Consider the following 115,429-nt stretch of genomic DNA (forward strand, 5'->3'; position numbering starts at 1 on the left):
AGCACCGTTTCTGGGCCTGGGAAATGAGCACTGACCAATGGGACTGCATCGTTCTGCAGCTATGGGATGACGAGTGGTGGCTGAAGAACTTTCAGATGTGTATGGCCACTTTCTGTGTGAAGAGCTTTCCCCAGCCCTGAAGTGCAGCAATACTGAAATGAGAGCTGCTCTGACAGTGGAGAAGCGAGTGGCGATAGCTCTGTGGAAGCTTGCAATGCCAGACTGCTACCGGTCAGTGGGGCATCAGTTTGCAGTGGGTAAATCTACCGTGGGACCTGTTGTGGTCCAAGTTTGCAGGGCCATCCACAGACTTCTGCTAAGAAGGGTAGTGACTCTGGGCAATGTGCAGGACATAGTGGATGGTTTTGTCACAATGGGGTTCCCTAACTGCAGTGGGGCAATAGACGGAACACATATCCCTATCTTGGCACCAGACCACCTTGCCAAAGAGTACATAAACCGAAAGGGGTACTTCTCAATGGTGTTGCAAACACTGGTGGATCACAGGGACCGTTTCACCAACATCAACGTGGGATGGCCGGAAAGGTGCATGACGCACACATTTTTAGGAACTCTGGTTTGTTCAGAAAGTTGCAAGAAGGGACTTCCTTTCCAGACTGCAAAATAACCATTGGTGATGTTGAAATGCCAATCATGATCCTGGTAGACCCAGCCTATCCCTTGCTCCCATGGCTCAAGAAGCCCGTACACGGGCAGTCTGGACAGCAGTAAGGAGTGGTTCAACCATAGGCCGAGCAAGTGCAGAATGGTGGTGGAATGTGCCTTTGGACATTTAAAGGTTGCTGGCGTTGTTTGCTTACTAGGTTAGACCTCAGTGAAAGCAATATCCCCATTATTATTGCTGCCCTCTGTGTGCTCCATAATATCTGTGAAACAAAGGGAGAAAAGTTTCCACCGGGGTGGGGGATTGAGGCAGATTGCCTGGCAGCTGATTTTGAGCAACCAGACACCAGGGCGATAAGAAGAGCACTTCGAGGAGCTCTGCGTCTCCATGAGGCTTTGAAAACCAGTTTCAGCAATGAGGCAGAGTAATGTGACACTCATCTGTGTTGTTCCTTACCAGACTGTCTCCTCCAGTGCATTTTCTCCCCGTAAACTCCACCCCCACCAACCACTGTGTGTTGAATGAATAAAGAGCCTTTTCTCCTCCATCCATTAAGTTTTATTGTGTGCACATACACACAGAAACAGCAAAGAAAAGTAAGATAACCTGGGCCAGAAGGACTGGGGAGAAACAAGGAAAGCTTGCTTGCAGATGCATTGTAATAACAATCGAAGGTGTGGGAATGGGCGCCTTCTGGTCTTTGTACCCTTCCTAGGTGTTGAGTGCAAGGGATACTACTTCTCCCTCAACCCACGCCTCATAGGACGTTTAGGGGAGGAGGATGTAGAACTGGGCGATGATGGTAGCAGGTTCAGCATTGTCTGCTGAGGGACTCTAGCATCCAGCTGCCTTTCTTGAACCTCAGCCAGATGCCTCCACATGTCTGATTGCTCCTTCATAATCCACAGCATCTCTTCCTGTGTGGCTTGCTCTTGTTCCTTGCATGGTTTCCTGTCCTCCCTGTCCATATCCAGGTTCTCGGACAGTGTAATCTTCCATGCCCCAGCTCAGCCAGCCTGGGCCAGGGCAGAGCACTGGAAGGAAGTTGCAGAGGGAGGAGGCCTGGCCTGGGGGCAGAGCATGGGCAGGGCAATGCTAAGCTGTTTGAGACGGCACAGCCTCCCTCTGCCTAAGAGACCCACTGCCCAAGCGCTACGGTTTGATTGGAAATGTGTCCTCAACAGAGGTGCTTTCCCCAACATCACACTCCACCACCAACTGGTCCTGTGAAGGGATGGGGTCCAGGATTGGAAACCGTTCTTGGCTGTCAGGGAGAATGGATCCTCCACTTGCCTGCCTCACATTCCTCTCCTCCTCCTCCTCTTCCTCATCAACAATGTCCTCCTTGTTGTTGCTCGTGGTCGCCTGGGGCTCCTGGGAGGTACCCACAGAGAATTTTGGGGCAGTGAGGGGTCGTCACCGAGAATAGCACGCAGTGCCTCATAAAAGCGGCAAGTCTGTGGGGCAGAACCCGAATGACTATTCACCTCCCTTGTCTTCTGGTACGCTTGCCAAAGTGCCTTTATTTTCACACGGCACTGCTGTGTGTCCCTGCTATAGCCCTTCTCTCCCATGCTCTGCGCAATCCTGGCATAGATATCAGCATTTCTTCTGCTGGATCGGAGCTCTGCCTGCACAGACTTTTCTCTCCACACAGCAGTAAGAGCCACTACCTCCTGTGTACTCCACACTGGAGCGTGTTTGTGGCCTTGAGTCTCCCTGATCAGCTTTGCTGGTGAGCACTCCAAGCTGATCGAACAGGAAGTGATCATTCAAAAGTTCCCGGGGCTTTCACAGGGGAGCGGCTGTTTCCTGTGTACCTGGCTGATGTGCATTGGAGTTGTAAGTGCTCTCCAGAGCGGTCACAGCGGAGCACTGTGGGAATCCTCCTGGAGGCCAATTCATTCAAATTACACCATGCAGTGTCTACACTGGGGGTAGGCAACCTATGGCACACGTGCCAAAGGCAGCACATGAGCTGATTTTCAGTGGCACTCACACTGCCCGGGTCCTGGCCACCAGTCCAAGGGGCTTTGTATTTTAATTTAATTTTAAATGAAGCTTCTTAAACATTTACATGTTGTATATTTACTTTATATACAACAATAGTTTAGTTATATATTATAGACTTATAGAAAGAGACCTTCTAAAGACGTTAAAATGTATTACTGGCATGTGAAACCTTAAATCGGAGTGAATAAATGAAGACTCAGCACAGCACTTCTGAAAGGCTGCCGACCCCTGGTCTACACTATCCCCATATTGACCTGTGGATGTCGAATCAAGCGCTACACCTCTCAGGGAGGTGGACTACAGAAGTCAACTTTACAGGCCACCTAGGTCGGCGGAAGGGACTTGGTAGTGTAGACACACACACATTGTTAGATCATCTTAACATGGGTTATGTTGACCTATGTTTGTAGGGTATCCTAGGCCTTAGAGTCTGCAGGTGCAGATGCTACTTACCACTGGTGCAGGTTGTTTGAAAGGGCAGCAGTGGGGAGCTCCTTTACCACGTGTGCTGAATATCGATGGTGTGCAGTCTACCTACACTCAGTCACTATATTGCACAACCCTTGAGGGTTAGCATGGATGCTGGAGTTCATGTCAAAGAGACAGCTGGAAAAACCATTTGACAAACCGACACAGACACAAAGCAACAACCTTCCAAGATCGAAGTAGGCGAGGTTGCTTTTCCTCTACTAACAGGCAGTAAAATGATCAACTACACTCTGCTTTCAGTGCTAACTAACCCCTATGAAGAGGCCTACAGTGCAGGGATTCAAGGATTAACACGTGAGCATCATTAACACATGCTGAGTTAAATTCACACCCGATGTAACATTAAATCAATGGAGCTACACCAGAGGTGAATCTGGCCCAATGTAACCAGGGTTTCCTTTCTTTTCAAGCATTCCAAGTGACCATCTGCTGTTTTATGTATCTCTGAATCCAAGGAGGCATAAAACCTACGAGAGATATTGATGACTCCAAGCATCTGAGGAACTGATTACAATTGGCTTTATCAGGAATCTATCAATCTATAACAGGACACTCTGCAGCCAGGCCTGCACAGTGTGTTTTGTGTCCTGGCTAGAACTCCCTTGATTTTTAAAGAAAACCAGGGAGGATAATACATTGCAACCTTTTCTCTCTCTTTTGTTTTTTTCTTAGCTAGACTGAATCGAACTCTCACTGTGCATGGTGTCTACTCAGTTTTGATTATAATTCTATGTTTGTAATCTGCTTCAGTTCGGGTTTTCTGTTTTACAGCCTGGCAATCTAGCCCAAGCCGCTTTTTCATCAGGGTGCAGCATGCATGAATGATGTGGCCCAGTAGATGACTGTTTTTAATAATGTGTTCTAATACACATCAGTTTTAAGCATAGACATATTAGTGTGTCTTCTCAGTTGCCTGGCCACTAGTTCCGGCTGTAATATAATATGAAATCCCCATTCTTGGACAGTTTTATTTGAGTTCTAACAAGGGAATTGTTTGGACTAAGCAGGGATCTTTGGAAAAAAAATTTCCCCCTGCATCATTTTGTTTATAAACTTTGGGTGGGGATGGGAAAGAGAAATGTCCTATGAAGTTGAATTGGTTACATCTGTCAAGCTATGCAAGCTTGTCGCTTTCCATGGGACCTTTTATGTACTGGGTGTGATGTTGCAGCTGGAGATTCCTGTTTTATAGCACCTTTCTTTTGAGGATCTTTTAAGCACAACGTATTAGCCTCATTTCACAGAGCAGTTAAATGATGAACTCAAGGCCATGTACCAAGTCAGTGGTAGCTTTGGGGATAGACCCCTAAACACCTGGCTCCAGTCGCCAGCTCTAACCATCCGCACACACCATGCGTAAGAATTGGGGCGTAGCCCATTAAAAATTGCACGTAAGCCCTTTAGTGGCACTCTGTTGAGAACTTTTCCAGAGCAGGTGTGTGTGTAAAGTAGTGAGACTCTGTGTATTATGTCTAGTTGATAAGCACAGTTATTTAACCCCATAGTGTAAAAAGCAACACAACACTGCCCAGCCCCCACTCCAGTATGCTCTTCCTCCAGCCCAGTACTCCTCCTCAGCCAGCCCTGCCAAAGGCTCTTCTTCCGTCCTCAGTGGACTCCTTCAGCTTCTGCCTACTAGTACATGGTGAATAGGCTCCTGCAGCCCTTTCTGTTCTCAGTTACTCTGGATTTGCACCAGTGTAACTGAGAGCAGCTTTTGGCCTTTGTTTTTTTGTGGTTAATGGATTTAGAAGCTCAGTTTTGCCCCTGGGGATTGTGGGGGTATAAGATAAGTGTGTGTGGTGGTCGTTTATTATACATCTTTCTGTTGCTTTTTGTGCTGTATCCTTTTTCCCTCACTCTCCCTTGGTGAGGAACGAACCCTTATTTGCACAGCCGCTGAATGCCAGATCAGTGCGGATTATGCTACCCTCCCACTTAAACCTATTTAAATGCGTGTAAATATTGTGTTGCCACTGAATGTGGCCCAGGGACATCCGTAAGTGTTTGCTCCCACATGCTCCAGTCTGATTTGTCCCTAGATATAATCCTCGGAATCACTTTGCCACCATTGGAGTGCAGCCACCTCTGGGGTGAAACTGGCTGCTGTTCAACACTATGCAGCAATGCTGCCAGTCTTCATGACAGGAAGTGAAAAATCCCATACTCACCTGAAACTATAGAAGAAATTGAGTACAGCAAGCAGAATGTAAGTAGCTGAGATGGAGTTTGGCCAGCACATTGGGACTGACACCTCTACAAAGATTAAAAAGGGTTGACTACAAAATAAAAATAACCCCTGTATTTTGAATATGCAGAATTATTTTTTTTACTTGTATAAAATAGGATTTTGATATCAGCCTGTGAAGATATGGAAATAAAGAGATTCATTTTCTTTTACTGCTTTGGCTTATGCTTCCCCCTGATCATTTTAAATCTCAAGTAATATCTCTTCTTGATGCTAATGATCTGATATAGGAACTCATGCTCTGGAAATGTCAGTTCCACAGTGTATCTATTTTACTGTATTGCTTAATGTCTGTATAGGGAAAAGAGTAATTCCCTCATTTGGCAAAGCACAGCACGGCAAAGAGCTTTGACAACTTTTACTCTCCTCTGTAGGGAAAATAAATATATTTAGCTGGTGAAACATCTGCCCTGCTCCCCTTATCTGTTTTTTCCCCCTCAGGCTCTTCTGGTCTCACTGAAACAACTTGAAATTCTGCTTACACTGGAAATCTCTGGTTCGAGTGCTCTTCCTACTTAACTCGAACTCGACAGCATCCATGCAAACCATCTGAAGCATTTACTCCAATCGATACTCTGGCAGTTTGAGATCACTAAAAGAAAAAGGCTGCCATCATCTGAGCTGTGAAATACTCTGGAACTGTATATTAATCTTAATATAATTGCCCAAAGGGCACCGGCTGACCTGCATTGCCCTGCAGCAGAAGTTACTGTAAAGTTGACAAATGATTTTAACAGAGCTTTAGTGGTCACCTGAGGACAGTCACTATATAGCACTGTACCCTGGTATTTTAACTGCAATGTAGGGTTTAAATGACTTTTAAGAAGTGCTGTTTTTTCCCTAAGATGTACTCTGGAATGGAAATATTAAGTTATCCTTTTTGGTTGCCCCAAGGTACCTTGATTTCTTTTGGCATATATCATAGCAGTCGAGTTCAAAGCCATTAAGATTTAAGGGAAGTGAGCTTTGTAGTTGAAGGGGGGGAAAAAATCTCTTTCTCTGAAAGATGGAGCTTGTTGCATTGCAAAGGTGCAAGAATAGTGAGGCCGATGATCTCTCATTTTACAGTATGTAGCACCTTTCATCCCAGGTTAGTGCAACCCTCAACACGCCCATGGAGCTGGTTCAATGTTCCTGTGCTCCACTCAGATGGCATAAAGGGACCTTAGACGGGGCTGAAGTTGGCTTCATTGGACTTGCTCCTGAGTTATGGCACTGTGAGATTAAAATCAGGTACATAGACAATAACCTCAACTTCTTAAGGAAAAGGGAGGGTGACCAGATAGCAAGTGTGAAAAATCAGTAGGTTTTTTTTTGGAGGGGGGCGTGGAGAAGATAAATAGTTGCCACTAATAGTGGGATGGTCTGGATAGTATTGGGATGGCTAGCCACCTAGGACAGGGAGACTAATCCCGGTCCCCCTAAATAGCATTTTAACATTAACACTAGTAAGACACAGATTTGACCTAAGGTTTTCAGATTTTGCTGTGTCCTGCTGAAAAACCAAGACTGCCTGTGTTGCAAAGTATATAGGAACATAAGAATGGGCACACTGGGTCAGACCAAGGGTCCATCCAGCCCAGTATCCTGTCTTCTGACAGTGGCTGGTGCCAGATGCTTCAGAGGGAATGATCCAACCTGTTGTTCAGTCCCAGCTTCTAGCAGAGGTTTAGGGACACCTAGAGCATGGGGTTGCATCCCTGACTATCTTGGCTAATAGATATTGGTAGACCTGTCCTCCATGAGCAAATTCGTTTTTGAACTCAGTTAGACTTTTGGCCTTCACAACATCCCCTGGCAATGAGTTTCTCAGGTTGACTGTGTGCAGAGGTGAAAGTAAGCCAGTACGTTGTGCTGGACTGGACCGGCTTCCCCGGGGGTGCTTTAAAGGGCCCAGGGCTCCAGCTGCTGAGGGGAGCCCCGGGCCCTTTAAAGCACCACCAGAGCTCTGGTAGCGGGGCTTGGGTGGCACTTTAAAGGTCCAGGGGCTCCCCGCAGTGGCCTGCGCTCTGGGCCCTTTAAATGCCTGCCCCAGCAGCAGTGGGGCGGCATTTTAAAGGGTCCGGGGCTCCCAGCAGTGGCAGGAGCACCAGGCCTTTTAAATCCCTGCTGGAGCCCTGCTGCCCCGGGGTAGTCGCGGGGTAGTGGCAGCAGGGTTCCCGTGGTGATTTAAAGGGCCCAGAGCGTCACAGTGACTGGAGCCCCGGGCCCTTTAATTCACCCCTAAGCCCCGGGGCTTCCAGCTGCCTCTGCAGCTGGGAGCTCCAGGGTGATTTAAAGGCCATGCCTCAGGACTCCAGCATACCGATAAGTCCTTTAAATTACTTTCACCCCTGTGTGTTGGATGAAGAAGTACTTCCTTATGTTTGTTTTAATCCTGCTGCCTGTTAATTTCATTGGGTGACCCTTGGTTAGACTTTATGAAGGAGAAATAACACTTTTTCTCCACACCGTTCAAGATTGTATAGACCTCTCAAACTCTTTCATGTCCATACAGAGACCTGCCACTCCCTCTGACTTCAGTTGGAGTTCTGGGCAGGGCCGGAGCAACCACTAGGCAGACTAGGTGGCCGCCTAGGGCGCTAAGTGGTTGGGAGCGCCAAAAAGCGGTGCCCCCAGATTTTTTTTTTTAAACAGCAGAGCACAAGGCTGCAGCTGCTCCCCAGCTTCAGAGGGGCGGCCAGTCCCTCTCTCTGGGGGAGCAGCCGGTGGCGAAGCAGGGAAGGAGAAGATCTAGTGCTAGCAGCTGCGCTTTCTTCTGCAGGCCGAGCCTGGCTCGCTGCTGCCGACGGGTCTCTCAGTGGCGGTGGCAGCAGGCTCGTTCGTGGGGTGGAAGAAGGCAGGCTGGCTGCCTGTGCTGCTGCTGAGAGCCCCGGGGGTGGCAGGGAGCCTGGCTCGGCCCGGCCTGGGGCACAGGGAAGAAGGCGCAGCCAAACCCTGCTCTTCAGGCGGAGAAGCTGGGTGTCTACTCCACCTACAAGGTACCTAGCTGGGCCACGGGGAGCTGCACAGGCCCGCGGAGTGCCGGGGGGTGGGCAGGTCCAGTCCCTGGCCTGGGGAACGGTGTATGTGGGAGCAACCGGGCACCCCTCCCCAAGCCAGCGCCACCCCCTCCAACACCCACCGACCAGTTACCTTCTTTCCTGTGCACCCCCCACCCCAACAACCCACCCTGTCCTGCCACTTTTGCCTCGGGCAACCTCCACCCGGCAACCCCCCGAGCCAGCCACGGTCACCTTCACCCCGCATCACCCTTGGGACCTCCCCTCCCCACCTACCATCTCCCTCCTGCCCAGTTCTCCCTTGTGCAAACCCCTCCCTGCCACCTTCACCTCCCTGCAACAACCCTGGGCACAGACAACCTCCCAGCTGCCAGCCCCTTGCAACAACTCCCTCCTGCTCACTTCTTCCTTGTGCCACTCCCTCCCTGTCACTTCACCCCCTACAACGAGCCCTTTTTGCCTCTGTACAATCTCTTCCCTGTCATTACACCCCTGCCCCCCTCTACCTCTTGGCCACCTCCACCCCCTGCAACAATCCCGTGCACCCGCCTCTCTGCCATCTTCACCCCCTGGAAGAACCCCCATACGACCCCCCTCTTTGCAGCCCCCCCATGCTCCCTGCACCTTGTGAACATCTGGGCCCCTAGGGAGAACTTGGCCATAGGAAAGTGGGAGATCAACATCGGAGGAGGGGCACAAGGTGAAACTTTCACCTAGGGTGCAAAATATCCTTGCACTGGCCCTGGTTCTGGGTGCTCAGCACTTCCAAAACATCAGACCCAGGCTGTATGAAATGGGACCACCCCAAAATTGCAGCATCCAGATTCACCAGTCGCTTCTAAAAACGTTGGCCTTAGTGTCGAAGAATCTTGCAGTCTACTGTATTTCTTGGAGAGAAGGAAATAATGTCATTTCCATGAATTCCTCCATGCAATTTCCCCTGCTACATACCAGGTTTTGCACAACTTCTGCATTGTTGTTTTATATTTCCTCGGGCGTGGGACACCGGGAGCTGTTGAGAAACCATCTTTCATTATATTTAAGAAAGGCTCCTCTTGTTACGAAAGCTCTTTGTCTGATTTCTCCAAAACCAGAATTTTGTAGAAGAGGAAGAGATTTTTATCTCAGCTATTGAGTGACTTTTTTTCTCTTTTGCTTGTGAAATTGATAAGCCTGCTCAGGGGTGCTGGAACAATTTGTATAGTGGGGGGTGCTGAGAGCCATTGAACCAAACTATAAACCCTGTATATGATGGAAACCACTTCAAGCCAGGGGGTGTGGGAGCACCCCTAGTTCCAGCACCTATAAGCCCACTTGGGGGAGACAGTAGGAGGGGTTGTTTTGTTTTTTGTTTCCTTTTATATCATGCAAATGTCTATGTGTTCTGCTAGCAGAAAATGTCCATTTAAATTTTTAGTGAGACTTGTACTGCATGTCCCTGGACTTGAGTCTAAATTCAGAGTTTGGATTTCTTCTATGTACCAAAGGTAGAGTGCAGGCATGTTAGCTCATGATAGTGTTGTGACATTCTCGTCAGGGCCGCCCAGAAACTTAAGCCCCTCTTACCTCTCTGCCTTAGCAAAATTGAGCTTTCTTGGAGATTAGACTGAGTGGCAGCTTCCTGCTACAGCCATCTGTCCACATTACCAGCAACCTCCTCAAGACTTTGCCAATCTAACCCTTGCCTTGCAGGTAAAAATCAGTGAACCCCATTTCCCAAGTTCCCCAGAGACGTCTCTCTGTAGTGTCCAGTCCCTTTCACTGTGACTCTCACAGAAATTATTAAATTTGCTGCCTCCAAAGAGACAGCATGCACACCAGTGCGTCAGGTTATTTGGCGACTCACTCTATACTTCAATATAAGACCACTAAGGTGGTTTGTAGTAACACTAAGAATACGTTTATTAATAAAGAACAGAGGTGTAAGTGGTACTAAGCATGAGAAAATGAGAAAGGCCTTGTTACAAACAAAACAAAACATGCTTTCTAGTGACTAAAACTTAAATTTAGCAAGTTACAAACTTTGCCTAAGCAGTTTTCTCACTTACATCAGGATCCCAGCATCTCTAGTCCTCCAGGTTAAAGGATCACAGAATCAGAAGGTGCCAAACCCTTTGTTCCCTAGGTGATGGATAACTAGAATGTCTTTTTTCTCCCCTTACATTTCCCCAAAGTCCATTGTCTGCCTCAGCAGTCAGGAAGACTTCCTGTGGGGCAGATTCTGTCCCCCAATGTGCTCACTTGTTAACATGTAATTAAGCCATAAATTTGCATTACCTAAGACCCCCCCCAATCATGGATTTGGGGGGGAGGGATAGCTCAGTGGTTTGAGCATTGGCCTATTAAACTTAGGGTTGTGAGATCAATCCTTGAAGGGGTCATTTAGGGATCTGAACAAAAATCTGTCTGGGGATTGGTCCTGCTTTGAGCAGGGGGTTGGACTAGATGATCTCCTGAGGTCCCTTCCCACCCTGATATTCTGCAATTGCTTTATTTACCTTATATGTAAATGTACTTTCATTGCCTTCCACCTGTAATCAAGTCAGTTAGCCAGGTAAATCCACAATCCTTTTCTAGGGCAGACCTGGATTTTAAACTGCCTCCAAAACACATTTTAAGAACATATTCCCAGCACATATACCTAATTCTTTATACACAACCCATATATCCATCACACAATGATATTCCTGACCACTGCACTACCAGTTTATATATACCTCACATGATACGTTTTGGATACAGATTATGACAATAGAGCCTTGGGGTTAGTGAGTGTGTCAGGCCCAATATGAGTTACAGTACAGGGCGTCCTCTGCAGTGGGCATTAAGGGGCTCTTAGGGTCACAGATACTCCTTAATTCACAGGTTCTGGTCTCATATATACTCCTTTCTGTTCTGTGAGTTGCCAATCTTTCAGACCCACTGGGCAAGATCCTCAGTAATGAAGATGCACTGATTTACATCAGCTGAGGATCTAGCCCATTGGTTTTCCCCTCTCTGCATATACAGCAAAGCATGTATATCCTAGTCTACATGGTTTTTATTTCAAGTTAAGAATAACCATAAAGAAACAATGAATATGAGGTACCTATGGGAAGAGAGAGAACACAAGTGACTCATTCTGTAATATTCTTTAGCTAAAATACAACCTCAGGGCTGCTCCTCATGACTGGCAAAATGCTATAGGAACGTAAAGGTGCCATACAGAGAACACCAAGTTATAACAGTTATATAACTACATATGAACTAAATGAAAGACCAGCATATTTGTTGTAAGGGCCAGTTCTTTAGTTGGGTAGCTGCCTCAGGGCTCTAAATGCCAACCGTATTTCAATAACTTTGTTGGCATGACGATGTATCTCCCGTTGCCAAAGTTAATGCATCAAATATCCATCCAGGAGCCTTCTACTCTCGCAGTGAGTATAAACTTTCAGGGCTTGTCTTTCTAGTGAAACAGAGTGATCTTTCTCCTTCCCAGGGTGTCTGGATCTCAGTATTGTGGAAATCTTTGGTTGTGGTTTACAGATACACCTCTGTCTAAATGGGTTGATTTCTTTATCCAGTTCCCAACCAGATCAAATTATGGACTCCATTTGAGATAACTGGGATGGACTGGAAGGTCTATAGCCCTCATCTAGGCTGCTGTTCAAATATAGCCCTTCTACATTGGGTGAGAAGAAAAAGACACATTAGAGCTTCATGAAGGAGAAGACAGCTAAGTGGGTATGGTCCCCTCTGCAGTGGCTGGGCTACAGGGGAAAAGGAACATGAACTGTGAAGGAGATAGAAGCTGGGGAGCAATATGAACCCTTAATTCCCAGCAGACGCTCAGCATCTCAGAAGATCAGGCCCCCAAAGCTGAACCACAACAAAGTAGGCTAAACGCCAACACAAAGAGAGAGAAATCTTTTAACATTGCGCTGAAAAATGGCACCTCTTTCTGTCAGCCACGGTGAGTGTCCTTTTAGAGGTAAAGGATGTTTTTTTTTAAAGTGGCATTTCTGCCTGTTCTTTGTTGTTGTTACCACTACATTGCAATTAATGTCTGAACACTAGGTGTCTGCTTTACAGAGAGTTTTAACAAGGAGTCCTTCCTCATCATTGTTGCTGATGCAGACTAATACCGCTACCACTCTGAAACCAGAGAGTTGTAAGTATATGCTTAAATCTAGTATCCCTTCCTTCCAGATGAAACAGGATTGTTTTGACAATACCAACAACAACACAACTAAAATTGTCTGACAGCACTACAACTCCTCTATTCCATCTGCCTTCTATAGCCTCTTCTTGCTGTTGTGCCTAGAAATCATAGGCTTTTAGGCGTTCTAAGACAGAGACAGGGCTTATTGTCTACAAGCCAGAATGATATTCCAGCACAAGAGACGTATCCTCCCTACTCCTGCAGCTAAGATGGAAATGCTTTGTAGAGTGAGAGAAAAATTCAGTCTTCTTTAAAAGATATGCTGGAGGCTCTACAAATAAACTTAATTATCCTGCCAAACTATTTTGCTGTGAGTACTATCCATCACACTCTAGTTTTCCTTCTATAACTGTAGATATTAAATTCTATTTTTCTTATGGCCATAAAAGAGTAATTTTCTTTAAATTATTACTTCCAGTCTTGCTAAAAATAAGAATTATAATCCAACTGGACCCCATCTTTACAATAATTACACTTCTGCCTTATAACTCCTTCAATGTCAATTTCTCAAGTTTAAGCTGACTAGGCCTTGATTGAATTATGGCTGTGTACAGAGGCTGGGTTCTCTGTGTTGCTACATGTGCTAAATTGTTTTAGAAATGTAATTAAATGCTTACCTTGAAGGCAGTGCTCTGTCTTGGAAAAACAAAAACAAAAAGCGGCATATCTTAATTTAAACTAATTTTAAAAAAGAAGAACCCTTCAACTTCTCTGCTGTTGTTGTTGTTGTATAAAATGGAGAACTTAGCATGTCACATCTGTTTTGTGTTGCAGATGAGTGTTTTATTGCCCTTTCTGCTGTTCCCAAATCATCAAGCAAGTGTATCCGGGTCCAACCTTTTCAGCTGAAGGGGCAGACATAAAAAAGGCCATCGGGCCACAATTGCTACCTTGGGGCACTTTCTGCAGTTTCATTCCCTTTGCAGCTTTCAGGCTGCAACAAAAGGACGGGAAACCATCCACAAGATCCTTGCTGGGAAGGATCTTCGGGAGACAACAGTGGGTTTAGAACCGGCATTGCCAGCTACACCTCCCAACCCACGGGGATGTTTAATGCATGGAGGAGGAGGTGTGGATGGAGTACACAGGGCTCTGGCTATCCTCCTGCTGGGGCATGGTCCACAAGGGACTGTTGCCCAACTAGCAGAAGTTAGAGCAGTGCCCAGCTGGGCTGGAGCACAAAATGAAGGAGCTGTAAATAGTTGCTGGTTCTCAACTTTTTCTTTTTCACTCTCCTGGGCTACCCTTCACGGGCAGAGCCTGTTGAACTCATTTCCTGCTCTCTCTGGGGCTCCCACAGCCCGGTGGAAAAGCAGGCAACTGAGCTGCCCGAAATACTCCCTCACCCTGCCATGCAGCCAGAAGCCAACTGCACCAGGGAAGGGAGAGAAGCTGCTCAGAATGCTCTTGGCTCACACCAGAGCTGCACCTGAGGCTTCTGGGGAAACAGTGGGAAGCAGTTGGGGAAATGTTGCCCCTATCTCTTCCGGGTAGTGATGGGACTGAATCAGATGTTCCTGGGGGTACAGCTCAGTGAACACATTTTTAATTAATAATAAAATGCAAATTTTCTTCTTAACACGGTCACCACTGAGGGCCAGAGAGTGGACACTGCTGGTCTAAAATATGGCTTCTGTTTTTTAACTAGGTGAAATGCTGGTTAGGAGCAGGATTGCAGCCACCAGGTAGGTATTGTGAGGGAGAAAGCAGAATGGCCAAGTGTCTCCTGAGCCCTAATCTCAGGGATGCCCGACTTAACCTCTCTGTCTCATTACCCTTTTTGACCCAACTGGTTAGGAAAAATTCAGGGTCTTGCAGGTTGTTTCTGTTAAGGGGAAGAAATTGATCACAGAGTCAGGTATTTCTTTGATACAGTCTTGTTTATTTACCAGGAATGTATACAGGTAAACGGGATTTTGAACACAGTAGGAGTCAAGTTTCTTTGTCCACAGTTCCAAGCCCCTTCCAGCCAGCACTTAGCCCAAAAGGTCTTTCTCTCTTAGTTTTTTTTCTCAGAGCCACACTAGCAGTCCTTCTGTGGCTGCGTTTGGTGCTTCATTGATGTCTTCTCTGTCCCCTCACACAAAGCTCCAAAATAAACAATACCCAGTGCCCCAAATAGATCAGTTGCTGCCCATCTGTGCACGGCCTGTGTTTTGGATAGTGGCTTCTATTGTTTCAGGTATATAATCTATGAAGGAGCTTGATTATTTCTTACATTTGTCCTGAATGAAAAGTGATGGTTACACCAACCAGCTTTTACAAGGTTTAACCCAATCCTCAGCATAACCATAATATTTACCTATCTCAGCAAGGTGTGGAGAGAATGCATTAATATTTGCATGGTCCTTTGACGACAAAAAGGGCTTAATAATTAAAAAAAAAAAACACCAAGCATTTGGAAGGGATATAAACCCCTGTGCTTTAAGGTATAAGCCAACACCATCTGATGGAGATTAGGAAGAAACTTTCCATGGAGCAGTTTCTTGCATATTTTTGTGAAGTAGCTAGTACTGTCTATTGTCATAGACAAGACATTGGATTAGATAGCCCATTGCTGTGATCCAGTGTGGGAATTCCCTTGTTCCAAAGTGTATTGCAGGCAGGGTATAGAGATATATAAGAGCTCAAATTTGTGTATTTTTTTTGCTGTCTTTGAAAGATGAAGCTGAGGAGTGCAAAGCTGGAAAGCTCCCTCTCCATTCCATCTCTGCAGGCAGCTTTGGATCATGATTAAAAGCGTTGCATGTTGCGCCATTCCTAGGCTCCGTTGAGGCAGGTCAGCTTGTAATAAAGATTGGTGTTAGGGAACCAGCCGTTGTCATGGAGGGGGTCCGAATGAATGATTCATGCATGGACCTTCACATCTTTCCATCACCACTTAGACTGGGACAGAGTGACATGGGAGCCACTTAGAACAGAGCAATGCAGAGACTTCTTATTCCCATAGAAGCTGCTCAGACCCGAATGTTGCATGGTAGGAGCTGCCGTCCCCTGGGGGCATTCTGAGTACCATAGAATCATAGAATATCAGGGTTGGAAGGGACCTCAGGAGGTATCTAGTCCAACCCCCTGCTCAAAGCAGGACCAATCCCCAACTAAATCATCCCAGCCAGGGCTTTGTCAAGCCTGACCTTAAAAACCTCTAAGGAAGGAGATTCCACCACCTCCCTAGGTAACCCATTCCAGTGCTTCACCACCCTCCTTGTGAAAAAGTTTTTCCTAATATCCAACCTAAACCTCCCCCACCGCGACTTGAGACCATTACTCCTTGTTTTGTCACCTGGTACCACTGAGAACAGTCTAGATCCATCCTCTTTGGAACCCCCTTTCAGGTAGTTGAAAGTCGCTATTAAATCCCCCCTCATTCTTCTCTTCTGCCGACTAAACAATCCCAGTTCCCTCAGCCTCTCCTCATAAGTCATGTGCTCCAGCCCCCTAATCATTTTTGTTGCCCTCCATTGGACTCTCTCCAATTTCTCCACATCCTTCTTGTAGTGTGGGGCCCAAAACTGGACACAGTACTCCAGATGAGGCCTCACCAATGTTGCATAGAGCGGAAAGATCACATCCCTCAATCTGCTTGCAATGCCCCTACTTATACAGCCCAAAATGCCATTAGCCTTCTTGGCAACAAGGGCACACTGTTGACTCATATCCAGCTTCTCATCCACTGTAACCCCTAGGTCCCTTTCTGCAGAACTGCTGCCTGGCCCTTCAGTCCCTAGTCTGTAGCAGTGCATGAGATTCTTCCATCCTAAGTGCAGGACTCTGCACTTGTCCTTGTTGAACCTCATCAGGTTTCTTTTGGCCCAATCCTCTAATTTGTCTAGGTCCCTCTGTATCCTATCCCTACCCTCCAGCGTATCTACCACTCCTCTCAGTTTAGTTTCATCTGCAAACTTGCTGAGAGTGCAGTCCACGCCATCCTCCAGATCATTAACGAAGATATTGAACAAAACTGGCCCCAGTACCGACCCTTGGGGCACTCCACTTGAAACCGGCTGCCGACTAGACATGGAGCCATTGATCACTACCCATTGAGCCCGATGATCTAGCCAGCTTTCTATCCACCTTATAGTCCATTCATCCAGGGCATACTTCTTTAACTTCCCGGCAAGAATATTGTGTGAGACCATATCAAAAACTTTGCTAAAGTCGAGGAATAACATCCACTGCTTTCCCCTCATCCGGTTATCTCTTCATAGAAGGCAATTAGGTTAGTTAGGCATGACTTGCCCTTGGTGAAGCCATGCTGACTGTTCTTGATCACTTTCCTTTCCTCTAAGTGCTTCAGAATTGATTCCTTGAGGACCTGCTCCATGATTTTTCGAGGGATTGAGGTGAGGCTGGCTGGCCTGTAGTTCACCGGATCCTCCTCCTTCCCTTTTTTAAAGATGGGCACTACATTAGCCTTTTTCCAGTCATCCGGGACCTCCCCCGATCGCCATGAGTTTTCAAAGACAATGGCCAATGGCTCTGCAATCACATCGGCCAACTCCTTTAGCACCCTCGGATGCAGAACATCCGGCCCCATGGACTCGTGCTCATCCAGTTTTTCTAAATAGTCCTGAACCACTTCTTTCTCCACAGAGGGCTGCATAAAGTAGGATGAAGCACTGAATGCTTGGAAGGTCCATCCCCTAAGGCATTCAGAGCCAAATGAAGTGATGCGTGCTGGGAGCTCAAGGTAAGATAAAGACCAGGCAAAGTGGAAGTCTTACAGTGTGAAACATGCCTTTCCCTTAAGCCTGGAGCAGTGCATGTGGGCAAGGGCCATCCCCCTGACATAGGGTGGAATGTTGCATCATGGGAGATGCCACCCCCGTTTGGTGCTTGGGAGTGGGATGGATAGAACACTGCATGCTGGGAGCTACTGTGCTTGTGGGGGGATAGAGTATTACACGCTGGAAGATACTACCCCCTCAGGGTACCCAAGATGGGGTGGAATGTTGAATGCTGGGAGGTGCTGTATCTTCGCGTGCAATGGGTAGGATGGAGCATTGTATGCTTGGAGCTGCGCATCCCATTGGCATGAGTCAGGGGTTGCGTGGTTTGAGGGACTCAAGGGGAATGGTGTGTTGCATGCTGGGTATTGCCATGCCCTGAGGTGGTGGGGGCAGGCTAGAACATTGCATGGGCGCTGGGGCCAAGGAACACCCAGGCTTGCGCCCTCACCCTTTAACTTCCCTCAGCTCACTCCATTTAAAGTAGCTGAGGCTTCTCAGCCAATCACAATGGAGCTGGGGCGTTTTAACAGCCAATGGAATGCTTGCTGGAGCAACAGCCTCTCCCCCAGCTGGAGCCGGGCTCTGTGGTAAACAAGTGGGCGGTGCTACCCGCCTGTCTGATGCATAGAGTAGCCAATAGACAGGGCAGACTCAACCAAAGACCCAATGACAAGTGAGGGCGGAGATCAGGGGAGGAGCTAGTCATTGCCGTGCATATAACGGTTGGCTGCGATTGGCTTATGACACCTCCTCCTACGCCTGTAGTGACGGTTGGGGTGCCGCGGCGACCGTTGAGGCAAGGGGGCGTGGCCCGAGGGAGGAGAGTGTGGGGGCGTGGTCTGTTTAGGGGGCGGGGCCAAGTGGAGAGCTGTCGCAGTGAGCGCGGAGCCGTGCTGGAGGTAACAGCAGCTGCAGTCGGTGTGTGTGCAGGGGGCTCGGCTGCAGCCTGGCAGCAGGGGCGGGGGGTTTGGAAGAAGGGGATGTGGGGGGGTTGATGCATTAGACTAATAAAATGCGATTGCATTGAACCTCTGGTTGTTTGATGGACAGAGAAGGGGGAGTGAAGAGGGCTGCGTCCCCTGGAGAATGTAGCTGCCAGCGACCCTTTCTCCTCTTCATTTAAGTGCATTGGGAGCAGCAAAGGGTGTAAACACCCTGCGCTTCTATTGGCCCAGGGTAGGATGACCATATAGCAAGTGTGAAAAATCTGGACGGGGTGTGTGGGGAGGGGGGGTAATAGGAGCCCATATAAAAAAAGCCCCGAATATTGGGACTGTCCCTATAAAATCAGGACATCTGGCCACCCTAGCCCAGGTAATAGTGAGGTCTGAGAGGTTTGAGGACCCCCGTGTCCGGGATCGTTCAGAGGCGGTGAGGAAATGGGCTCGGAGCCCTGAACTGAATTGCACCAAGGGGATTGTATTTGAGGAATTGCATTTCATAGCTATAGAGACAGCTACCGGGCTGCTCTTTTAACGATCGCGTGGCTTGCACCGAGCTGAAAGTTGTGCATCTCTCTTCTCTCTAGGGCAGAAAAGAAAAACGACTGAAAAGGGGAGAACCCCACTGAGGATGAAATTTACCAGCAAGTGGAAATTAACTAGGATAGTTTTAGAAGGAGCAAGAGCTCTGGTTTCGCGAGGAAACTTGTGTGGAAAGACTGGTGCGGGCTGGACAGTCTGCAGCCTGGAGCCCATCGCCTGAGCACAAGGCTTAGCAGGGGAGGAAGGGAGCAGCCCCTCCTCGTTTGCTTGCTCTTGGGTACTGTTCTTCCTGTGTTTTGTCTCAGTTGCTCCTCAGGCTGTGGAGCCTTCACCGCCCTCCTTGAAGGGGGCTTTCCGGCTACCAGAAGAGCCCAGGGAGGATGTGAAAGGTCGAGGATCCAGGGAGGTGGCGCAGGGCCAGGGAGCTGCTCACAAAAGAGAGACTTGAGGGGAAAGGAGCTAAATGGGAGCCGGGAGACGTGAGGCGGCTGCCAGGGGGGCTGCAGACGCGCTCTGGGACAAAGGCAAGGAGCGTCCTGCATGCAACAGCCTTGCCTCGTGTTGAACGAGCCGCGGGTCCCCTCCTGCGGAAATGCTGCAGCGTGAATCCTCCTTCGTCTACCGAGCAGGGATCGCACCTCTCCGGACTCCTGTCTAGTCCCGGAGCCAGCCTGCAACCGGCCCCCGGCCTGGGATAGGCGCAGAGCGCAGCCGGGGAGCTCACCCCATCCCCGCACTCCGCAGCGGTCCAGAGCGATGGATTTGCCGGCACCTTCATGCCAGAACGGGCGACTCTGACTCGCTGCCCAGCGCCCTGCAGACGCCTGTGCGCGGGGAAGGGACGGGGACGGCCGCGGCCGAGCATCCCAGCCTGCCAACTCCGCTCCCCTCCAGGCGCCGTTCCCAGCCCCTGGAGCCTGGCGACAGAGCCCAAGCGGTGGGCGTGTGAAGCTCCCCTTGCCCCCGAGCAGCTCCCCTCTGCCTTTGCCCTGAGCGATCCACGTGTCAGCCCGCCTCGCTGCCGGCCCGGGAGAGTGGGGAGCCCCCGGGCAGCGCAGGGTCCAGTGCCCAGCCCCCTGCACTGACTCTGCTGGAGCCCCCCACCCCGGGGCGCCTCTCCTGTCTTTGCCGGGCACCCCCGGTGCCTGCAGCGCCTGCGGCCGGAGCTGCTGCCCCCCCGGCCGTGCCCATGCTGCTGCTGCGGAAGCTGCCGGGCATGCCGGGCTGGCCGGCGGCGCTGGGGCTGCGGCTGCCGCAGAAGTTCCTCTTTCTGCTCTTCCTCTCGGGCCTGCTCACCCTCTGCTTCGGGGCCCTCTTCCTGCTGCCCGACTCCTCCCGCTTCAAGCGCGTCTTCCTGCCCCGCCGCGCCGCCGGGGACTCCGACCTGCCCCGCAGCCCCCCGGCCGCCGCCGAGCCCCGCCATGCCAGCCCCGCCGCCCCCCGCCGCCTCCGGGACAAGCTCCGCGCCGCGGCCCGGCTGGGCGCCCCCCCGGCCCACACCTCCGCCGGGGGCAGCAGGCAGCAGGTGCAGCCCGGGGAAGGGGGCGCCGAGGCGGGGACGGACTCGGCGCCCGCCGCTCCCCTCCAGACCCGAGCCCCGTTCCGCTTCGACTACGACAAATTCCACAGCCGCCTTCGCCACCCGGTGCTGGGGAGACGCGGCGGCGAGGAGCCCGAGACCCGCGCCCGCAGGCTGAAGATCAAAGAGGTAAAAAGGCTCCGCGGCTGCTTCTCGTCTCCTCATGCTTGTTCGGCTCCTCTCTCCTCCTTCCCCTCCTGCCAGTCTCCATCACTGGTCAGTCACTCCCTCATCCCTCCCGGGAGCCCCCAGTTCTCCCACCCTGGTGCTGCCTTTCCCTAGGTGGTCCTCTTCACTCCCGTGTCCCCTCACTGACCCCTTCCATGTCTCTGCTCGATTATTCCACCAGCCCTTTTCAAGCGTCCCCGTCTCCTTTCAGTTATTGTTTGTGTTATCCTAGCCTCTCTGCATGCTCCCTTTATCACCCAGGGCTCCTGGCTTTTCCACCCCCAGCCCTGCCACCTCTGTACGTCTCTCCCAATCCCTAAGGTTAGTGCAGACTCACAATGCCCCTTTCAATGGGGTGGTGTCTTCTTACCCTGCCCCCAAAGGTGTGTGTTACTTATAATGTGACACAAGGCACATGTCTCTGCATTTCTACACACTCAACAGGGGAAATGCGTTTGGGTAGCCCAATAGGTCTGACTAGGAGCTATGAGATGAAATAATACAAAGGGAAATTTCAGGTTGGCTATTTGGAAAAAACTTCCTAACCGTGGGGTGTATTATAACATTGTGGAATAGTCTCACCCCTGGGAAATAGTGGAAACCTGGTCACTTAAGATATTTAAAATGCGGAGTGGATAAAGCATTAGAAAATAATTATCAAACTTACACTAGCCTGCGGGATGGACTGGCTGTGACCTACCAGGTCTTTCTATCCCGCCGATTTCTAGGTCCTCTGCATCTGTAAATCACTCTGGCATCTAGCTTAGGGAAGCAGGGATTCAGGACTTTTTACCTGGAAACAAAGGATCGAATTCTGGCCTTGAGTTAGCCCCATACAGTCCTGGTGATATCAGCGGGGTTACCTGGGTGTAACTGAGGGTAGAATTTGGCTTAATGCCTACAGTTTGTGCATAAAGCCTGACTGCCTTGCAAACACTGCAGTGTAATCTGTGACCTAGTTAACCAAGGGCTATGGAATCAATGTAATACTAGATTGAATGTATCCCGTCTTTTGCGGCGACTGATAAACTTGGAGCAAATCTTAGTAGATCAAAAATGCCAATAAATAAAAGATACAGATTTAATGATGCAGAGTATTAATTTCCTGGTTTTGTTCCTTAGTAAAGCTGTAGGCATTTAGCAGGTACTTAAACAGCCCCAAGTTGAACAGAGAGGGAAATGAAAGGATAATGGGATAATATCAAGGTTGAGAAGCCCTTGATGCAACCTACGTTTTAAAAATATACTTGTTTTTTTTAAGTTCTCCTTTTGGTTCTGAGAGTGCTGTCCTCAAAACAAAGGCTGCAGTACTGGTAAAATTCCAACTTCTCTGCCAGGCAGCCAGACACAACACACCCGGAGTGCTAGGTTTCTTTTTGATCCTAGGCATGATTGAACCATCCTTTCTTTCACTCTGCCTGCCTGCTGCACTGTTGTTAGCCAGCAGGGTATCAAAATATCCCAGCATCCTGCTCTCTCATACACTTTGAGGTAAGGATTCTTGTATATTTTGGTACCTTGTGGGCTCCCAGTGCCAAAGTACACTAGGACAACATGATGCACGCATGCAAAGCTAACATCAGTTGTTTTTAAAATAATAAAATGTGGCACTAGACCATTTATCTGTGTTTAATTTTTAATACAGGATTAATATTTAGCAGCCTGAACTTTTTCAGGCCTGAGTGCTTAGAATGTATTCATAATTAGTGCGCGATGGCAAAGTTAGGTTTTCACAGGGTCAGAATTCGTAAATACAAGTTTCATGCCCAAGGATACTTTGAACAGCAGGAAACTTAATCATGAAAAGTGCTTGAACTCATTTTTCCCCCCTCTGTCCAAAAATGGAGCTAGAAGACAAAAGGACTATATAAAACAGGAAGTGGATATTGCACTGACTTGTTAAGAAAAGGTTTTTTTAATTGTCAATAGAAGAGACACAAGGAAGGAAATGAAGAGGGGCGAAGAAAAAAATTATATATAAAAAGGAAAGGAGAAAGGATAATAAATGGTAAAGCGGAAACCAGCAAAGTCATGACAGGGCATTTAGGCTGTCAAAATACATTTCATTTGTACATTTCGTGGAAATGTGGGGTATAGGTGAGTGGTGAGAGCGGTGGCATTCTGCAGGGATGAATGATCAAATTACTGCACATTCAGATGTATATGTTAGCTACAGGGCCCTGGATTTGACTGAGACCATCTCTGGTCCTTGATGATGTCTCAGTCCCCTATGTTTCTCCCAGAATTTCAAGCCATGCAATTTGCTAAAATCTGCTCCAGATTGTTCTAGTTGTTCAAGTCTTTTTTTTCCTAGCTTCTTACAGTGTACTGGGTGCATTCTTCAGAACACAGGGAGGATGGGTATGAACAGGGCTTGAAAAAATTTTTGGACACTGGTGAGCCGGAGGCCATGTGACAGATGAGACAGAGAATTGGGACTTCATCAAGGACTAGCAATGATGTCACAGTCAAATCCAGGACCTTCCCTTTCCTAGCATTGAAGTAAGGAGTGAAGGGCCTGCCAGGTTCTGTTCTTGGAACTCTACTCAGGGGCTCCATCTTCTATTTCAGCTTTTATTATCATGATCAACATTGAAATCTGCTCATCTTTCAGGCCACTTTGGCTGCTGGCAGTTAGAGTTGTCTCCTTCCTCACCCCACCCAGGGCCGGTGCAACCATTTAGGTGACCTAGGCGGTTGCCTAGGGCACTGGCATTTGGGGAAGCACCATTTTCTTCGGCAGCAACCGCGGCGGCTGGATCTTTAGCTGCCCCGGTCTCCGCTGGCATTTAGGCAGAGGGAGTTGGGGCAGGGGAGCATGGGGAGGGCCGCCTGCAGCAAGTAAGGGGGGGGCGGCATGCAGGGGAACTCTGCGCTCCAGCTCACCCCTACCCCACCTCGTCCCCAAGCACGCCGTGGCTGCTTCACTTCTCCCACCTCCCAGGCTTGCGGCATCTAAGCTGATTGGCACTGCAAGCCTGGGAGGTGGGAGAAGTGAAGCAGCCTCGGGGTGCTCATGCTCGTAGCAGGGGTGAGCTGGGGCGGGGGAGAGCTGCCGTCGGGGGGGTGCCTCAGGGCAGAGGAGGGGAGCTGCTGCGGGGGGAGGATGCCTCAGGGCAGGGGCGTGGGGGGGGCGCAAGGTGGAAGTTTCGCCTAGGGCCCGAAATATCCTTGCACCGGCCCTGACCCCACCTCAGAGCCTCTTGACAGTTGGGTGAGTCCCTAGCTTCTCGGCTGTTGCGAGGGTGATTGTGCCTGCGTGTTTTCTACTCTTGTCTTTCCAGCCTCTTCCCACTGTAAATGTATTGCTGGCCACAAGGTAAAACTGCCCACATTGGTGTCATTTTAACTGTGCTGCTGTTTGGGAAAACTCTGAGCAGCAGCAGGGGCACTGAAGCTGTTTGCAGAACCAGGAGTCACAATAGCAGTGAATCTAGTTCACTGTTTTACACTGTGCACATGATTCAAATACTGCATCTTATTTGCCGATGTTTTGACTCTCAAATTGGAATACAAGGGAGACTGCTGTTGATGTTACTAATTAGAAGTAATTGCAGTATTGCAGTGAACTTAGTTGGCTAGCATTTTTTCCCAATTATAACGCAAGCTGTAAATCTTAGCATAGTGCGCACATTACAAAGGTTCTAATTTCTCTTTTTAATCCCAAAGTCAGTGAGCATCTCGTTCTTCAGAAAGAAAGCACCTGAACTGCACAGGCTTTTTACTGCAAAAGGTCAGTGCCACCTGGAGAATTGCCTAGGATGTACTCCTGTGTGTTACTTTTGACAGTTGAGTACAGCAGGAGTTCTGACCTTTGGAGAAAATTGCGATAAAACCAAATCATAGCATTCCCAGTGCTACAGGTTAAGAAATCTGAAGAGCTGGGAATAATTCATCTCCTAAACTGAGCTCTGAAAAACATTAGTTGTATAACTGATCAATCATGCATGGGTTCAGGGAATAGCTAATTTTTAACATGTGCCACATACTGATTAATATTCAAAGTCGAAATGTGGCCATAGTCAGAAAGTTACTGTAAAAACAACACTGTGGGATTCCGTTTGTGTTCTCTCTCAACAATTTTCAGATCAAGTTGCCTCAGTTACAAGTCAGAATGATTCTCCCTCTCCCCTAACTCTCCAGCTGCCATCACTGAAAATTCAGCCTGGGATCTGGAAAAATCAGGCTGTGTAGTTTCTGCCTCTTGCATCATAAATGTTTTGCAATATGAGTTTAGCTGACAGTTTTGCTGATGATGCATGAGGCAAAATAGAATGCCGCTTGCTCTCCTGTTGCTGTATTGGCTCTGCAGGTCGAAATTGATGGGCTTGGTGGGGCCTGAGAACAATGGAAAAGATATAGCTTTACCCTGAGGCGTCTTCAACCCAACCAAAGCAGCAACGTGCTAGGGCTTGAGACTGGGTACCAATAACTAACTAGAAACTGGCCATAAACAAAAGTGAAACTAACTAGCCTGCTTTCTCTCTCAAAGCTGTGAAAAATCCAAACAGTAAACAACAGTAAACAAGCAGCATAAATAAAGGAAACTTACAGTGTCTTCAGGTTTAATAAACAAAGCCATTAATGGTAACTTAAGTAAGGAAGCAAAGAATCCTGTGGCACCTTATAGACTAACAGACGTTTTGGAGCATGAGTGCCACAGTCTATAAGGTGCCACAGGATTCTTTGCTGCTTTTACAGATCCAGACTAACACGGCTACCCCTCTGATACTTAAGTAAGGAAATGTGTCTTGACCTCATATAAGAGAATGTGATCTTAACCTGACAATGTCCTTGTACCTGAGTTTTCAAGGCATGCAGAGGGAATGTGTCAGAGCCAGGATCACAACCCAGGAGTTCCTTGCTCTTAATTGTGTACCTCTCTGATATATATTCAGTTTGTTTTTATTGGTAGTAATTAAAATGTATTTGCTTTGTATTGTAGCTCTTTTCATCATAGTTACTCCTTCTTTTCCCTCCCACTCAGATTTACCTCACCTGACCTTCAGTTTGTCCTTTTTAACATAGTTCTAAATATGTATTTAATTTGACAGTTTTCTCCCATACAGGTTCTTATTTTCAAGAGGCCATCCATATGGTTTCCCCTAGTTCCTCCAAACAAAGTCTTGCCATCACTGAAAATATTCTTTTTTTAATATTTGTGACTAACAATGAGACCATCACCAAGTCACACCACTACAATACTGTATTTTCAGTTGTTGTAGTAATCATTTTCAGATATAACATGGCTGAACAGCAGACAACTATCAAGGTAGATCCATTTTTAAACAGCTATTTTGGCAGTTTACTTCTAGCAGCTGATTTACAAGAATTAGAAACATTAGATTACATGCTCAACTTCCATGGAAAGTCGGTGGTGTTGGGTGCCTAATTCCCTTAGATGCTTTTGAAAATCCTACCCAGTAATCCATTTGTGGATAAAATGCAACGGGTGCATTACAGGTAGCTGCCCAGTAAGCGTCCTGTCTGAAAAAGTGCCTCAACCCTGACCTCTGGTGGGAGAGGAGAGTTCAGTTCACATGTTCACTCAGTCCTTGGTGGCTTTGCAGACATGACCAGTGAGGCCGATAATAGTAATGATGGTATTTGATGTATACTGAGCCACTAAGAACTGGACTGAGACCACCAACCTGAGTAACATAGATCTCCTCACAGTTGTTGGTTTTAGCTTACAACTGGCCTGACAGTGAAATGCTCCATATCCCATGATCAGTTCTGGAGACAATTCCTCTGCCAATCCTGAATGTCTCAGCCCCTCTCTCTCCATATTCTTCTGTGTGGTGCAATTACTTCTTCCCAAATCTGAGGGCAGCCCTAAAACTAAATGCCACATACTGTCTGTTCTAGTGCTTTCATAGTGCCAATAGCAACTCCAGATGGAAATGTACTTTTCTGAACCCATCTGTCTAGCTTGAACTCAGATAATTTAGTCCTTTGTGGTGGTCAAACGTTAGTCAAGTACTTTGTAAGAGAGGTACACGGGAAATTGATTAAAGAGAAAACTGCTATAGTAAAACTCTTTATAGTGAAATAGAATGAAGACTCCAAACTGTTTCAGTATATTGTGACCAAATCATAATTCCAGCTGTAGAGGAAAAATAGCTTTGCTATGACAGGGTCCTGCTGTATTTTGGAATTCTAGCTGGGTCAAGGCCTGCTGAGATTTTCCTTTATATTGTGTTCTCTTTTCTCATGCCTTATTTACCGAACCTTTCAAAAGGCACTGTACTGATAATTCCCCAAATGGTGCGTACAGTATATTTTGTGCTTCACTAGTCCCTGGTGGATTCGTGCAAACAAAATTTAGCCCTAACCTGTATATGATGAGACTGTGAATTCCTCGTTCAGCGCAAATGGTGTGTGGTTAACTGTGTTAAACATATATTTGCACCATTGGTGCGTATGGTTAATTGACTAATAATATTTGTCCTATTGATGTGATGTATGAATACAGAAAAGATTTTTACCTCTGTAACCCATTCTACAGTACAGTATTCTTCAGGATCCTAATGGTATAGGAGTACCCACTAGTGTTGCTACAGTTAAGGTTATTTCCGCATTTCAGGGGATTATAGTTGTCAGTAAATGTCTGCTCTTGGCTATAAAATTAAACACTGAGAGCTCTTTTTACGAAACAACTACATTTGATGTAAAGCTGGTTTGTAAACTGCTGCTTAAAGACAGTGCCCTGTTTGTACACAAGCAAAATTGCTAGAGCGTGGACCTCTCCAGACAGATTACAGATAATGACTGAACACAAGCTCTGGATGTGGTTAAACAGGTTTCCAGGGTGCATACAAGTCTGTTATGCGCAGGGCCCTACATATTGCTGAATTAGTTCAGTAAACACATGGAAACTCATTGGGTTGCCTCAAATACAAAGCCAAGAAGGATGGAGCAGTATAGTTAGATAATGGCTTCATCTCATCTGTAACACTTTACCATATATTTAATCACTTAAATCTTCTTAATAATTGTATGTCACAAATATTTGCTCAAGCATGGGATCTTATCCAGCTTGACTCATTCCCTGTGCAAAATATTTATAGGTTCTTGATTAATCTTGTAATCAACAATTAAATCTGCTCCCTTACTGGGAGAATTATTTCCGTTTGTTCATTTTGCTTCTTTGCAAGAGTTTACAGGAAACACTTTTCTTACTCTTTACATTTTAAATATGTATCTCATCCTTAAAACTAGCTTGTTCTTAAATTAAAGAAATGAAGGATGGGAAGAAAATACATTTTATAATCTTAGACGGGTTTGCGTTTTTGCTTCTAAACCTAAAATTTACATGCAGTTGTCTAAACAATATGAACTATTCACTGCATTATTGTAGAGAGAAGGGAAATCTTGTATTTTGAATTTTATTGTATTTTTAAACTTAAAAAAGCAATGACTGTATAGATCCAACAGGTACCTTAGCATTGTAGAAGACTCTTTTTATGTGTGGAGTTGACATGCACCCATAATTGTTGCCTGAGCTTATATAGTTTATTGTATGATACAATATTCTGGAAGGGCTCCAAAGGCGCTGTCATGGTGTGTTGTATCATTGATCTGTACATAATGGGTATATTGTGCATGATGGACCTAACACAAACTCAGGGAAGGAGGCACAGTGGGAACAGAGGAGGATTGGATAATGTTAATTATTAGACCTTCACATATTTATTAGAGACACACATCATGTCCTGTTAAGGACAACAGAACACTGGTCTCTGGGTTCCATTTAAGGCTACAGATTCACTTTGTGGGCTTAGGCAAGTAATAAAAGGACATTATTGGATTAAATATGGCCCCAAATTTAGATTTTTTTTTTTGGGAAAAAAAAAAGCTTTTAATAAACTTTTACATAACCTGTTATGCTAGATATTTCTATTTTTAAATGCCGAATGTAAACACTACCAAAACATTTCTCTTGTAGTTTTTAACCCAAACAGTGCAAATATTGTTCTAATATAACAGAACCAAAAGGTGAAATTTACTAAAAATAGGAGTGAAATGGACTGCGTCATCTTCATTGTCCACCCTGAAAGACATGGCAAAAGTAAATGGCAGAAATGATGAAAAGTAGTTTGAAAAAATATTTCATTGTTAACCTGAACAACCTGTGGCATTAGCTGCATAAAGAATCAAATCTTTAAAAATATAATATTTTACTCTTAACTTCTCTAGCTTAGTATGTCCGTCTATGAAATGGGTATTACTGTACTTACCTAATTTAGCTAGTGTGAGGCATAACTAATGCTTTCAAAGCACTTTGAGTTCCTCGGGGAGCTTTATAAGTGCAAATTATTTTTAGAGACTGTTCTAAACCAAAAACTACTTTACTGCTTTCCCTCTGCATACATTTATCTTGAAAGCTGAAACAAGGAGTCCCTTGCATTGTAACCAAGCTGTGTACTTGAGTCAGTGGAGAGGACTAAAGGGAATTAAAAAGAAAAGCAAACAGAAGTCCCACTAAAAATAATTCTTCGTTGCTTATTTGAGTTAATTGTTTTTTTCTATGTGAGATTGACTAGGAGCCAGGAATTCATTAGTTCTAATCCTGCCTCTGACATTTCCACTCTGTGGTCTTGGATGCGTCACTTAACCTTTCTGTTCTTCAGATCATTATATGGTAGAATAGGGATAATCATAAGAGCATTGTGAAGAATAATTTATGCAGAAGGCGTGGAAAATGCTACAGCAGCACAACTGAGCGTGCTTTACATTTTCAGAGTGATGTACAAACGCTAGCTTGCTATAACAGCGTTATCTTCGGTATTCTGTAGGAAGTGTCAGGTTTTTAAGTACCCTGTCTTGCTTCAGTTGAAGTCAATGAAAAACTCTTATTGATTCCGTTGGGGGCAGGTGAGGTCCTAAATGGTTGTCAGTACTGAGAATTGAAACCATGTTAGTATCGTTGTAGAGAGCAGTGTTGTAAAACAGCGTTCTGGCTATAATTGTGTTAACGTGATTTCCCTGGCCAGTGAAGAAAGTGCATAGCTGTGTACTTTAGAAAGTAACAGAAAGACAATTATAATGCTGTGGTGCCTGCTCAGACTATTTCTACCCTAATGCCACATGTATAAGTCAGCCCAGCTAGCTGATAAAAAGCCTCCAATAGAAGTACTGGGGTGTTTTCAATTCTCCAGCTCCTCATCAGAAGCCCCCATCTCAAATTTTAGTGCTGGCAGTCCTGAGTTGAGGAACAAATTATTCTGGATTTCTGAAAATAGAAATTTACGCTTCGCAGCTATTTTAAGATGCACTAGCTATACCCAGGCAAATCCCCAGCTAACTTTTCTGATGCTGCTTAACCATCTCAAAAGCCTTCATCCAGCAATGAAACCAGGACGTGATTCTCCATTTCCTAAACATGGTGGTTGCTTTGCACCATGCACCCATCAGACCTCTGTGCTGAGTGGAATTACATGTAACCAGCATGTTGCTCCTCTGATATATATATTCTTTCATTCTCTATGGTGGATTGGTTCAAACTATATATTTTTGAAAGGGTTATTAATCTCCAATAAATCCTCCATAAGATGCAGGAAAAAGTCCTAGAGACCTTCTCTTCTTTCCATTCCTTACTCTCTGGTTTTCCAAAATGTAAGGACAGGAAAAATTTAAGCTGAATATTAGAGGGGAAATTCCTGAAAGTTAGATTTGAAATAGATTTCCACCCCTTCTTTTGGGAATCTGTTGACTTGGTTGTTTAAAACAAGAATAGAAAGAGCATTCGAAAATGTATTGTGGGAGACAATTCTACTGGCAGGGACATGGACTCACTGACCTAAAGATCGCTTCTGTCTCTGATTTCTATGAATCCTTATGTTTGTTTGCCTTACTTTATTACCCATGTAATCTAACTTGATTTTCATAGCTTTCGTCTTTCAGAAGTTCATTAATCATTGTAGTGTGATGACCATCTAATGCAGTGTTGGAATGATGCCAGGGCCAACCCTTGGTACCTCTCATGATGGGAGGTCAGACTGAATGAAAGCAAGTCCCCATAGTTCTGGCAGCTGAATTCTAATACTGTTCTAACATCCACTCCACTTGCTTTATTTTTTATTAAAGATCCAGTATTTAAAAGCCGATTTCTCTGATTTATTGTTGACCGAGAGACTCCTGGAGGAGTTTATCAGCCTCTGGCTAATAAATTTGTTACTGTGCTCCAAGTATTTCTTAACACTTTCCTTGAGTGACAACTCAAACACTGGACTCTGGGACGGCTGCAGGATAACTTTCTTGTATCCTTTATGGGATCATTTTCTTGTGTCTGTTACTGACTAGTACCTGTGATAAACTGTCAGATTACTCCTTGCTGACTGGTTAATGCTTGAGAATTGCTCCTTTCCCCTCTTCAGAAGTTCAAATCACAATTAACTCTTGAAAGGGAGGGGACAGCAATGCTCCAGTCAATGCCTGCAAGCAAAAACTAGAAAAACAGATGGGCTAGCAGGTGAACCAGCAAGAAATAATTAAACTAAAGCTCATCTTCCAGATCACTCATATTAAGTATTTAGGATCTGGCTGAAGCACACGGGATACACCTGACTGTTTCAGGCCCATACTGGATCAGAAGTCGGGGGCTGTTCTGGGTTCTCGCCCCACACTCCAGCATTTGAACAGGAGGCCAGGTGATTTCACCTCAGATGTTTCCTCCCTCCTTCTCCTTATACAGAGCAGGAGCAGAGGAGAGGCAACTCATTGCCTGTATTTTCCCTTCTTTCCTTCTCCTCAACTATCTCACCTGCTTGCACCTCTGTGTGTTTTGAGGCCATTGTTGGTCCCATCCAAGAGCCAGAAGCAATTAACTCTTTCCCACTGATGGGGAAAGGGAAGATTAAGATGCCCAGTTCTAAAACAAAAGGGCTGATCAACATAGATCATCAAGCACTTGGCCAATAAATATAATAAGTCTTACGTTTACAGGCTAAGACCATGTTCTTAGTACCAGAAGCACGCAGTGTAAAGGAAGATTCTGGGTCTCCTGCTTCCATGGGTTTCATGGAGGGAACATGCCTAGCTTTGCAGAATGTTAACCCTCCAAGTGACCTGTAGGCCAGTTACAGGTCTGTTGGGCATGCTTTTCAGGACAGTCTCAGGCACTTCAGGGGCTCTGGGCTGTTCCATCCAGTATCGTCCTAACTGTAGTTCAAGAAGGAACTCCTTTGTGTAATTATAGCTCTAGTTCTAATCCGTGTACCTCCAGCTCTTAATGTTGGAAACCCTGTGATAAACTAGGACTCTGCTGTGGTTATTCCAGGCGGTGGGCTTAATTTCCTGAACCAAGCAGCCCAGCCAGCAATTTTTTGTTTCATTCAATAGCAGTGCCCTAAGCAATACTGCAGTGAGAGGACCATAGCTCTCTGGTTGCATGTTACATTACTGTGATCTAGTTTAGTTAAAGCTAGAGAGGCCTATCAGGACTCATCTGGTGTGAGGCCAGACGGACATTACTTACTTGCCTCAGGATGGCTCAATGACAGACTTGTGCATGGAGGCTCCAAGGGCCGTGCTCTGTCTGTCTCTTCTTCACCACTTATGTTCAGTACCTTGAGAGTGTTCCTGCTGGGATTCTGCAGCTGAGGCAGAAGACCACAGTCTCCTGCCCCCTCTGTGTTGTTTCTTTAGGATGTTTCTTTTGTGTCTTATACGCAGGTGTTAAGTAGTTAGGCCTGATAAGTTTCAGGAGGCATAATTTCCCCTACCCATTTTTTGTTTTTAAAGGAAGAAAAAATTCCTCGGCATTTGCCTTTTCTTGTAGCCTGCTGCTTTGTCCTTTGGGACATCTCTGGGGCTTCTTCCTCTCGAACAGAGAAACTCCTCAGAGGTGTCTTTAGGGAAGGGGAAATTTCTTACCTTGTAATAATGCATTTCTGAAAAAAAATCATCCTGCAAGATACTCCACCTCCTCATCAAACCACAGTAAAAATCTAGCAAAGGTAGGTGGTTAAGTATTCTGGGCTAACCCGCTAAGTGATTGTCTGTTGCTCATCTGGGGTGTTGGTTGCATTAGAGAAAGAACATTTGGTATTTTTGGTGTGTAGTTAGAGACTTAAGAAGTGCAAAGCAAGAAGTCTTCTTAAGCAGAGTATTTAAGGAAGCCTATAGGTACATCACAGGGCCAAATATCTTAAAGCTATGGGAATTTCCGGAATGACTTATGCTTCAGGCACAATAACCAGGAGTGATACTCTTGCAGGATGCTTTCAGAAAAGCACAATTACTAGGTAAGTAATTTCCCCTCTTTATTTTATTCAAAGCATGCAGGAATACCAGTGACTAGTAGCTAAGGGCTAGCACCAAGCTAAACAATTCATAGTTAAAAGCATTTGACAAATCTGAATAATAAAGCAGTGTCTGAAGTTTAGCATTCTGCCTCTTGAGTCTGTCTCAGATCCCAGGCATGCGCAGCCCCCTTCTGCACCTTGTCTCAGTAGCTGTAAAATGGGTTATTTTATGGAGCCACAGTAGTTTGCAAACATCTAATTTGCAACTATGCCAGCAAAATTAGTTTTTAAAAAGTGAAAGTCCTCTATAAAATTTGGGCTGTTCGGTTAATGATTTGAACCGTTCTGCAGATATAGGGGGAAATAATTTCTGTACATTTGAAAGTGCTTTATAAACTGCAGCTGATGTAGGTGTTCTTGAAACCACCCCAATGGTGAAGTAGAGCACTGGTGGGAGTAGCTCTTTCCAATGTCGGGTGTGCTGGGTTTTTGTTGACTTTGCAGCGTGTCTGTGTGTGTACACGCACAACAGCCTCTTCAAGCATTTTTACCATACGTTATAGAGATGCATTTACAACCTTAAGGCGAATTTAGCAAAATGTATATTTTGGGGGGTTGAAGAGGATAATTTCTATACACTTCCTAAATGCATTTGAGTGACCCCAAATCCGTGAGAATCCAGCATGTTTGATTCAAATTCTGTGCTAAAGTAAGTATGTTGTGTGTGGTGGTGCGAAGGTAGCATTCTGCAAGCAACAAAAACCAAAATCAACATTCTTTTATAATGTCTTCATAACATAGTGGTTGCTGCAAGGGGTCCTTATCCAAGCTTTCAGTAACTATAACCAAGGAACTAGTTATCACCCTGGTGGTTATTAATTTTTTTCTTATGAAGGAATTGGCAGAGAAATTTCTCCTTTTTTGAGTTTCTCGTGTCTTCTCCCAGTCATTCATATTCTGCATGTTGTTTGGCAAGAAATCTTCAGCTTCATCTGCATCACAGAAGCTATAGTTAGGCCTGATCTTAGCAGCTGACCCTAATTTTTGCAGCGGGCTGAATTACCATTTGAGCACCAGTCTGCGAAAGAAATCAGCCCTCCAGTTTAATAGGATCACTTCTTCCAGGCCTGTGCAAATTGGGAACATGTAAAGCCTCTTGTGAAAGTTCTCTAAACCTTATGACAGCAAGTACAAGTACCTGAATGGTAGCAAGAGGTAATAAGCAAAGGGAAGGACCATTGCTTTTATCCCTGCTGCTTTTGTGCTGAAACAGTGTTGGTCATGCACTGGAATCTGGTATGCTTGATCACTTATAGAAGCTTGAAACAAATAAGGTTTCCTTCTTCCTTTTGCTGTCCTGGAGAGACCTAGAACACAAATACTTTTACACCTCTACCTCGATATAACGCAACCTGCTCTAACATGAATTTGGATATAACGCAGTAAAGCAGCACTCCGGTGGACCAAAGCAAGTTCAATATAACATGGTTTCACCTATAACGTGTTAAGATTTTTTGGCTCCCGAGGACAGCGTTATATCGAGATAGAGATATACTTCTAATAGAATCCTCCGTAAGCTTCAGTTGCAGTAAGCGAGGGGGACCCTTAATGTAGCTCTCCCCCTCTTCAAGGATTAACGCATTCTACAGTTTGCCCTAGACTCAGCTTCATTCTCAAAAATTCATTGTCATCCTTTTGCAACCTGCTGTTTCATTAAGAAACTTTAACTGCAAAATCAACCACTGTTGCTGAGATGTTTCCTAATATAGAAGCAGCAGGACCCAGTGGGACTTAATGCCCCATCTAAAGATTTTTTTTTTCTTTTGATTCAGTTAAACCCAGTTGTGTTTGGAATTTAATTAGGAGTTAGTTTAATTGTGTTTTGAGATGCGTTCTCTTCCTTTTCAGCTTTCCTCGCAGGGGACGGTGAGTCAGGAGGACTCCTGGGTTCTGTTTCTGGCTTTGTTACTGACTTGGTACATGACATTGGGCAACTGAACGGTGTATGCTTCTGTTTCCCTGTTTGTAACATGGGAAGAATACTTGCCTCTCTCTCATGAATGTGGTGGGGCTTAGTTTAAATATCTGCAAAGTTCTTTTAAGATACATGCCGAGTATTACTACCCCTCTGTGCCTAGTCTTCTCCTTTGTGCATGGAGATATTTGCCTGTCTCAGCAGAAGTAGGGGAGTGGTGGTGAAGCTCAGTTTAATGGTTTGTAAAGTGCTTTGAGGTCCTCAGCTAAAAGGTGCTGTAAAGTTAAGATTTCATAGCAAATCTGGAGCTACCTGGGGCTTCACTATATCGTGTGTATCAGCCAGTCAGAATATGACAGCAGCAGGAGGGATAGAATTTGGATCTTTCTGCGGCAGAAGTGCAACCCCGTATCATCTGAACGAAAGGAGAACCTCAGTTAGCAGTTAGAGCTGTATAGGACATAGGATACAGTTGACCATTTGAAACAGTCCAGGGTAGACATTCACCTCAACTAGTTCATGATGGTGGAATTGTTGTTGAATTGGTTTATCTTATGTGTGAATCCAAACTCAAGAACTTGGTATCAGCCCTTGTCATGATGCGTGTTCACCACTGGAGCGCCCCTTGGCATCAGGAGTCTGAGTTTCGTGCGGGTCACCTGCCTTTCTGCACAACTCAGCCTTCCAGTTGAGAAACAGCTAAATCCGATCTGTCAGGCAACAGAAACTCACCCTAACGTCTAAAAGTCTCTCAACCAGTGTGCCCTTCTTCTGGGCTCCATCTTCAGTTTTCCTCTTCACCGCTCTGTAACCTTCTCCACAGATCCAGCCTTGAGCTCTGGCCCCTCAGACTGCATCTGTCTAGGGTGCATGTTTTCCTGCAGCTTCTAGCTCAGGTCACTTCACAGAGGTGCCTCTGGTTCCTCCCTTCAGAGTGAATGCTCTCCCCTTTTATAAGGGCCAGATGTCCATTAAGTTATCACCTGATGCCTCCCAGTCCTGCCCCTCTGGCTGAGAAGCAACTTATTAGGTACATCTGTTGTACCTGTGTTGTAATTAACTGGCTATTAACCCCTTTCCGGCCCACAATCTCACCCCCACCCCCGGCCTAGCTTTTGCTTATGCAGAGTTAACTCTCTAATGAATTCATCTGGTGCTTCCAGTTGTAGATTGTTCCAGCTGTAGAGTCCAGCTGCAATTTTTGCCTTGTTTGTGTTTCCTATTCAGTAGAGATGAAAATGGTGGAAAAAATCTCTAATATAAGTAGCTTGACGATGCACCCTAAAGACTCTGCAACAAAAGTCCTAGACAGAAAGCTCTTCACTAACATTATTGTATTTATTTTATAGATAATAAAGGTACATGTAGCAAACGATTTACAGTATCTGCTTAATGTCTGCTAATAAATTAAAGTATCTGCTGGTGTATTTACACTTCAGCGGCAGATTTGGCGACGTGTCAAGTTTCAGCTTTAAAACCTATTTCAAAGCACTCAGGGGCATGGAAATGGCTCAAGATTCTGGGCATGGCTATGTGATTGAGGAAGAATCAGCTGGATCATTGCAGAAGTGTCTGTAAAATACTTGAGGCTTTCCCAAACATTGGGTGTCTTTCTAAAAAATACCTTGCAGATTCAGTCACCAGGTACTGGGCTTCATGCAGGAATTTGCAGGGTGAAATTCCATGGCTTATGTTATGCAGGAGGCTGGATAGATAATTGCAGTGGTGCCTTCTTTCCTTAACATATGTGAACAAATGCTATAATCCCAGGTGTTAACTTGTCGTAGATAAACTGTTTGACTAGGGGTGTATCACTCTCTTGATATGATAGCATAATAATCCATACATTACCAATCAAGAACCCCATTATGCTAAGCGCCTGTCTCTGCATTGAGTCCCAGTGGGGTCCAGCTGCATCTGAATTAAGTTTTGAGTTGTAATCCTGACTCTGACGTCTTGAGTAATGTTGGACAAGTCACTTTCCCTCTCTGCCTGCTTTTTCCTCACCTGTAAAAGCTTTGAAATAATGATTTCTACTTTGTTGAATATTGAGAATTAATTCCTTTCGTGTTACTTACATTTGAACATGCAGAATGCTATTCAAATTCAGTTTAATAGCAGTAGTTCATTTTTATTTGTTATACTTCAACACCCCTCTGAAATAATGCTTAGCTCTGTGTTTTAGATAGGTAAACTGAGGCACAGAGGAGCTAGAGTTAGTGGAAGAGCCAGGAATGGATTTTTCCAGTGACATCAGTGGCAACAAGATTTCCCATCAGGAGTTCAAACTTCCATTCCCAGTTCTAATCCCGGGTACTTACCTCCTCAGTGCCAATAAAGATGAATGCAGGTTTTGTTAAAGTTAGTTAAATAAGAAAAGATCCAACTAATGACTAGAGAAATGACACACATTGTGCTTGTCAGGAGCTCAAAGGCCTATTAAATGAAAAGATCCATTCTCTTTGTGTTTTATTCAAGATTAGAAGCTAACATGACTGCTTTAAAACAGGTTAGCCAGGGTGTCTCGAACTTGAGCAATTTACTGTTAGGATCTATTGGATTTACAGTCGTCTTTAATTATAAAATGTAATTACTTTAGAATGGATTATCAGTGTTGCTGTCCATTTCTGCATGTTGCCTAGTAACTTCTTCATGTAGTGCTGTAGCAGTGTCTGTTCTGCTAGTTACAGGCTTTTATAATCATGAAATAAAGGCCTGTGGTTATTAGTGCCTGGTTAAATGAAACCTGGTAGCCAAGTGCCAAAACATTTAGCAATACAACTATTATGCAGAATGACTTCTAAGGATGCTTTCAAAATAAGTAGGTCTGAAAGTGACCCAGCATGACAATGGCTCTGTGGTAAAGCTTTTTAATTTGAGTCCATCGTTGAATTCTTCACTGAGGTTTGTGTGTATATATAACTGAGGGCCTGATACTAATCTTGCCCTAGTTTACACTAGTGCAGCTCCCTTGGCTTTGGTGAAATTACTCCTGATTTACACCAGTGTAAACAAGTGAGATTAGGATAAGGGCTCACCCCTATCTTTTACTCGTACTGGGAGAGAGTGACAGCACGTTATACCTTTTAGTACATAGTTTTGTCAGGAAAACTATTTTTTGCAGGATGGGAAAAATATACCGCAATGTACTGCAGGTAAGAAATCTGCAATAGGAACGGGAGCTAATTTCAGTGACCTAAAAGGTTGGCGGCAGAAAAAATCAGGTTTTGTCTGATATGATCTACCAGGCTAGAGGCAGAAAATGTCAGGTCCTATCTACTACTGCCGCTGATCTTCACCAAAAAGACAAAGAGGAAAACACCTACCAGTTTTGAGTAGCAAAACAGTGGGAAGCTTTTGTTAATAATAATTTAAAAAACAAGCAGCAACAGAAAGAATTGCTGTTGGAAAACCCCAACTTGGAATTTTGTGGGTAGTGTGATTGTTGAAATGTTTTATGGGGCGCTGATGGGTAAGGATTTTTTTTAAAGCAAAGGAGCCATGAAAGTGGTTATGTTGTAAAGATAATTGCTTTGTATAATGTTCATGGGAAGCTCTTGAAATGGACTGATTGGTTGGCATATTTAAATTTCATCTCTTAGGCATTTCCTAATTATCCTAGCCTAGATGGATAAAACTAATCAAATAGCTGTTTGGAAATGCTCTGCATTTCAAAATCATACAGGGCTGACATGAGGAGGCAAATGCGAGTTTGATTTCTCGCTGATCCTCTCTCTGCTTTTACAAGCAGGTTTAACCCAGGGTTTTTAATTAGGGTATGTCTACATCTAAAATTTTGCAGCGCTGGTTGTTATAGCTGTATTAGTATAGGGCCAGCGCTGCAGAGTGGCCACACTTACAGCAACCAGCGCTGCAAGTGGTGTTAGATGTGGCCATACTGCAGCGCTGTTGGGCAGCTTCAAGGGGGGTTCGAGGAACGCGAGAGCAAACCGGGGAAGGAGACCAGCTTCGCCGCGGTTTGCTCTCGCGTTCCCCGAACCACCCTGCAAACCGCAGGGAAGGAGACCTGCTTGCACAGGGGTTCGGGGAACGCGAGAGCAAACCGGGGAAGGAGACCAGCTTGATTACCAGAGGCTTCCTCAGGTATGCTGGGATACCTGCTTATTCCACGGAGGTCAAGAAAAGCGCTGGTAAGTGTCTACACTTGATTACCAGCGCTGGATCACCAGCGCTGGATCCTCTACACCTGAGACAAAACGGGAGTACGGCCAGCGCTGCAAACAGGGAGTTGCAGCGCTGGTGATGCCCTGCAGATATGTATACCTCCTAAGTTGCAGCGCTGTAACCCCCTCACCAGCGCTGCAACTTTGTGATGTAGACAAGCCCTTAGTTACATACTGCATATATTACATCACATCTGAGGTATTGGGCATGCCCATTGCCACGGTAGAATATTTCTTTGGTAAAACATTTCTTTGGTGAAGTTTTTGTCTTGGACCCTGTTTCTTCATCATATACCCTGAGGGTTCTTCATCTACATGTTAGCAAGCTGCCTAGCTCACACAACTGGCCGATTGCTTTTATTGTATAAAGTTCTAGTTATTGGCCGCCTTCTTTCCTCGCCACGATACCATTTGGAAGCCAAAACCTGACTTTTCACGTATGTTGAGTGCCCTCAACTGCATTTGAAGTCAGCGAACCTACACTCTCAACAGTTCTGAAAATCAAGCTTCCTAATGCTTAGGGATAGGAAGTGCAAATGACACTTGTCCAGTGTGTTCTGTGGTATCCAGTCCTGGATTGGAACCATAGAAGCACCGCTAGAGCAAGGAACCAATGAAAGCTTGTCGTGGTAGGATTTTTAATAGAACTTTATTGTTAATTTGAGTGGGGCAGTGCTGGGGGTGTGGGGGGCTTGCAAGGGCTATAGCCACCCCAAAATTTGCCTTAGGCCTTCTACCATTCCCCCCTCCCCCGTAGCCACCTCATAGCAGAAGTAAGCCTGGGCAGCGGGTTGGGGTGCCCAAGAACAGCCCCTGGCCCATGTCCCCACCCACTGGGGCGGTGGAGGGTCTGGGGCTCCCCACAGCAGGCTGGACTGACTCACTCCAGCCTAGGCTCCTGGGCCCCACCTCCAGCGGTTGCATGCTGCACCCCAAGGGCTCTGCCAGCCCCAGAGCTGGGTCCTCCCACCTGGGCAGCTCTTACCAGCTGCGAGCAGTCAGAGCCCCTCACTGCCTGGCTCCAGCTTCCAGCCTCTGACGTGGCAACGAGGCGTGGCCATGGAGGGGATGGAACCATGGAGGTGTGGGGCCTTGTGGCAAGGGAGGGCACAGCCCCCCTCAATTTTCTGTCTGGTCAATCCCCCCCCCCCCCCCAGGGTTGGCACTACCCCTGAATTTGATCCACTAAATAAACATGCAGAAAGTGCAGTGTTGGTCATATATGCAAATTCTTACTGAGTCAAGACTTGCCAAACAAATGGAAAGAAATTAAAGGAAGGGAGCGAATCAGAGGGAATATGGTAACAATGTAGGTGCCGCCACGGTATCTTCGTTCAGCTTCAGCAGAATTAGAAGCGGGTGACGTGTCAGTATAAATATTAAACACTTGTAGTATATCTTGCTGCAGTATTTAAAGGACCATTGTCCAGAAAAATTTGGCTCACCATTTTAAAAATAGCTCTTATTTTTGCTAGATGTAGGTTTTATGTCGCCTCATAGTTAAGAAAAAATGCAATGAAAGAAGGTCTGACAGGCTTTCCCCTGCGATATTTGAAACCCAAATACTGCAGAGTTAGGAACCTGCAAGTGAAACTAAGACTCTGATCCCACAAACTGTTCTGTCCAAATCGACCTTTCCACCCACTGAAGTCAGTGGGGCTCTGTATGGGTATGGGACTCTGCCGAGGTGGAACAGTTTACAGGATTGAGGCCATGATTGGTTTCCGTTATCTACGCTGAGAGGTGCGCGAAAAGTATTCGGAGCAAAATTGTGAGAATTATGTCAACAGTGAAAATTTTAAAAATCCAAAGTGTTAGTAAAACGGGTAAAGAAGTATTTAAACATATTTAAATGGACAATGCCATTTAAATGTGTGGCTGGATTTCTTTGAGGGAAATCAGGTGGATTATGCAGGTCAGACAGAGAGGAAAGGCAGTCTGACAAGTTTAATTGTGACTTGGAATCTGTGCTGTAAATCAGTTGACAGTCTGGGTGGTTTGCACTTCAGCGTCAGAGTGATAATTGTCGGGTGGCATGCAGCATAGCAGAAAATATAAAATCTAAAACTATTAACTAGTTTGCATAAAACTCTTTATATTTGTTGGCGTTTTAAAGCTCAATATATCATGATCTTCCATGGCTAGAATGGTATAAAACATTCACTTTTAACCTTGGTATTTCATCAGAAATCAGACTTTAAAACTGTAGAATCATAGCACTGGAAGGGACCTCGAGAGGTGGGACTTAGTATTATCTAGACCGTGCCTTATAGGTGTTTGCCACATGGGTCTGATTTCCATCTTGCATTTTTTCTTTTCTTTTTCAACTCCAGATAGACTTTAGTGGCCACTAACTGCTTAAACACTTTTAGAGCTACATACCAGTCCTCTATACCATATGAAAATGTGGAATCCCCCACTTTCTGAGGTGCAATTAATCTCTTAACTCTAGGAGTTCCTGAAAGGTGCTGCTTAACTTGGCCTGGAATGGCTGCTGCAAAATGGCTGAGTTGGTAGAACTGTGAACTTTTGTTGTGGTTAAACTTTTTCAATCACTGCTTCTGAACCAGTGATCAGAGGGAGGAAATCCTGATCCTGGAGTCTGAGATAGAGCCACATTGTGGATCTTATCACAGAAATATACTAGAGTTTAAAAACTGCAAGTGAAATTTTTCTTGCACAAAGGAGATGACAGCAATCCTTCAATATATCTAGGCAGCATGCCAAATCTAGCCCATCCTCTGTCTGATTATCAGCCCAGAACATAACAGGAAAAGAAAGTTTCAGGCATTGCAGCCAGCAGGAATCATTTTATACTGAGGCTCCTCAGAACTGCATGACAAATTTAACTTCATTTGCCTGGTCAACCATTTTGAAGGAGAAAAGAACCACTCTAGCCTAATGAGTGGGGGAGCAGGCTCCATAAACAGCATTTTGGGGTGGCATGTTAAAGTGAGAAAACCTTGGAGATTATTCCTGAAGTCCTCTAGCTTTACTTGTATGAAACGTCTGGTGGTGGAAGGGAAGGGGGGGTGTCTCCTATAAAATTCTGCCACCAAATTGAAGGAGAGGTAATTGGGGCAATTTCCTTTTCTCTGCTGGCAGAATTCACCCTCTCTGGCTTCTGTTAATCAATCTGCGCCAGGGAGGACAGATCCTGGGGCTCCAACATACTTTGAAAAATAAAATTTCACCTCTTGGAATGGATCAGAGAGACCTAGTAGCAGGTACTTAAAAATCCAGGGAAGGATACCCACTCTGCCCCCTCTCTGATTTTCATCCCAGTCTTAGATATGCACGTTGCAGAATATTCATTATAACCATCAATATGTAGTTGGCTCAGTTTTCAGCAACAAAGCAGAAATGTTCCAGCGAAGTAGAACTTGCATGTGTATGCCAGGTGGGTGTTCCCTTCCTCTTTGGTTGTGATTTAAAAGGGGAAACAAAAGGTCCTCAATCTCTCACCTCCCTTGCCTGCAAGCTCCTGCCTCGCTGATATGTGGGTTTTATCACTAGCAACAGGAAAACTTTTTTTGTGGGAACCTGGCCCCTGGTAAAGGTTCTGGAAAAACATCCCTCTCTCCAGTGGAGTACAGGATCATACCCTTATTAGAAGAGGATAAAGGTGCTTTGCTTAGTATTATCTGGGAAATCATAGACTATCAGGGTTGGAAGGGACCTCAGGAGGTCATCTAGTCCAACCCCCTTGCTCAAAGCAGGACCAATCCCCAGTCAGATTTTTGCCCCAGATCCCTAAATGTCCCTCTCAAGGATTGAACGCACAATCCTGGGCTTAGTAGGCCAATGCTCAAACCAGTGAGCTATCCCTCCCTCCCGGCTTTCCCCAATACCCCAGCTTTCCCAAAAGCGTTACTGCAGAAATAGTAAAATAATGAAAACCCCCTATTAAAATAATACTGTCACTGGAAAACAGCATCGACCTAGAAAAAATGAAAACCCTGAGTCATATGATTGATGCATACTCAAGTGCCTTTTACAGGAGGTTGTTGCTCCGTTGGCCGTTAAGTCTTAGCTTCCTAGAATCAATGAGCTCTAGTGACTAATTCATCCCACACAGAATTTATAAAGCCAAAATGGCATCACTTATTCATCCAAAATTCCCCCTTCTGGCGGTGCTGGAGTCTGAATGTTATCAATCAGCTCTGCTAATGTTTGTCCTTATTCGTATGACTAGCCCTGTGAAACTTTATTTTGGAAGCTAGATGTTTAAAAAAGAAAAAAAATTGGCTTTTTGTGAGTGTGTGCTAATGAAGGGAGATGCTCGCTATGCTGGGTTTGAGAAATGTTCAGCTGGAGAGGGATGGACCACAAGGGAATCAAAACAGCTGGAAGAATATTAGACTAATGGAGCCTATATATTTGGGCAATAAATAGTCCAAGGATCCCTAATCTGGACAGATAGACATTAGCCACTGTTACGTAGGCGTGACTGTTTTAATTGCTTCTTCTCCACAATTCACCTACAGTCTTTAAATCCCTCACTCTAACAAGAACAATCTTATCTTAGTTGGGCAGAGATAGAGATTACTGTTGAGCCTCCAAAGCCACCTTCAGATCCACCATATGACTTCATTCCATGGCTGGAGTTAAAGAAAAGCATAGGTTTTAGACCAATCTGATTGGAACTGTGTGGATTTATCAAAGGAGGCATTGTTTAAGTGGCTGCTTAGAACCTGACAAAAGTCCTGCTCTTCCCTGGCTAAAGGGAGGATACTTGTCAGTTTATTTTCCCTGCCAGCTAGAGCAAAAAAGGCAAGTGGAAGGAAGAAACTATGTTTGCGTGTATATATTGGAATTGTACCAAACCCAGTGCCCTAGAATCCTACCAGGAAGGCAAATTTAATGGCCTCTAGGAGGTTCTTCCCAACACAGGCAGCTCTGTGTCAGAGAATTGTTTGACTTGGATGGGATCTCTAAGACATCCGTTGTGCTGGGCTCCTACAAAACTATCTTGAGAAGATGCTATTAAGTCTTGTTTGGAAGATTTCAAAATAACATGGATTCTATCCTCTTCCTCAAAAGCATGGAGATCTGCTCTTCATAAAAATGAAGGTTCAGCTTGAACATTAGGGAAAGTTTAAAACTGAGTAACGTTTATTTTAATATAAGATCAGCATCTTCTCTTGCTCACTTCAGTATTCTTACATGCATGATACATCCCAATCTTGCTTCCTTTTCAGTGTTGTATATATTTATATATCTGCATTTGGCGAATGGTCAGGTGGGATTTTAATACTAGCGTACCTGATGAATGGTTCACTATCAATATCATAAGGAAATGTGAAAACTCAAAATGTGTAATATCTTTTGGAGAATTAATTTTGGACCCATCAAGCTTAGCATTTATATTTTACCCATTTGTAATTAGCATTATGAAATCTTAGACGTTCTTGGCTGAAATGGGATAATTCAAATAATTTGATGTTCATACAAAACTTTGACAACAAAGTATTGGATATTAAGTTAGAATCAGGCACCTACTATGTTATCACAATCCCAAATTAAGCCCCACAACTTATGGGTCCATCCCATCAAACTTGAAATACCGTAGGATAATGAAAGTATGGTACCGAATGTGAATTTCAGGCAGGATTCTTACGTATTCAGAGCAGTGTATAGAGACTTTCATAATTAGTGGGTCACCAGAAGATGCACGACTCTGCACTGATCGGGATCAAGCCCTGCATTAGATCTGAAATTGAGTTCACTTTAATAGTCTTGCTAATTACTCCTCCCCCCATTTCTTTGTAGATGATGAAGTTTGCTTGGGATAACTACAGACGATATGCATTCGGAAAAAATGAACTTCGACCGTTAACTAAGAATGGACACATTGGCAACATGTTTGGTAAGTTGCCACCACTGTGTAAATGCAAAGCAATAATAATGCGGCAAACTCCCATTTCTTCTCCTTCCCCTTCTTGCAGGGAAGAAGCCTGTGTAACCTTAACCTCCTTCCCCTTTCCATTTTAACAAAATGGGTATCTGGGATTTTCAAAGGAGCCTCTGGGAGGATTCTACTGAAGCTGGGCCAGAGGCGGATTGTGGTTTTGTGGGGCCTTGGGCCAGAGCAAGTGGGGGCCCCTCCCCACCCCTTCTGCCTGTTGTCCCCACTGCCCCCTCTTCTCCCCCCCCCCGGCACTCTTGTTGGGGAGCAGGGTTGGGGCGCGGGAGTTTCTCCCGTCGACCCGGTGCTCCTGCCAGGGAGAGTGAGGTTGGGGCATTGAGGCTTGCCCCGTTCTGCCAGCCTGGTGCTCCTGCCGGGGACAGGGTCATGGCTTGAGAGCTTCCCCCGCCTGCCCAGAGCTCCTGCCAGAGGGGAGTGGGGTCAGGGTGCGGGGGCTTGCCCCACTCCACCTGCCTGGCGCTCCTGGTGGGGAGTGGGGTTGGGTTGCGGGGGCTTCCCCTGCTCCCCAGTAAGAGTGCTGGGCACAGTGGGGCAAGCTCAGGCACCCTGACCCCGCTTCCCTCCAGGAGCACTGCGCAGGGCATGGGGTGCCCATTTTTCCAGGGCCCCCCAATTGGCCAGGGTCCCTGGGCATGGGCCCCATTGTCCCAGTGGCTTATCCACCACTGAGCTGGGCATCTAACTCCCTTCAGCTTCTTGGAAAATCCCCGCCTTGATCACTTTTACTACATTCAGCACAAAGTGTGTCTTGGAGAGATGCAGCGCAATTACAAAACCTACCAATTTCTGCACTAAAACATGAAGTTAATTTCAGCCTGAAAACGTTACTGTTTGTCTCAACTTGTAAATGTCAGGATCTGACCAAATTCTGTTTTCTCTCTTACCGCTCCACTGTTGAGTGGGGACGTAGACTTCGTGAAATATTGAATAAGGGAATCAATATTAAAGACTCTTTACACTGTGTGTTTACTGGCTTGTATAATTTTTCTCTTTAGCAGATTAGATTTTTGAGGGGTGGGGGAAGTGGTAACTTGCATAATTTCAGTGCTCAGATATAGTGATAGAGCTGTGGGGGGATCTCAGTACCGCAGAAGCAGATAGTAGGAGTGGAAAGGATGGTCTTGTAGCTTCATTGCAGGACTGGAAGTCAGGAGAGCTATTTGCAGTGCTGCCACAAAGTCCTTATGTCATCTTAGGCAAGGCACTTTGCTTTTCTGTGCAAAACGGAGATAATACTTATGTCAGGAGAGTACGGGAAGGGTTACTTCATTAATGTTAGTGAAGTTCTTTAAGTTTCTTGGGTGAAAGCCAGAGATGAACTGACAGAGCAGCTTGGGGACGCTTGCATTGTGCTTCATTGGTCCAGTCATTACTATCCCAATCTCATTTTTCAGAAGCACCGATTTCATCCACCTCTCCCCCTTCCTCCCGTTTCTCTAGTAATGCCAAGAACATCCTGCCACAGCTTGGTTTTTAGTTTAGAATTTGCATTAGCTGCGTCACTTGGGGTACGTCTACACTACAGGGTAATTTCGAATTAACATAAACCGGTTTTATAAAACAGATATAAAATCGATTGCACGCGGCCACACTAGGCACATTAATTCGGCGGTGTGCGTCCATGGTCCGAGGCTAGCATAGATTTCCGGAGCGTTGCACTGTGGGTAGCTACCCAATAATAACAATAACAATAACTTCGATTTGCGGCCACACTAACCCTAAATCGATATGTTAATATCGATTTTAGCGTTACTCCTCTTGTTGGGGAGGAGTACAGAAATCGATTTAAAGAGCCCTTTAAATCGATATAAAGTGCATTGTAGTGTGGACGGGTACAGCGCTAAATCGATTTAACGCTGTTAAAATTGGTTTAACTGCGTAGTGTGGACCAGGCCTTAGTTTGGCATTTTGTAACTTTTCCATTCTGATGAACTTGTCGGAATTCCTTAAGGAATGCAGCTGTAAACAGACAAAGGATATTGAAAGGTTTTAAATGTTTTTATCATGCTAAAACAATTGGTGGTGCTTCTGCTTGCTTGTAACGTGTCTGTGAGGGCTCTCAAGGAAAACACTCTCTGGAGCAGAAGTGTTTGCAGACAATCACTGAGGAGATGCTGCCTTTCATACTGTTAATATGCTTTTTTTTTTTTTCCTTTCCCTTTCTAACTGCTGCTTAGTAAAGAAATAAAGCACTAAACAGTCCCTTGCCAGAGTATGGCATCTCGGTCGTATTAAAATGCATTTAGAAATTAGGGGAATACTGATTTTTCTCATACAATGCCTTTTTATTCCAAACCACAGATGTACCGTAGGCAATCCTGATATTCTCCTGACCGGCGGTGTCAACATTCAGCTGAGTTTTTTGCTGCAGCTGCTTGCTTCTGTGTGGGAGGAAGGACACCTTTTGGGGGCTATTTTAGAATATGTTTGTGTGACTAAAATATATTTAGGTTCTTTAAGGGTGATAGATTTTCCCCTGTTCTGCACGTGATGCTCACTTACAGCTGAACCGTCAGATAGCGGCAGCTTCACCCTGAGAAAAGCGGGGGAACTGTTTTTCATCAAATATGTTCTTGCAAGTCAAAATAGAAATACAAACTGAACAGTCACCTTCTGATGATTCTATTTCTGTTATGGTAGAACAGTGATGTGTTTGCACCTGCCTGACCAGCCACAAAGCCAGTAATGAGCAGAGCAGAACTCTTCCTCTGCCCTCTCCAAACCTGTTACTTTCTTTCCTTCCCCTGCAAACCAGCTCTGTTTCGGTGGGGACCGGTCAGGACTGTGAAAGGTTCTCTGCCCATTTTGTCTTCCATATGATCCCCCTTCATACATGGGGATCAGGGAGAGAGAAACTCCTTCCTGACCTCTAGAAATACACCAGTGGCCAGGTTTGGTGGTGAGGTTCTCTTCTCTGAAGCATGCATGGCATAGACACGGAGACAGTGGCCCAATCTTATTTAACCAATGGTCTGATCAGACATGGCAAATTATTCTTACACTTTTACATGGGTAGATAATGCACCAAATCCTTCTCTTATAATCAGCTTCTACCAGGGCTTTCCAATTTTCTGTGTACAGTTCATTTGTACAAATAATACCCCCATTGCAATAACTTATGATCGACACCACTAGCCAGGGGCTATTGGTAAAGACTCTTTTTTGCTCTCCCAACCTTCCATGTTCACCTGGGGTGGGGAGGGGGTGAACTCATTTTAGAACATACTGACATAAACTTCGTGGTAGCGCTGCCAGCAAATGCCATCAGAATTGCTGAATCACACAGTTGAGGGCTTGGAGAATGTTCTGTGGTGAAAGAATAAATCCCATGTCATGTTAAATTTCCTGCACTCTAATTTTTTTCTACAACTTCAGGTTTTTAATTATTCTCTTTAGTTTTTTCTCCATTCTTAAAGACCCTGAACTGCTGGTTACTAGCACCTCTCAGGATCAGACCCAAAGCATATTTATTTAGAAAAAATGTCTGTGTAAGTATGGCTGGGCAAGAGGATGTAGCTAAGGCTACAAATTGATAGGGACAGGGATGTATTCTGTTCCCAACTGTGGCTTAGACCTGTGTGATCTAGTTATTTAACCCCCCCTTTGTCTCAATTTCCCGGTGTTCCTCTCTTTGGTGTTATGAGTCCGAACTAATCACTATCTGTAAAGCATGTTGAGATCCTTGGAGTAAAAGTGCTGGAGAAGGGCAAAGTTACTATCTAGCGAGGCATTTCTGATGCACCTATCACTGTAATGACTAGTATTCAATAACAGAGTTATTATTCTGTCTGCTCCTGTGTCCGTCATACCTGCTTGTTTTTTTTTTGGACAAAATGTTCTTAAATCCTGTTAGTCTTGCAGAGTTTATGTAACTATGGAAAGCAAGCTGGACTCCATTTCTGCTCATGCATCAACTTGAATTGTCAGTTACATTTTAATTGCAGAATCTTTATTACAATGATAAGTTAGGAAGTTTGATTTTTAGATATTTCACGGTGTATGCAGTGCTGGCAGCTAGAAAAATCCATCTTTTGATTTGTAACCTGAGCCAATTTGCCCTGAAATCACTGACAGGAAATAAATGTGGAACCTCACAATCCTGTTAAACAGCCCCTTTTCAGAATCTAACAGCATTTTAATGTGCTAGTTTTGGTGCACAAATAGCCATCTCTAACTCCATCTTTTTTCTCTAACCGGATATTGCATTTAGCACCTAAAATTGTCTTGTTAAGGCTTCTGCTGCTTTCAGCATCTCCTGGATTTGTGCCTCTTTGTGAATCTTTGCAAGTTTCTCTGATGTGAATGTATGTGACAACTGTCACATTGAGGACACGGTCAGGTCAGCAGTACTAGAAGGCAAGGATCTGACAGCAGCTAGGTCTAAATGATGTAAAACTTTCAGAGTTCATCCTTGAGGATTGTAGACAGCCCTGGGATTGCTCCATGTTCAACTGTTTGGCGACAGACTACAACAGCATAACAGATACTGTATCAACAATTCTTGGAAAATGAGCGGCTGGATAGGCTCAGCTCATTTGTTTGGCTTGGAGGTTTGAGAGCTTCCTGAACTGTATTGACGGTTTGTTTTGCAGATGGGATGTTATCAGCTTCAGCTGCTTGGAAATGATGCTGTTTCAAATCCCTGGGTTGAGCGGGGTTGTAATGACATGGGGGAGGGGAGAGGGTGATTTAAAAAAAATACATTTTATTTAATTTAGTGATTTAGAATGGTGCCCAAAAGAAGGTTCTGGAGCCTGAAGTCCTCTAGATTTTGACATAATTACAGCATGCTCAGTGCCAGGACAAGCTTTCTAACCCTGCCTTCTAGCATGCCTCAGCCCTGACCTGGATAGATTGATCACCTGGAGAGGTGACGGGACTGCTCAGTATCCTGCAGCCTTTTGATCCTTGGTCCCTCTGAGACTTCCTTCTAAAGGATCAATGAATGCCAGTTTTATTGTGGGGGCCTGGGTGTTATATGGACCCTTCTCCACTGGCCTGAGACCACCAAAACTCATTCCACATGGACTCCTGAACTGTCATGGAACGTAGCAACTTTTGGTCACCACCAGCTTGAACTGCTGAATTCACAGAGGTTACCTAGATATAAAAGGCTCCGTATTCCGCTGTCTGTCCCTTGATTCATCTTTTCTCCCCCTGCTTGAACCACACGTTTTTCTAATGGTTGCGTATATTGTTGTTTTGCAGTGTTATTATAGCTTGTTGGTCCCGGGATATTAGAGAGACAAGGTGGGGAAGCTAATATCGTTTATTGGACCAACTTCTGTTGGTGAAAGGGACAAGCTTTGGAGCTTACACAGAGCATATTTTGTTGTCGTTGATTTTTGCAGGAGACAGGAAGGGAGCAATCAGCCAATCAGATGCAATAGGCATTCAGGTATATGTGTTTAATGCAGGAAAGGTAATTGGATGAAAATATTAACTAGAGACATTCAAGCGACAAGAAGAGAAATGCATGCTTTCTCTATGGAGTTGTTTTTGGCTCGAGTAGGTGCCCTTTCCCTGTGATCACAAAAGTGCAAAACCCTGAAGTGTCATTTTATGTGATTAAAAAAATAATCGTTTTCTGAGTTTGCATCCAGAATTATTCCCTCTGACTATCACATTATGCAGTTTGCTTCGTGTGCTTTTTAAGGAGAGAAATATTCCATCACCCCCCCCGCAGTGCTAATGAAGATGTTTCCGCTCTTCTGGAACACTGTTAGCCTCTTTTTTTTATTATTTTTAAGTAGCATATTACCCAGTTGAATGTTGTTTTTTAAGGAAGGACATTTTGTATTTACACTATTTTTGCTGCCACTGAAATCCGTAGCAACAAACCTATTTCCTGTCAGTATGAAGCAGTGATTCAGGATATCCATCCAAACAACAGAGTTGGTGGGTATTTGTTAATGATTCGTATTGGAACTGACATTTATCCCTGTCTCCCCCGGCCCCCCAACCTGTCAGAGATTGCTCCTTCCAGATAAACAAGGCACATCTTTAACCCTCCAGCAGCTGCATACATGCATCTCTCTTCTCCAGATTGTGGTGAGGGTCGTGGTTCCCTCAAACACACAAATGCCTTTTAAAAGCCCTGAATGTGCTCATTAGCTGATCAGCATCCCACAGCCCCACAACGGGCTACAATCCTTGCTTTTGTGGCGCTTTTGTGGCGCTTTTGTGGTGCTTCTGTGCCCTGATGGTCCAGGGAGTAAAAGATCAGGCCTTCTTTGCTGTTCTATGGTACATTGTCCTTCCCTCCCCTGAATTTAGCTTTGAGTTTCAGGTTCAGACTAACCCCCCAAACCCAGATTCCTAAGATTTTGGCCCACAGTGGAAAGTTCAGATGCAAATTCCAAAGTTTGTGCATGCTTGGCTCTAGAGCTGGGGTTGGCAGCCTTTCAGAAGTGCTGTGCCGAGTCTTCATTTATTCACGTGCCGGTAATACGTTTTACCATTTTTAGAAGGTCTCTTTCTATGTCTATAATATATAACTAAACTATTGTTGTATGTAAAGTAAATAAGGTTTTAAAAATGTTTAAGAAGCTTCATTTAAAATTAAATTAAAATGCAGAGCCCCCCAGACCGGTGGCCAGGACCCGGGCAGTGTGAGTGCCACTGAAAATCAGCTCATATGCCGCCTTTGGCACACATGCCATATGTTGCCTAACCCTGCTCTGGAGTGTTAGTTCAGCCCTTTAGATACAGTGGACATCTGAGAAGTGTTGACTGCAGGATTTTGATAGTAGAAAACCAGGCAACAAAAACATCAGCATAAAACCATTAATCATCCTATGTTTCCTCAAGAGCTTTGTGAACTATCCGATGACCTGGGCTGAGTTTTCAATTTAATGAAGCCAAAACCCAGGAAAGTATCTTCAAATTTGCTGAAAACATTCTGCACAGAAAAAAAAACCCTCAGAAAAACAGCTAGTAAGAACGTAAGAACGGCCATACTGGGTCATACCAATGGTCCATCCAGCCCAGTCTCCTGTCTTCCAACAGTAGCTGATGCTAGATGCTTCAGATGGAATGAACAGAACAGGGCAATTTATCTAGTGATCATCCCCTATCATCCAGTCCTAGCTTCTGGCAGTTGGAGGTTTAGGGAGCATGGGGTTACATCCTTAACCATCTTGGCTAATAGCCATTAACAGACCTGTCTTCCATGAACTGACCTAATATTTTTTATTCCAGTTATACTTTTGACTTTCACAACATCCCCTGGCAACAAATTCCACAGGCTGATTGTACACTGTGTGAAGAAATACTTCCTTTTGTTTGTTTTAAACCTGCTGCCTATTAATTTCACTGGGTGACCCCCTAATACTTGTGTTATGTGGAGAGGTAGTTAACATTTCCTTATTCACTTTCTCCACACCATTCATGGTTTTATAGACCTCAGTCATATCCCCCCCTTAATTGTCTCTCTTTTTAAGCTGAACAATCCCAATCTTTTTAATCTCTCCTCATATGGAAACTGTTCCATCACCATAATCATTTTTGTTCTCTTCTCTGCACCTTTTCCAATTCTAATACATATTTTTGAGATGAGGCAACCAGAACTTCACATAGTCTTCAAGGTGTGAGTGTACTATGGTTGTATGTAGTGACATCAAATTTTCTGTCTTAATGTAAACTTGCAGATAAAAACCTATCAAGGAAGAAATTCCTGTTCAAAGATTTCGACTAGAGAGTAGTATCCAGTCTCTTTTCTAGATGGCTGGGAAATACTAAACAGAAGAACGTATACTAGTATGCAAGAAAGGAGCAGTGTTATAGCAGCCCTGCACTCTTGTAGACAAGGATATTAACCAATGCTGGGCTGTAATTATCTGTTTTTCATTGTCTCAGCCCTAAAAGGCTTATTTAAAATGCAGTGAACCTGTTTTTAAAAAATATTTAAAGAAAAACTATCCTTTTATGGTTGTTTTGGGCCTTGTTCTGGACTCTAATTATGCAGAAATAGTTGTCCAGTCTTCACCGATCTCAAGCCTGTGATTACAAAGTGTCCATCCAATAATGGGGATGGTTGGACTAGGAACTGATTCTTTTTAGTATTATGGAGATGATGGTAGCGATTCTGGCAGCATTGAGATTTGCAGCATCAACGCCAGTCATATATACAGCAAACCAAAGGCTGACTTAATTTTAATGCAGGATTTACAGAACTGAATGGCAAATGTAGAACATTCACTGACAGCATAGATCACCCATCCATAGATTACTAGATCTCTTTCTTAAATGTTTAGGCAAACTTATCTTCCAGTCACTATGTGCAATCAGGTGCCATACATCCCTAACTTACACAGACACAAACACACACAGTGTAGCTTAGGCAAGTCATAACAACCCTATATTAATCATAAAACACCACAGGCCTATAATTAGTGAACATCAGAGTTTAGGCTGTACAATAATTGCTCAGCTTGGGGGCCGTGGGTAGTTGGTAGGGAGACCGTTGAGGTTGAAAAGAAGAACTGATGGATGGATCAGGGTGTCTGGATTGGGTGGAGTGGATCGGGGTGTCTGCTTTTTACACATTGCATTGGTGGCCTAGGCACTTTGACTGCCCTAATTCAGTGAATTAATATATTTTGTGTGTGGAAAAAAGAGTATATGTTGTGTTATTCCACACTTGTAATTTGGGCCAGCCCTGGAGTGTCCAGACCGACCATGCGCGACTGGCTGTGCCAGGAATATGAGTGATCCCAGTGGGGGAAGGTACATAGGCAGCTGATTCCAATGCAATAAAACCAGTGGCACCTGTCCTGACCCATAAACCTTTCCCTGAAACTCTCCTGTGTGGTTTAGTCCTGGGAGGAGCTATGAAGTGTGAGCTCTTTGAATATTAGAGGAGCAATAACAAGTGTATTAACTGTTATACTCTGCTTATGCCTGCTGCTTTTCTCACTTGTGCACACAAGAACCAGAACGTGGCCTCTCAGTGTGTGCATTTCCTCGGCAGGGACTGTATTTTTCATTATCTCTTGTACATTTAATTATGTAAACCCTAATCTGCAGTTGAATCTGCATGGATGGGCCTTTGCAGACTCTCAGTGAAGTCACCAGGACTCACGTAGATCATTATTTATTATTTCTATTACTGTAGTGGCTGGGAGCCCCTGTCACAGAGTAGGACCATATAGTGCTAGGCTCTGTACAAACACAGAACAAACAAAGACAGCCCCAAGGAGCTTACATGGAAGGAATGGTCCGTCCTGTGCAGATCTGACTGGATGAATGGAGCTGTAGCTTGTGTGACGTCTGAGTTCCTGAAGATGAATTATGTCCCAAATGGTATTTTTAGAAATATGGGCATTGTGTGGTGCTCTCTTCTGCCTCCTCCCCAACCAGACCACCCTTCCCTCCCAGAAAAGGTGAAGAACACCAGAAACTCAGCAGAGAATTGGAACAAATTCGGGACATTATTATTTGTGTGTGTGTGTGTGTGTGTATATATATCGGAAATATCTTGTGGTCTCTGGCATTACAGCTTTTATTTATTTATTTTTAATTCTGCATTTGACTTCCCCTTGTCTACTGATAAAGAAGAGGTAGATATAAATTATGTAGCAGGAAGCCCATCTCTCCTCTTTATATTTAATTCACTGCTATCCATCTTTTTCAAAAATGAACTTCTAAGAGACTGGTAGCGTCAGAATTGATCTTGCTGTGTTAGCTTTTAATTTTAGGGCTTAACTCCTTTATTGTGTTTTTTGTGGTGCTACCTAAGTGCCTTAAACTTTAATTATTTTTCTCACAGAATATTCATCTAGATTAGTGCGAGACTTCGCCTGTTTTTCATTCACCCCCCAGGTGATCCCATGTAGAACTGCTTCTTTTACAGCATTGTGTTCTGTGTAATTTCTCTAGGTATTCTCCTTCGTTCCCTGTATTCTCTTATCTTTCTGAAACATGCCTTCTTTTAGCATAAAAGAGCTGAAAATCGCTTGTCCTGTTTAATACCTATTTAGCATCATCCCATAGGACATCAACTTTCATATCTGATTTGACAATGAGTTCAAAGTTAGCTTCACGTGGCAAGCACTTTAATTCTAAGACCCTCACGATTTCTTCAAAATATTCTCTTTCGAGATTAAACTTCTCTGGTGTGTTCTCTCCCCCAAAAGAAAAAGGAAAAAAAAATTTTTTTTGCGGAGGTTTGAAGAAAATCCCTTCAGCCTTTTCTAGGGATGGTCTAGACAGTATTTGGTCCTGCCATGAGGGCAGGGGACTGGACTTGATGACCTCTCGAGGTCCCTTCCAGTCATAGAGTCTATGAGTCTATGAGTTGTCAGCATGGTTTTTTTGTTCTTAGTAAAATTGTTTAGACATTTTGTGGTATTTTGTTCTCAAAAGTTCTAATGTACCATAATGCATGCTGCATATGATTCCCCAGTGGAAAAATGGATTGTGCTGGACTTGAGTTAAAAATTGATTGAGGAAAATCAAGATGTTGTAGATGAAAATGATGTAATAAGGACATGAATCATTTTCCATAGCAGTTGCGATGTATAGTGCATGTGGTTGCTGAGATTTACAAACATGCAGTTAAAAGCACATAAGTATATTTTCATTTTTTGCCACAATGCTTTTATTTGAACATATGATCACATGTGGCTGTATTTTCTTCTGGGAGACATACTATGTGATTACAACATTCTGGTTGAAACTTTTTTGCTTAAAAATCACTAAATTCCAAGCGATGGTGCTCACAGAAGCCATAACTGAGCCATATTGCACATATGAATCCCTAAAAGCCATGTACATGGTGTTTTCTGCATGTGATAGCAAATAATTCAGGGATGTAGGAACTAAGAATTGAGTTTTCCCCTTGGCTAAGGGTAGAAGGGCTTCCATTGATTTCACTGAATCTCTCCATGTATCTGAGGACAAAATTTAGCCTGTAGGCATTAACATTAGCATCTTATAATAGCATAAAGTGTTTCTTATGCCAGGCGGGCTGAGTTCTGGTTGCTGTGGGAATCAGTATTTTGAATTTCCTTATGCCTCTGCACAACCAAAATTCAAATTCTAACATACTGCTTGTTAATGTAGCTTTTTGGTTTTGCAGTTAGCATGTCAGAGCAGTCAGAAAGCCGTTTAAATAGAAGTTCCTTCTCTCCCCCTCACTCTAGTCCATCTCTAAGAGTCTGATCCTGTGAAATGCTTGTTGGCATGCCATGATTCCCATTGGCTTCGCTGAGTTATAAGGGTATTTGGAACCTTGCAGGGCGAGGCCCAAAGAACCATTTCTAATACTGCCAGTTTTAGCCAGAAAGAAGCAGCTCATCTTTAAACTGTCTTGCGTCTCCAGCAGGGCCGGCTCCAGCTGTTTTGCCACCCCAAGTGGCAAAGGAAAAAAAAGAAAAAGGAAAACCCGATTGAGCTGCCACCGAAGAAGGAGAAAGGGAGTGAAGGACCTGCCACTGGAGTGCCGCCCCTTTTCTATGGGCTGCCTCAGGCACCTGCTTCCTTCGCTGGTGCCTGGAGCCGGCCCTGGTCTCCAGGCACTGCACCTCCCGTTCAGCTGTACACAGAACAACAGAATTATTTGTATCTGAGGGGAGAGAGAAGCTTTATCCCTGCACCAGATGGTCTCTGTTCATTTATAAATCCATCACAAGGGTTGAGTTCTCAGGCCCCCTGGGTTACAGAGCATCACATAGGTACTTTTCCTCTCACAAACTAAAATGCTCTCTCTGCTCTAAGAAGCGCCTCCAAATGAATCTTCTGTGTCATCCACTGATGGGGACATCTTGTCTAGCCTTACAAGTGGCTTCTCTCCTTTCCTGTCATAACACATCTGCCTCTGCCTTTTGGAAAATGTCTTTGGAAGTTGGAAGGGCACCTTCTTTTTGATTATTTTAGCTAAGTCTCTCTCTCTTGAATAATAAGACGAATTAGCAGCCTCTGCTCATTAACTGCTAGCTATGTCTCTTGAAGTCCATGGATAATTGTTTTAGATGAGATGTGTGTTCACTTTAATAGGCCTGCTGAGGTCCCTCTCATTAACTGATGCAGTCCCTCAGGGTGCCATGTGAAGAAAAAATAAAAAGAGAGAATCCTATTACCTTTAACCAGTCTAAGGGCTGGTCTACACTATGGGGGAAAATCGATCTTAGATACGCAACTTCAGCTACGTGAATAACGTAGCTGAAGTCGAAGTATCTAAGATCGAATTACTCACCGTCCTCACTGCGCGGGATCAATGTCCACGGCTCCCCCTGTCGATTCCGCAACTCCGTTCGGGTTGGTGGAGTTATGGAATCGATATATGTGCGTTCGGGGAAAGATATATCGCGTCTAGATGAGACGCGATATATCGATCCCTGAGCAATCGATTGCTACCCGCTGATACGGCAGGTAGTGAAGACGTACCCTAAAAGTAATTTCAAACAGACAGAAGAGAAACTAGAAGCTTTTCACTCCAATTGTATGTGCGTTGTCCCCCATCCCTTAACCTGTTTGACCCTGTGTATCCAGCCTTCCTCCTCACTGGTTATTAAATAACCTAACTTTGCAAGAAAGAATCATGTCAATTTCACTGACATCCAAGCACTGTTGCAGAAATGAAATAGAAAACTGCTCTCCCAGAGGAGTATTTGTATCAATAATGCTTTCAATTTCTCGCTGAGCTCTCCATTGCAGATGTGCACTAGGCCCTTAATGTCCAATACAGCCAGTGTCTCTCTTCAGCAGCTCTCGAATAGAAAGTAGCTCAATTTGATCTCCAGGAATTTTGGGGTGATTTGCTAATACTTTACACAACACACAATGCTTGTCAGCAGAAGATCTTCACACACCCAAAGACGAGTCTTACAGATGAAGAAACTGAGGCACAGAGGATTAAACTTTGGGATCAGACACCACTAGCACTGTCAAGCCATGCCTGGTAATAAAGGTAATGTTAACTATGCTCTGCATTTAACTTTCCTATTGAGCGCCTTCCCTTTTCAGTGCACAATAAGAATCTTGTCAAATGGCTTTGGTCACCCTGACTTCCCATTGTAGTTTACCTTGCCATAGTCAGCTTTCTAAATTAACTGAATAGCTTTCTTTTTATTCCTCCCCGGCACCCAACTGCCCTTGTTCAGAGAGAGACAGCAGACAATTCTTTTGAACAACAGACTTAATTCTTTGGGGGAGATTGAGATTTGAAAACCATGAATGGTTTATAATACAAAAAACCGATTTCCTCCCCAGCTGGACTGACCAATTACAGTATTGAATTTGACCTTAGCAACCAAATAGCTAAATCTCCTGGGGCTCTTCTGTATTTGGTGCCAGGTTTACCTGGTAACTGTGTAGCACATATGCTGACACACATTGTACAGTACAGGTGGCATTGTGATTCATTAACACTTCCTGTGAATTCAGAGGATCGACTCGTGTTAACAAAGAAAAACAGATTGAGATGTCTTGTGGCCAGATGTTTGGACAGAGCTTATTAACGTGGTCTTTAGAATTCTTCTTATTCCAATGGGAAGTGGAGTATCCTCATTTGGCAAACAGCTCTCTCAAAGTTCTGCTGACATTCTGTAGCTCTGTACAATAAGACATCCCATTCCCAAGCCTCATACAATAGGATTACCTACCCTCGTGTTTTCTATGAGCGTTGGCAGGAAATGATCAATGCTTTTCTTTTTCCTCACTTTGGGCAAGAATAACGTAATTATTTCAGAAGTGTGTATCCTTATCTCTTAGTTCTCCCCTTGATATAGGTGTGCACTGTTTGGGGCGGTGGTCGCTTTTGCAATGTCTTGAGTGCATACTCTGACTGGAGTGAAGCGGATGGATTTCTGATGAATCTGTTAGATAATTGTCAAGTAGTTGCAAGAAAATTAATATCTGCTGTTGTCACTGCAAATGTTCATCTATCTGATTGTATTTTTAGCATGTGAATAAGGAACTGGTTAAAGGGGAGACTATATCGGGTCATACTGAAAGATGAATTGTCAGGCTGGAGGGAGGTTACTAGTGGAGTTCCTCAGGGACTGGTTTTGGGACCAATCTTATTTAATCTTTTTATTACTGACCTTGGCACAAAATGTGGGAATGTGCTAATAAAGTTTGCAGATGACACAAAGCTGGGAGGTATTGCCAATAAAGAAAGGACCAGGATATCATACAGGAAGATCTGGATGACCGTGTAAACTGGAGTAATAGTAATATGATGAAATTTAATAGTGAAAAGTACAGGGTCATGCATTTAGGGATTAATAACAAGAACTATTGTTATAAGCTGGGGAGGCATCAGTTGGAAGGACCTTGGAGTATTGGGCTGATCACAGAATGACTATGAGCCGCCAATGTGAAATGGCCGTGAAAAAAAGCTAATACGGTCTTGGGATGCATCAGGTGAGGTATTTCCGGTAGAGATAAGGAGGTGTTAGTACCGTTATACAAGGCACTGGTGAGACCGCATCTGGAATACTGTGTGCAGTTCTGGTCTCCCATGTTTAAGAAGGATGAATTCAAACTGGAACAGGTTCAGAGAAGGGCAACTAGGATGATCTGAGGAATGGATCATGTCTTATGAAAGGAGACTCAAAGAGCTTGGCTTCTTCAGCCTAACCAAAAGAAGGCTAAGGGGAGATATGACTGCTCTCTAAAATATATCAGAGGAATAAATACCAGGGAGGGAGAGGAATTATTTAAGTTCAATACCAGTGTGGACCCAATAACAAATGGATATAAACTGGCTATCAGGAAGTTTAGACTTGAAATTAGATGAAGGTTTCTAACCATCAGAGGAGTGAAGTTCTGGAACAGCCTTCCAAGGGGAGCAGTGGGGGCAAAAGACATACCTGGCTTCAAGACTAAGCTTGATAAGTTTATGGAGGGGATGGTATGATGGGATAGCCTAATTTTGGCAATTAATTCATCTTTGACTATTAGCAGTATATATGCCCAATGGCCTGTGATGGAATATTAGATGGGGTGGGATCTGAGTTACTACAGAGAATTCTTTCCTGGGTGTCTGGCTGGTGAGTCTTGCCCACATTCTCAGGGTTTAGCTGATTGCCATATTTGGGGTCGGGAAGGAATTTTTCCCCAGGGAAGATTGGCAGAAGCCCTGGGCGGTTTTTGCCTTCCTCTGCAGCGTGGGGCATGGGTCACTTGCCAGAAGATTCTCTGCACCTTGAAGTATTTAAGCCATGATTTGAGGACTTCAGTGGCTCAGACAGAGGTTTGATACAGGAGTGGGTGAGTGAGATTCTGTGGCAGGAGGTCAGACTAGATAATCGTAATGGTCCCTTCTGACTTAGTCTATGATTCTATATTAAATATTTTGGGGTGGTATGTTTTGACTTATGCACAAAATGTACAGCAAGGAGGATCAATGTATAGGGGACAGAAACATTCTGAATATGAGGTGTCTTGTAACTCCAGCAGTGGTGTATATTTGGATTGGTTTATTTGGAAAGCAAAAACAAATGAAGTTACTCAAAAGCAAATAGATTTTTAGTTTGCCGAAGAATGTGCTGATAAGAATGGAATGGATCTTTTCTAGTTCTTAGACTAATTGTTGTCTCCTTTATCTCTTCGTAGTGGTATTTTATTGCTCTGATGTAGTTTGTTTAAGGCAGTGGTTCGCAAACTTTTGTGCTAGTGGCCCCATTCTCATACCAAGCCTCTGAGTGTGACTCCCCCCACTTACAAATAAAAAACCTTTTAAATATATTTAACACCATTATAAATGCTGGAGGCAAAGCAGGGTTTGGGGTGGAGGCTGACAGCTCGCGACCTCCCATGTAACAACCTCCTGACCCCCTCAGGGGTCCTGACCCCCAGTTTGAGAAACTCTGGTTTAAGGTAACGTAAACTGAACAAAGTTACACAGTGTTAGATCTTTTAAATTCACAGACAAAACCACAATGGAAAATAAATTGAGTTAAGGCATTAACTGTGATCTATTGTCATTGGGATTGTAGAATTTATGTGGTATGTAATATTGTCTTGATGATGTGGTAGAAACAGTTATAGACTGCTGAAATAGTAGGATGTAAAGGGACAATTTTATAAGGCCTTTATAAACTGAAATTCTGAATTAAGTCCTGTAAACCTTTTTGCTGCATTTACTTAGCTTTTCTGTTTAATTTACACTAGCTGAACTACCACTGTGCCTCTATTCAAGAAAGCTAGTGATGGGGGAGAAATCCATTAGCAACTGATTTGATCCTTCTGATTATTTGATCACAAACTTATTTTCTCTTGCCTCACCTCTTTCAATTTTGGAATCTGCTCTAGAATCAGATTATATCACTCAACAGTGGTTTATCGAAAAAAGTTTCCATATTAGAGGGTAATTAGCAGAGTGGAAAAGTTAAACTTGAAACAATGGGACCTTTGGATTGTAAAGTAAAGTTAAAACTGAAGGCTACAGAGTGTTTTATTTTAGCTAATATATGCCAGCATGGGCCGGGGAGGAATGAGTAACTAATTTGCCAATCTTGAGGAGTTTGAGACGGGCAGAGTGAAGATTAGCCAGTTCAGATGACTGAGGAGTAAAGATGGGGAACTTGCTACTACAGTTGACCAGATTTTGGTAGCAAGCCAGTACAAGAAGAGTTGTTTGGTGAGGGTCATGGCTAGTATTGTTCTGTGACTCCCATGTACTGTTGAGCCTTATTTGTTGTGTTTTTGTAGCCGAAATTGAGTTTTAGTACCATAATTATAATTATCAGAGAGCTGCAGGTTCTTCCAAGGCCTCTTTGACCTGAGTTGACAGAGTTCCCATGGTTCCTAGCAATACCTTCATCAGTGATTTAGAGACTAGCATAGAGAATACACTTACAAAGTTTGCGGATGATACCAAGCTGGGAGGGGTTGCAGATGCTTAGGAGGATCGGATTAAAATTCCAAATGATCTGGACAATCTGGAGAAATGATCTGAAGTAAATAGGATGAAATTTATTAGGAAGGAACAATCAGTTGCACACATACAAAATGGGAAATGCCTAGGAAGGAGCCCTGCAGAAAGGGATCAGGGAGTCATAGTGAATTACAAGCTAAATATGAGTGAACAGTGTCACACTGTTGCAAAAACAAACAAACAAACAAAAAAAAACACATAATCATTCTGGGATGTATTAGCAGAAGTGTTGTAAGCAAGACTCAAGAAGTAATTCTTCTGCTGTACTCTGCTCTGATAAGGCTTCAACTGAATGAAGTGTTGTGTCCAGTTCTGGGTGCCACATTTCAGGAAAGATGTGGACAAATTGGAGAAAGTCCAGAGAAGAGCAACAAAAACGATTAAAGATCTAGAAAATATGACCTGTGAGGGAAGATTGGAGAAGAGGAGACTGAGAGGGGACATGATAACAGTTTTCAAGAACATAAATGGTTGTTACAAGGAGGAGGGAGAAAAATTATTTTTCTTAACCTGTGAGGATAGGACAAGAAACAATGGTCTTAAATTGCAGCAAGGGAGGTTTAAGTTGGACATTAGGAAAAACTTCCTGACTCTCAGGGTGATTGAGCACTGGTATAAATTGCCTAGGGAGGTTGTGGAATCTCCATCATTGGAAACATAATTATAAGAGCAGGTTAGACAAACATCTGTCAGGCGTGGTCTAGATTAGAATAATACTTAGTCCTGCCACGAGAGCAGGGGAACTCACAAGGTCCCGGTCCAGGCCTACAATTCTATGATTCTGTGATTGTGCAGTGAGCTTTTGCAGAATTGTACAAGGCTTACCAATTGTCACAGTTTGATTTGTTGCCAAAGTAATCTTGAACGGAGTAAAACCATCTGTGGAGACCCTCCTCTTCTGAGTTCTGTAATGTGCTGCTACTATCTGTAGGCCATCTCCCGACATGATCTCAGGCAGCTACCAAAGCGTTTTCCTGAGTCACTGGGCAAAAAGGTCAGAAGTTCAGTGTGGTCTCAGAGCAATATTAATAAGCAAAACCAATGTAATGGCTTCTTTTCTAGATTTTATTCTATCAAGGCATTGATTTTAATCAAAACCAACTCATTCTTTTGAAGCATCCAGTAGCTACAATTACCAGAAGAAAGGACGCTGGTGTATCAGTCTTTGGTTTCTGCCCTTTGTGGTACTGCAGCACCCCAAGAGGTAAAGCTAAATAATGTATCATGAGTGAATTCTTCTGTGACTAAGCAGTTAACAAGCTCATCATGTTCCATGGAAACAGCATCCTAATTTTTATTCCAAACAAGGTTTCGGTTCTGATTTTTGTTTGACAAATATGATTTGACATAAGAATAGTGAGAGTCAGGGCCATTCATTTTTGATCTAGGTTTACATTGCTATGATCTGAATTCCTCTCCCTCTCTCTTGTTCCTTTCAGTTGTAAGGTTGGTTATTGAAGTTAGCAAGAAGCCATTTGAAAACTCTTTGCTCTATAGCATTTAAACAGCCCTGCTATATGTAAGACTAAGTATGATAGCTTTTTAATGACTTGTGCTGTTTGCTTTGAGCATTGACACAATGGATTACTATGGCGGGGGGTTGTTTTTTAAAGAGCCTTGCTGAAAACAAAAGATTCCGTTTCTGTTCAGTGATAAACTTTAGAAGACAATGTTGACTAGGCAATTGAATCAGGACTTCTGGGTTTTATTCCCAGCTCTGCTGCTCATTCTGTGTCTGAGATTGGTACAAGTCTCTGCTTCCTCTCTTTTAGAAAGGAAGCAGTACGCACCTGTCTCCAAGGCATGCTGTGAATCTTACTTAACGGCTTTACCCATCATAAGAAGCTGCAGATTCAAGTCATCAGTATGCTGATGATTTCAGTGTTATGCATCTCTCTTAGCAGATGCGGCAAGGTGCTATAAAAACCTGCTAGATGTGGCAGCTAGACATCACAATGCCTGCAAGAGAGAAACGGATGGATGAAGCACACGTGGCTGCAGCTAAGCTCAGACAAGACAGAGGTAGAGCTAACTGATAAAGGGAAGCACTTCCAGGAGCTGGCTAAGATGCCATCCCATGCATGGCACTGAGGGCAAGCATGCCCCCTTCTCCACATTACAAAGGCAGTACATAGTCTCAGCACTGCCCCTTCCACACAGATAGCAATGCTAGGAGAAACAGGCCATGCCCACTCCTGTCTGATGAAGATTTGACAACTGTGTTACCATGTCATCACTTGCTCTATGTTGAAGGCGATGAAGTACAAGGGTGAGGCTATTGAGAACTGGAGGCAGGGCATTTTTGGAGGAGGATCCTAGACGGTGAAACATCTGACCAGAACAGAAATCAGGCCGAGCCCAATCTATTAGTGCCGAGGGCAAGATGCAAGATTAATTGTGGGAAGCTCCTGGCCAAATCATGCAAGGCTGAAGAGAGCTAGCGCAGGGGAAGAAAAGTCTCACTTTGCATATACAAGTGTATGAGCACATTTTTCATGTCCTCAGGAACAGCAGCCTGTTGAGCAGAGCACAGTGTTCCTTTTGGAATATCCTTGTGCTCTTTAACTGTCTGCAGTGGCCCCAGTTTAGCAGGGTATTATAGCACCTTCATTAGTCACTAGATCAAATTGATACTGTCAGTGCCTCTCCAACATCCTTGAGGCAAGTGATCCTGCAGTCCATGTTCTGAGAACTTCCGTGGAGCAGGAGTGGTGACCCCCAGCAGATCTGACCATGTATTTGCAACTGTAGCAGACCTCTATCTAAATGTGAAATGCTCCGTTTTTCTGTACCCAGACACAAGCTCGCATTAAGTAGCACAAGACAGAGAACACCTTGCCGAAACTAAGTGTAGCAGCCTTTGGAGTTCTTGGGGCCATAAACCTGTTATTCATCGTGGTGATCTAATTCCTGGCATCAGCATCAAGTGCGGGAGCCAGCTGGAATCTTTGGAAATGGCAGCTTCTCCTTCTTTGGCTAATAAGCGAGTCCTTCTCAGCTACACGTTTGCTGAAAGCATCACTTGTAGATCTCCACTAATGAATCTTGAGGGATAGACGCATAGTTGAGAGTCTCTCAATTCTGGCCTTTGTTGTCATTTGCTCTAAGGAGCTAGTGGAGGACAGATCAGTTGGTTGTTAGCACCTGTGAGGATTGCATATGAAATAGGCAGGTTTCCAGGGAAGATAAATGGTTCAGATTGTGTGGCAGATATCAGGTATTTCCCTCTGTAAAGGGTCCCTGACAGCAGAACTGCTAAAATGAGGGTCCTTTCCTGATGGGCTGTTACTTTGCATACCCGCTTAATTCAAACCTTCTATGACAAAGGGAAAAGTGAACTTCAAGCTGTGTTGTGAACATATGATCTACTCTGTGGGCTCTCTTCTTGGCTAGCCAATGTCTTGTGCTTTTTCTTTTCCCAGTAAGGCACGCACTGTGTTAGAACAGCCAGCAAGGCCCAGGGAATTGGACTTGCTGTAGAGCACAAGCCAACCTCTTCCTACCGTGCAAAGGGTTTGTTTCAAATGCAACCAAGGGGTTGGAAATCCTGCATCTGGCTGCACTGAAAGGCACTGCTTAGGAAAAACCAAAGGTTGTTTGCCTGAGTTATGGGCTGTGCCTTTTAACAGTTGGATCTGATAAGAAAGCTTCAGAGCAGGAGACAGCAGCCCTTTGGGTGCAACAAATACATAATACATTTTCTGGAAGCCTTGTGGGGCCAGGGGAATGTGTTCACAATATACTTAACGATCTCACAAGCACAAAAGGTTCTCTGTATTTCTCCCCTTTATCCCTTCATGTTCTCGCTCCTTCCCTTCTTTCCTAGTTTTGTCCCTTCCTTCCACTCCTGCTCACTTCCCAGTGAATGACATCTTGCTGATCTGTCTGCATGTGGAGCATTGGAAGTAAGAAGCAGAGGTGCTTTGCATGGCCACCCTCTGACACTTGTGCTGAAGGTTGCTGAACCTTGATCCAGAAGGTAAAACAACAGTGCTCTGAAGGCTTGAGGCTGTCTTCGTGTTGTGTCTGCCTCGCTGTGTGTCAGCTCCCAGAGAGATGGCAGAAGTGCTAAGCCAAAGGTATTGGCAAAATGTGTGTCTGGGAAAAGGGAGATGCTTTTGGGAAAGATTTTCTTCTTTTCTTTGATATATTTTTAAAACTAGGACAGTTTCACTTTGCCCACGGGGCTCTTTATAACCGGGGCAACTAACCAATTCATGGGAACACCGTCAGAATGGATGTTCTAGCACAACAGGCTCTTGTGATAGCACCTTGTAATTCCTAGTGAGGTCCTGATTATAAACCTAAGCACCTGCAGAGCAGTTTGAGTTTGCAACAGCTGAATATCAGACCTGAACTTTGTGGTTATAAAAGCTGCTATGACTGAGAAGTAAACCCCTAGTACGCGACATTATATTCAAACTAGAGGCTGCCTGGTGTGTGTGCCTGGAGCTGGTGGTCTTGGCCTGCCCGTGTTTGTTAAAGTGGTGAGTTTTTTGTTTTTTGTTTGCTTGCTGATGATAGGTAGTGGAAAGGAGACTCAAGATGCAGTACAGGGTGTGATTGTTGCTATAGTTATCTTAGTTCAAAGGGCTTTTCAAGCCTTAATTAGTCCTAACACTGCTGGCAGGTGGCTGGCATTTATGGGGAAGCCGTGACCTTGGGCAAGACACTTAACCTCAGCAGGCCAATTTATTTGCTGGTGTTGCTGCTTTAAGATCAGTAGAGTTACACTAGGGATGAAGTTGCTAACGTGCGTATCTAAGCAGGTCTACAGTAGTGGGGGGGTTGACCTAAGATACACAACTACATCGCGTAGCGGAAGTCCGCATATCTTAGGTCAATTTACCTGGCCGTGAGGACGGCGGCGAGTCGACCGCTACCGCTCCCCTGTCGACTCCATTTCCGCCTCTCATGAGCTGGAGTTCCAGAGTCAACGGGGAGCGCGACTGGGGATCGATTTTATTGCGTCTAGATTTATCACTAGATATGATAAATCGACCCCCAATAGATCGATCCCTACCCGCCGATCCGGGTAGCGAAGACCTGCCCTGAGTCTGGCAGAGCCAGAATTAGCCTGGTTCCCAGGCCTGAGCTCATTCCAGCTGCTTGTTTTTATACTGTACATTGCAAATAAAGCTGCTCTGTTCACTTCTCTTCTTAGCATTTATTTGCTGGGACCCCAAAGAAGAGCATGTTAGCAACCTATGTACCAACCGTTGAAGCATGTCTGTACCAGGCAATCCCAGCTGCTGTTTCTGTTCTCTTTATATTTCACTTGGGGGAATGGAGCCTGTTTTTTTTCTTTTTTGCTTTGATTATTATCATTCATCTTGCTATTAGGATGACACATCTGTTGCATATTGGCCTAAGTCCATGGGCTTATATGGGAATATAATCAATGCAAATCTCTGTTTTAGCATAAAAGTAAACCGTAGGCTTCACTGTTAAGCAATGGAAGTAAGAAAAAATATTGATTGTGTTCAGATACTGTTGCCTGTACCCCAGAGCACCCTGGTCAGTGGTTACTGAGGCCTGGTCTGCAGTAGAAAATGAGGTTGATTTAACTACATCTGATAGGGTGTGAAAAACCCACACCCCAAGCAATGTAGTTAAGCCAACTTAAATCCCCATATACACAGTGCTAGATAAAGAAGACATCTTCAGTCAGCCTAGCTGCCACCTCTCGGGGAGGTGGATTATCTGTGCCAATGGGAGAATCCTTCCCGCCAGGGTAGGTAGTGTCTACCCTGAGGTGCTGCAGTGGTGCCGCTGGAGCGTTTTAAGTGTAGACAATCCCTCAGAAGTTTAATGCTGTAGTTACATGACAGACATTTAAGCTTGTTATGGCTTTGCATGTGCTGTTTGACATACGTCTTCCACAGCATTCCCCATATGGCCCAAAGGCTACATGCTGAACCTCCTAGTAAGCCCTTGGCAGTGTATTCAAACCATCACCACTGCTGGCACCAACCGACACCTCTCTCGACAGCCTCAAGAGAGGCCGGCAGTTAAAGACAGTGACACTGAGGGTGAAGAAGACCCATTAACTCGTCCAGTTCATACCCCTGCTGGGACAGGACTGTTCTCATGGTATCGCTTACCAGTGCCTTGTCTAGTGTCATTTTAAATGTGTTTAAAGCGGGGGCTTCCAGCAAGTCTCATGAAGACTCTTCCATGATTGACTGGCCATGGAGATTCCACCCTCCTGTCCCTGGATTTGATTCCTCCAGGCTAGTTCTGAGGCATGTTAGCTTTGGGTGTTGCAGTGACTTTCGTACTGTTACTGCCTGGTGTGTACAATACTGGATCCTGTTTCCAGAGCTGTCCATTCAGCACCTGTCACAATCGTTGCATTAACTTAATATTTGTTGGTGATTTTTGCAACTGAATTAGCAAGCTTAGATGAATGATGTGCTCTCTGGGTGGGTAAAAATAGAAACAGAGCTGCCTTGTTGCCTTCCTGGATATCTCCATTCTTCTCTCTTAAAAGATTAAACACACTTGAGGCTTAGAACGGGGTGGTACAAGCTCTCCCTGGAAGGGATGAGCCGGAGAGTTGAAGCTTTGTATTAGGACTGTACAGTACTTCTTCTGGACTGCTGTTTGTCTTCTCTCAGATTAAAACTTCAAACAGAGACTCTTGTAGTCATGAAAATGACCATGGCCTCTTCAGTGAGAAAAGCATCAACTCAATTATTCCAGCCAAATTCGCTTGCATTCTACCTACGTAAAAATTCTGCCCATTATTTCAGTTGGAAGTAGTGTACTTTTTCACGTCAGTCCTGCACCTGAACTCTGTTGTGTGCTATTAGCGGTATTAAGTAGTTGTCACATTTCACCCCCCAGGTAGCTGCATTTCTCTGTGTATGTGCATGGAGGGGGAAAGATGTCAAATAGTTATAATTAAATTTTCATTCAATATTAAATATTAACCATTGGTTAATCAGTGGCCATTCCTTCACAAGCAATAGTAGTGCACAGCGACTGGACACTGATGATGGCTGTGGGGGAAAGAGGCTGCTGAAAGTCTCAGAAGGAATCTGCCTCAAGCCAACATTTAGCCCATTGGCTACCGACTTGTCCAGTCTATAGTCCACACCTATCTCTGGAGACAGCCAAATTCCTCTTGCTGGAGAGAGAAGCCAGCTGTCCCCAAACACCTTCCCTTTCACTGTCCTGCTTGGAGCTGGATCTAGCCATTCTCAAGAGGATTTCTGAGGCCATGTCTACATCTAAAATTTTGCAGCGCTGGTTGTTACAGCTGTATTAGTACAGCTGTATAGGGCCAGCGCTGCAGAGTGGCCACACTTACAGCAACCAGCGCTGCAAGTGGTGTTAGATGTGGCCACACTGCAGCGCTGTTGGGCGGCTTCAAGGGGGGTTCCGGGAACGCGAGAGCAAACCGGGAAAGGAGACCAGCTTCGCCGCGGTTTGCTCTCGCGTTCCCCGAACCACCCTGCAAACCGCAGAGAAGGAGACCTGCTTGCTCGGGGTTCCGGGAACGAGAGAGCAAACCGGGAAAGGAGACCAGCTTCGCCGCGGTTTGCTCTCGCGTTCCCCGAACCACCCTGCAAACCGCAGGGAAGGAGACCTGCTTGCTCGGGGTTCCGGGAACGAGAGAGCAAACCGGGAAAGGAGACCAGCTTGATTACCAGAGGCTTCCTCCTTCCACGGAGGTCAAGAAAAGCGCTGGTAAGTGTCTACATTGGATTACCAGCGCTGGATCACCAGCGCTGGATCCTCTACACCCGAGACAAAACGGGAGTACGGCCAGCGCTGCAAACAGGGAGTTGCAGCGCTGGTGATGCCCTGCAGATGTGTACACCTTCAAAGTTGCAGCGCTGTAACTCCCTCACCAGCGCTGCAACTTTCTGATGTAGACAAGCCCTGGGTCAGAGAGCAGAGAGAGACTCCACTAATGTCTTTTTCTCTCCTCTCTCTAACAGGAGAGGGAGTGCCTCAGTGTCTCCCCCCTCTTCCCCAAAGAAGTGGTGGCTTCTGTCTGGTGATTGGGACGGTCTCAGAATGGTGGTGGTGCTGGGGAATCCCAAAGGATTAATCACCATCTGACTCCCAAGGGCAGTAACATTAAAACATCTCCCCAGGGTAAGAATAGGCCCTTTCTTTCATCTTGCTCTCAGCCATCAGCTTTGGGGCAGGATACCCCAATCTCCGGAACTGTCTTTTGTCTGAATGTAATCTTCCTGTGATTACCCTGGAGCCAGCCTGTGTTTGAGTAATCAGATACTTTATCTCTTTAGAGTGGGTGGTTGATCTGAGAAGTATTCTCACTGATTAAAGATGACCTTCCACAAATGAGCGAAGCAGAGCCGTGGCTGAGGTCTGATAGGTTGCCCCGGAGGTGCAGGAGAGAAATCAATGGGAGTTGCAAAGGCTTTACTGCACAGTTGAATCTGGCCTGTCCAATTTCAGCAGGAGTTGTGCCTAGGGTTTTGATTCTGTCTCTTGCATTAGATATATAGCTCTGGAAAGGTGAAATATTTTTTTAAAATGTCTCGCAGAATCTGCCAAGATATCCCCTTTGGAAGTGTGTCTGTGTATATTATAACAAACTGGCTAGCATCTATGTAACACTGTCTTCTGTATATTGGATGGAATGACAACCACTGGACTGTGTGTCATAAGCCCTATACAGCTGACTGCTAATGAATATGCTCCTATAGGGCAGTGGTTCTCAAATGTATTTGATCGTACCCCCCTTCTTTGTGTCTGTAGTAGTTTACGCCCCCTCCCCCAAAGCAGTTACAGATATGGGTGCTTCACTTGAATCAGTTTCAGTTTGAGTTGGGTTTGTTTTTTTAATGTTGCACGAATGAGCCAATGATCTAGTGCAGTAAGAACAGAAGCAAAACTATGATTGTGATTGATACTTAAATGTGCACGCCACATTGCAGCAAAAGGATTTACGTACAGTTAGCAACGACTTTGTATAATGCTAGGCAAGCTTAACAGAAATCTGTCAAAATTCACAGCACCATGTAGAGTCAAATGCACAGCGCCATAGGTGCCTACTCTGTGGATGCTCCGGGGCTGGAGCACCCATGGGGGAAAAAAGGGTGTGGCAGCCCCCCATCATCTCCTCCCTCTCTCCCCAGCACCTCTCGCCCCCCATGGATCAGCTGTTCAGCAGCATGCAGAAGGCACTGAGAGGGAGGGGAGGAGCGAGGGCAGGGCACGCTCGGAATGGAGTGAGATGGGGATGGGAAGAGGCAGGAAGTGGGCTTTGGGGCAAGAGTGAAGTGAGGGTGGGGCCTGAGGCTTAGAGGGGGATCAAGCCCACCTCCCCCCGGCAACTTAGAAAGACGGCACCTCTGCACAGTGCCATCTGAGGACCTGATGTGTCTGGAGGAACCAGCTTTGCTAGTTACTCATTGCTGTGGGTAAAATATGCACAGTAAGTGCCCCACTCTCCCAGCTTCTCACGCCCTCCCAGAATACAGTCTGTGCCCCCAGTGGGGTCTGCCTCCCGTTCTGAGAACCTCTTGTAGGGAAAGGTGATAGTGGCCTGTGTATTTGGAACTAGAAGATGTGGGTCCCTCTCAGAAGTTCTGAATGGTCCTGTGTCATGACCCAGGGATCTCAGACCTCCTCCCGCCCCCTACCCCCCCCCCCAGCAATGCTCCAAACCTCCACCTGACAGCCCACTGGCAATAGCTTACTTGAAACTCACAAAGCCCAACCCCAGTGTTAGACTCTGCCCCTGAGGTCCGAATGATGGAGTCCCAGAGCAGCTGATTGCCCCCCGGGCCCAACGCCAGCAGCAGGAACAGAAAGCTGCCCAAAACTAGTGCGCTCCACCCTGCACTGGATTGTGTGCCTTGTGCCTCCTGCTTCCCTGGCTTCATTTCCTGGCATTCCGACCCGACTTGACTCCTGGCATCTGAGTTGGGATTCCCAATCTCTGGCCATGTCTACATCTAAAATTTTGCAGCGCTGGTTGTTACAGCTGTATTAATACAGCTGTATAGGGCCAGCGCTGCAGAGTGGCCACACTTACAGCAACCAGCGCTGCAAGTGGTGTTAGATGTGGCCACACTGCAGCGCTGTTGGGCGGCTTCAAGGGGGGCTCCGGGAACGCGAGAGCAAACCGGGAAAGGAGACCAGCTTCGCCGCGGTTTGCTCTCGCGTTCCCCGAACCACCCTGCAAACCGCAGGGAAGGAAACCTGCTTGCTCGGGGTTCCGGGAACGCGAGAGCAAACCGGGAAAGGAGACCAGCTTCGCCGCGGTTTGCTCTCGCGTTCCCGGAGCCACCCTGCAAACCGCAGGGAAGGAGACCTGCTTGCTCGGGGTTCCAGGAACGAGAGAGCAAACCGGGAAAGGAGACCAGCTTCGCCGCGGTTTGCTCTCGCGTTCCCCGAACCCCCCTGCAAACCGCAGGGAAGGAGATCTGCTTGCTCGGGGTTCCGGGAACGAGAGAGCAAACCGGGAAAGGAGACCAGCTTGATTACCAGAGGCTTCCTCCTTCCACGGAGGTCAAGAAAAGCGCTGGTAAGTGTCTACATTGGATTACCAGCGCTGGATCACCAGCGCTGGATCCTCTACACCCGAGACAAAACGGGAGTACGGCCAGCGCTGCAAACAGGGAGTTGCAGCGCTGGTGATGCCCTGCAGATGTGTACACCTTCAAAGTTGCAGCGCTGTAACTCCCTCACCAGTGCTGCAACTTTCTGATGTAGACAAGCCCTCTGTTTGTCTCCTGCTTCTGTCCTCCCAGGATCCCAGCCCAGCCGATTCTTGACCCTTGTCTTGTGACTGCAACTCTGGCTCCAGCTCCGACTACTGGGTCTGATCTGGCCATGAGACCCTGGTGTACAGCCTAGATGCAACTGTGAAGTCCTGGACAGCCATAGAATTGTTACAAATTTTGTTTTTGCCCTGAGATTTCCATTTACATGGTGCCTCTCATTTATTATTACAATAAAGTTTGTTGGGTTTAGAGAAAAAGTCACATACAGATGCTGCAGATCACTTTGGATGTGGCTCAGAAGACCAGAAACATCTAAAAGACCCTTGTACAAAACACACAGCCTGCATTTCTTCTGATATCCCTGTGTTCAAGGAGTATTTAAACCAATAGTTTAATATGAGGCAAGGGACAAATGATCAGTGAAGCACGCCCTCTTTTATAAAATATAGAGGCAGAAAGCCAAACAACTCAGAATCATACTGGAACAAAGAGCAGAGCATATTTCTGAACCCTCAGAAGGTTTCGTGTATTTGAAGGCAAACATAAAAGGCTCTGTAAATGCAAACACTATTTTATTTTTCATTTCTATTAATCATCCCAGAAAACGGTGACATTGTCTCTTTGTCCCTATTTAGTTTCAGCAAATCCAACTTTTTATTATTATCTCTTTGCAGATTATGAAAGGTTTGGTGGATTATATCATCATATTAAATCGAGCCCATTAGCGTGTTACTCTCAGAAGATCACAGTAATGGGTGTGCCTGAGGCAGTGCTTCACTGTTTTTCTTCTTAAAGTGTTTTGCCTGTGTCCATGTTGCTCAGCGTTGGTACATTTCTCCCTGCTAGTAGGAACGCGCATTAAAAATCGCATAATCATTAATATTGCAGAATCATTAGGGTTGATAAAAACAGCTCTGACTGAGGCGATGTTGTTTTTCATGGTCACTGCATTTTGTAAACAAGCTACATAACCGTTAGTTGGTTTTTTTTAAGACCAGTCTTGTAGATCTGGTGGCTGTTTGACTCCATCTACAGCTCTTCTATAGCTAGTGCCAGTTAGATGATCATTTTCCAAGTCTGTGAGAGCCGAATGCATTTCCAGTGGTTGGCTCCAGTGCATCTCCCCCCAATTTTTGTTGCAGATGGCATTTTGAAGCCGGCAACCTGTAGATGCGCAATCAAGTCTTGGTTTGGGTTTCATAAAGTCAGTCATGTGCTGACCGATTGAAAAGTGTCAAAACTACAATCTCGTAACATCGCCAGAGTAAGTCGGGGTGCCTTTTTTAAAGGGAAACAAGAATGTTTAAAATAGAAATCGGTCCAAACTAAACATCTAGATCCGATCACCTGCCTTTTGGGAAATATGGTATATTGTCTGCCCAGGGGACTATTTTTTAAATAAAGAAAGGCTGAGATCTCAAGGTTTGTTGCTAACTATTCCCCATATTTCACTTTTTCCCCTGCTCTCCAACTTACAGACATACCCCATGTCCTGTGAAGGTTTCTGGGTGTAATCCAAAAGATGTTTCTTGTACTAAGTAGTACTATAATTAGAACCACCACTAGAGGGCACTCAAAATGTTCTGTCCCAGTATGAATGCTTGATAGGAAAGTTCTGACCTGGACCTGGCGTTTGTGGCTGAGACCCATTTTTAGTTTAATTTAGTTGATTTAAAATGTGAGAGGGAATAGTTGAGCCAAAGCAGCAGCGTCCCTCATGAAAGCTCCTGGGATACAAGTCAAGTATTTGAGGCTTTGTGGTTGGGAGGGAAAGGGGAATGATGGTACATAAGAACGGCCATACTGGGTCAGATCAAAGGTCCATCTAGCCCAGTATCCTCTCTTCCGACAGTGGCCAATACCAGGTGCTTCAGAGCACCTGGTATTGGCCACTGTCGGAAGACCTCTTCAGAACAAGTAATCGTTAAGTGATCCCTCCCCTGTCACCCATTCCCAGCTTCTGGCAAACATATGCTAGGGACACCATCCCTACCCATCCTGGCTAATAGCCATTGATGGACCTACTCTCCATGAATTTATATTTTTTTGAACCCTGTTATAGTCTTGTCCTTCACAACATCCTCTGGCAAAGAGTTCCACAGGTTGACTGACTGTGCGTTGTGTGAAAAAATACTTCCTTTTGTTTGTTTTAAACCTGCTGCCTGTTAATTTCATTTGGTGACCCCTAGTTCTTTTAGCAGTAAATAACACTTCCTTATCTACTTTCTCCATCCTAGTCATGATTTTAAAGACCTCTATCATATCCCTCCTTGGTTGTCTCTTTTCCAAGCTGAAAAGTCCCAATCTTATTAATCTCTCTCCATACGGAAGCCATTCCATACTCTTTGTCATTTTTGTTTCCCCTTTCTGAAAATTTTCCAATTCCAACATATCTTTCTTGAGATGGGGTGACCACATCTGCGCACAGTATTCAAGAGAGTTGTTACCAGCAGCATCACCCTCTGCAGAAATTAACGCTGAATCTGGGCTCCCCCTCCTTGTTGTCCAGTTCTCTTAGGAGAGTAGGTGTCAGGATTGAGGAGAGAGATGTGATAGCAAGGGAGCAATGCTTGTGTGCCTCTAATCTTAATGTAAGGGCAAAGCAATAACTTCACACACAAGTCCTTCTCCAGTGGGTGTTCAGGAAAATGCAGGAAACGATAGTGAAGCTTTAATTTGCCTTTTTTGGGGGCTGGGTAATGGGTAGCTTCCAAGTGAAGAGTTATGTATATTGGGTTATGAAGGAAAATGATGGCCTCCAATCTCAAAGTCCAAGCCCATAGGGAAGTGACCTGTGTTCTCTGTTACCTCCCCTGCTGCAATGCCTTCCGATGACTAGAAGGACTTTTAGGGCTCGTAGCCACCAGAAATGAAGCTGTGTCACTGAGATCCTTGGAGAACATGTCTCTGCTGCTGTTCACAGTACTAAACTATTTAAATCACACTGATATCAGCTTACATGGGCTACAATTCCATGTATCACCATTCCACATCTCAGCACAGGATACCACATCACTGTCTTTTGTTGAAAGTCTTCCTGTGTGGTCCCAATTACTTTCTACGGAAAGTCTGATATGGATTTTTACGTGGTTGACATGGCAGATCCAAGTACTTGTGAGGGACTGTGCTTAGTCTGCGTACGCTTCATTGCCCTCTGTTGGAGAAAAATGGGCACACTCATGGATAACCTTTCTGTTAGTTAAGTGAGTGGAGCTGGCCCTTGAGCTCACTAGGTCTCTGTTAAGCATCCAAGGACTTCATTTTTAATCATGCTGCTGCCACCTAATGCCATGTATCATATATTTGTAGTGGGAAACCATGAGACATCACATGCCACAAATGTAGGCTCAGTGTTCCACAGAACAAACTATATATTAATATTACGTTATCTTAAGTGTCATCTTTCACAAATTAAAGTATTGTTCTTGGCCTTCACCAAGCAGTTCTCCATGGTACTCAACCCTAGCTGCACCAGGGGTTCTGGTGGCCCAGCTCCAAAGTTCTGGGCCGTGGTTTTCTGTTGTGAGATGTTCAATCTCACTCTGGGGGTGGCATCTTGGAGATCGTGGTGAGCGGGGCTGAAATTTTGTGACTTCTCCACAAGCAAGGCAGTGTCATTGGCGTAGTCTTGGTTGGTAAAACTTCTTGATCAAACTTGATTTCGATGAGAGGAATGGCAAGTCCTAACATCCCGTCAGTGGCTTGACAGAAGAGTGCCTGGGCGAGAATGCGTCCCTGCTCCACACCTGAGGTTATGTAGAAATGTGGCAAAAGTCATGAACCAAGGCACACTTTTGCACCAATATCTGTGTGAAGATCATATACTAGAATTAGCAGAACATTTGGAACACCAACTCCTTTCAGTGCGAGCCAAAGTGCTGAGCTGTTGACTGAGCCAGAAGGCACTTTGAGGTTGATTACATGTGCCACATGAAGCAGACTGGTTAAATCCTCTGTGCAGTTCAGCCAACACAGGGACCAGCTTCCAACTTGCCCTGGGGGTGCTCAACCCCCGATAAACCCCCGCCACACCTCTTCCTGCCCCCACTCCACCCCAGGCCCTGCCACCCTCCACCTCTTCCCCCAAGGGCCCGCCCCGCCTCTTCCTGCTCCACTCCAGACCCACCTCTTCCAGCCCATTTCTGCCCCCTCCCCAAAGTGTGCCCCATCCCTCTCCTCCTCCCTTCCTCCCTCCCAGTGCCTCCTGCATGCTGCAGAACAGCTGATCTGCAGTGGGAAGGACGCACTGGGGGGAAAAGGGAGGGGAGCTTGGCTGCCGGTGGGTGCTAAGCACACACTATGTCAGCCAGAATCCAAAGGGTAAGTCCAGTGTCCATTGTTGACTGTCCTGCCGTAAAACCTGACTGCTGTGGACAACAATGTCTGTGAAGATGCAGCTGTATCCTACCAAGCAGAACATAAACAAAGACCTTACAGGGACTGAAAACAATGAGATTGGCCTGTAGTTGCCACACACAGTGCAAGATCCTCTGCCATTGTACAGGGACACTATGATGCCCTCTGGCCTCCCTTCAGTCACTCATTTTATTGCGTTGCGTGCTCTTCAGCTGTGTTGCCAGGATGGACAAAAACACCCTCGCACACAATGCTCTCAAACTCGCCATTGATGCAAGAAGGGGTGCATGCCCTGACCCTGCCTGGTGGATTTGCAGGATTGATCCAGTTCTAGGCACATCACCACATGGCGTTTGTTGGAACGTCATCAACCATGGTCACTCTGGCTAGCACAAAGGTCCCTAGTAGACGATGCATGTTTGATGATGAACTCACTGGGTAACCGGACAACCGTGTTTTGGAACCAGATTAGACAGAGACTGCAGCTTGGGTATGTAGCCAAGTCAGGGCAGGGCTTTGCATCTGAAGGGCTGAAATGTCACGAGCTGTTCTGATTTCAGGTATGTTCCAGAACTGGAAAATAAGGCCAAGATTTGCAGATGTGACTAGTGATTTTGGGGGCCCAACTTGGGGCCCATTTTTCAGAAAGTGCTGAGCATCTGCCCTCTGAAAATCAGGCCCCTTTTAAAGATCCCAAACTCACTAGTCCTGTTTGAAAATCTCTGGGCCACGCTCTTTTCCCAGCCTCTGTCCATTTAAATTCAGGTCTAGATGCCAAGCGGAACATTCCCAAAGTTCAGGAGGTTCCCACCTGAAGGTCTGGTCTGATCTGTGTCTAGTATACAGCCATGTACTGCTGCAGTTCTTTACCTAGCCTCAGCAATTGCTCTCCTCCTGTCCTAACATGCTATTGTTTTACCTCATTGTTAAAGATGGAAATGGAGGGAGCGTCTTAAAAGGTTAATACTTTCTCCAATGTGCACAGCCACCTTTTGTGTTAAAGGGTGAAATGAAAATGAACCTGATCAGTTGATATCCCAAAATGGAAGGTGAATAAGATTTAAACACGTTGTTCTTTGTTTGCCAATACAGGGGGCCTTCGAGGGGCTACCATAGTGGATGCCTTAGATACTCTGTACATCATGGAGCTTGAGGAGGAATTCCAAGAAGCGAAAAGCTGGGTGGAGAAGAGCTTTGATTTGAATGTGGTGAGTCAGTAATTGAAAACGTCAGTCTGTGCTGCAGAAATGCCTGGTACGTCCCTTGGTGTGTCATAGTAACAGCAGCTGGATCCAGGGGTATTCTGCTAGGACAGTCTGTGAAGGGGAAAAAAATAGTTTGCAAGGGACAATGAGTCAGATTCATAGATTGCAAAAGCCAGAAGGGAACATTGTGATCTAACTAACCCTCCGCATAGCACAGAGCACTGAACTCCACCCAGTGATTCCTGCATCCATCCTTAAATCCTGAGGTCTTCAGTCGAATGAGCCTGAGCAGGGTGTAATGCTCTTTCAGTTCGAAAATTACCATTTTTAGAAATTCCAAGGGGGGTTGATTAGTGTAAGCAGGAGACCTCCAGCATATGTCCCCCACATCGAACTCCCCCATGATATCTGGTTTTCTTTCTGCGTATTATGGACTGATCACCCTGCTCTTATGAAGGGAATTTTTTTGACACCCTTCTTTACAAATGATTGATCACTATGTCTATGCAAAGGCAGCACAGGACTCCAAAGCTAACGAGAAGGGCAGGGGGGAAAAGGACAATTGTCAGGGCCCTATGTTCTGGGGGCCCCCAAATGTCTGTAACATCTGTGTAATAAGGGGGTGGGCCCCAAATTTCTCTCGACGGGGCTGACCCCAAAGACACAGTGCTGGGACACTGGGTAAGTATGAAAAATGAGGAGTTCTGGCTACAGAATGGCCAGCACTCCTTCTGCATTTTCCTTGAAGGGCTCCCTTCTACATACAGAGTTGGTCTTCGCTTGCGAGATGGGACCACAGCCTGACGTGGTGGTCTATGGAGGCCATTAAACTCAAAAGGCCATTAAAATTTTAATTTCCTTATGTCTGTCCTAGTTAGTATATGGGGAAAAATGGTTCTCCCCTTGTGAAAAATGAATGCAGCTGCCTTTTTAGAAAAGTATCATTTGGGAATGGATGGCCGTCGTGGATTCATAATAGGAAGATCACATCTGATAAATTAGGTTGAATGCTTTTAAGTATGTTACTGAATCGATAAACAAGGGACAGAATCGATGGGGAGATAATTTATCTGGATTTGACAAAAGCTTTTACTCCTGGCCCACACAATAGATTGATCGGCAAAGACTAAAATGAATGTTATGGATTGATCACTGGAGTCAGACGTGCAGTGCAGAGAGAGAAGGGTTGAAATGAATTAAAAATTGGCTTTGAGACAAGAAGCTGACCTAGTCAGGCGAGGGTGGGACGGTGGCCTTGGCTGGAGCGGGGAATCCAGTTCGAGGCTTAAGAAGGAAATGATTAGGAAGGAGAGGGTGTCATTTCCAAAGCAGTCACATTTGCTGCTGAGATAATTTGCCCGTGTGGGGAGTAAAATCAGTTTCCGAGCTACAAAGCAAACAGTCTCAACTGAGGAAGCTCCATTATCAGCTGTCAGCAACATGTCACGCCAGGGCTATTTGTTCCACTAGCTGCCCATTAAACACAGTAAAGCTGGAGGAACTGGTCAGCAGGCTGGACCCAGACTCTCTGACAGATGGTCCCTCCCTCTGCAACCAAGGTCCCCCCCCAGGAGATCTGCTGTCTTCAGGGATGGTGGAACTCTCAGCAACTAGATTGAGGGGAGGATGGGGCCTGACTCAGGCAGTGGGGAAAAACAGACAGTTCAGGTCTGTGGCAGAGCAGCTGTTTGGATTTACTGACTAATGGCAAGTGTGGTGTAGATACCTAGACAGACCATTGACTACGTGGGACGTTCAAGTTAGCTTAGAGAAGTGTGAGACGTGAGGCCGAGGGACCAAAATAATCACTGGACTCTAAAGAGGATGCAGCACGGATGCCTGTGTTAACCAGCATCTGTCTGTGTGTACAGCAGTGCTCCATGATCCTGATTAATTTATAGCCTAAGAACTAGTGCCCAGCAAACAAACCATTAGTTGCTAGTTGCTGCTATGTTAGGTCCACTGATTTTATTTCCCAACCTGGATGTTTTGCTTTTTCTCCTCCTTCAAGTCCAGCCTTTTCCAGGTTCTCCGTCTGTCTCCCCCTTTATTCCTACATGATCTTGAGCTGCTTCCTCTGGCTTTTGCCTCCCTCTCTGGATGGCAAATTGTGTCTCAGATCCTTCCGGCCTTCCCTGGGAGAAGACATCTGTTTTCATGTGTAACCCAGTGGGATTGTTGGAAGGGACAGATTAATGCAGTGGGTAGAGAATTCCTGCCTCTCTACCCCATTCGCTGAAATCGCTGCACTCTTGTGAGAGCCTCCTGTTGGTAGTTTTATGTATTTATTTGAGGGGAAGGAATAATTTGCCTGGCAGGTTCACAGTCCAGGAGCACAGCTTAAAAAACACAGTTTGAAGGCAATTGCTTTGACATTTGCTGATTGGGAGTTGGAATAAAATAGATCTTAACTAGTTCCAGATGAGTGGCTTCCTAAGGGGTTCAGTGAACCACATCACTGCCTGTTCACCATCTCCTAGCAGGGCACGTGGGCACTGGTTTGTTTGTCCCCCACTCAGTTTAGCAGCAGCTGTGCCACCCTGGGCTGTGGTCCTGTCAGGTCTTACAAACTAAGTAGGATTGAGCATGGTAAATCCTTGAATGGGAAACCTCCAGAGAACATCTGGACACTCCATGAAGTTGTCGTGGTGATGCACAGGGTGACACTCTCCCCTCTGAATCAGTGCTGAAGGAATGCTCCTGTATGGAGCAAGAAAGCTCAGTACAGGAGGGTGCCATCTTTTGGCCATTAAAAACAGTCCTGACTTCTTGTGGTCTTACAAAATCCCTCTGCCCTTCTTTTAATAGAGATGTTAACTCCAGCGTCCTGTCCAGCTTTCAACTTAGGTACCTATTTTCTGCCTATCTACATTGCCTTTGCATTTTCAACTGGAGAAAGTTTACTTTCTCATGCTTTCCTTCATATCCTGGTGTGTAGTGTTTCACTGCTGTTAAACAGCTGCTGCGTTCTACCCAGAAACCATTTCAGTGGCGGCAAAGCGATCCGTATAGCTCACTTAACCTACCTCCTAGAGGGTTGTGAAGCTTTGTGTATAAAGCTCTTTAAGATCCCAGATGAAAGATGCTATAAAAGGTAAAGTGTTATTAAACCGTGAATAAGGATTGCAGAGTTTTGTGAATGTACCTAGAATTATTCCAAGGCACTCTCACTGGCCCTATATCTGCATGGATGCTATAAGGTGTCACTTGTACCTTGCAGTTACTATCTGATGATCTTTTCAGAATGGAGAAGCTTCCTTGTTCGAAGTGAACATTCGTTATGTCGGAGGGCTGTTGACGATGTACTACCTAACCGGTGAAGAGGTTTGTTTCTACACATCCTGCGTATCCCTCACGGTCTCAAATAATGAATGTGCAGGTGTATTTCTGGCTAGGGTAGCTCCCAGCAGCACTCCACTGAACATCAAGTAATCCCTCTGTAAGAAGAGGCTAACCCTGTTTTTTACGAATATTGAACTCCCACTAACAGTCTTTTAATTAAGTCTCACACAATTACCTTATGCTTTCCATGCCTGGCTCATCTATAAAGATCTTTTTTCCAATGGACAATTTTAACAAGATCGTTTTTCTGCTTAGTACATTGGTCCCCACTGAAATGCATTTGCCGTGATCTTTGCCTTTCCCTCAGTTCTTGTTATTTTGTAGCCTAAATATAGGCAATAGCGCAAGCTTTGGGCTCACTCCAAGTAGCCCTGCAGGCTAAATGTTAGCTTATTAGTGGCAGCTATTTGTGAAAACCCCAAATTGTTGTTGTTGTTTTTGTGTAGCAGAAGTTTGCACTGATAAAGCAGGGGGCCAGGTTGTGGCTAATGCCATCCATGTGCAAGGAGTCTTTCTTTAGTCTGCAAATGTCACGCATTGGTGAGTGTGTGTTACAAGCCCCATTCTGTGCCAGTCTGCAGTGGATATGAGTCTGTTACAACCCCCAGCTACCATGCCATGGCTCTTTAACTCAGACTGTCACAACTCACGCTTTTAGCTCTGGAGGTTCCTGATTCAATCCCCGTGTGTGAACCCAAAGGGCTGTACATACGTGGGGATTCATCCCGGATTTGAGCCACCAGCTTCCTTTGAGAAGAGGAAATGACTGATGTGACAACCACCCCCATGGCCAACACATTGGGGATCGAGCCAGAGATCTGCCTGAGTTGAAACAGCTTTGAGCTGAAGAGCCTTGGCTTCGTAGGTGGGGATGGTAACAACTCATATCCTATGTGGATCAGCACAGAGGGATTTGTAACACACGCTCACCACAGGATTACACAAGGACTGATCCAAGCAAGTACATCTTGTAGAACTGCCCCAATGCCTGGTTTCTCCAATCAGCCAGCAGAGTTGAGCTGACCTCTGCGGAAAGGCAACTCTTTCCGAGGGGAGTGGAGCAGCGTTCCAATGAACGCTTGGCCCACACTGAATTCTGGCTAAATCAGAAGGTTCCCACTGAAAACACTGCTCCCTCCTTCTCCCTCCTGCTCCTCCCAAATGCAGGCCATAGCTGAACACATAATCTGTCTCATAGTATAGCTGTGCTGGAATTTTAAAACCAGATGTGAGGCGATCAAGAGATTACTCCTCTACCCTGTATATCTTCAGCAGACAGGCGGCCTGATCCCACTGATCTCAATGGGAGTTCAGCTGTCATTCAGCTGTAGGACTGGGCCCTAAGCAATGAGTAAATAACCTTTTCAAGAAACTCCCCTCTGGCAGAAGCCGGCCTGTAGCAATATGGAGCTGCCCATGATAGGAGGAAATTACATGTCTCTCGATTTGTGGAGACCTGGGTGAAAGCTCCAAAATTAAGGCTGCATTTTGGATGAGTTACAAGAATTTGTTGCTCCTGGAATTTCCCAGCTGGGAAAGCTCTCAGAGATCTAGTGCCCCATGCTGCAGCCCTTCATGCTCACAGCTTCCATTGACTTCAGCTTGACAGAGAAGGAAGCGAGCCCCCAAAACCATAAAGCCTGGGCAGCAGGCTAGCGAGTGAGCTTAGCCAACAGGTCAGTGTCTGTCCTGTATTGGTTCGGTGCCTCCCTCCTCGATAATCTGGTCACTTTCTCATGGATTTCCCTTCTGAACCAGACCCCTCTACCTTCCTCTGCTGTGACAAAGGCCTCAGAGCCCCTGGACAAGCTCAGGTTTCCTCAGTGCTGTATTTCTCAGAGCAATCATTTCCTGCTTTCTTAGAACTGCTATGACAGCTTGGACTGAAATGGGGAGGTTAGAGGTAAAAGGCTTGCTCTTGATCTCTTGTCACTTACAGGCTTCTCTTGCTCAAGACGAATCTCTTGAGCGCAGATTATTGCTTGTATCAGTTTGTCCCAAAATAATTGTCTGGTGGCTTTGTGTGGCCAGCCTCCTAAACTGTTATTAGATTAGAATAATATAGCTCAGAAATTAGGAATTGAAAGGGTGATAATTTAGCCATGACAGGCCAGGGATGCTCTCTGGAAATTAGTAGTACATAAAAGAGTGTCTGTGTGTGTGTGTATGTGTGTGTGTATAAAATATGTGTACTTGAAATTAGAAGTCATGTGAGCTGTCAACAAACTGCGTTGTAAACCATAGCATACTTCATCCTTAGAAATCTCCTTTAATTGTGATGTGTTCACTTCTGTTTCCCCCACTCCCCCATAACAGGTTCTTAAAAGGGGACCCTTTGTCCCCAAAGGCATGCTTTGCAGGATCAACTCAAATCAGCCCAGAAAGGCATGTTCTTGTAACAATACTCTAAGCAAAGCTGCCAGCCAGCTGCCCATCATTGGTGTTAGAGCAGCCAGCAGCATTAGAAGTGGAGACCTTTGATCTAAGAAACTGGGCTTTGCTCAGTAGGTTAAAGGAGCAGTTCCAGTAGCTTAGGGAATGGAGATCTGTGCCACGTGGGCAGATCTGACGTTTTAGCACAGCAAGATACAGATGCATAATCCAGTTTATCTACTATTCCCCCAGCTAATGCAGAATTTGGCTTCAAGTTCCAAGGGAACGTACTTAGAAGGTTTCAGAGATTCAGGAGAACAGCTGGATGTAGCTATGGGTGGCTGTACATATATAGACACTAAGATCTCTAGGCAATGGGAAGCATACAGCTTTGAGAGTGGTTAGAGCTGTGCAGAACTAGGACAATGAAACCCCAAGCCCAAGCCTAGCTCACTTAATGAGCCTGGGATGAGGAAGCCATGGAAAACATGGTGGGTTTGTCCCATAATAGGGCAAAACTTGGCAGTTTTGGCTGTTTAACTTTGAATTTCTGGGTTCACAGTAAAACTCACAAGGAGTGTGTCCATAAGAACCAAAACCAAGGGGAAAGGGTTCACGCAAACTCCAATGCCCTGAAAATGCCAAATGTCCTAATGCCAGGTATATTCCAACTGGGAACTTTCAAACTCATTAACCCAGGACTCTGTGTCAGAAGTTAACAAAACTGATCCTTGAACTTGGTTAGAAAGGGAGCTCTCCTCTACTGTAACAGGACCCAATGCCACAAAGCTCACATCCAGATCCAAAGTTTGAGGCCTATTGGGCTCCAGGATTTTAGACTGGTCTGTTGTGGATCTCCAGGGGCCATCCATAAATTCTGGTCCAGATCGAAACTTCCTCATGGGGTTTGGTTCAGGCCCATCCCAATATGCAGGTGTAGGGCTACCCCACTATTTGGAAATGAAAGCCCTGTAATGTCCGCACTTTATAACTGTGTCTGTCTGGATGTGCATGGAAAAGTAAAGTGTTAGAAAACCAACATGACTGATACTAGCAAGCAATACATTGTACATTGTAATTCTCTTTTCCTCTTTTTGTCTAACAGGTATTCAAGAACAAAGCTCTAGAACTTGGAGAGAAACTTCTACCAGCCTTTAACACCCCGACTGGTATCCCACGGGGTGTCATAAGTCTGGGCAGGCAAGACACACCTCATTATTTTCCCATCATTAGCAGTGGGTTTTATTTATGTACTGAACACTTGTAAAGGAGTAACAATTGTTCCTAAGGGGCATTTTGCCTCTAAGAACATAAGAGCTACTATGCCGGATCAGATCATGGTCCATTCTGCCCAGTATGCTGTCTCCAGCATTGTGGCCAGAGCTTCAGGAGAAGTGTACAGAACAGGGCGATTATGGAGTGATCCATCCTTTTCTTCCACACCCAGCTTCTAGTAGTTAGAGATTATGGGTTGCCCTGAGCATGGGGTTGTTCCCCTGACCATCTTGGCTAATGCTGTTCTCCATGAACGTATTCATTTTTGTTTAACCAGTTATTCTTTTAGCATCTTTCTGTAGCATCTCCCCTCCTGACTCTTGGAGGATATTTGTTTTGGCAACTCAAACTCCAGGAGGCATCTTGACAGTAACCAAGGGTGACTCACATGAAATCCAGCTGTGTTTTATTAATTTTTAAGCAGTCCACATTTTCTTCCTTCACTTCCTGGCAGAGCTGCCCCATTGGAATAGGATGTTCCCATTCACATTTGCCTTTGAATTTTATTGGTGGGCTGCATTTAGAACTCCACTGCTCTGCACATTTTTGCAATGTGCCAGGCTAGATGCATGATGCCACTTTCTTTGGATCTGTACAAGCTCCAGGCATGGGAGCTGAGAAATAGACTGGGGCCAATGACAGTTTTGTATCCAAATGTGTATGAATAGCCGTAGTCCATGTAGTTTTCTGCCTGCCTAGACTCCACAACATGCATGTCATTCACTTAGGCAACATCTACGCCTGAACTGCTTCATTGGCACAGCTGCAGTGCTTCAGTGTAGAAACTCACCCCAGTGACAGGAGAGGCTCTCTCATGGCTGTAGCTAATCCACCTCCCCGAGGGACAGTAGCTAGGTTGATGGAAGAATTCTTCCATTGAACTAGCACTGTCTGCACTGGGGGAGGTTGGCATAGCCTATCTCTTGTGGAGAGGGGAGGGAGGAATTTTTCACATCCCTGAGAGACACAGCTGTGCCCATACAAGTTTTCAGTGTAGACCCGACCTTAGTGCTACAACACCGCCTCTGAGGTATGTGACACAAAGCGGGGAGCTGAGGCAGATAGGTTAAATAACTTGCCCGTGGTCACTTAGTGGAAGAGACAAGAGTAGAACCCAGGAGTATTGATTCCCTGTCCCCAGTTCTAAGTACTACACAACTCTTCCCGCCCATCAGGACTCTTTGGTTCATTTTGATGCCAACTACCTGAAGTCCCTGGGATTTTAAAAACTGCACACAAGCTGAGAATAGGAAACATGACTTCACAAAAACCTTTCATCCTCCCCTCCACAACACTAAGAGCAGCAGACGGGGAAGTTCTCCCCCACATCTGCCATTGGGTTCCTTTCCCTGTAAAGTGCGAGAGTTCGTTGAACGTGTAACACAGGGTGATCCATTGCTCAAATGTCACTGTCACCCGCTGCTTAACTCTACACGCAAAGAAAACTTTGAACGTCTCCACCACCTTAATTGTATCCTTCCAAGAATGACATTCTGCACCATAGCTTGATGATAAAGTCTCTTGTGGTGCCTCTTTCTCAATACAAGCACACGCACAGGCTAACCTTTTGCAGAAATGCCATACCTCTCGCTACCCTTTGTAAAGACAATCAAGATGACAGAGTGTATCTGCCCAGATATCCTGAAATATCTTGCTGATGACCTTGGTTAATACTGAAGAAAATCAAAATAGCCGTAGGCTTCCTAAAACTAAGAATCTGCATTACTGGCTAAAGCTCTGAGAAGAGCACTGAAACTGGTTTGGGAGCCAGCAGTAACAATGTGGGAGCAAAGATGAAAAGAGCTAAATGTATGTAGCTTGGCTTTGGTGGGAACATAACAAACAGCCTGCATTTGAACAGTGAAAGCTCCCCAGAAGGAGAGGAGTTCAGTGGGATACAGTACATGGAGGTGTAAGTAGGAGCAGTGGGATGACCTTGAAAGAGGAACTGTTTAGTCTGAATATCGGGACAAACCTCCTACCAGTCAGATGCCAAAACCAACAGAAGGTTTTTCCTAACTAAAGCCCAGTCTCTCAACCCTTTTATTTCTACTTTTGCAACCAGGATCTGCTAACTCACAGAAACCCAGCAGGGTCCAGGCTCGATGAAGTTTCATTATCCCTTTTTTGGAATGTTCTTTACTGAAGTTTTGAGCAAAACAAACGTAAGACCTGGCACAAGGCCAGGTCTAGGTAGAGGTTCTAATGAAGTGGAGAGAAAGATCATGCTGCTTCTGTTCCGATGGGCGCGCTACTGCCTTATCTTCTCCACTCACTTCAGTGCCACCTCCTGCCCTTGCACTCTTGAATTCTGCAGTGTCTGCCCATTCCTTGTGCCATCAAGAATGCTCTGTCCAAGGTCCTAGAGCATGCTGTTCGTTCCAGCTGTCTACATTTCCTTTTCTCCTGCACCCTCTTTGATCTAATGCAGTCTGCCTCCACACTCTGTTCCAGAGAAATTATTGTCCGGTCACTAATAGCCTTCTCCTTTCTAAGGTCAAGGAGCTGTGGTTCTTCTTGATAGCTCTGCTTTTGACACAGTTGATCACCCCTTCTTTAGCTTTTTCTCCTTTCTTTGCCTTCATAATTTTGCTCTCCTTATTCTCCTCCCACCTTGCTGGCTGCTCCTTCAGCATCTCCTTTGGGTGCTGATCACTTCCCTTGTCTGTTGAGATCCCTCAGGTTCTGTGTTTATTACCCCCCCCCCCATCTTCTAGCGCCATTTCTCTCTTAGAGATCTCATCCATTTCCACAGGTTTCTCTGCATAGGCCATTTCCATAACTTGCTCTCTAGCGCCAACCTCTCCCTTTCTGTCTCTAATGTTTCCCCCTGGATGTTCCTCCACAATCTCAAACTCACTCTTTCTGATACTGAACTTACAGATCCCTCTCCTACACTCCCCCTTCTCTGTTGTTAACAACTTCCACCATCTTTCCCATGTCCCAGGTTTGTCACCTCAGTGCAGTCTTCAGTTTTTCTCTTTCCTTTCCCGCCATGATCAGATCCTTTCTAAATCCTGCAACTCCTACCGCTTTAATAGCACCAAAATCCATCTTTCATCGCTATTCCCACCACGGAAACCCAGGCCCATGCCTTGATCATCTCGATTACTGGAAAATTCTCCGTTCTGGCCCTCCATCCTTCCCTTCTCCCCCCTCAAGTGAGTCCCCACACTCCCTCCAGTCCCCTTTCCTTATTGATCCCTTGGTCTCTTTTTTGGACTCCAGGCTTCCTGCTTTGTCTTCTGCTACCTTCTGGGCTTTTCCTGCTTCCTGCCTGCCAGACACCAATCCCCCCTTCACATCTCTCCTCCAACCCACTGCTTCCAAAACACCATCCTTCCCTCTAAGCAATAACCTCTCTGAGTGATTAGCCTGTATCTTGATTTATGTGTTTGTTTCTTTCCTGCTTTGGCACTTGGGGGCAAGGGCTGTGTCATAGTCTCTGTTTGCAAAGCTCTGGAAATGCCCAGCCTGATGCCAAAAGACTTTTGATCATTATTAAATACCAGTATGTATTTTTTGGAATAAGGTTACTCTTAGAGCTGCACGTCTTCCCTTACCTTAAAGGCTAGTGTCATCATCAAGTCTTTGGAAGGAATGTTTCTCGGCTGTTAGGAGAGAAGCTAGCGAGGAAAACCAAGTCCATTTGAGCTTTAGTGCTAGAGCATGCTTTCTGCAGAGTGCCACTTCCTGCTTGTCTTCAGTCCAGAGGGCTGGCGAAGGTGGAGTCTCTTTCTATGTGATGGTGCTTCTTCATTTGATCAACAAACCTCTCCCTGGGTCCTACTTCGAGTCCCTGGTGAACCAGCCTGTAGCAGCCTTTCAGCCAACGGTCTACGCAAAGCATTTGGGATGGAGTTTTTCAAGTCTTTTTGTTTCAACTCCTGCTAGGAATACTTTTGTCATAACCAGCACAGTCTTTAGCCTTGTCCAGTTGATTCAGAACATATCTAGTTTGAAGCAGCTGTCCCAGTTCAGGTCAACTGCACCTGTATTTCTCTTCCTGGTCTACCAAAAACACCCACTCTCAACCTTTCTCAGCTATCACTTGTCTTAGGTGGAGACATGCATCTCACTCCCTCCAGACCAGGGTATTTCCAGGCTACACGACCCCCTGTCTACACTCTTATTTCTCCAGTAAGCCCGCTAGCCAAAATGGCCAGCGGCTGAACTGTGCGTTCTCCTCCAAGCCTATGAACAGTGCAATTGCCCACAGTTGTAAGGTACCACACAGCTTTTCCTAAGCAAGCACGTTTATTCTCAAGGTGAAAAGCATTCCAGAGAAAACACGTTAAAACAATAAAAGAATCTAAACACTAATAAGTGTGAATAAGCTGACCAGAGATTATTTCCATCCCCAGCAAGGACTCTGGTTGGAGTCAGTCGTTAAGCCACACACAGAGATTTTCTTGTGGTGACAAGTTCATAACACCTTTTGCTCAGAACAAGAACCCCCATGAACAAGTCGGCCTGTCTTTTATATAGCGGGGGTCTTTGCTCTTGAGATTCAGGGAGCAGCTGGTCAGCAAACAGTGGACCTTTCCCCAGGGCGTAGCTTCAAAAGGCTGGGGCTTTCCTAACTGGAGATGGGGGGCTACATTTGCCTTCACCTCCCTCAAGAGATTTCCTTGGAAACCCACTTAACCAAAAGTTCATTCTTGTAGGGCACATTCTTTAAAAGAGTTTGAAGCTCGTCGCACATCCCAGGCTTACACTAGCTATCTCCCCCCTGGAGACATTACTTACAATCCCAAAATAATACGTAAATATCTGCATTTTGAAGACAATGAACATCTAAGGAACTTAAACTTCATCCAACAAGGTTTGTGCAGGAAGTTGCCCTATCTGCCCCAATGGCTTATTGGGTGATTTCTGTTTGTGAGGTCGTATTTTCCAATTCTTTCAGTGTATCAATTAAAGAAAATATGATGATTAGGGTCCAAGTGGACAGGTAGAGGAACACCCACGAGATCATTTAGTAGTGCATCCCTCCAAAACCAGGATGTAGTCTTGTACGGTAAATATAGCCGATATTAAACTAATACTGCATTTAACCTCACTCAAAATGAGCTGGCATTTACTGTACCCTTCCTCCAAATATGGACAGTGGGATTCCTGCTGCTGAAATACAATCACTTTTGGGACAGCTGTTCTAACTGCACATAGCAAAGTTTGCAGCCAGTTTTGGACAGAAAGAGAACACTCAGTTTAGATTACAGGGGGAATAGGCTGTCTGCTGAAAGGTTTGCTGCGTTTCTCTGGAGCCATAAGGAATAACCAGCTCCTAAAAATGTTTTCTACATTTCTCAGACAAGAGTAACATTTTTCTGATGAAAGGTCATTAGTTTTAGCCTTGATCAAGAGCAGAAATCCTTCTCTTCTGATAGAGAAGCCTTCAGGCGCCATCTAGTGTTTTCCCTCAGTTTCAGCGATGGTTCTGGCTACCCTAAAAAAGGAAGGCGCCTGATTGGAAATACGTAATATTGTCAATATCTACCAAGAATCATGGTAATTGAGAGCCTAAGCCTGCATCACTGCTGGAAAGAGAACCGCTGAGCTTCCCTGGGCCAGCAGCTGCAGCGGCTATTTTGGGATTAATCCCTCAAGATATAGGTCACTTTTCCTGTCTGTGTAGATTTGTGAGAGACAGAATCGCTGCAGAGAGCTGTAATTTATAGCAGTGGGTTGGAGCAGGGAAAGGGTCAAGTGAAAAAGCAAGTAAAGAGTGAGTGAGAACGTTAGTGATCAGAGAGCTCCCCCTTTGGCAATCCAGTGTGAGGCCTTATCACCACAGGACCCCCATGTGTATACACTGCTTTTTACCGTTCAAACACACCCTCCCCATTTACTCCCACAGTGCTGATGCAGTAACGGAGATGGGGATTTTTTCCTTTCTACCCAGAGTTGGCAGAACTGGAGATTAGCATAAAGAATAGTGGCTTGTGGGAGGAGGGAGAGGAGAAGGGTCTGGTGAGAGTAGATCCAAACAAAGAACCAAACAAGTGTGTAACAATTAGCTTTATACAGTGTCTGCTAGCTTTCTGTGGGTGTATCTGGCCCTCCATTCTTTGCAAGGTCTGTAAGATGAGGCCCAGGAAGTCAGAGTGTCTCAGAGTAGAACATTGGGCTGCATGGATATTAGAACCCAGGGTGGTTTTTGAACGTGTCATGTCTGTAGGGTAACAAAAATGATTAGGGGGCTGGAGCACATGACTTATGAGGAGAGGCTCAGGGAACTGGGATTGTTTAGTCTGCAGAAGAGAAGAATGAGGGCAGATTTGATAGCTGCTTTCAACTATCTGAAAGGGGATAGCAAAGAGGATGGATCTAGACTGTTCTCAGTGGTACCAGGTGACAGAACGAGGAGTAATGGTCTCAAGTTGCAGTGGGGGAGGTTTAGGTTGGATATTAGGAAGAACTTTTTCACTAGGAGGGTGGTGAAGCACTGGAATGGGTTACCTAGGGAGGTGGTGGAATCTCCTTCCTTGGAGGTTTTTAAGGTCAGGCTTGACAAAGCCCTGGCTGGGATAATTTAGTTGGGAATTGGTCCTACTTTGAGCAGCGGGTTGGACTAGATACCTCCTGAGGTCCCTTCCAACCCTGATATTCTATGATTCTATGGTGTTAAATGTAGAGGCATACAAAGCATGTGAGGCACTGTATAACTGTCAGATTAAAGGTAGTGCTGCACCTCAAAACTAGGCTTTCAAGCCTCCCAAACTTCCAGGAATCCGGGGTTTTGGATTAGTCCATTGTAGGGATGAGCCAACTGGGAAACCTGGTTTCAGATTCCATCCTCCCTCTGTGCCTTCCCCCAATGCAGCCCTTGTGTGAGTTTGCATTGAGGGACTGATTCAAGCCCATCTCTGTGTAGGAGCTCGTGGTTATTTGAGATTGTCTGGTCCAGTGGACCTGCTCAGCCAGCTTGTTTGCTGTGGGCCAAACTACCCCTATAAAGCTAAGAACACTTTGGTGCCATTAATTGTTCAACACACAAGGTCCCTGTAAACCTGCGAATGCTGTTGAGCCATATTGGTTAAAAGCAAAATTCTCCACACCATTGGCATCTAGTAGGGGTTTCACACTGCAGAGCAAATGCAGGCTCTGCCCAGGGCATACAGAGGGAGAGCTTTGCCCCAGGCTTGTAAAGAAACCTGCTGTGTTTGCTTGGTAATGAAGGCTCCCTGTTTTGTCCTCACAGTGGCATGAGCTGGAGTTGGGGCTGGGCCTCTGCAGGAAGCAGTATCTTAGCAGAATTTGGCACCCTGCATTTAGAATTCCTGCACCTCTCGGAGCTCTCTGGAAACCCAGTGTTTGCAGAAAAGGCAAGTGCTTAACTACTCATTCTTTACTGAAATGATTCTTATGTACCCGTCACCCGGGCATCTGGGCTTATGACATAAAGTAGCATGTTACATGCAGCCGCCCAGAGCAGACAGTGCAGCTCGCCATCCTTGCTGTACCACCCCAGCTCACCACAAGAGAAACCTTTCTGGTGACGATCCACAGACAGACACGTGACTATAAATATGTGCCTTGCGAGCTGGGGAGGTCACTAACGGGATCCGGCAGCCAGGGACTCTCCCCTGCAAATGCCTTGCCTCCAGCCTGTCAGCACAAGCACTTCAGCTGATCCCAGCCTCCAACGGCAGAATTCCAGACTCAATCTGTGCCGTGCTGACTGTCCCACCGTTTGTCTTTACATCAAGTCAGTGTATCATGTGAGAGAATTGGCTGAATAACTCGTGTATGCACCATACCGATGAGTCTAATGACTCCTTCTGGGATGGAGTCTGCAGCACTGATTATATTTTTTAAGGACTGAGTCCCACATCTATGCACCAGTCTTGTGCATTGACCACACTCTTATCTGTCTGAGGTTCTGTTGCTCCACTTGGGGTTGGAAGACTCCTAAGACTTTTTTTTCCCCTTATTTAAATTTTTTTGGCCCTTCCACATTCCTGCTTCCTGGTGGTGGTGACTGGCAGATGCCTTCATTTTTTTGTGCCTCGGTCTTAGTAAGTTGAGGCAAAAAGCTAGTCCTAAATACAGAGGCCCAGGCTACATTAACCCACAACAATAATGGTTAATAACTCGGGTATGTTAATATTACTGCACTGCAGCCGTGGAGAATTGCTGCTCTAAACTGACTTTAAATGCAATGCCCCAGCCATCAGGATTTTCGCAAAGGTCTCGTACATGGGAAAAGTCTGACAGCTGACACATTGAATTCCTTTTGTAACTTCTAAATTTAAAATCTATGAATATTACATGTTACCTTGAGGTGTTTTTCCAAGTGATCTTATAGTGCATGTGAGAGCAACTTAATATACTGTAGGATACTAGCTATCATTAGCTTTCCCCACATGTTCCCTAAGGAACTCATTCTGAGGGAGACAAATCACTCCAATTAGCATCAGAACCTCCCCTGTGAGTCTGATGAAAATGGATCACCCCCAGAGCACGAGTGTGTGGTGAAAATACTTCGATTGTCCTCCCTGTATTTCCAGGGAAATAGCTCGAGAACAGATTTCACAGGATGTTTCGCAGCATTAGCCTGCCACCCTGCTTGCTCAGTGATTTTGGGGTCAGGGGGAGAGCTGCAGAATGGAAAGGGAGTGGGAGAGCATGGTAGAGAAAAGTTAACAGAGACCATGAACAAATAATGAGAGAGACAATGTCGAATAGGAGAGAGAAGCAGAAAATGAAGAAAAGTGGAAACTGAATGGGAAAGATAAGGAAGAAATGGAAATGTGGAACAAAGAAGGGAGGCTAATATACTACAAGAGGAAAAGGATAATGATAAATTGCAGAAAGGAGAGGAAAAAAGAGAAAGAGAGAGAGAGAGAGAAGAGAGAGATACAAGAAAGGAAAGTGGATGGGGTAGGAAAGGGAGCTGAATGAGCGACTGAAGGGCAGATGTGTGCCAAAAACATAAGGGGTGGGCAAAGGGGCGGAGGGGGGGCAGTGTTTAAATCTAGGATTAATCCCAAATTCCTTGTTGTTAAATTGTGCTGTATTGGTATAGTCTGTCCCCCCCATCTCTCTGGAAAGCAATCGAGTTCCCCTTTTATGGCTGCAAACCCAGCAAACGAATTAGGGTAAGAACCTTCTCCCACCCTGAACATGCTCATTATATTCTACTGCAAACGTATGGGGTTAAAGATAACACCATGCGAGAGAGGAAGCACAGGAGGATATGGGCTCAGCCAGCCATCCGGAGGGAAATGACTTCAGAGGAGCAAATCAACTCATTAGCATGCAGCTTGGGACTCGTGTGAGTTTTAATGGGAATAATGTCCATCCATGTCTTTGTTCAAACAGGTCATTAATGTGCCATGCTACTAAACTTCAGTAAATGTCGGGCAGCATTAGCACTTCCTTGGAAACACTGATTTAAATCTGAGTGGCCAGCTTTTGCCATATAAATTGTCTAATCTTCTAAAAGGTTTAGAGTATATAAGCTGTTGTGTAGGTTACAATGGAATATATATACTGCATACAATTTATTTTCATCCGTTATGTACAAGTCCTGTTGTGTTTAACAGGGTTGAAACCAACAGAGGCTCTGTAGGAATTAAGTGCGGCTGTCCTAGGAATTAAAGGCTCTGATTCAGCAAGATATTTAAGCATGTGAGCAGTCCCATTGAATTCAAAGTTAAGCAAGTGCTTATGTGCCTTGTGGCATTGAGACGTAGGTGAGACTCTAGAAATTATTCTAAAAACCTATAGAATTTAATAACGAATATTATCCCCTGGGCCTCAGAATCCCTATAGAAAGGTCACTCTCTTGAGGACCCTTTCCTAAGGGGTATGATCGTTTTCATTTCCCAATCCTGAAACAATAGCAGCATTTACAATAAATGACACTCTCCTTGGACCATTGCTTGTCCAACTTGATGTTAAAACCAATAGAAAAAAATGGTTCTCATTAACTTCTGAGGCTAGACAAGAAGCAATGGGCTTAAATAGGTTATGGGTTTGTTATAGAAGTGGGTGGGTGAGATTGTATGGCCTGCATTGTGCAGGAGGTCAGACTAGATGATCATAATGGTCCCTTCTGACCTTAAAGTCTGTAAATTGCAGCAAGAGAGGTTTAGGTTGGAGATTAGGAATAACTTCCTTACTGTCAGAGTGGTTAAGCACTGGAATAAATTGCTTAAGGCTGTTGAGGAATCTCCATCATTGGAGGTTTTTAAGAGCGGGTTAGACAAACACCTGTTAGGAATGGTCAAGTTATTACTTAGTCCTGCCTTGGGTGCAGGGAACAAGACTAGATGACATCTCGAGGTCCCTTCCAGCCCTGTGATTCTAATTGCAAAGTGTCGCTAGTTTAACTTACAGTGCAGAAATGTTGGATTTCTTACTGGAAAAATAGAAGTGTCTTGTCCGTTTCCTCTTTGTAGGTGATGAACATCCGCAAAGTCCTGAACAGAATTGAGAAACCACAGGGCCTGTATCCTAACTTTCTCAGCCCGGTCACTGGGAACTGGGTACAGCGTAAGTATCTCACTCTTATTCCGAGCTGTGCTCAGGAAATGCTACTGATGCCTTTCAGCATTTATGCTGTTCTTTAGAAGGTGATTTGTAACTGCAAGAACAGCGAGCCAAGGAAATTTCTCATCTGTCTGATAAAAGCCCTCACTAATGCTGGTCAAGGAACTCATTATCCATGGTGATTAGATAAAGGTAACCGTATTGAGAAGATGCAGTATAATCATCTTTCACAGGAATCTTATTCCCAGCTGAGTATCTCACCTCCAGAGTGAGGGTTAGACCCCATAGTACATGGGATAGTATGGTACATGGTAGGATTATGCTACATGATTTGTTAAAAGTTGTCATGTCTCTTTAAGGCCCCCATCCTCACTTGAGTGATCCCATTGTCCTCCCTGGGAGTTACACATGAAAGCCACAGGATGAGACCAAAGAGATTTGGTTTGTTACTATATTTAATGCAGCAAGTAAGAAGTCATCTGGAGAAGCAGTAAGAGAGTGGAGTTTGAGATCCTCCTCAGAAAACAACATGAGAAATATAAGGAGTGAAGGAAGCCTGCCCTGCTATTCCTCTAGTCAATCTCATACATGCACTAATGCACCCCTTACTGTGGTACTTGCTGTTGGATTTTCCTATTGATGCAATGAGTGGGATGTGTGTGTGTGCCTGTCTGTCTCTTGCATCACTATTAGGAATGCAACACTGGTCCAGGAGGAAAATACAGATGTGCAAGAGGGAAGAACATATGGGATCATGAGGACAGTAGGAACAGTGTCTTTATTCTGATCCTGCCTCTTCCTAAGCCACTTCACCCTTCCAATATCCAGAAAAAAGGCCAGGCAATGTCTGTTCTGTTGTTCAAAGGCAAAATATTGCTCTCCAGTATGTCAGTCCTGATGCCTCTCTTCCACTTCTCCCCATTTGTGCAGAGCCCCTGCCTGTGCCCTTCCCACCCCGTTGCATTACTGGTCTGACAGCAGAATTTTACTCAGGGCATTGCTATTTACAATCACCCAGGAAGTAAAGTAGAGGCTGCTTTTAGTTTGGCCTCCTCAGTGGACTCAAACAGGTCCCAGTTAAGCAAAGTTCATTGAAACAATTTTTGCCTCATGTCTCTGCAACTCTGTTCATTCCCCTGGATCACATGTGACGTTTTTAAGCACTATATTAGTAGTGCTAACTGTAATTGACGAGGCAGTTGCACAGCTGTTATTGTATGAGACAGCTGAGAGAGCACTAGCTGTGATCAATCCCTGACCTTTAACTGCCCTAGCAACAGCTCTTAACCGTAATCGACAAGGCTTGTGTTGAAAATAGTCCCAGCAAAACATCTTGAACAATTACAATTGTCCCAGTAAACCAGAACTTCAGTGAGAAAAAAGTCAGTTCCCCGGTTCGTCCCATTAATTGGCTTTCTGAATTATCCACATCCTCTTGGAAGTGGCTTCACCCGTCCCTTCACATTTGTGTTTGCAGAGTTATTGCAGCGTTTCCACTTCAAAAATTAATCTTGCATCCTAGTGCTACATCCTTGTGATGATATTTTCTTTAGGTCATTACCATTTGCATCAGCATGGTACATTTCCCCAGACAAAAGTGCCAGTCCTGCCTGCTTTCAGCATAGAGGTGGGGGGGAATAATGTGACTCAGATTTGTCAGTCTTTCATTCCGATAACTGGTTGCTAATGCATCACTTCCCAAAGAGCTGTGCCCATATTCTTCTAAGTGTAAGTGACTAGATTTAAGTGTGTAGAACACCTTCTGTGTATTCAGTGTTAATCCGGTTTGGCCACCAATTCGGTTCCATTTAAATCCATTAATTTAATCAATTTTAGACATCCTGATCCCATCTTTTGTAATGCTTACAGGGCTCCCCAGAGGTTTGCTGGAGCACCACGCTGGTTAATAACTGCCCCTGTTTAGATGGTTTGGAGTGAGCTGGAGGCAGAGCTGACGCCACAGGACTAGAGAAAAATTCACCAGCTGGCTAAGATGGCCTGATAGCACCTCAGACTTCTTATGGCAGCAGCATGTGAGCTGGCCTCATGATCCGAATCTGATATCCAGGGAGCTGAGAAACTGCTCAGCCTAGGAACTCGCGGATGGACCTAAGAGTCAGCTGGTGGCAGATGCCGAGGTAGAGAGAGACTGTAGCTGTTGCCTGCCACAGGGACTATCATAGGTGCCAGTCTTTCATTTTCTTTCTCTTTGTTAAAGCTGTTTGCAGTAAGCCCTTTTCCGTAGAATTGTCCTGTTTTCCCTAAAAGGTGTAACCGTGACCAGAGCAAATGATCAGACCAGCCCAATGAGGAGGAAATGCTGGAGCTCTGCTAGCTGCAGTAGTTGGCTTTTGAAAATTAAAGCACAGGCTTCCTGGTGAAATTAATGGCTTGTTTACGCACCGGGCCTGGGAGGCAAATTCTGGCCTTGCTTTTAACACGTGGAAAACAATTCTGCTCTAATACTCTTGCTTTAGTGATTGTTCTGACACGCCTAGGATCATACACCTTCCATTTAAAGACAGTCCGAAGCCTGTATTTGTCAAATATTCTATCCTCTTTCCCGAATCTGGGTTTCTAATCCCATTGTTTTGCCATGGATTATTCTGCAGTTCATTGGCCACATACTTTATCAGAGATGTTGCTCCTCGGGTCAGTCACAAGCATGGCTGTTGATCTCTCCTCTAGATAGGATTTAGTGTTCAAAATAAACCCCAGGACTTGATATGCACACACAGAAAAGTGGAAAAACAGAACAGCTAATCCGAAAAACTTACTGTATCTACTTAACGTTTAAAATGATATCCATGCAGACCTGTAGGTGGGTACCCTAGTTACTAGGTCTAGTCCGTTCCAAATTTAAATGGCTAGGAGAAGTATTTTTTCTTGCTCATTTGAAGGGTGAATTTGGCTGCTCCAGAGAGGTAGTGTTGGGTTTTCCCCCATTGCATTTTAAAGATGGAAATCTGTCCAGCTGTTTCCCATGCTGATTCCCCAGGCAGACATCTGCCGCTGCGCTGTCAAACCTCCTTCCTATAGTGATTGCTTAGCATTCTCCTCTTCAGTAAGGTCGTACCACTATGTAGTCTGAACAGGCAGCCTTGGAATTCTGATTTCCCCACAAGTAAATATTTAGTGCACATCTCCCCACCTGGCTTTATTTTAATATACCAGAAACCTAGGACTTCCGCATGCAGGCTGTATCACATCCAGGCAGGGAGTAGAAACAGCTAGTCCCCTTTAGCAGCCAGGGTGCCCTCTGCTGGCAGTTCTGCCCATCATCCTTTTTCTGCTGTGATGCCGATATCCAATTCGTATTCTCCCCTTCTTCCTTTTGTTACACCCCCTCTCCGTGAGGGGACGAGTGAGAGGTAGAGCCACATCTTCAAAGGTAGTTAGGTGTCTAACCCTCATTATTTTCAGTGAGCATTAGGCACCTAAATATTTTGAGGATCTGGCCCGTGATGTCCAGTGGACATGCATAGTTGCAGATGCATCCATGTATGTGCCTGCTCTCAGTTTCTTAGCCCAGGATATGGTTTTTATGTCATAAACAGGAAGCGTCATCAATTTATCATGTAAATAACTCTGGCAAGTAAAAGCTTTGAGTAGTTTTATTAAGGGCAACTGGCACGTGGTAAAAGACCAAATGTTTTCCTTATGGTTACACTTTCCTTCTTAATTTTCTAAACAATTTAATGCTAGCTTCCAACAGAAAGCCAAAAAGGGGGGAGAAATGAGTTAAACTATTTTACGGAATTGTTCTGGCTGGTAAAGCAACTGTGCATCATAAATCGTGTGCAAAAGTAGTTATGCAGCAATCTCTTGTTGGCTACCACCATTGCAGACCACGTCTCCGTGGGAGGCCTGGGGGACAGCTTTTATGAATATCTGATCAAATCCTGGCTGATGTCAGACAAGAGAGACACTGAAGCTAAAAAGATGTATAATGATGCACTTGAGGTAAGTTAGATTGTTTCTTCAGCTGTATTTCTTACAAGGAATATTTTGTCCAACAGAATGTTAGTCAAAGCAGTTTGTTTTTCCTTCCTGCAAGATGTGTTCAGATATTGATTTTTAATACATTTTAGGCTATAGAAAAACATTTGGTTAAAAAATCTGCTGGAGGATTGACCTACATTGCAGAATGGAGAGGTGGCGTCTTGGATCACAAAATGGGCCATTTGGCTTGCTTCTCTGGTGGCATGATAGCCCTTGGAGCAGAACAAGCAGCGGAAGAGAAAAAGCAACATTATATGGACCTAGCTGCAGAGATTACTCACACGTGTCATGAATCTTATACACGCTCAGGTAAACATTGTGGATTAAAGTACTGCTGATAAATTACTGTGGTAGGTAAGGATTTACAGCCGCTAAAAAAATGAATCTCGCATGCGAAAAGGATTGCAGTAATTCTTTGGCACTTCTGCAGCATCTTCCATCAAAATAAGAGGGCTTTTAACATTCATCTGTCCTTGCTGCACCCCTGTGAGAAAAGTTAATATTGGTATCCCCCTTTTAGATAGGGAAACTGAGGCATAGAGAGGTTGAGTGTCTTACGCAAAGGTATACAAGAAACCAGCAGCGGAGCTGGTAACTGACCAAGATCTACTGAAGCCCGGTCCTATGCTCTAATCACAAAGCCATGCTTTCGCCGTATAAAAGGAGTGATCTGTGTTCCTATATATCAGCACTTTGAGGTATTGCCATAAGAAATGGAGTAAAGCACTGATCTGCCTTTCATTTCTCCCACAATATACAACTGAAACAAGCTAAATGAGCAGTTGAGCATTATGTAGGGTGTTAGAAACAGGGAACTGAGTTCTGTTATTCCTTCTTAAAACGCACCCAAACCATCAATCCCTACTGCAGCCTTCCTAAGAGAAGATTGTGTAAGTCTCTCCATATTTCCCCACATTCAGTAAAATCTTTCTCATTCACACAGCGTTCTTCGCAAACAACATGTGTTGAATATTTGCTTTCACGTAAGGCATTCAATGCAGGCATATAAAGACTAACCATACTAACAACAGGACAAATGTGGCGATCCCTTGGCAAGTCACTGTTCAAGCTAGAAGTGCTTGTCTTAAATGTGAATGGTGACACTCACCTCCTTTTTAAAGCACTTTGAGATCCGCAGATGAAAAGCATTTCTGAAAGTGCCACATATTGATATTATTATAGTATGTAATTTGGCAAGATCATATAACCAAAAAGATCTTGCTGATGACTCGAGAGCTGTGGTTAGCTCTACACACACCCAGCTTCAACATGCTTGTAATTATTTGGACTTTGTTCCTTTCTTTATGAGCATTTGTCTAGCACATCTGAGTATATGTAGTTGCAGTCTGCTGCCCCGGAGGCTTGCCTGCAATGTGCCTCTCTTTGATAACTGTTCCTTTTGATTGTTTCGCGTCTTAACTGCATCAGCAAGCACCTATTTATGAACTGCGTCGAGCTCATTTGCCTAAAGCAGCTCTAACAAACTTCAAGCCAAGCTGGAATTGTATTTTCAAACTATTTTCACAGCGCTTGCAGAACTGCAGCTAGGCCGTCTGAGCTAACAACCCGCGGGCTGCAACTGCCTGGAGCCATTTTTCACCAATAAGTGTATCCATCACCATTGAAAGGACAGCACTAAGCCTGCCATTAGCAGCTACCCTTCTGTCTGTATCAGCCAGCTCGCAGTGTTTCAGACAGCAGCTGTGCATTTAACCTTTTCCCTGGTGCTCAGGAAACAATGCGAGTTGTTCGTGCTGTAAGTTCCCTGTTCTCTCACTCTTATAACATGGCTCAGGTAGGGCAAATAAGGTGTGTAAAGAAACAAAGTGTGTATGTGAAAGATAGTCTTTGGCTACAGCACCAGACCAAGAGATTTGGATTCTGTTTCCAACTCTGTCATTGGTTTGGCTTGATCTCAGGCAACCCTATGCCTCAATTTCCCCATCTGTAAAATAGGGGTGATAATTTTCTAATTCATAGGGATTGTGAGAGTGTGTGTTCCCTTTGAGATCCTCACATGAAAGGCACTTGAGAAGGACAAAGCACTAGTAGTTTTTTATTATTTTGTAATCAGAAAATACAATTGAAAGTAATTCCATCCGATTTCATAGCGATCTCTATTTCAAAAGAAAAGTTAACATACCAGAAGCTAAAGGAGGGGAAAGGGTGGCAAACACAGTTCCAGCTAACTTCTGATCGTCCGTTTGAAAAACATCCCTCATGACTGTACAGTAATGATCATAGAATAGTAGGACTGGAAGAGACCTTGAGAAGTCATCTAGTCCAGTCCCCTGTGCTCAAGACAGGACTGAGTAATAACTAGACCATCCCTGACATCTAACCTGTTCTTAAAAACCTCCAGTGATGGAGATTCCACAACCTCCCAGGCAGTGTGTTCCAGTCCTAACCACCCTGACAGGAAGTTTTTCCTAGTGTCCAAACTAAACATGTCTCTTGCACTAGTTTAAGCCCAAGCTCCTTAGAGGTTAATGAGAACAATTTTTTGTCCTCCTCCTTATAACAGCTTTTTATGTACTTGAAAACCGTTATCATGTCCCCTCTGTCTTCTCTTCTCCAAACCAAACAGATCCAATTTTTTTCAATCTTCCCTCATAGGTCACATTTTCTAGACCTTTAATCATTTTTGTTGCTCTTCTCTGGACTTTCTCCAGTTTGTCCACATCCTTCCTGAAATGTGGCACCCAGAACTGGACACAATACTTCAGCTGAGGCCTTAGCAGAGCAGAGCGGAAGAATTACTTCTTGTGTCTTGCTTACAACACTCCTGCTAATACATCCCAAAATGATGTTTGCTTTTTTTTTTTTGCAACAGAGTTACAGTGTTGACTCATATTTAGCTTATGATCCACTGTGACCCCCAGATCCCTTTCTGCAGTGCTCCATCCGAGGCAGTCATTTCCCAGTTTGTACATGTGCAGTTGATTGTTCCTTCCCAAGTGGAGTATTTTGCATTTGTCCTTCAATGATTGCTCCGTCTGGAGGGCCCAATGACCATGAAGTCAAACCCGTACCTGAGACAACATACAAACATGAGAAGCACTGGGGTATCAACAGTATAGCTACATTGTCTCTGAATAGTTTCCTTTTCCAGGGCTCTGCTGTAGGAGCTTTTTAGCTGATGTTTCTCACTAGGGCCTGATCCTGAGAATGCTGCTCAGCACCTCTCAACTCCTGTTGACTGCAGTGGAAGCAGTGGGGGTTCCTGACCCTAATCCGGTGTGAGAGAGATGTCTCTGAGAGCATCCATCAGGAGTCGTAGGACCCAATTCAGCCCAGGCAAAAATCCAGTGACTTCTTGCACACACTTACAACAGGATGGAATGTGACCCTTTGATCTTGTTGCCATGGGCCAAGCTGCTATTTTCAGAACCCCATTCAATTTACTTTTCGTATTTCTCCACTTATTTTACTGAGCCGTATTCAGAGCTGGGATAAGTAAGCGCATTCTTTGAGACAGCAGAGTTGCACTTGTTTGACACCATATCTGAACTGATACTGGTGCGTTGACATGACGGATTGCTTGTTGCACCCCATAGCAAGCCTCGGCTGTATTAATGCAGCATAAAAACACCTATAAAAGCTGTTAGCGTCGGTTATGAATTTTGAAAGGTGATTATTATGTGTGTGGGTTTGTCTTTCTTGCTCAGATACCAAGCTTGGCCCTGAAGCTTTTCGCTTTGATTCTGGAACAGAAGCCATGGCCACCAGACTCAGCGAGCGCTATTACATACTGCGCCCTGAAGTGGTAGAAAGCTACATGTACATGTGGAGGCTGACCCATGATCCGAAATACAGACAGTGGGGTTGGGAAGTTGTAAAGGTATGATCATGAATTACGCAGCATTAACCATTACAGAACCGTGGATTCTTACAGGCATCTTTTCCTAGGCTAGGAAAAGGATAAGCTGAGTTTTAATCGTATTAGCCAATGTCATCTCTTAGCTACCGCACAGTAATATAAAGAGAAACCTCATTTACTTTTGTCTCTTTACTGATCATTGGAAATGTTTGGGCTTCATTTAAAAAATGATAATAAACTGTACAGGGTTTGGAGGAAAAAAGAGCCGCAGACCTCAGACAATGTACTGGCTATGAATGTAGTAATGTCAGATGTAGTGGATTGAGCCACACATTTGGAATTATCTAGACTCTGTGAAACCATAGTTTCATATTCTTGCAGGGTCGACTCAGCCCTGTTTGTATTAAGGTAGAGATATGAGCATCAAATACTGTGTTTGGATCTTCAGAATGAGACTGTAAAAGGCAAGATCTTCTCTGTGCTGTGAGGGTGTAAAAGATCCCAGAGAGACTTCTCGGCTAAAATGTCTTCTCACTCCAACACTGTTTTCTGGTGTGATGTGCACAGGGCTGCTCCTCTGTGCCCCAGAGGTGGATGCATTTCAATGGCAGAATTCAGGCATTCATAAAGTGTCTTGGAAAGGTGCTGTGTAAAAGCAAAGAGTTACTCTTTGACACCTATTGATATGGGGGGAGCATCAACACCAAGCAATCAATAAGCTGTACATGTTTACCATTTTCCAGCTGTTTCATTAGAATTAGCATCTTTCCTGGACTCTTGGGTAATGAGCAAACTCTTCAGTGAGAGAGAAGCTGCTATAAAACCTGAATCTGATTTGTAAACCTGACTTGTAACACTGCTGATGCTGATTAACAAATTACTCTATGTAGCTGGGTGTCGCTCAGATTTATTTTCTTTTCTCAGGCACTGGAAAAATATTGTAGAGTAGAAGCAGGCTTCTCTGGGATCCGAGATGTTTATACCACCACCCCAAGCCATGACAACATGCAACAGAGTTTTTTTCTGGCAGAGACATTAAAGTAAGTCTAGCATCATGAGACAGCTTTCAGAATAAATCTCCTCTCGAGGCACAAAAGTCTTTATGTTGTGGGTTGTCTTCATGCAAAATACGCAATAGCTTCATCTTAGAAAGCGCTGGGTTCCCTGCAGAGCAAACTGGGGAAGATGATGGGATACTGCAGGCTTTTTGTGTCTCTTCTGCAGAACAGTTACATAAAGCGAGGTGAACCTGCTTTGGGATCAATTTCAGCAGTTTCTCAAGTGTTCTGTCATTTTCAGCAATGCTCTGTATTTAACAGGCGTTTGGGCCAGTTTCTCAGCTAAAGCCTGTTTAAATCAACTTAACTTTTCGGATTTTGAGCTATGCCATTTACCGCCCTGAGGATCTGGCCTTGTAGGTACACTTGGAATCCCATTAGAGTCTTTCTGTAACCCAGCTTAACGGTTTTTCTTTTCTCTCCTCCTGCCATGTGGCTGCAGGTACCTGTATCTTCTGTTCTGTGACGATGACGTGCTGTCTCTGGAAGACTGGGTATTCAACACGGAAGCCCACCCACTGCCGGTGAACCACACAAACATTAAAGCTAAAGCAAGCATGCAATAATGATACTGTTACTCAAACTCCCTACTTCGGTGGCACTCTATAGCGGGTTCCTGCCTTTCCTTTCCATTAAAGGAATTAGCGATGTTCCTAAAATGGTGTTTTGGGAGCACTGGTCCAATTCCGGACAGTATTATACTGGGGAGAATAAACTGTGACATGAGCACCTTGTTTTCCTCTATGAGGAGATCTATTAGCCTGGTCACAAGATGTTAATTCTGGGCCATATTGTAAACAGATCATGGACATTCCTTTATACAGAGAATTTATATGAAATCCACTGACTTTGTTTTCTAGTGGCCAAAGGATTGGAAGTTTGCCATACAATCGACTTTTCCCCCTTGTTCTTCCTTTCATTTTTCGTTTTGATTTTTGCCTTTTATATACAGTTGGATTTTATCATATTTTTAATTACAGTTTTCAATATACTGTGCTTTCTACGTGGTGTCAACATTGTAACTAAAACAAAAAATGTCTGCAAAATTCTTGACCCAAATGTATTTTTATATATTGTTTCCTGTGCTCTTAAAAACATATTTCCAGTATATTGCATCACATGTAACTTTCCTTTATAATGTTTGTGGTTTTCTACTTTTATTTGGAACTAAATGCTATGAGTCACTTGTAATAAATTGCACTGCTGTAATATTCAAATCTGTGAAATAGAATAAAAGGTCTTGTAAAATAAGTTGCATAACTGGGTTCATCCGACATTAGCCGCTATCCGTCCAGAACTGTCAAAGACTTGCTGCATTATCCTTGGAATGAACAGCTGACAATAACGGTTGATTTTGAGAATAATTTACAATAAATGTTGTTTATTTCAAGAAATAATCTAGCAACTGTATAGTCAGTAATTCCAACCTTCTTCGACTCTTCTAGATTGCTTATTCATTGTTCAATTGTGGGGTAGCAAGAACTCAATTAAATATCTTATTTCCTAGCCAAAAAAAAAATCCCCATCCAACTTTCTTCCTCGTTATATTGTAATTATCTCTGGGATGAAGTTACAGGAGAGAAAAAGGAGGGGAGAAAATGGAGCCAGATTCTCATACTGTTTCTGGCACTGAGAAGTACCTTACTTTGTAGGTTGTCCCATTGACTTTCAGTAGGACAGCCCATGCAAAGTCCTTCGACATGAGTAAGAGTAAGAGTATCAGAATCCGGCTCTGAGCATCACAGATCCTCTGCTTCAGAACAATTCTGGGCTCTGTTATCTGCCTGATCCTGGAAGAGGCTGAGTGCCCTCAAATTCCATTGATCGAGAACTCAGCATGATTGCAGAATTGGACCTTGCGCTCACTCACATCCTTGATTGTTTGGTCCTCTCTAGTAGCTGGTCCTAGCTGTGCATCCTCCCCTTCAGTTGTCCCTCTTCAGATTTATTTGTTTCATCGGCATCCTTTCCCCTGCAGCTCTGGATCATTCCGAAGCTGCCTGGTGCTTTGCATTAGACACGTTCCTCTCTCATATTGTGAAATGCTGATTAGTTTCTTCAGCAACTCGGGAAAGGAAAAGCAAGTTGAAAAAGAAAAATGTGTTTTTAAATCTATGCCTGTCGAAGTCCCAAAGGGAGAGAAGATTGTCATGTGAGGACTTAACCTTTATCTCAGGGATAAACTAGATGGTAAGCTTGGCCCAGAGGGATGATTATTGTAAATAAGAGTCTTGGGAGTGAGTTATTTTATCTGAGGGATTTTGATGCTGGGAAGTAAGCTTAACCCAAGAGAATTTTTGCAGTGGATTAAGAAATGTCATGAGTAACCAAAACTCTGCCCAGCAAGGTCTTAAAAAGCATCCTTCCAACTCCTGTTAACATGGATTCCTGGGATTTCATTCAGATTGTCTAGTTTGATTTTGTTCTTGTTATTTTCCTTTCCCAAAACACAAACTGCATTTCTTTTCTGCACAAGTGTTTAGATGTTGCAGTAAAAACAAATGCTACTTCTTAGGTCAAAAAGATTTCTGGACAAAAGACTTTTCCCTCCTGAAATTCAACAGCTGCATCAAAAAATAATGATCTTTCTGTTACTTGCTTGTAAATGAAAAATGTATTGATGTTTCCTTAACGAGGTGCTCTGACTGCTTCTCAACACCAGTCCCAAAAAAAAGTATTCAGTGCAAATGTCTGTCTCTAAAACCTTCTAATGATTAGCCCACAGTCCTGCAAACACTTGTGCTTCTGCTTAACTTTAGGCAAGTGAACAGTCTCTTGGAAGTCAATGGGACAACTCCCATGAACAATGTTAAGAATGTGCATTAAGATCCTAAGTGCTTTGGGGCGGAGACCGTCTTTTTGTTCTGTTTGTACAGCACCTAGCACAGTGGGGTTGTGGTCCATGAGTGCCGTTTCTCAACACTACCACAGTACAGTGATCTCTGAAGGACTGGGGCCTTAGATGTCTCTTGGTTCATTTTTCTCAGTACCCTTTGGATCTCATTTGGCAGGCTTTATTCATGCAGAACGCTGACTTCAGCGGTGGTTTTGCTCAAGGAAGGGGAATTTTTCCCTTTGGGTTTCAGATGCTGTGCCTAGCAAATCTATTTCCACTTTGAAAAGAGAATTTATTTGTAACGTATTTTGTTTGTAGGATTTGTATCCTGTTTGTGTCGAGGTAGAAAAGGAACCCTTTCGTTCACATACCTTTTAAGCAAAAAAAAAGCAATAATGATTCATTTGAATTGTTTTCAGTTCTAAACATGCCGGGAAATGCGTCGGGGAAGAGGTTATGCTTTTGTCTTACTCACCAACTTCACTCGCAGGCCTGGAGTAAAATAAGACACACGTTTTTAACAATGAGAGTAATTAACCATTGGAACAACTTACTAACAAGGGGAGTGGATTCTCTTATCGCTGGAAATGTTCAAACCAAGATTGGATGTTTTTCTAAAAGTCTGATGATCTAGCTCAAGAGGTCAGACCAGACAATCACAGTGGTCCTGTTTGGTCTTGTAATCTCTGAATCCGGGAGATTTCCGTGGAGCCAGAATTTCACCCATTTGGGGTTTCTGATTTTTTACATATTTGATTAAGAAATATGGTACAACTTTGGTTAAATGAATGCAGTGGGAATGTCTTAATTCACCCAAATATGCTTTTCTGGAATCCAATACCTTTGTTCTCCTGCATTTTGTAATTCGTGGTGAAGTTCAGTAGCTTGTCTTCAGTGACACCAATTCCTTCCCTAGTCTCACATTTTCAGTGGGTATCTTCCAGTAAATAAACGTTAGATCCAGGAAGTTGTGGCCTCTGATTGAATTTTCTTCTTAAAGATCTTAGGTGTTCTCTATCTTGAGACTCAGCTTGCTTCAATTTTGGCTCTGTTACCCAGCAGATGTCTGGATATTTAAAATTCCTCCTGAATGGAGTAATCTGTAATTTCAAGAACTAGGAGTGTAGATCCAGGAATTTTTTTTCCACTCTCCTTTTAAGGGGAATTAGTCTTTAGCAGATGCCCTCTGTTTCTCCTTTTGTCTTCCATTCCTTGGCTGCTTCTCCAAAGAATTCACTGCCATGCTCTTCATTGATGAACGGCCTTTCTAACGCTTCTGATGTATGATGCCTCTCTACCTCTTGTATAATGTATACCATCTGTGGCATTCCAGATCTGAGGCCTATCTCATCAGGCCTTGTTAATGCCCACTAGATCATTAAATATCGCTTCTAGTTCTTATCTGTAACCCAAACACTTGAGTATATGTACTTGTTTCAGAACTCTTCCATCCTGTGTTATTCTGTACTCTACAAGTACTCACCACATTGTCTGAGTTAAGTGACAGCTCCCCTCATCCCACTTCCCAGCCAAAATGAGCCCTGGAAGTTTTAAACGACATTATCAAAACCATCCAATAACCTCTCATCACAGACATTATTTTAATGCTTTCTGAATCCAGCCTGTTCCCATGGGGGCAGACATTTGTTGATCACCAGTTCTTTCTTCCATATAGCTAGGTACTCTAGTATCTGAGTACCTGCCATGTATGTGTAAATTGAATGGGCTCTAGAGGTAGAGAACAGATAATTATCCCCATTTTACAGATGGGGAAACCAAGGCATAGAGAAAAAATCTCCATGATGTCACAGGAAATCAGTGGCACTGATGGTAATAGAGTCCATATCTCTTAAGTCCCAGTGATCACAAAACCATACTCCCTATTCCACTCCTGTTTGGCATTTGAAGGATCTCTACCTTCCTTCCAGTTTTCTTCGTTTCCCTGAATTTTCTGGATGGTATAAAATCTTCCTTCTGTGGTGTTAGTTGCTCCCACATGCACTGTAATTGCTGGGAATTCCCTGCCACTCTGCAGGCTGTTTGGCCCCTGTATTTTGCCATCCTTTGCCCTAGCTCTCAGAAGGCAGAGCGCCCTCCTGTTTCCTTGATCTGAGCTACAGAAGTTAAGTTATTAGCCAGTGGTTATGTTCCCCTTGTCTCAGACAAAAAATGTTCCTTAAACCTAAAACAAAACAATTAAGCAGGCTTAGGAAATGGCAAAACTTCAAAGAATTCAATTCTAGTGCCTTCTGGCACCCTTAGAGAGATCAAACATGCTGTGTGATTAGCCCTGAAGCAGAAGAAAATGGTACTAAATCTTCCTGAGCAATTGGGGAAATCCAGAGGCTATGCAGGATTATGCGTAGCGAGAGTCTGAAGACAGTGATTTATGAAGAAAGATTAAAAGAGGTAAGTGTGGAGCACTTGGCCAAAGCATTGCTAAGGAGAGATGTGATAAGCAGGTGAGGACCTGAAGGTATAAAGACCAAAGAAGGAGGAGGATTTCTGCGGCTGGTACGGAGGGGTTAGGAGTAATGGAATGAAATTAATCAAAGGAAAAGGCAGGCTGAATATCTGCAAAGGAACATTTCAGCTGTGACTGGGATAATCTCCCAAGGGAGGTCCCTGTGCTGTGGGGATGGTGTACAGTCCTTGAGCCGTACTGCACTGGCTGGTAAAATGAATGGACTAGGTGATTTACTAGTCATTCCCATCTCTAATTTCAGAGTCTGTGAACTATGACCCTGAATTCAACAGAGCACTTAAATCTCACGGGAGGCATTGCCTGCATGATCATCTAGTCTGCTGAGGGCTGCAATACTTCAGTCTAATTTCGCTTGGTGGGTTTAGTGTGCGGCTGCTGGGTGGGGTTGGTGGCCTGTGACGTACAAGCGGTCAGACTAGATGATCTAGTGGGCCCTTCTGGCCTTCAACTCTATGACATTGAAGCCACGACGCCTGCAAAAAAATCAACAGGCAGCAGTTAGTATGCTAAGACCACTGCCTCTCATGCTGGCCAGCAGTCTCCTTATTTCCCTGTGTGCCCGCATGGTCTGTTTGTATTCACCCGTTGTCTCTCTAGGGTGGGGACCATCTCTGTGTTCTGTGTGTATGCGGTGCCTAGCACAATGGGGTCTTTGGTGCTACCACAATGCAAACAATACTACTACTTGGCACTTGCTGACAGTTCAGTATGGGCTTAGGTGCGCAGCAGAGTAGGAATAGATTTAAGCACATGCTTAAGTGTTTCACTGAAGTGAAGACCTATAATAGTCAATACAGTGAATAACACCATAGGGCAGTTAATTATGTTCTGCGTAGTCGATAGATAGGGACTAGTGTGGGGCTGAAAAGAGCTGGGTTCTACTCCTGGCTGTACCATTGACCTGCTGCGTGACCAGGGCAAGTTGTTTCACCGCTCTGGGCCTCGGTTTCCGCTGCCACTCTGCCTGTTTACCCTGTAAGCTCTTTGGAGTCTCTGACTATGTGTACGTACAGCACAGTGGGACTCTGATCTCAGCTGGGGTCAGCTCACTCTAAATGTTAAACAGTTCTGCTGTATTTCATTTGTTTACCACAGTTTTGTCTTATATCTCTGCAATTACAGGGCCAGATTCTGCCACCCTGGCTCACGTTGCATAGTACCTCACTCTGTGATTGGCTAAAGTTGGGACTGGTGATGGGGTAAGATCCCACCCAGCTTCAGTAACACATCTGGAATTGGCTCTCTGACGGCAGTGCTCTAGGGCCTGACTCTGCACCATTGATCAGGCTCATAGTCATCCACACTCCTTAGCCCTGCACTCCATTCAGTCATCAGTGGAATTTAGGAATGGCAAGACCAGGTGCAGATGTGACACCCTCCCATACGACACTTCTGAGCCAGGGGACAGATTGCAATCCAACCAACGTCATGGAAAAATGGATCCTTTCTGGCTAAGATGTGAGGGGAGCTATCTTGCCGTTTAAGGGCAGTACTGCCTTCTGGTCAGTCCTCCCTAATACATGGCATGGCCCTTTTACGAGTGTGTGTGGTCTAATACACAAAGCCTGAGGCGTTATGAGAAATGAGGTAAGGGGTCCTCAGATTTAGAAAGAATCCTGTTACTGTACTTTTAAGGGCCCGGGACTGGAGGCTTGCAGAGAGAGTGGGGCAGGGACCCCTCTCACTCAGCCAGTAAGAAAGTTGCTGGAAGAAGGGGCCAGTATAAAAGCTGCCACCTCCTTCACAGCAGCCAGCAGGGTAGATGATTAGGGAGTAAGAAGGTTCTGGGGATGGCCCTGAATTAGCCAAGAGCAGACACCCCACCTGAAAAGGCTGCCAGCTCTCTGAGCCTGAGGATTAAGTGGGGCTAGCTGAGGGAGACAAATTTCAACCCAGCTCCAGGAGGAGAGCTGGGGATCCTGGTAAGGACAGGAACAATAATTGCTTAAGCTACCCAGACTCCAGAAGGAAGCCAGAGACTCCTGCTGTAAGGAGAGACATAGAGATTGAAAGAGAATCCTGGGGGATTGGGAACAGAGCTTAGTGGGCCAACACCAGAGGAACCCTGAAAGCCAGAAGCACCTTTTGTTTATTTGAGATATAGTGTTATGTCTCCATTTTGTATGAAGCTTTGTAATGAGCCCTAAGGGGGGTATTATTGAGTCAAGTAAGAGTGCCTGAAGTGAAGTTATTGGCTTTGTGAAAATGGAAACTGAGGCAGGGACTACATGCAGTGCCATGCTAACTCAGCAGGGAGCACTACAGGGCAGGCACACCCTACAGCCTAAAGCAACACAGTCTCTTAGAAAAAAAGCTGAATGAACCCAGACTTAAGATTGAATTGGATCATGGCAGCAGCCAGTCACATTGCACATACCTGCGCAGCAGCTGGTATGCACAGTTCTTTTCAGCAGAAAATGAAGGAGGAAAAAGTCTGACTGCAGATCCTCAAGCTACAAATTATAGTGATGAATTTGCTCTGGAAAATTCCTGTATCAGATAGTCTTAAATTATTCTAAATTGAGGCCAAACAAATGAAAACATACCCATTAATGATTACAAACAATTTCCTCTTGGAGAGTGAAGAGGAAATGAAGGGAAGAGTGGCAATTTTCTCATCTATCTTTGTTTTAAATCCAGCCCCTTGCAGCGGCAGTGAAGACAAAATCAGCAAATGAGACTGAGACGCTTGAGATCAATTCTTCAAGGAAATTAGTTCACTATTATTTTTCACCAACTGACCCAAAATGAAACTCAGAACATTGAAAATTGTGGTTTGATTTATTATCCAATGATGAGGCTGGGAAACCTTAGCTATTAAGAATCAGTCAGGTGTTTCAAATTTAATTGACTAACATGAAATGGATTCTCTGTGTGTGTGCAAATATGCATTCACACACAAATTTTCACTGAACCACACCGGATGTCTTCAGTATAATCCTATTGTGCTTAGATATATAATAGTTAAAATGTGATTTATGGTGGAAAATACATTTAATTCAGATCTGTATTTTGCTCAGGGTTCTGTATATTTAACTCCCAGGGAATATAATTTAAATATTCATTTCTAGAAGGAACAGATGCAGAAATTTTATATTCATCAAAATTCAAAGTGGAGAAAGATGGGGGAGAGCATCTAGTTGTTAGTAATCCTGTTTATTTTCTCATCAATCCCTTCTTTCTTAATCAGTTTTCACACCCCCTTTTAGCTTTGCATTAGAATAGAATTAACTTTACAATATAGCATCTGTCATGCTAGAAGTGTCCCAAAGCATTAACAATAAGCTAGAAAGGGGTATTGCAGTGATTCTGTTGCTAAATGTAATGGCCATTATGCATTTACCAATGAAGACAAGGCAGTTGCGGAGAAGGTAAATGAATCCTTTTAATCAGTCTTCACTGCAGAGGCTGAGGGGAAGGAGATTCCCAGACGTGAGCCATTTGTTGTAGGTGACAAATCTGTGCCAGCTTGAAGTGTCAGTAGAGGAGGTTTTGGAACAAACAGATAAATTAAACAGCAGTAAGTCACCAGGACCAGGTGGGATTCACCCAAACGTTCTGAAGGAACTCAGATGTGAAATTGTAGAACTGCTAACTGTGCTGTATGTAACCTATCGCTTAAATCACCTCTGTACCAGAAGACTGGAGGATACCTAATGTAACACTGATTTAAGAAAAAAAAAAAAAAAGCCTCCAGAAGTGATCCTGGCAATTACAGGTTGGTACGCCTAACTTCAGAACCAGGCAAATTGGTTGAAACTATAGTAAAGAACAGAATTCTCAGAAACAGAGATAATGTATTGGGGGCGGGGGGGAGTCAACATGGCTTTTGCAAGGGGAAAACATGCCTCACTCATCTATTGGAATTGTTTAATGGGGTCAATAAAGCATGAGGACAAGGGTGGTCCAGTTGATATAGTGCACTTAGACATTCAGAAAGCCTTTGGCGAGATCCCTCACCAAAGTCTCTTAAGCAAACTAAGCAGAAATGGGACAAGAGGGAAAGTCCTCTCATCAGTAACTGGTTAAAAATAGGAAGCAAAGGGTCGGAATAAATGGGCAGTTTTCACAATCGAAAGTGGTAAATAGAGAGGTCCCCCAGGAATCTGTACAGTGACCAATGCTGTTCAATGTATTAAAAAATGATCTGGAAAAGGAGGTGACTAATGAGGTGGCAAATTTTGCAGATGATACAAAATTACTCAAGATAGTTTAAGTCCCCAGCTGACTGTGAAGAGTTACCAAAGGATCTCACTAAACTGGGTGACTGGGCAACAAAATGGCAGATGAAATTCAGTGTTGGTAAGCGGAAAGTAATGCACATTGGAAAAAATAATCCCAACTATACATATAAGATGGGATCAAAATGAGCTCTTACCACTTAAGAAAGATATGTTGAAGTTGTCATGGCTAGTTCTCTGTAAACATCCAGTCAGTGAGCAGCAGCAGTCAAAAAAGCTAACTGTTAGGAACCATTAGGAAAGGGGTAGGTAATAAAACAGAAAATTTCATAGTGCCACTCTGTAAATCCATTGTACACCCACACCTTGAATGCTGAGTGCATTTCTGGTCATCTCATCTAAAATATATAGAACTGGAAAAGGTACAGAGAAGGCCAACAAAAAATGATTAGGGGGATGAAACAGCTTCTGTATGAGGAGAGATGAAAGAGTGGGACTGCTGAATTTAGAAAAGAGATGACTAAGGGGGGAATATGATAGAGGTCTATAAATTCATGAATAGGAGGGAGACAATGAATAGAGAAGTGTTATTGACCACTTCACACAATGCAAGAACCAAGGATCACCCAATTAAATTAATAAGCAGCAGGTTTAAAACAAATGTAAGGAATTACTTCTTCACACAATGCACAGTCAGCCTGTGGAACTTGTTGCCATGGGATGTTGTAAAGGCCACAGGTGGGTTCAGAAGAGAATTAGATAAGGTCCTGGGAGGATAGGTCCATCAGTAGCTATTAACCAAGATGGTTAGGGGACACAACCCCCTCCTTCAGTTGTGTCTAAACCTCTGATTGCCAGAAGCTAGACTGGACCACAGGGAATGGATCCCTTGATAATTGCCCTGTTCTGTTCATTCCTTCTGAAGCATCTGGCCACTGCTGAAAGACAGGATACTGGCTAGATGGACCATTGGTCTGACCCAATATGGCCATTCTTATGTTAATAGTTGTCATCTAGTCATGATCATTAGAATCAGGCCCTGTGTCAAAGTAGTCCCATTTAGCTCAACAGGACTATCATCTGTTTCATGTTGATCATCTGCAGAAGTCTTTGCAGGGATGAAGTCTGAGGTCCGGAACCTCAAAGATATTTAGGCACTTAACTCCCAATGAGAGTTAGACATGAAAACCCTTTGAGGAGTTGGACCTGGCTGTTTCTACTGGGAAGAGCAAGGTTGAGTCTTTAAAAAAACAAAACAAAACAGTGACAGGACTTGACCATATGGAAATCTCTAGAGGCAGAACTGTTTATAGCTCCTGCTTTTTTTTTTTTTTTTTAAATTTTAGTTTTTTTGCATGAGGCACCTATGGTTGTTTAAATTTGTAAATTGCTGCTGTGTAAGTATTTGCTGTTGAAATTTAACAGAAACTCTAAAAACCCAAACTCCTACTTTAGCTGTGCAAGTAATACCTCAGCATATTAAAATTGAAAGTGTTCTACAAATCCAGTCTCTTTCCCTGTTTT

At 44.6% G+C, this 115,429-nt stretch overlaps 1 protein-coding gene across 2 annotated transcripts; it reads left to right on the forward strand.

Annotated features, from left to right (window-relative positions):
- The first annotated feature begins 20,295 nt into the window (after positions 1 to 20,295).
- MAN1C1 (mannosidase alpha class 1C member 1) lies at positions 20,296 to 105,651 on the forward strand. 2 transcript variants are annotated; one of them, XM_030538897.1, is made up of 12 exons: positions 65,848 to 65,852; positions 73,157 to 73,161; positions 77,921 to 78,036; positions 81,277 to 81,357; positions 84,854 to 84,948; positions 92,228 to 92,351; positions 95,433 to 95,526; positions 99,371 to 99,486; positions 99,615 to 99,834; positions 103,194 to 103,366; positions 104,270 to 104,385; positions 104,846 to 105,651. In XM_030538897.1, coding segments are annotated over exons 1-12 (1,266 nt in total). In that variant the 5' UTR covers positions 65,848 to 65,850; the 3' UTR covers positions 104,970 to 105,651. The 2 variants fall into 2 exon arrangements, with proteins under 2 accessions (XP_030394759.1, XP_030394757.1); XM_030538899.1 differs by lacking the exons at positions 65,848 to 65,852; positions 73,157 to 73,161; positions 104,846 to 105,651 and adding exons at positions 20,296 to 20,500; positions 44,719 to 44,815 and having other exon boundaries at positions 104,270 to 104,389.
- Positions 105,652 to 115,429: the final 9,778 nt, after the last annotated feature.

The sequence above is a fragment of the Gopherus evgoodei genome, chromosome 20, assembly GCF_007399415.2.
Source record: "Gopherus evgoodei ecotype Sinaloan lineage chromosome 20, rGopEvg1_v1.p, whole genome shotgun sequence".
NCBI lineage: Eukaryota > Metazoa > Chordata > Testudines > Testudinidae > Gopherus > Gopherus evgoodei.

What these genes read in the sequence shown, in the direction of transcription:
- MAN1C1 (XM_030538897.1), top strand. An exon ending in CACTGGGAACTGGGTACAGC is followed by an intron (nt 95,527 to 99,370) that starts GTAAGTATCTCA and finishes CCACCATTGCAG; the next exon opens with ACCACGTCTCCGTGGGAGGC. An exon ending in GGGGTTGGGAAGTTGTAAAG is followed by an intron (nt 103,367 to 104,269) that starts GTATGATCATGA and finishes TTCTTTTCTCAG; the next exon opens with GCACTGGAAAAATATTGTAG.